We start from the raw sequence: 144179 nt of genomic DNA, 5'->3' as shown, positions 1-144179 counted from the left end.
TGACATCTCATTTGACATTACTGATCACATCACTGATGACATCATTCATGTGATAATACGATGAACCTCTTCAGACTCTAATATAACCTTAGATACACTCAGTGTAAACAGACACTCACAGACTGTCACTCATCCATGGAGTTACTCACACACCTAGTCAGTCATGCAAAGAATCAATCACACCTCCATTTCCTCAACTATACAGTTATACACACCTTACTTATTCAAACATATACTAACATATATTTACTCTCTTATACAATCCCTGATACAAGTTCACAATGATCCATACAGCCACTCACACATTCACTGGCTCTTATGCACAGTTATTTATATATGTCAACTCTCACATGTACTGTGTTTTACATATGTACTTACTTTGACATGTAGCACTGAGATATCCATTCACTCACCAATACACTCATGCACAAAGTTAACCGCCCATACAGCTGTTTCCACATGCACTTTTGAACCCATACATCTAGTGAATCAACTGCTCACACATCTATGCACAGAGTCATACACCTCCCAGCCACCCACACACACACACTCAGTCTCCCATACAAATACTTGGGCAACCAATCAATAACCCATATAGTTACTTATATAGCTACTGATCAACACATGCAGCAGTTTACAGAACAACAGACATAATGATGCACAAATTAAGACAGTTTAGTCACTAACCCATGCACTCAGTGAGACACATTTAATCACTCACTCATACAGTCAGTCATGCACCTACTAAATCCTTCATCCAGACACTTATACATCCACTCATTCTTCAATATGTAAGACATATTTTAACTTTACAGAAACATACAGTCACTGGATGTTGTCATCAGTGATGTCATCAGTGATGTCATTTGAGATGTCATCAGTGATGTCACTGACCATGTCATGAATGATGTAATATGTGACATGATCAGCAGTGGATTGCGGGTGCGCGATATATAGTTAGTGCAACTAACTATATATGCGAATTTCAATGGTTTTGTGTGAGTACAATAAGGTTTTGTAAATGCTAATTCCTAACTATATATGGTCTATAACCTATGGTTTTTTTCAGTGAATTTTCAAGGTTTTGTAAATGCTAATTCCTAACTACATATGGTCTATAACCTATGGTTTTTTCAGTGAATTTCAATGGTTTTTTAATAGCAAATATCAAAAGCTGTAAAATGTATTCTTCTTTTAAAGGAAAAATATATTTTATATGTATTTAATATAATTTTTTTATGTATATAAATTTTTTGAGGGAACGAATTTATCAACTATCATGCTGAAGAAGAGTGTGGGGAAAAAAACCCAAAGAGGAGGACTAAGAGGAAAGAACAATCAGTTCAAAAATACAATTGCTTTAAAGCATGAAGTGCTTTTCCACACATTTACATTTAAATAACCCATATTAGAACATACAAAATATCTACAGAGGAGACGGTGTACATTGAATTTTAGACTCTTCATTGGTACCTACATGTTGGTACTTACATCACCCACACAACACAACAGCTCTATTCAGAGCTACCCTACCTCAAAGCACTCTAAAATATTATTTTCCTATTTCCCTTGGTTTTCCCCTTGTTACGCTTTCCGGAATGCTACCCGGTGCGCGGACCGGGCGCTAACCGTGCGAAAATTTGAAAAAAAAAGGTTGTTTTTTTTTACATATATGGGCCTCCTCATCCACCCTCAGAAAACCTAGGGGGTCAGGATATGTCTCCCGTGCCCCCTTATACCCATTCCCAACATTGTTTATCCTCCATCTTGTGACTAAATTTGTCCGAAACACAAGATGGCGGACTCCCGTTACGCTACCGGTGAGCTACCCGGTTCGCGTACCGGGTAGCGCTTCCACCGCGAAAAACCCCCACATCAATCCTAGGGGGTCAGGAGGGGTCTACCTTGCCCCTTTCATTCATTTCCCCCTTCGTTTATTTCCACCTCTTGTCTCTCGATCCTACCGAGAGACAAGATAGCGGCCGCTCCGGACTGTTTAGAATGCTGAGAGTCACCGGAGAGCCAATCCGCTTCTCCTCGCGAAGTTCCGTTACACGTCTGGTACACGAACCGGGGCGCTAACCGGGACGCTGTCACAGATATATATATTTTTTTGAAAGTTATTTTCTCAAAATCCACTGGAGCACATATCTTGAGACCTAGCAAAGGCACATCGGGCAAACAGTCTCTACAATATTTGCCAAGTTTCATAGAAATCCATTCAGCCGTACGAGCTAAAAGTGAGTCCAACCGCCCTATGGAAAACTCAATGTTAAAAACACGTTTTGGGACCCCCCTTTTTTCTCGGCTCCCGCTTGACGAAACCCCCCCAAACTTTCAGGGGACGCTCAGAAACAAAATGTGCCATTTTCCTGAAAATTTCAGCCAATTCCGTCCATCAACGCCAAAGTTATTCAACATAGAATTTTCAGAAATCCCTATTCAAAAAAATCCTCACTATATGTACCTACTGGCGACCGCCAGTAGGTTATATATAAATACATATATGTATATATATATATATATATATATATATATATATATATATATATATATATATATATATATATATATATATATATATATATATATATATATATATATATATATATATATATATATATATATATATATATATAAAACATTTCTATGGCAAAATGAAACCCCTCATTTTGTTCCTTTGCAAATTAAATGTTTTAAGTGTTAACACTTTATTCCAATCAAGATGACTTCAGGTGTGCCATACTTTTGTCATAAGTAAGACTGTTAGCGCTCTAGTTGTTCTTTAGAACACTCTGGGACATTCTGTCACTGGGCTATAGTTGGGCTACATCTGGCTGATATTTGGGCTACATTTGTTTTTTTTGTCTCTGGTGGCCATGTTTGGGCTACATTGGGCTACATTGGGCTACATTTGGGCTCTAACATATATATAGCCCAATGTAGCCCAATATATATTTTTCAAAGTTAATTTTCGTAAAAACCACTGGAGCATATATCTTGAGACATAGCAAAGGCACATCGGGCTACCAGTCCCTACAATTTTGCCAAGTTTTGTGGAAATCCATTCAGCCGTTCGAGCTAAAAGTGAGTCCAACCGCCCTATGGAAAACTCAATGTTAAAAACATGTTTTGGGACCCCCTTTTTTCTTGGCCCCCGCTTGACGAAACCCCCCCAAACTTTCAGGGGACGCTCAGGAACAAGATGTGCCATTTTCCTGAAAATTTCAGCCAATTCCGTCCATCAACGCCAAAGTTATTCAACATAGAATTTTCAGAAATCCCTATTCAAAAAAATCCTAACTATATATACCTACTGGCGACCACCAGTAGGTAATATATATATATATATATATATATATATATATATATATATATATATATATATATATATATATATATATATATATATATATATATATATATATATATATATATATGTATATATATATTCACTGAAAAAAACATAGGTTTCACACCAGTTATAGTTAGCTGCAAATTTTACTGACATAAAACCATTGAAATTACACGTTATAGTTAGTTGGACTCTGTCCCAGCTCTACCGTAATTTCAGATGCGCTGATCTGACCTTGCTATTCTCTAGATCCGCTAGAGTGTGCTAGAGAGCTGAGAGAGACACTCTTCTGCTGCAAACGCCATTCCGCCGGAGTTGGACGTCGGAGCGGGTTGCTGCTGCCCACCCGGCCTGGTTCTCAGGAGACGCGGAGGTGACCGGTGGAGACGCGGCTAAGTGGCTGCCTTTGAGAGGTACTACCCACGGCTTCGGAGTCACGCTGCCAACGAGCCTGCAAGGTGGCGTTTCAATTACAGCGGAGCTACTGAAGCTGTTGAAGCTCCCGCCGCTGCCTCACGGAAGCCCGCGGTAGCTCTCGAAAAGAAGTGACCTGCAGAAGTCCCTCACCTGGCACCCTCACCTCACCCTCACCTGTGTGGCGTTCATCCCCAGCGTCCGTCTGGCTCCACATCACTCTGCTCTGCAGGTGTTGCTGCGTATCTGCAGTACAGCTGTTCACGGGAGGAGCACAGCTGAGTGACGGGCCGAAGGAGAGCCTCGCTTGGGAGCCGGTGAGTAGGTGAGCGACGTAGCGTTGGGAGGGAGCTCCAATGTGCAAGAAGTGAGCGGCTTGCTGGTAGTTAGCTGAGTTATAGCTTTCTGCTTCGCTTTTACAGCTGATACGCTGCAACCTTACCTACCCGTCTGCCTGCATCCTGCACTGCCACTGCCTTGCTGTGACCTTCCGCCGCCTCCCGCTGCCCGTGTGCTCGCAAGACATCTGAGCTGGGCTGCAGTGAGGAGCGCGGTGAGGGGCTGCGACTTCAGCTACCAGCAGCCCTTGGGTCCCACACCAGCGTGACACCGCCTCCAAGCGCCAGGAGGCGCTTTAAAAACAGCCCGGAGGACGGGACGGGCCACATCACTTGGCTGTTTAAAACCTTGCATTACCCTCCAACCAAGCAAGCAAGGTAAAATCTAAATCATCACACTGCATCCTGTCAGCCTAAGCTCAATTGTTGACCAGGGCATACAACGAAATAACAACTGTGATACAAAACAGTCAGTAATCAAACAGGTTATTACATATTACATACCATACAGATCTTCCATGGCCCTGAAAAAATTAAGATCAAGAACAATATTTTTAAAAAGAATTGGAACGGAGGAGGCCATTAGGAAATCATTTGATAAAGCGTTATCACAGGGTCGGTTATCAGTCACTCCGGCTATAACCAATTATTTTTCAGGTCTTTCATCTAAGCAAACAGTAATACCTTTTGAGCCAAAGCCAGAGATGCACTCAGAATCACTGCAACCGAGTGGTAAAGTCTTATTTACACCTAACAATTCACCACTGGTTGAAAATTTGAGTACTCAAAGATCAGAAAGCGATTCAAAGGGAATTTCTACTCCCCAAGATTCTCTAAAAACAAATATCGAAGAGTCGAAATCTAATCCTGAAACTCTTGCAATTAACATAGCTCGATTCGTGGACGCAGAAGAAATTGAAGGCCATAGAAACAAAGCAGTAACTAAACCCCAAGAAGCACTACTAAATACAGGCAACTTGTCAATTATCTTAATGGAAGAATCTCCTGAAACTGAAACTGATCATGATCTAGAAATTACCCCAGATCCTTTTATCATGGATAACATGAGTCTACCAATACCAGTAACACCTATGTCCAAAGCCCTCTTTTCTCTACAGGAAATCCTGGAGTCAGTTTTAACCTTCCTGGGCCACATATTAGAAAATTCGGACCAAACCTTGGATGTACTGATTGGCTTACTCAAACATTTAATAGGAGAAAAAAGAAAGAAAGAAAGCTCGGATGGGAAAAACACACAACAAACATTTGGCAACAACCAAAACAACAAGAGTGAGAACACAATGACTAAAGGCACAAAAAAAGACGCAACTACTCAAACGCCTGAACATGAGTCACGAGAATCACTTATGAATGAACCCCGAAAAAAACAGGAAAACGAGGCCATCTATTCATTGAAAAAACTTTTCAAAGAACCAAAAACAATTAGACAATATCCAATGTTTTCAAACACAAAGGATAACAACTCTATATCTAAACCTGATGAAGGAAAAGGAGATAATAATTCACAAACAACAAATGAAAATTCAGAAGAGGAAAATATGGGAAAAATTATAGAAGAGCAATCATGCCAAAATGGGGCTAAGAATCGAAGAAGAAAACCGCAAAGAAGAATACAAAAGAAAAAAGCCCGTAAATTAAGATTTCAAAACCCCAAAATTTATTCCAAAACTGAGGATAAACAAACAAAGGAACCAATCATCGGCGCCCCTCTTAATAAGGGTAAGGAGGATAACACAATTAATCAAAATTACTCACTATTAAATCCTAATGCGGGGGAATATCTACCAGTTAAATCTTATACACGAATATGTTCAAGAAACCAAGAAGTAACTCAAAATTCTGAAACAAATTCCTTATGTATGGAAGGCCTATCCTCAAAATATCTCCTGTTTGAAGAACTTTTTCCAAATGACAACGAGCCTTTAAACCGAGGGAGAATTGTTAACCTATTACAACAGATATCATCACTACGATCTCTGACTAGCAGAGAAATTGCACTGGTGTCCTTTCCAAATAAATGTCAAAACAAAATAGCTATGGTTACTTTCTGGTCACCTACCTTGCCAGGGATCATTCTAGGAGACAAGGAAGTTATATACAAATGTGGGTTTGACGTAAGAGAAATATCTGATCCTAATGAAGTCAAACCTACGGAAAGACAACCAGGGAATACAGTACGAAATCTGAATATGTTAAGTGGTAATGGGAGTATAATCCAGCAAAAAAACTCAACTTCTCATGGAAAAGAGTCTCTAAAAGTACAAGTACATAAAGGTGCGAGAATAGTGTGGACTCAAGATTTACAAGCGCAAGAACCTTTAGCAAACATTCAATCCTGGGCATGGATCTCAGAAACATTAAATAGCAAAACTAATTCTTGCCATCATCAACCTATGGTTTAACCCTGGCTCTAAATTTAATATAGTATCTTGGAATATGGCTGGAAAAACTGACAGTAAAATGACCGATGCTATAAAAAATCAACCAGACATTTTAGCTCTACAAGAAACTTGGTCTACAAATTCCTTCAGTATAAATGGCTACTACGTATACGACACTCCAGCAAAGGAATCAAAGAATGGACATGCCAAAGGGGGGTTGGCAATACTCCTGAGTGAGGAAGATCAATGGGATCAAGAGATCATTGAGACCAACTCTGTTCATGTACAATGTATTAAGGTCCTAATGTATACCAACGACTCAGACAATCGAAGATCATTATTATTATTGTTTAACGCATACTTTCCCCCTGGTTCCAAGGGAGACAGTATCTTTTTAGAGAATATGGAAACTATGTTACAGATACTTGAAAGTCTACAATATCCGCAGTATCTAATAATGGGTGATTTAAATGCAAAAATTTCAAACAAAGATATCAGTAATTGGGCAAAAATGTACAAAGAGGAATCAGTAGAAGTGCCCATTCCTACATTTCCAATAGGAAATCGCTCAGACTCGAGAGGCAAAAGTCTATTATCGACCTTACCCAGTCTAAATGGGACTATATTAAACGGCAATGTGGAAGGCGACATTCCGGCAACAACAACCAGGCAGGGAAATGGTACCAAGTCAACACTGGACTATTTCATCTGTGAATTTGATCTCTTTGAATCATTTGATCATTTACACACAATTTTTACAGAGGAGAGTGATCACGCTCAGTTACATCTAACCTCTAATTGGATAGCTTCTCCTACCCCGACCTGTCACATAATTCACCAAGAAAGCTGTGTCAATATCAATCCCACCCACCGGCGCATATTCTGGAATTCTCAAGCCCTAGATCTAATCAGCTCTTTAATTCCTATCTTGCCAGTATTAACTGATGCTTATTCCTTAGATCCAATTACCAACTTTGAATACACAATTAATAAACTAAAAAATATTCTCCTAGATGGATTAACAAAAAAGGCCAATGCAAATAACAACAGAAAACACATAGGAAACAGAGTGTGTAATTCATCATTGGCAAAAAAACTAAACAAGCTAATCAGAGCACAATTCCTGAAGTTCTCTCTATCCACCAAGTCGGACATAAATAGACTAAAGAACAAACTAAGAAGAGAGAAAAATGGCAAGAAAAAGAAATTTCATGATAAAAACTGGATTGATATCCAGACAGCCTCAAAGAGCCATAATCAAAAAGACTACTGGGCGTTAATTGCTACTATATCAGGGACAAAAAAGAAACTACAACCAATCCCTGTTACACCCCAAGACTGGGAAATCTATTTGACAGATCTATACAAAACCAATTTGAGCGTCACAGAAGTGTCTGATGCTGCTACGAGTCGAGTTGAAAGAATAAGCTTGATTGATAACACCACACCATTTTCAATTGAATTGCACATAAAGAACGCAAGAGCTACAGGTGCATCAGGTCCTGATCAAATTCCCATTAAAGTACTGCAAGCCAATCCAAAAGAATGGAGCCAAATGTTGTGCCCCCTCTTCAATCATCTGTTTAAAATACAGCAAGTTCCAAAATCTTGGCAGGGGAGCATTATCATCCCAATCTTTAAGAAAGGAAACAAGAACGTTGCAGGCAATTACCGCCAGATAGCATTGATGGATGCTACGGGAAAGATCTTTGCAGCTGAAGTACTGGATCGTTTAAAAACATGGGCATTTTCTGAAGGTATTATACCGATGGTACAAGCTGGATTCCGGCCCAATCATTCAGTAATTGATAACATCGCAATTTTGCAGACCTTATTGGATAAGTACACAAGAAGGAGATCTCAAACTGTGTATGCAGCATACATAGACTATTCAACAGCTTTCGATCGGGTTGATCGACCCACATTATGGAAAAAGCTAAGAATCCTTGGAATTCCGGAACAACTGTTACAAATAATAATTAGTCTTCACTCTAAAACGTGGTGTCAAGTACAAATGGGAGGAAAAAAAGGCTATACTAAACAAATCACAACAGGTAATGGACTTAAGCAAGGCTGCTTGCTGGCACCAATACTTTTTTCACTATATCTGAGTGATTTACCAAGTTTTCTCCAAAAAAGCTCCAGTTTTCCGCCGAAAATAGCTGCACAGAGCATACATGCGCTACTCTATGCTGACGACATAGTGATGTTCGATCTCACCCCCTTCGGCCTTCAAGAACTTCTATGTATTTTATACAACTATTCTAGGAACAACTACTTAATTCCCAACTTAACCAAAACGAAAATCGTGGCTTTCACTGGTCGAAATAAAAAAGGGGTTAGGTATTGCTGGAAGTTGGGAAATGAGAAAGTCGAACAGGTAGAGGAATATACCTATTTAGGTAGAATTTTTGCAAAATCACTAAAGAATTCAAATCAAATAACTAACTTAAAAAGAAAGTCGCAAATGCATGCTGGAGCACTGGCAAGACTATATTCGGCAACCGGGACAAAACACTTTGCATCAATGATAAAGGTTTTTAAAGTAAAAATTCCATCAGTCCTATCATATTCCACGGAATATATACCAATGAAGCAATGGTCGTTCATGGACCAGGAAGAGGGAAAAATCTTAAAGAAAATGATGAAAGTCTCTGCCTCAATCCCAGTACAAGCTCTAAGGCTGGAGTTTTCAATCACTAGCTCATATGCGACTGCAGTTGCAAATGTGATACGGTGGACCTTCAACCTCCTTCATGCAAAAAGTGATACTTTACGAGCATTGCTCAAGAAAGAGATATTTGAAACTGAGTCCTCTTATCAGACCTTCTCTCGAAATATGGTTAAAGCGCTTGATCTTGCACAAATTAATTTGGATATTTTACGATCTTGGACAGCTGCTCAGTTGAAATTGTTTTTAAAATGTTTTACACCCAAATTTAGTTATGAGACTGATTTTGCACATTGTAATACGCTATCACTATATAAACCATTTACAGCAATTATTGAATATAAAAAGGAACCAGTATACGTAGGTCTTACATTAACTCACGGGGCAAGACGGGCAATAATGATGCTTCGCCTGGGCATCCTTCCTTTACAGACTTTTACCTACAAATGGACTCTAGGAGGCACAACGATGTGCTCTTTGTGTCTGGGGGGAGATCAGACAATTGAACATTTATTGTTTGTATGTCCCAACTCAATAGTAGTATCGGCAAGATCCAGATACCTAAGACCGATTTACTGCAAATGTAGAATAGTTACTGTAAAAGAATTGCTCGTATTATGTAAGCATTCACCTAATGAATTTGTGTGCTATAATCTTTTTAAATTTCTCAAAGCAACCTTGAACATGTTTTAACTTTATGAATTTTAAATCAGATCGTTGAAGTGTATTTTATTTTTGTAAAATTATTTTAAAAATTTGTGGTCCTCGGTTGAGTACCAAAACAAATAAACATACTTTGACTTGACTTGACTCACTATAACTTGCGCGTGTAATGCACTGCTGATGACGTCACATATTACATCACTCATGACATGGTCAGTGACATCACTCATGACATCACTGATGACACCATCCAGTGAATATGTATCTTTCTGAAAAATAAATATCTTTTATATATGTATATGTAAAGGTCGATGGAAGAAAAAATGTTTAAATAAATGTTTTAATGAATGTTTTTTTTTTTTAAATTGATTGGTTAACTGGCTTATTAAGTGTATCTTAGTGAATACATATATTACCGAGTAATGTTAAAATATTTAAATATATGTATCAGTTTTTCACTTTGTGTATAAATAGCTACATGGGTTGGTGAGTAGCTACATGTGTGTGTATATGGGTTATTAGATGTTTTTTTAGTATCAGTATGAGTGTCTGTATGGTTTGGTGGGGGTATTACTTAGCACGTAGATGCGTGAGTTTAACTTTAACTTTATTGTACAGTTAATAAAAACCATTACAAAAACCGACAGAAATAAAAAGTTAAGAACATTTTTGAGACAAGAGCTTCATTTTTGATAATAGTAAAAATTGGATTAAAATTTGTTAAAAACACAAGAAAAGGAAGTGTTTGTCTGCCACTGGGAACTTCTGCGTTTCCTCAGAGAAGGTTCCTTTTGTCAGTCCTTGCCTCCTTTCCCGTTCAAGGGCCTATTTGAGGTCCGCATTCCTTATGGAAGTAAGCCCATCCTTTTCCCTGTGTGCTCGTAACTTCTAGTGATCCGCAGTTGTTTAGTTTTGTTAGCCGGTTATGACTCTATGCAGTCTTAATGTTTTGTTTCTAGGAGTGTGGAGGGGGCACTGTCTTTGTCCGTTTGTTCTTTCCTTGCATTAATTCTGGTTTCTACGGCTTTGAAGTATTTTACCAGTCGGCAGACCAATTGGACATCATCACCCGAGAAGCAAGCCAGGGATGCCTGTCTACATGACCTGATTCCTTTTTTATTGAATAGGGGTCTCAACAGGTTCCTGCGGTCTTGCTGCAGATCTTTACAGATTGTGATGAGGTGTACAATATTTTCTTCGTGGTTCCCGCACAGGCGGCATTTTGCTGGCTTTGGTGGGCGTAGCCAAGGGGCCATGTGGTCTGCTGAGGGCAATACTCCTAGCCGGTGTTTTAGGAATGACTCTTTTATTTTTTTGGTAAAACTGGTCAAAAGGTATGTCTGTGGTGTGAGTTTTTTGTACGTTTGTATAGTTAACCAGCCGTGTGCTCGCTCCGTTAGTGAAGCTTTGTCTTTTAGGAGAGATTCTTTCCTGACAGTGTTATTTACTGCTTTTTTGAAGCTTGCCAGATTCCCTTGCAGATCCCACAGTTGTTGCGCCCCCAGTTGTGTTATTGCCTCCTCCAGAAAAAGCCTTGCTGGGCTGTGGTCTTTTCTTTGTAGGTCTCTCCATAGGAGTGCGTTGAGGGTGTTTGCCTCTCCCCTACTGATTTTATACCAGCTTTTGAGGTATGCTCCCTTGCGTGCAAGCTCTTCCTTTACCAACCCAAACTCGAGTCGGATCTGCGCCGGGGAAGTGTACTTCGGGAGGCCAAACAACATCCGCAACGCTCTTGTTATTACTCCTTCTAATGTTCCAGCATCCCTGCCTCTCATTGCTTCACTTCCGTATGTAATGGATGGTATCAGTTTTGCTTGGATCAGTTTTAGTAGTGGGGTGAAGTTTGGACCAGTGATCTTGTTTTTCAGATTCCTTAGAGAAACAGCTGTCATTAGGCCTCTCTTTTTTATCGCCTCTCGCTGTGGTGTGAAGCTCCCCCTATGATCTATAATCACTCCCAGGTAACGGTATTTGTTTGTAACTTCCAATTTCATTGCGTCCCAATACCAGCTGAATGTTGATGTCTTTTTGTGGGAGTTAAGGCACATGACTTTTGTTTTGTTGTAGTTGATGCTGAGTTTGTTTGTTTTGGAGTATTGCGAGGTAATGTCAAGGAGCCGCTGTAAGCCAATCGGGGTCCGGCTGATTAGCACCAGATCATCTGCATAAAATAGATTAGACAGCTGAGTGCCCCCTAATTTTGGTGCGTGTGAGTTGTTTTCATTTAGTACAGTTGACAGTTCGGCCATGAAAAGGTTAAATAAAGTTGGCGCTAGCACGCATCCTTGCTTTACTCCAGTGCTGGTTGGAATTTTCTTAGTTAAAAAGTCGCCATTTCCTAGTTTGACTTGGACCCACGTGTCACTGTGTAGGAGGATTAGTTGATTCAGCAGAGTTGAAGGGATTTTCATTCTCTCTAGTTTTTGCCACAGCAGATTTCTATTTACGCGATCAAAGGCCGAGCTATAATCGATGTAGCACAGGTATAGGGGCTGTTTTCCCTCTAGCGCTGAGTCAATCAGAAGTGACAAGGCTAGAATATTTGTAGTCGTTCCCATGTTTTTCCTAAAGCCGGTTTGGTTGAATGGGATTGCTGATGTTTCTTCCGCCCACGATGTCAGCTCTTGAAGTAAGAGGCCTGCATAGTACTTTGCCTCGTTGTCCAGTAAGGCTATTAACCGGTAACTTCTAGGGTCTCTTCTGTCACCTTTTTTAAATATTGGTGAAATTATTGCCCCCCTCCATGATTGTGGAATTATTGAGGTCTGCCATATTTTTTCAAACATAGGTTTGAAGGCAATAGCCCAGTATTCTGGTTCTAGCTTAAATATGATCGGTGGTATGCCATTTGGGCCAGGGGCTCCCTCTGTTCTCCCTTTCGAGATTCTGTTGGTTATTTGTAGCTTTGTGATTGGTAAATCCCTGTTACTTCTGGGGGTTTCTTTGTGAGGGAGCATGTGTTCTTTATTTTCTTTTGGCAGTTCTTGGGTGTCACTAAAGTGTGTGCTGATATAAGTTATCCAGGCCTCTTCCGTCACATTGGAGTCTATCCCCTGGCTTTGCTCATTAATCACACTATTAATCGTTTGCCAAAACTGTGCGCTGTTGTTGGTTTTCGCATCATGTAGGAGTTTTCCCCAAAGGGACTCATCTGCGTCCTTTTTTAGTTGCCATATTATTTTCCTGCGGTTGCCTTTTAGCTTTCTCAGCGCTTGGCAGGCGGTGGGATCTGTTTTTACTCTTCGCAGTGTGTGGTTGATCTGAGTCTTCAGCCTTTTTAGCCTGCTGTCCTTTCTGAAATCATAATGACTCTTATGTGTCACGGTGCTGCCCTGGCCATCGGACTTTGTGTGCCCCCTTCTTTCAGCTATGTCTCTCATTTTTTTTGTAAATACCTCCCAGCGTATAATTAGGTTTGGAGATATGGATTGTGCCTTCGCCAGAGCTTGTTTAGCTTGCGCTAAGAGGTTTTGTGGGTCGCTAGTTTTGCACTTTACCCGTCTTTCGTTTATTGTGAAGTCCAAGCCCAGTTTGCTGGCGCATGGTGGACTTGGTATTTCCGATGTTTCTATCTTTGTTTCCTGGGGCAGATGGTCGCTGTAGTCCATCGGGCAAATTTGAAAGTCTTTTACCCTGTGGTACAAACTGCGGGAGAGGAATGTAAAATCAATTGTAGAGCTTGCCAGTGTACTGTGGAATGTTGCGGATTGTGGTCTGTCACCTGGGAATCTGCCGTTAAGTGCCCTGAGGCCCAGCTCTTCAAATTTGGCCAGCAGGCTCCTCGCTGTTTTTGTGCTTCTACCTCCCGAAGTACAGTCTTGACGGTTTTGCTCCCAGGCAAACGGATCCTCCTCATCTGTGTTTTCCTGGGCCGATAGGCTGAGCATATTTAGGTTGAAATCCCCTGTGACAATTATGTTGTTCGTGTTCTCGATTTTGAGCAGTTTTACTAGTTCTTCCTTCAGCTGTTGTGCTCCCTTCCTTTTCTCCCTGGGATGCAAATAGAGGTTTATTAAAATGATATCCTCTTTTGTTTCTTGCTCACGGAGCGACAAGCGTAATGCTTGTATTGCGTTTGGGGCGGCTAAGTTGTAAACTAATGGGACTACTTTTGTTATCGTTGATAGCGCGCTGTAGGTGGCCAGACCACCTTTCTTATGGCCAAACAATGAGCTCTGGGATGACGGTAGGAAATTCAAATTGAATCCCGGCAGCGCTGGGGGAGAGTCAGACCAGGTTTCTTGCAAAGAGATAATTGTGTACTTTTTCAGGTAGGTGTTTAGGCCCATATCTGAGAATTTATCTCCTAAGCCGTTAATGTTCCATGAGCATAAGCTTAGGGTACTGATTGTGTTTGTTGGTTTTGTGTTGCTTTGTCAATGGTTTGACTCTTTCACATTTAGGGTCCTAGAGAGCCAGCTCCAGTTAGGCGAGGGCAGACTGTCGTTAACCGTTGTTCTGTTGTCGTGCTGGTCTCTGAGCACTAGGTTCTCTGGGGTTTTGCTTCGAGCTCCTCTTAGGACTGTTTTTTTGGTGGATGGTTCTTTTGTTTTTTCCCTTTGTTGAATGTCGTACAGTTCTTTTGTCTTGTCCCTTTGTTGGCTATCATACAGTAGAGGATCTGGGTATCTTGTTTGGTAAAAAGGCTGTAGTTTTATTCCCCAGGAGTCGAACTTTGCTTTTTCTTTTAAAAGTCTCTCCGGGAATTCTGTAGTGACCCATGTAGTTTTTGTTGATTCTGCTCCGGGGTACTCCAGGGGTTCCAAAAATTCTACTGATTCCAAGTCAGTTGTTGATATGGTGTTAAGGCTATCTATGGTTTTCAGTAGCCGTAGTATGTTCCCCCTGTTTAGGATATCCATTGGGCCTCTTGATCGATATTCTGGGTGAAACAGTACTATGGTTGTACCGACTTGCCCCCTATCGCATGTCTGGATATTGCCGGTGTTATTGATTGTGGCTTCCCCTCGGTTCAGAGGTTCCTCAGTTCCTGCCGCATTGCTTTTGTCTATCATTTTGCTGCTTTTCTTCAGTTCTTGTCTAGTGGTAATTACCCTGGTTGTCTTGGCCCACTGGTTGCTTGTTCGATATTGTTTAACTTCCATTATCTGAGGGGAATTTTTGGTATGCCTTTGCTCGCACAGTTGGGTTCTATCTGAGTTTTCCCTGTCAGTTGGGTCAGTGGCTACTTGTGGATTGGGCCCCTTTTGCGTATCTTCTTTGCCGATCTTCTTCAATGCTTGTGGCAAGTTTGGTGTAGCTGTCTCGCTTTCGGTAGGGGGGCTATTGGTAGGCCTTGTCTCTACTGACTGGTATGTATCAACTTTTTTCCCTGTTCCCTCTTTGTTTTCTGTGTTGGTACACTCATTATCTTGTGTGTCTCTAGTTCCTATCGGGCTGGGTTGTATTGGGTTTGCCGCTGGGTTCTCATTGGAGGTGCCCTTGCACCATGCTATAACCCCTGTTGTTTTCTTTTGATTTCTTCCCTTCCTTTTCTGTTTTCTTCCCACTTTTCCTTGTTGGGGAGGGGTTGATGCTCCATCTTTTTGGCGGGTTTTTTCAGAGTGCGCTATGCTCTCTGTGGGGGGAGTTTCAGCTCCTTCAGGTTGTTGTTTGTTATTGGCCGATGTGGTCTTATCATTTAATTTTCTCCTAGGCGGGGGTGGGTCTAAGGTTATCTTTAGGTTCTCCTGGTTTAGAGATTGTGGTTCTGCTTGCGAAGACAGGGCAGGTTCTTGTCTGCTCCCGACGTGCTTACATGGATAGTTGTTTTTAACTGCGACCTTGATGTCAGAGAGGAGATTGTCCAGCGCTGTTGGAAGTGTTACCAATTTGTCCACTATTGCAATGCAAGAGCAGTTCGGCCCTATTAATTGTGTCTCACCTTGCACCCTTTTTATCATGCCGTTCAGCTCTGCTAACTTACCGTCAATATTAGCAACAAATATTGACAGGGAATTAAGGACAGAGAGTTGTAAGTCCATCTTATCAGACTGATATTGGATGGCGTTTGCTGTTAGTTGCATTGTGTGTAGGAGGGATGCCCAGATGTCTTCCTTGGCGTTTGGTCTTACCATCTCTGGATTTTCGCAGATGGACTCACCTGCCAGTTCCTGCTTCGATTCCACGGGGTAGGATGCTACCAGTTCTTCCCACTCCTCCGGGGTGAGGTACGAGGTTTCATGGTCGTTTGACCTGGGTATTGTAAATCCTGTGCTGGGTTGTGTGTTGGGGGCAGTTAATTGACTCAGGATTTTTATTCCAGTAGATATTGGAGCATGGCCATGCTCAGTGCCGCCATTTTGCAGCTCAAGTTTGTTGAGAGCCTCGTGTGATTGGTCATTAACTTGGAAAGAGCTCTGGCACTGATCTCTTGTTTCCTGTGTTAGTGTGGTGGTTGATTGCCCTACTGCGACAGAGTCTGCCATTGTTGTTGAATCTCTCGTGTCCCCGGATGGTGACATTACTTGTGTGTCCGCTGGCATGGTCACTGCATATTTGCCGGTTGATGTTTCTTTTTGTGTTGTTTGGTCTGTGTTCTGCGTGATTTCACTCATCTGCGTGTCATCCTTCAAGGGGAGATCCCGGAGCCCCCGGTTTGTTGACCTGTCTGGTCCACCGTAGCCCACAGGGGTTCTTGGTATGCCTTGCGTTCTCCACTGTGGTGCTGGAGCTGGGCATTCATGGTATGCCCCCTCAGTGCCAGTCTGTGTTGCATTTTGTCTCATAATGCTTATGGGGGATATGGGGCACATCTCCCAGCTTGCTTTTGATGGAAGGTTTGGTGGGAGGTTGGGGGATGGGTTCACCCTTAGGTATGCTGTTATAATTTCTTTTGATTGGTCTTGCGCTGTGCCTTTTGCTGTTTTTTCTGCATTTAAATCAACCCACTCCTGTCTTTTGCCATATGCCTGTGATGATAGGACCCCCAGAGACCCATTGTTCATTTCTCCGCTGATTGCGGATGCGCCCTCGTCAAAGGTGTGTGTCCTCTTTTTGGGATCCACTAGGTTCATTTCCTCCTTCGCCGCTTGTTCTAGCCCCTGCTCTACAGGATTTGACCTGTTTGTTGTGATTGGTTGGAGTGGTGTTGGTAAGTCGCTAGTGCTGGCGTTATTTAAGTAGAGAACTGAATTGGGATCTTTAATGAATGTGAATTTTGTATAAATTTTGGGTTGAAAACTCAGTTTTTTGCTGGTAGGGTTATGTGTGTGGTCACCGGCTTTAGAGCCTCCGGGGCTGGTGAGCAGGGGGGATATCAGGGAGGATGCTCCTTCCTCACATTCGTTCGTTCCCTTGTCCTTTCCATTTCCATTTCCAGTGCCTTCATTACACATATCCATTAGATCCCTCTTAAGGTTCTTCTTAGCTTTTCTTAATCTTTTTGGGGGATTTGTAGGTGCCACGTTGTTCCTTGGCTTCCCAGACCTCATTCCGCGTTTTTTCTCTTCTCTTCTCTTTATCCCTGGTCCTTTGTCCTTTGTCCTTTGTCTATTTCGTGTCCTTCTCTCCTTCTCTCCTTATGCCTTAGGTCTCCTTGTGTTATCTTCTTATGTCTCCTTTTGCCTCTCTTTTCCTCTCCACTCTTGGCTGCTTTCGGATTAGTAAAGAGGTGTTAATGGGGGTTGACAGGGGTTTTAGGAGAGGTTCCCCAAGAGTTCGAGAGGGTTAGTTGGCGAAGGTTGGTGGCCCCCTGCTGCAGCTGCAGCGTGTGCTGTCACCGCCGGTGCAGCAGTTTCACCCCTTTTATTTTGGCCCCTCAGCCACTCTAGGTTTTTTCTTTTTTCCTTAAGCAGCTCCTGACTCGACTCGAGTCCCGAGCCTCTCACTCCTGTGTCACTGCGTGGCGGAGAGGTGTGGATGAGTTGGAAGGGCAGGGGGTGCTTAGGGAGATCTCCGTTCTCAGGTTGTTTTTTTCCCCTCTAGTGGCAATACCTGGGTGCAGGAGATGGCAGGAGCGCGATGGCAGCCTACCGATTGCAGGCACTGCAGACACTGGGAGAGTTCTGCTCCGGCAAGTGAAGGTCAGTGTAGGGCAGGATCTGGGGGTATCCTCCGTTGCCTCCCGTTACTTTAGCAGCCACTCCGTGCTCCGTGCAGCTCTAGGCTATCCCACCGCGCCCCCTGCCGAATACCACGGGCGGGTGCAGTTGAAGCCAGTTGAAGCCGGAGGGGGTCAGCACCGCACACTGCCCGCAGCCCACGGTCCTGGTGCCTCCGCCTTATTTTCTGCAGTTTTCACCTCGCTGATAGCAGGTGCTGTGCAGCAAGTGAAGCTTCGGGCTTCAGGCTGACATAGCAAGCGGGAGAAGGCACAGAGACTTCGATGGTTCCGTGTCTCGGGAGTGACGGTAAACCGGCAAGCCAGCGCCTCCCGCCCACCAGCCTGCCTGTCCACCGTGCCTACCGCGCCTTGGTAGGTCCCGCTGTTCGTCAGTTTTTTGGAAGTCAGCAAAGCCTCGGAAGTCTGTGGGGTAGGGCTGCGGGTTGCTGGCGTACTCTTCCTTCCTCACGCTCACACTGACCAGCTGGAATGCTGCTGTAAAACACGGAACGGAATCCGATGTGAGTCAATCTCCCTCTAGTCTCGGAGCCGATTCAGGGCGGTGAGTGCTGCGCATACAATGTAGATGCATCAATGACTGACTCACTGTTTGTATGTGTTTTGAAGACAGCATATGTGCAGGACTATATGGGTGGATGAGTGTGTATATATGTGTGTTAGTGAGTGAATGACTGTCTCACTAGTGTCTTTATCAGTAACAACATATGTTTTAATCTAGTATATGTGAGTATTGATGTTTATAAGTGAGTATATGTGAGATTGTAAGAGTTCCTGTTTAAATAAGTATGTGTTTCTATAAGTGATTGTTTAAGAGAGTAAGTATGTGTAAGTTTCCTTAGAAGTAAGGTGGTAGTGTGTGTATAGTTGTAAATGCAAATAAATGGATGTTCAATAGTTTATTTGCATGTGTGAGTATGTGTGTGAGTAACGTTTGGATGACTGTCGGTGTGTAACAGGATGTATTGGTGTATCACTACATATGATGAGTGAGTATATGTATGAGTGACTATATAGAACTGTTGGTGAATGAGTGGATGTGTATATAGATGGTGGTATTACTGAATTGGTTGTTGTAACTGGTATGGATATCTCCATTTTTTTGAAAATGTTAATTTCTATTTTTGAATATGTGTTTCAAGGGTGTTTCAAGGGTTACATTACACTGAAAGGAGGTCTGTCACTCTGTCACAAAGATGGTGTAATCAGTGATGTCATGAGTGATGTCACTGACCATGTCATGAGTGATTTAATATGTGACGTCATCAGCAGAGTATTACACGCGCAAGTTATAGTGAGTCCAACTAACTATAACGTGGAATTTCAATGGTTTTATGTCAGTAAAATTTGCAGCTAACTATAACTGGTGTGAAACCTATGGTTTTTTCAGTGAATTTAATAGGTTTTTTATATGCTAATTCCTAACTATAACTGGTGTGAATCCTATGGTTTTTTCAGTGAATTTCATAGGTTTTTTAAATGCTAATTCCTAACTATATATAAGGCCCCAAACCTATGTTTTTTTCTTTGAAGTTCAAAATTTGGTTAATAGCAAATGTCTATAGCTATGAAATATAATATTTTTGAAAATGAATGAATCCTATATTTTAATTGTATTTTAAACAATTTTTTATTTTTTTCATTTTTGACCCTGGAGCGCTCCCGGGGCACGCCCCGGTGAGCGCCCCGGAGAGCGTAGTCGTTTGAAGAGCCCCGGTGCACGAACCGGGAAGCGTCCCGTTAGCGCCAATGTCGCGAACGAAAACATGATTGTGACGTATCGCGTAGCCGCGTCCGCGTGATACGCACGGCGTAAGCGCACCCGGAAGCACTCGAGCGAATACGATCGCGCAACGTAAACTTCCGACGCGCTCACCCGACGCGACCCGGGGCGCGTCGCTCATGTGACCTGAAAATAACACTTTTAATTGGTGCAGAACAGTTTTACTTTCATAATGATGAAATCCCTGGTCTTGTGACCTGAAAATAACACTTCTCATTGGTTCAGGCCTTTTTTTTTCCAAATGATGAAAGATCCCACCTTTTTTCCTTATACTGACTTTGTCCTTTGACTGAGGAAGACCTGTTTCAGTAATAGAGAGAGAACTATTTTATACTTTCTAATGGCTACTGTAGCTGCATCAGCTGGAACATAGGTTTCACACCAGTTATAGTTAGCTGCAAATTTTACTGACATAAAACCATTGAAATTACATGTTATAGTTAGTTGGACTCACTATAACTTGCGCGTGTAATGCACTGCTGATGACGTCACATATTACATCACTCATGACATGGTCAGTGACATCACTCATGACATCACTGATGACACCATCCAGTGAATATGTATCTTTCTGAAAAATAAATATTTTTTATATATGTATATGTAAAGGTCGATGGAAGAAAAAATGTTTAAATAAATGTTTTAATGAATGTTTTTTTTAAAAAAAATTGATTGGTTAACTGGCTTATTAAGTGTATCTTAGTGAATACATATATTAGCGAGTAATGTTAAAATATTTAAATATATGTATCAGTGTTTCACTTTGTGTATAAATAGCTACATGGGTTGGTGAGTAGCTACATGTGTGTGTATATGGGTTATTAGATGTTTTTTTAGTATCAGTATGAGTGTCTGTATGGTTTGGTGGGGGTATTACTTAGCACGTAGATGCATCAATGACTGACTCACTGTTTGTATGTGTTTTGAAGACAGCATATGTGCAGGACTATATGGGTGGATGAGTGTGTATATATGTGTGTTAGTGAGTGAATGACTGTCTCACTAGTGTCTTTATCAGTAACAACATATGTTTTAATCTAGTATATGTGAGTATTGATGTTTATAAGTGAGTATATGTGAGATTGTAAGAATTCCTGTTTAAATAAGTATGTGTTTCTATAAGTGATTGTTTAAGAGAGTAAGTATGTGTAAGTTTCCTTAGAAGTAAGGTGGTAGTGTGTGTATAGTTGTAAATGCAAATAAATGGATGTTCAATAGTTTATTTGCATGTGTGAGTATGTGTGTGAGTAACGTTTGGATGACTGTCGGTGTGTAACAGGATGTATTGGTGTATCACTACATATGATGAGTGAGTATATGTATGAGTGACTATATAGAACTGTTGGTGAATGAGTGGATGTGTATATAGATGGTGGTATTACTGAATTGGTTGTTGTAACTGGTATGGATATCTCCATTTTTTTGAAAATGTTAATTTCTATTTTTGAATATGTGTTTCAAGGGTTACATTACACTGAAAGGAGGTCTGTCACTCTGTCACAAAGATGGTGTCATCAGTGATGTCATGAGTGATGTCACTGACCATGTCATGAGTGATGTAATATGTGACGTCATCAGCAGAGTATTACACGCGCAAGTTATAGTGAGTCCAACTAACTATAACGTGGAATTTCAATGGTTTTATGTCAGTAAAATTTGCAGCTAACTATAACTGGTGTGAAACCTATGGTTTTTTCAGTGAATTTAATAGGTTTTTTATATGCTAATTCCTAACTATAACTGGTGTGAATCCTATGGTTTTTTCAGTGAATTTCATAGGTTTTTTAAATGCTAATTCCTAACTATATATAAGGCCCCAAACCTATGTTTTTTTCTTTGAAGTTCAAAATTTGGTTAATAGCAAATGTCTATAGCTATGAAATATAATATTTTTGAAAATGAATGAATCCTATATTTTAATTGTATTTTAAACAATTTTTTTTTTTTTTTATTTTTGACCCTGGAGCGCTCCCGGGGCACGCCCCGGTGAGCGCCCCGGAGAGCGTAGTCGTTTGAAGAGCCCCGGTGCACGAATCGGGAAGCGTCCCGTTAGCGCCAATGTCGCGAACGAAAACATGATTGTGACGTATCGCGTAGCCGAGTCCGCGTGATACGCACGGCGTAAGCGCACCCGGAAGCACTCGAGCGAATACGATCGCGCAACGTAAACTTCCGACGCGCTCACCCGACGCGACCCGGGGCGCGTCGCTCATGTGACCTGAAAATAACACTTTTAATTGGTGCAGAACAGTTTTACTTTCATAATGATGAAATCCCTGGTCTTGTGACCTGAAAATAACACTTCTCATTGGTTCAGGCCTTTTTTTTTCCAAATGATGAAAGATCCCACCTTTTTTCCTTATACTGACTTGTCCTTTGACTGAGGAAGACCTGTTTCAGTAATAGAGAGAGAACTATTTTATACTTTCTAATGGCTACTGTAGCTGCATCAGCTGGAGCATCTGCACCACCACCAAGAGGACCACCACAACAGTACATTGGTGGTCAAGAAGAGGAGGAGGAGGAAGAGGAAGAGGAGGATGGGAGAAGATTGCTGCCTGAACAAAATACCCCATACAAGCCCAAGTCACACATTGTATGGGAGTTTTTTTCACTCACAGAGGGAAAGAAAAAAGTGAATGCGGCCAAGGTAACTTGCCTAATCTGTAAGGAACAACTCTCAAGGGGCAACCCAAACAAAAAGTATTCCTTTGGTAACAATACCATGATTCGACATATGATCCGTAAGCACCCTAACAACTATTCTCGTGCAGAGCTCAGGGAACTGGCCAGTAACCTCCCCCAGTCATCAAGGACCACCTCCCAAAGAAACAAACCCACTTCATCGGGACCAGAAACATCAGAGATGATGCCTTATATTCAGCAACGATTTGCTGATTTTAAAATCACTTGTACTGCATGTGGCAAGCTTATCGCCTATGGTGAAAAGAGCGTAAAGCTCATCGTCCTTGCAGGTGACAATCACAAGTGCCCCAAAAAGAAGTAATTTTTTTCTTTTTTTGTTTTTTGCTCCAGTTGAGCCAGTTTCAATTCCCTTTTTTTTGTTTCTCTCCCTAAAAAAATACAAAAAAAATATAAAACTGTTTTGAAAAGCCAAAAAAAGTACAAAATGTTCAAAAAAGAATAAAAAAATATAAAACAACAAAAAGAAGAAAAAAACAGTTCTTTTCAGAACTACCTCCAATTTATAAAAAAAGGCTTCATTTTTAAAAAACTCTGTCATTCTTTTTTCCTCATGGTACGCTCCCCGGTCCGCTCCCCGGTGCGCGTACCGGGCGCTCCCCCCGCGCAAAACGAAAAAAAAAAAAAATGTTATGCCCCGCGGGGCCCTTTTATAGCCCCCACATCAAACCTAGGGGGTCAGGGGGTTCTACCCTGCCCCCTTATGGTCATTTCCCCCTTTGTTTTGGCCACCTCTTGTGTCTCGATCCTACCGAGACACAAGATGGCGGCCGCTCCGGACTGTTTCGAATGTTTACAGACACCCGAAAGCCAATCAGCTTTCCTTGCGCACGTCGCGGGTCGCGCCCGATGCGTGTACCGGGGCGCTGCCATAGATATATATATTTGTTTGAACCTAAATTACTCAAAATCCACTGGAGCACATATCTTGAGACATAGCAAAGGCACATCGGGCTACCAGCCCCTACAATTTTGCCAAGTTTGGTGCAAATCCATTCAGCCGTTCGGGCTAAAAGTGAGTTCGACCGCCCAATGGAAATTAACATGGGGAAAACACGTTTTGGGACCCCCCCTTTTATCTCGGCCCCCGCTTGACGAATCCCCCCAAAACTTTCAAGGAAGGACCGGAGCTCCGCGAGGCAAATTTGAGGAAGTTTTCAGGCAGATTCGTCAACCGGCGCCAAAGTTATTCCAAATAGAATTTTGAGATTTTGCATTGAAAAAAATCCTAACTATAACTACCTACTGGCGTCCGCCAGTAGGTAATATATACATATAAATATGTATATATATAAATATATATATATATATATATATATATATATATATATATATATATATATATATATATATATATATATATATATATATATACACATATTACCTACTGGCGGTCGCCAGTAGGTATATATAGTTAGGATTTTTTCTCTATGGGACTTTTGAAAATTCTATGTCTAATAACTTTGGCGTTTATAGACGGAATTGGCTGAAATTTTCAGGAAAATGGCACATTTTGTTTCTGAGCAGCCCCTGAAAATTTAGGGGGGTTTCGTCAAGGGGGGGCCGAGAAAAAAGGGGGGTCCCAAAACGCGTTTTTCCCATTCATTTTTCCATAGGGCGGTTGGCCTCACTTTTAGCTGGAACGGCTGAATGGATTTGCACGAAACTTGGCAAAATTGTAGGGACTGTTAGCCCGATGTGCCTTTGCTAGGTCTCAATATATGTGCTCCAGTGGATTTTGAGAAAATAACGTTTTAAAAAACAGATATATCTGTGACAGCGTCCCGGGTAGCGCTCCGGTTCGCGTACTTTTCGCGTAACGGAACTTTGCGAAGCGAAGCTGATTGGCTCTCCGGTGTCTGTCAACATTCTAAACAGTCCGGAACGGCCGCCATCTTGTCTCTCGGTAGGATCGAGAGACAAGAGGAGGAGAAAAACGAAGGGGGAATTTAATGAAAGGGGGCAAGGTAGACCCCTCTTAACCCCCTAGGAATGATGTTGGGGTTATTAAAAGGTCCCATGGGGCAAATTAAAAAAATTTGATTTTTCGCGGTAGAAGCGCTTCCCGGTTCGCGAACCGGGTCGCGAACCGGTAGCGAAACGGGAATTCACCATTTTGTGTTTCGTTTCAATTAAATTACACGTATCCTGACCCCCTATGTTTTTTGAGGGTGGCTGAGGATGCTCATATATGTTGATACATGTCTTCCAGCGGCTGCGCGATTTTTTTTTTTTGTTGCTGCGTGACGTCTGTTAACGTTCGATTCGAAGGAAATCAGGAAGTGTTGACCGCCATTTTGTCACTGCGAGTAAATATATTGTTAAAAATAATTGTTATAAATTAATCCGTATTGATAAACATTGTCTGCGCCATCTTGCCTTTTTTCCAATGCCACACTTTTGTCGTGCACGGCAGCCATTTTAGATGCCTTGACTAGACCCACTCTCTGCACGCCGCCGATCCTCAGCATGGCTCCCCACCCTCGCAAGCATCTCCCCCACGCACTGGTCACCCACGCTCTCTCTCTCATGCATGGGCCATAAACCTCCCCCCATCTGCGCTGCTCTTCCCTGAGAATCACACCCTGTGCCCGCCCGACACCTCCCTTTCACCCTATTCACTACCGCACCCTCTGACACTCCTCTTCCTCTGTGTCCGATTGTCCAGGCCGGTCCCAGGCTATCACCTAGCCCTGCGGATGTAGTTTATGGCCCCAACTGTAAAGAATCACCCCTCTTCAAAGGAGTTACAGTAGATCAAGGCCCCCACCCCATGAGATCCGTCACACCACACGCGTTCCTACTATCTGATAACGATCCTGTATTGTGATTGGGGAGGGGATTCTCACTGTAAGGGTGTGTGGGACCGAGCCTGAAGCGGAAGATTCCAGGGATGCCTTTCTGTACATCAAAGTCTTCACAAGAATGTGTCACATTACAAATATATAGCACTCCAACAAAGTAGTAGGATTATAACACTTTAATAACTTATAAATATATACAACGCTCCAACAAAGTAAACACGTTAAAAAAAAATTTTAAACAACTATTTACATGGCAGCCTGCTGCAACATCCATCTCAAAGCATTCACCGTCCGCTTGGTACTGTCCTTGCCCCTCCTTCCCCGGAGTAGCAACAATGGGCTGCTTTGGTCTGTCTTTTAGTCGGCTTTGGGTTATAAAAAGCCTACAAAATCCGTCGGCCTGTGAGGTGGCGTCAGTAGCGGACCGTTGTGCGAATAGGCCGAAGGCGGCACAACGCGCCGAAATCCGGACGGCAACCAGGTGGTGTCCAGCAAGTTGTCGCACTGGTCTGGCCATCCTACAATGCTGCGCCGAAAAACGGCGTGGGGCGCCCCCGGGGGGGGGGGGAGGCGGCGCGAACGGGCCTCCCCCGCCTCCCCAGGTGGAGGCTCCTCAGCTGCAGTGGGGCGCCACTTGGCATCCAACTGAGTTGCGCCCGCTCTTGCGACACAGTGCCTCGCTCGGCCAGCTGAATTGCGCCTGCTCTTGCTATTACAGCGCCTCACCCGCCATCCAGCTGAGTTGCGCCCACTCTTGCGGTGCAGCGATAGGCGGCTGCCACAGGACTCTCAAAATGGCGGCCGGCTCTTCGGATTTGGGCCTGGTCCACTAAAATGGCCCTGGGACACATTTGAACTCGGACATTTGCCTGCTAGGGCATGGGCCCCATTCCCGAAAGCGTCCTCTCAGCCTTGAAGATTCTACAAAAGTCCTCGGGCCCCCGACTCCCGCAGGCTTCCGGTGGGGAGCGGCTGCCATGATTGCTTGCGGAATGGCCACGACGGAGCCACGAGATGGTGGTGCTCTCATGCTGACGCCAGCTTCAGTCTGAAACATCCAGAAACACTGTAGACTACCAATTCGATGACTTCCGGTGGAGCCCCAACGTGACCCGGAAGAACTTGCCCTCCCCTCTTTTGACTGATGGTTCTTGTTGCCTGTCCCCTCTGTTGTCATCTAACGGAAAAAATGTTCTAAACCAATGAAAAGTGTTATTTTTAGGTCATATGATCAAGCCTTCCATCATTAGGAAACCAAAAGTAAAATGAACCAATGAAAAGTTTTATAAACAAGTCACATGACCTGTTATGCGGCTTTGGGCTATAAAAAGCCTACAAAATCCGTTAGCCTGTGAGGCGGCGTCAGTAGCGGACTGATGTGCGAATAGGCCGAAGGCAGCACAACGCGCCGAGATCCGGATGGCACCGACGTGGTGTCCAGCAAGTTGCACTGGTGTGGCCATCCTACAATGCTGCGCCGAAAGACGGCGTGGGGCGCTCCGGGGGGGGGGGAGGCGGCGCGAACGGGCCTCTCCCGCCTCCCCAGGTGGAGGCTCCTCAGCTGCAGTTGGGCGCCCCTTGGCGTTTCACTCGCTATCTAGCTGAGTTGCGCCCGCTCTTGCGGCACAGTGCTTCACCCGCCATCCAGCTGAGTTCCGCCCGCTCTTGCGGCACAGTGCCTCACCCGCCATCCAGCTGAGTTCCGCCCGCTCTTGCGGCACAGTGCCTCACCCGCCATCCAGCTGAGTTCCGCCCGCTCTTGCGGCACAGTGCCTCACCCACCATCCAGCTGAATTGCGCCCGCTCTTGCGGCACAGTGCCTCACCCGCCATCCAGCTGCATTGCACCCGCTCTTGCGGCACAGCGTCTTGCCCTCCATCCAGCTGAGTTGCGCCCGCTCTTGCGGCACAGCGTCTCGCCCTCCATCCAGCTGAATTGCGCCCACTCTTGCGGTGCAGCGATAGGTGGCTGCAACAGGACTCTCAAAATGGCGGCCGGCTCTTTGGATTTGGGCCTGGTCCACTAAAATGGCCCTGGGACACCTTGGAACTCGGACGCTTGCCTGCTAGGGCATGGGCCCCATTCCCGAAAGCATCCCCTCAGCCGTGAAGATTCTACAAAAGTCACCGGGGCCCCCGACTCCCGCAGGCTTCCGATGGGGAGGGGCTGCCATGATTGCTTGCGGAATGGCCACGACGGAGCCACGAGATGGTGGTGTTCTCATGCTGACGCCAGCTTCAGTCTGAAACATCCAGAAACACTGTAGACTACCAATTCGATCAGTTCCGATGGAGCCCCAACGTGACCCGGTAGGGAAGAACTTGCCCTCCCCTCTTTTGACTGATTGTTCTTGTTGCCTATCTATTCTGTTGTCATTTAGCGGAACCTTTTTTGACTGCCGAAAGGTGTTCTGGTCCGACCGCTGGTTGGTGGAGACATTTTGACTATATCCTGGACCTGCCCGGCCTCGTCCAAAATGGCGCCGGTATAAATGGGACTCGTAACTCCTTGTTGTGTACTGGTTGCCCAGCCTTGATATCACGAGATACGTATGCAGTTTTGAAGCACATGGCGGGCGGGAACGAGTACTGATTGAACATTTGGACATCCCTATTGATATTAAGTTCTGATGTGTTATTGATTACTGTACTATTGAAAGTTCGAATTAATGTCACCCATGGTACTTGCCCGCAAATGTATATCTAGATAATTTTATCGTAACTGGCCCTGTCGTACTTTAATTATAAAATGTACGTCCACCGATTCCGCAACTGTTAGACACCTTAGTTCTTGCAACCTAATGGCCCGCCCGTTACGTTCTTCTACAGTGTAAATGTCCCCTCATCATATACGATTACAGTTTGCTCCGTGGCCGGCCCACGTGGTTATAGGCCCGTATTTGTATACTGACATTTTCACAATAAAGGTTTTTAAAACAAAACATGGTAGTAGTACCTAGATTGGTAAAGTTTTGAATAATAGCCACTGTTTTCGAATCAGTAAAAGGCAAGTGAAATAAAGCAGCCCGATTACATGACGGTTAAAAGGTATACTACGCAGGTAAGCAGTAAAGATAAATGGTCAAGGGCTGTTGTGTTTTCCACTCCTGCAACATAAAGTGATCGATAAGAATCCGATATTCAGGCCTATCAGCGACTAAGACAGCAGGCCGAGCCTCTTTTGCTCAACGGCTCCCTCATGGGACGAAGGAGCGCCCTTTTTTCTCGAAATAGGAATATTTTACTTGCAGGACAGTTGTAAATTTCCCGGGAAAATACATTAGCCTGGAACATTGTTAGTGATAAACTGTAAATGCATCTGGGTCCTTTGCTTTACAAGTCAAAGTGAGAAAAAAAGGTGGGGCTTTCATCATTTGGGAAAAAAAAATGTTCTAAACCAATGAAAAGTGTTATTTTTAGGTCATATGACCAAGCCTTCCATCATTAGGAAACCAAAAGTAAAAGGAACCAATGAAAAGTTTTATTAACAAGTCACATGACCTGTTATGCTTACGTTACGCGCGCCGCGCCCCGGATCGCTTCCGGGAAGCTGCGCTTCGCGCCTCGCGCACCGGAGCACTTCCGGGTGCGTTAACGCGGCGCGTCATATGACGCATTACGCGACAATGCAGGTCCAGAATATAGTCAAAATGTCTCCACCAACCAGCGGTCGGAACAGAACCCCTTTCAGCAGTCAAAAAAGTTCTGTTAAATGACAACAGAAGGGACAGGCAACAAGTCTGTGGAGCCGACCGCCATTTTGTGAGCTCTGTGGCAGCCGCCTGTCGCTGTACCGCAAGATTGGGTGCAATTCCGTTGGATGGCGGGTGAGACGCTGTAATAGCAAGAGCAGGCGCAATTCAGCTGGCCGAGCGAGGCACTGTGTCGCAAGAGCAGGCGCAAGTCAGCTGGTCGAGTGAAGCGCTGGGGTGTAGCTGAGAAACGTCCACCTGGGGAGGTGGGGGAGGCTAGTTCGCGCCGCCTCTCCCTTCTAGTGCACCCCACGCCGTCTCCTGGCACAGGTATATGTGATGGTCGGACCAGAGCACCACAGGATGTGTCTTCAGGTCAAACGGATTGTGGGACAAGGTCCAGAATGGAAGAGTCACCAAAAGGCAAAAAGTTCCGCCTGACCCCGGGAGCCGGCCGCCTATGTCGGGCGCGATCTCAGGCCACACCAGGGCAACAAGACTTGGGGAGGGGGCAGGAGCCAAGCGCTCCCTCCGAGTCCGCGCCACCACACCGCCCCTCGGGGGCCTCCGTCAAGCGGTTCAGGGAGGCCCCGCATCACATTGCTTTCCAATGCAGTCAGGTCATCAAACAGCCCCCACTTACTTTGAGAATAGTGAAGCTGCAGCAGGTGCAAATGAGCAACAGACAGTGTTACAAGCGCTGCTCGGAACCCTCAACTATGGCACCCAACATCCAGGACTTATGCCATTTGTGCAAGGCAGTGACATCGAAGCATCTCAGGGACCAAGCAACATACCATATCCAGAGTCCTTCCTACAGCCTCTGCCTTCCTTCTTACCTAGTTATCGTTCTTTCAGTCCCACTCCAGGCTTTTAGTCTGTGGATGGAAAACCATGAACCTACACTCATCTATGAAAATCTTACTTTTGATGCTTGACTGAGGCCAAGGAGATCAGAGTGCATGTCTGTGTAAGGTGATGAACCTTTGGGGAGATGATGTTACGTTTAAACGTAGCCCCTGAGTGTTTAGTTCGCTTCTGTTCTCTGTCACTGTTGTTGATTTTGAGCCCCAAATACAAAGGCTTGTTGTTGCTTGTGAATCCCCAAGTGTATATTTGCCCATACTGATCCATCTCGTAGGCCACAGAGTAGTCGGGGAGAAATCCCGGGAATGGCGGCATGCATTTGGATCGATGTTGCAGCAGGCTGCCATGTAAATAGTTATTTAATAAATCATTTTACCCTGTTACTTTGCTGGTGTGTTGTATATATTTATAATATTTGCATAGGGTTTTTCGTTATTTTGGGCGGGGTGGGCGGCGGAGCCGAGCTGTCTTGCAGCCATCATGGCGTCGAGCTCAGTTCCTCTCACTAGTTTCATATTTCTCATGAGGTGTTGTTCCTAATGTTTCTATTTTAGCGAGGTCAAAAAGAGATCCCATTAGTGGCCTACTGATTTTGCTTGATTCCTTTTGTTTTTTCTAACGATTTTTCACTATCTGCAAAGACTAAACAGAGTATTGCGACTCTGTGCTTGTTTGCAAATAGAGAATGAACCAAAGAGAACCAATTCCAAAACAGTAAATGCTTGGATAACAATCAATCAAATGGAGAGGGAAGCAGGCACGACGGATTACAACAGGGGCAAAGGCCTGCGTTACCTATCCTTCACTATCTGCAATGAGAGAATACTCCTTAAAAAAAAGAGGGGGCGCGGGGAGGGGTGGCAGCGTTCAAAGCACATCAGCGTGCATAAACACGAAAATGTTTTTACCTACCACGTACTTCACATTTTACAGCTTTTGATATTTGCTATTAAAAAAACCATTAAAATTCACTGAAAAAAACATAGGTTATAGACCATATATAGTTAGGAATTAGCATTTACAAAACCTTGAAAATTCACTGAAAAAACCATAGGTTATAGACCATATATAGTTAGGAATTAGCATTTACAAAACCTTGAGAATTCACTGGAAAAACCATAGGTTATAGACCATATATAGTTAGGAATTAGCATTTACAAAACCTTATTTTACTCACACAAAACCATTGAAATTCGCATATATAGTTAGTTGCACTAACTATATATCGCGCACCCGCAATCCACTGCTGATCATGTCATCAGTGATGTGATCAGTGATGTCAAATGAGATGTCATCAGTGATGTCATCAGTGATGTCATTGGAGATGTCACCAGTGATGTCACTGACCATGTCATAAATGATGTAATATGTGACATCATCAGCAGTGGATTGCGGGTGCGCGAAATATAGTTAGTACAACTAACTATATAGGAGCAATTTCAATGGTTTTTTAAATGCTAATTCCTAACTATAAAAGGCCTGAAACCTATGGTTTTTTAAGTGAATTTATATATATATTTATATATATATATATATATATATATATATATATTACCTACTGGCTATCACCAGTAGGTATATATAGTTAGGATTAATTCCCTATGGGATTTCTGAAAATTCTATGTCTAATGACTTTGGCGTTTGTGGACGGAATCGGCTGAAATTTTCAGGTAAATGGCACATTTTGTTTCTGAGCAGCCCCTGAAAATTTGGTGGGGTTTCGTCAAGGGGGGGCTGAGAAAAAAGGGGGGTCCCAAAACGCGTTTTTTGCATTGAGTTTTCCATAGGGCGGTTGGACTCACTTTTAGCTCGAACGGCTGAATGGATTTGCACGAAACTTGGCAAAATTGTAGGGACTGTTAGCCCGATGTGCCTTTGCTAGGTCTCAATATATGTGCTTCAGTGGATTTTGAGAAATTAACGTTTAAATCAAGATATATATCTGTAACAGCGCTCCGGGCAGCGATCCGGTCCGCTTACTTTTCGCGTTTCGGAACTTTGCGCGCAGAAAGCTGATTGGCTCTCCGGTGTCTGTCAACATTCTAAACAGTCCGGAGCGGCCGCCATCTTGTCTCTCGGTAGGATCGAGAGAGAAGAAGAGGTGAAAAACGAAAGGGGAATTTAATGAAAGGGGGCAAGGTATCCCCCTCTTGACCCCCTAGGAATGTTGTTGGGGTTATTAAAGGGTCCCGTGGGGAAAAGAAAAAAAAATGATTTTTCACGGTAGAAGCGCTTCACGGGCCACGAACTGGGCCGCAAACTGGTAGCGAAACGGGAATTCGCCATTTTGTGCTTCGTTAATTAAATTACTAGGTATAAGGGGGTGCGGGAGACGTATCCTAATCCCCTATGTTTCCTGAGGGTGGCTGAGGAGGCTGATATATGTTGATACATCTCTTCCAGCGGCTGCGCCATCTTGCCTTTTTTCCAATGCCACAATTTTGTCGTGCACGGCAGCCATTTTAGATGCCAGGCTGGTCCCAGGCTATCACCTACCCCTGCGGATGTAGTTTATGGCCCCAGCTGTAGAGAATTCAGACATGCCAACCCTCCCGATCCAGGCGTGTGACTACTGATTTCAGTGCTAGTCTCCCGCCTCCCGATTTTTGCAAGCAAAAACCCGGGGGCATATTACGAACAACTAGCGATAATTTTTGTCTCTAACTTGTTTAGAGACAAAAATTATCGCCGCACATCGGCGATTTTTATCGCAGATAAACCTTGCTATTATCGCAGAAAAGTCAGCGATATTCATGTATTATCGAGCAAATGCTGTTAGCCATGTTATCCACCTCCCATTGGATAACATGGCTAAGAACTGCTCAGGGCAGGTGTTAGATTTTGGAGATATTCGCGCTTAGCGCGAATATCTCCAAAAGTTGGTAATAGAAGATAGCGATGTTAGGGACTGTTTCCAGTCGCTAACATCTTGGCACGCCACTTTGCATGTCATTAGTGATAAGTATCACTGACATGCAAAGCGGGGCCCAAGATGGTCGCTATCTCCTTTTAGCTGTCACTAACTGGTGTTAGCGACAGCTTGGTAATAGGGAGATAATTTTATCTCCGCTTTCATGGCTTTTAAAGCCAAAAAAGCAGAGATAAACCCCCTTGATAATATGCCCCACGATTCCTTGGGGGTTTCAGCTGACAGGGCTTGGTATTGTGTTACATGGTAATTTTTCCAGGAAACGTCAGAGGGTCGATGCAGGGGTTCTAGAAGAGGTGATAAACCATTTAAGCCTCATGAACAAGCGCATGGTCTTTTAAAGATTTGTGAAGTACTCAGGGCGGCGGTGTGTGTGTGCCCTCTTTCAGGAGCGGGCGGGGGGGCACTGCCAGCAACTTGCCAGGTCAGGTAGTGTTCAACACGTGCATCACCCTTTCTCTGCCTGCTATTGCGCTCCATGCTTCGGAAAGGTAAGAAAAAGAACGTGCATTTGAGTTTGAAATGTCCGATCCTGCAGCAGCACACTTCCAAAGCCCACACATGACAATAACCCGATTCAAGGCCCCATTCACCCGTTTTAAAAAAAATAGATAACACTCCAACAAAGTAAGATTATAAAACTTTATTAACTATTAACTATAACGAACGGAACAAAAACTAAAAACATTTAAACATTTTTCAACACAAAAAGCAACAATGGTTAGAAGCTGTCTTTTGTGCGAATAGTCCCAAGGCAGCACAACGTGCAGAGTTCTGGACGGCACCCAGGTGATGTCGCCTGGGTGCCGTACTGGTTTTGGGATCCTACAATGCAGCACAGAAAAACAGCGTGGGGCGTCCCGGGTGGTGCGGGGGGAGGCCTCGTCAGTAGCGGTCTGTGTCCAGTGTCACATGGCTGACACAACATGTACGACAGGCACCCAGGTGATGTCCAGTAAACTGCCGCACTGGTTTTGGTATCCTACAATGCTGCTCCGAAAATTGGCGTGCGGCGGCCCGGGGGTGGGGGAGGCGGCGTGAACGGGCCTCCCCAGGTGGCGGCCATCTAGCTGAGTTGCGCCCGCTCTTGCGGCTACAGCGTCTCGCTCACCATGTTGTTGAGTTGCTCCCACTCTTGCAGTGCAGCGATAGGCGGCTGCCACATGGCTCTCAAAATGGCGGACGGCTCCTCGGTTTTGGGCCTGGTCCACTGAAATGGCCCTGGGACACCTTGGAACTCGGACGCTTGCCTGCTAGGGCTTGGGCTCCATTCTCGAAAAGCGTCCCCTCAGCCGTGAAGATTCTACAAAAGTCTTGGGGGCCCCCGACTCCCGCAGGCTTCCGGTGGGGAGCGGCTGCCATGATTGCTCGTGGAATGACCACGACGGAGCCACGAGATGGTGGTGCTCTCATGCTGACGCCAGCTTCAGTCTGAATGATCCAGAAACAAGGTGGGGCTTTCATCGTTTGGGAAAAAAAAAATGTTCTAAACCAATGAAAAGTGTTATTTTTAGGTCATATGACCAAGCCTTCCATCTTTAGGAAACCAAAAGTAAAATGAACCAATGAAAAGTTTTATAAACAAGTCACATGACCTGTTATGCGGCATAGGGCTACAAAAAGCGTAGAAAATCCGTTGGCACGTGAGGCGGCGTCAGTAGCGGACCGATGTGCGAATAGGCCGAAGGCAGCACAACGGGCCGAGATCCGGATGGTACCGAGGTGGTGTCCAGCAAATTGCCGCACTGGTGTGGCCATCCTACAATGCTGCGCCGAAAGACGGCGTGTCCAGCTGAGTTGCGGTCACTGTTGCGGTACAGTGACTCGAACGCGCCGAGATCCGGATGGCACCGAGGTGGTGTCCAGCAAATTGCCGCACTGGTGTGGCCATCCTACAATGCTGCGCCGAAAGACGGCGTGTCCAGCTGAGTTGCGGTCACTGTTGCGGTACAGTGACTCGAACGCGCCGAGATCCGGATGGCACCGAGGTGGTGTCCAGCAAATTGCCGCACTGGTGTGGCCATCCTACAATGCTGCGCCGAAAGACGGCGTGTCCAGCTGAGTTGCGGTCACTGTTGCGGTACAGTGAGTCGAACGCGCCGAGATCTGGATGGCCCCGATGTTGTGTCCAGCAAGTTGCCGCACTGGTGTGGCCATCCTACAATGCTGCGCCGAAAGTCGGCGTGGGGTGCCCCGTTGGCTTATGAGGTGATGTCAGTAGTGGACCGATGTGTGAATAGGTCGGAACCAGCACAAGGCGCCAAGATCCGAATGGCAAGTCCTGGATGTTGAGTGCCTCAGTTGAGAGTTCTGAGCAGTGCTTGTAAGACTGTCTGAAGCTTATTTGCACCTGCTGCAGCTTCACTATTGCCCTGGTGTGGCCAAAGGTCGCACATGACATGGGCGGCCGGCTCCCGAGGTCCGGCGGAACTTTTTTCCTTTTCCTTTCTGCTTCTTTTCCTACAATCCGTTTCATCTGAAGACACGACCAGGTCCCTAAATGTGTGCAGGGGGACGCTATTGATTGAATGAAAATGGCGGCTTGACACAAAGCTGACTCAAGCGTTACTGTTGATGCTATACAGACAAAAATTGGTTTTCAGTTTGTACATTCTTCATGTTTTTTTTTTCCATCCAAGTCTGATTGAGAGTTTGTAGAAAAATGGCTTCAGATTTTCCACATACTACTCTTCAACATTCTTCCTAAATGTAACAATGTGAAACTCACTAGGAGAACGGCTGTTTCTGTTTCCTTTCAAAATGCTGCCAACAATATTTTCTGAATGGAAGACACCATCTTGTAGCATAAAGGGCCGAAAGGGGTTCTGGTCTGGCCGATGGTTGGTGGAGACATTTTGACTATATCTTGGACCTGCCCGGCCTCGCCCAAAATGGCGCCGGTATAAATGGGACTCGTAACTCCTTGCCCGCAAATGTATATCTAGAAAATGTTATTGTAAGTGGCCCTGTCCTATTTTAATTACAAAATGTATGTCCACCGATTCCGCAACTGTTAGACACCTTAGTTCTTGCAACCTAATGGTCCGCTCGTTACGTTCCTCTACAGTGTAAATGTCTCCTCATCATATACGATTTCAGTTTGCTCCGTGGCCGGCCCACGTGGTTATAGGCCCGTATTTGTATACTGACATTTTCACAATAAAGGTTTTTAAAACAAAACACGGTAGTAGTATTTACATTGGTAAAGTTTTTACTTTTAGTCACTGTTTTCGAATCAGTAAAAGGCAAGTGAAATAAAGCAGTCCAATTACATGACGGATAAAAGGTATAATATGTAGGAACGCAGTAAAGATAAATGGTCAAGGGCAGTTGTGTTTTTCATGTCTGCAACATAAAGTGATCGATAAGAATCTGATAATCAGGCGTATCGGCGACTAAGACAGCAGGCCGAATCTCTTTTACTCAACGGCTCCGTCATGGAAGGAAGAAACGCCCTTTTTCTCGAAAAAGGAATATATTTTACTTGCAAGACAGTTGTAAATTTTCCGGGAAAGTACATTAGCCTGGAATATTATAACATATGTTTGAAAAAAAAATATTGTTCGAAAACAATAAAAAGCGTAATTTTTAGGTCATATGACCAAGCTTTTCATCATTAAATTAACAAAAGTAAAATGAACCAATGAAAAGTTTTATTAACAAGTCACATGACCTGTTATGCTTACGTTACGCGCTGCGCGCCGCGCCTCGGATCACTTCCGGGTGCGCTAACGCGGCGTGTCATATAACGCATTACGCGACAACGTAGGTCAAGAATATAGTCAAAATGTCTCCACCAACCAGCGTTCAGAACACAACCCCTTTCAGCAGTCCAAAAAGTTCTGTTAAATGACAACAGAGGGGACAGGCAACAAGAACCATCAGTCAAAGAGGGGAGGGCAAGTTCTTCTCTTCCGGGTCATGTTGGGGCGCTACCGGAACTGATCGAATTGGTAGTCTACAGTGTTTCTGGATGTTTCAGACTAAAGCTGGCGTCAGCATGAGACCACTACCATCTCGTAGCTCCGTCGTGGCCATTCCACGAGCAATCATGGCAGCCGCTCCCCACCAGAAGCCTGCGGGAGTCGGAGGCCCCCAAGACTTTTGTAGAATCTTCACGGCTGAGGGGACGCTTTTCGAGAATGGGACCCAAGCCCTATCAGGGAAGCGTCCGAGTTCCAAGGTGTCCCAGGGCCATTTTAGTGGACCAGGCCCAAAACCGAAGAGCCGGCCGCCATTTTGAGAGTCCTGTGGCAGCCGCCTATCGCTGCACCGCAAGAGCGGGAGCAACTCAACTACATGGTGAGCGAGACGCTGTAGTCGCAAGAGCGGGCGGTAAACAGCTGAATGGCGGAAGAGGCACAGTGTAGCAGAAGCGGGCGGAATGGCAACTAAAACGGTAAAGGGGCGCCCCACTACAGCTTGTCTTCAGGTCAAACGGATTGTGGGACAAGGTCCAGAATTGAAGAGTCATCAAAAGGCAAAAAGTTCCGCCGGACCCCGGGAGCCGGCCGCCTATGTCGGGGGCGATCTCAGGCTACACCAGTGCTATAAGACTTGGGGAGGGTGTCGGAGCCAAGCGTCTTCTCCGAGTCCATGGCCATCACACCGCCCCTCAGGGGCCTCCGTCAAGCTGTTTAGGAAGCTAACATATCACATTGTTTTCTAATGCAGTCAGGTCCACAAACGACACTCACTTACTTTGAGAATAGTGAAGCTGCAGTAGGTGGAAATAAGCTTCAGACAGTGTTACAAGCACTGCTCAGAACTCTTAACTATGGCACCCAACATCTAGAACTTATGCTATTTGAGAATGGCAGTGACATCGAAGCATCTCAGGGACCAAAACCATTAACGTACTTTCACGTATGAAAATCTTACTTGGGGAGGGGGCAGGAGCGAAGCGCCCCCTCCCAGTCAGCGCCACCACACCGTATGTTGAAAATTTGAAGCCATCGTTCTACAAAGTCAACCAAACTTGGATTGAAAAATCTAGAAAAATGTACAAACTGAAAACCAGTTTTGGTCTGCATAGCATCAGTAGCAACGCTTGAGTCAGCTTTGTGTCAAGCCGCCATTTTGATTCAACAAAGCACAGGCATTGAAAAAGGCTCAAATTCAGAACTCTAAACTATGGCACCCAACATCCAGGAGCTTGCCATCCGGATCTTGGAGCCTTGTGCTGCTTTCGATCTATTCACACATCGGTCCACTACTGACATCATCTTATAAACCAACGTTATGTAAATAGTTTTTTAATAAAATGTTTTACCCTGTTTCTTTGCTGGTGTGTTGTCTATATTTATAATATTTGCATAGGGTTTGTCGTTATTTTGGGCGGGGTGGGTGACGGAGTCGAGCTGTCTTGCAGCCCTCATGGTGTGGAGCTCAGTTTATCTCACTATTTTCGTATTTCTCATGAAGGGTTGTTCCTAATATTTCTACTTTAGCGAGGTCAAAAAGAGATCCAATTAGTGGCCTACTGATTTTGCTCGATTACTTTTATTTTTTTACACGATTTTTCACTATCTGCAAAGACTAAACAGAGTATTGCGACTTTGTGCTTGTTTGTAAATAGAGAATGATCCAAAGAGAACCAATTCTAAAACAGTAAATGCTTGGACAACAATCAATCAAATGGAGAGACAAGCAGGCACGACGGATTACAACGGGGGCAAAGGCTTGCGTTAACTACCGTTCACTATCTGCAAAGAGAGAGTACTACTAAGACAAAAGAGGGGAGGGGGTGGGGGTGCAGCGTTCAAAGCACATCAGCGTGCATAAATACGAAAATGTTTTTATCTATCACGTACTTGACATTTTAAAGCTTTTCATATTTGCTATTAAAAAACCAATGAAATTCATAGAAAAAACCATAGGTTATAGTGGATATATAGTTAGGAATTTGCATTTACAAAACCTTGAAAATTCAATGAAAAAACCATTGGTTTTAGGCCATATATAGTTAGGGATTTGCATTTACAAAACCTTATTTTACTCGCATAAAACCATTGAAATTCCATATATAGTTATAAGCGCTAACTATATATCGCGCACCCGCAATCCACTGCTGATGATGTCACATATTACATCATTCATGACATGGTTAGTGACATCACTGATGACATCACTGATGACATCTCAAATGACATCACTGATGACATCACTGAAAACATCTCATTTGACATGACTGATAACATCACTGATGATATCATTCATGTGATAATACGATGAACCTCTTCAGACTCTAATATAACCTTAGATACAATCAGTGTAAACAGACACTCACAGACTGTCACTCATCCATGGAGTTACTCACACACCTAGTCAGTCATGCAAAGAATCAATCACACCTCCATTTCCTCAACTATACAGTTATACAAACTTTACTTATTCAAACATATACTAACACATATTTACTCTATTATACAATCCCTGATACAAGTTCACAATGATCCATACAGCCACTCACACATTCACTGGCTCTTATGCACAGTTATTTATATATGTCAACTCTCACATGTACTGTGTTTTACATATGTACTTACTTTGACATGTAGCACTGAGATATCTATTCACTCACCAATACACTGATGCACACAGTCAACCGCCCATACAGCTGTTTGCACATGCACTTTTGAATCTATACATATAGTGAATTAACTACTCACACATCTATGTACAGAGTCACACACCTCCCAGCCACCCATACACACACACTCAGTCTCCCATACAAATACTTGGACAACCAATCAATAACCCATACAGTTACTCATATAGCTACTGATCAACATATGCAGCAGTTTGTAGAACAACAGATATAATGATGCACAAATTAAAACAGTTTAGTCACTAACCCATGCACTCAGTGAGACACATTTAATCACTCACTCAATCAGTCAGTCATGCACCTAGTAAATCCTTCATCCAGACACTTATACATCCACTCATTCTTCAATATGTAAAACATATTTTAACTTTACAGAAACATACAGTCACTGGATGTTGTCATCAGTGATGTCATCAGTGATGTCATTTGAGATGTCATCAGTGATGTCATCAGTGATGTCACTAACCATGTCATGAATGATGTAATATGTGACATCATCAGCAGTGGATTGCGGGTGCGCGATATATAGTTAGCGCTTATAACTATATATGGAATTTCAATGGTTTTATGCGAGTAAAATAAGGTTTTGTAAATGCAAATCCCTAACTATATATGGCCTAAAACCAATGGTTTTTTCATTGAATTTTCAAGGTTTTGTAAATGCAAATTCCTAACTATATATCCACTATAACCTATGGTTTTTTCTATGAATATATATATATATATATATATATATATATATATATATATATATATATATATATATATATATATATATATATATATATATATATATATATTCAATATATATATATATATATATATATATATATATATATATATATATATTCACTGAAAAAAACATAGGTTTCAGCCACGTTATAGTTAGGAATTAGCATTTAAAAAACCTTAGAAATTCACTGAAAAAAACATAGGTTTCACACATGTTATAGTTAGCTGGACATTTCACTCATACAAAACCATTGAAATTCCCCCGTTATAGTTAGTTCAGCTAACTATAACTCGCGCGCCCGCAATGCACTGCTGATTACGTCATATATTACATCACTCATGACATGGTCAGTGACTTCACACATGACATCACTGATGACATCTCAAATGACATCACTGATGACATCATCCAGTAAATGTGTGTCTTTCTGAAAAATAAATATTTTTTAAATATCTATATCTAAAGGTCTACGGAAGAATAAATGGGTAAATAAGTGTCTAAATGTATGTTTTTATTGTAAAATTGAATGAATAACTGACTTATTAAGTGTATCTTAGTGGATACATGTATTAACGAGTAATGTTTAAATATTTAAATATCTGTATCAGTGTCTCACTTTGTTTATAAGTGGCTGCATGGGCTGCTGAGTAGCTACATGAGTGTGTGAATATGGGTTATTAGTTTGTTTTTTGAGTATCAGTATGAGTGTCTGTATGGTTCGGTGGGAGATATTACTTAGTGTATAGATGCATGAATGAGTGACTCACTGTTTGTATGTTTTTTGAAGACAGAATGTGTGCAGGACTGTATGGGTGGATGAGTGTGTGTATGGGTGTGTTAATGAGTGAATGGCTGTCTCAATAATGTTTTTATGAGTAAGTACATATGTTTTAAACTAGTATATGTGAGTATTGATGTTAATAAGTGAGTATATGTGAGAGTGAGAGATTTGAAGAGTTCCTGTATAAATAAGTATGCGTTTCTATAAGTGATTTTTTAAGAGAGTAAGTATGTGAACGTTTCTGTAGAATTAAGTGTAGTGGTGTGTGTATAGCTGTATATGCAAGTAAATGGATGTTTGATAGTTTATTTGCATGTGTGAGTATGTGTGTGTGTTACTCTATGGATGAGTGTTGGTGTGTAACAGGATGTATAGGTGTATGAGTACATATGACGAGTGAGTACATGTATGAGTGACTATATAGAACTGTGAATGAGTGGATGTGTATGTAGATTTTGGAATTACTGAATAGGTGGTTGTAACTGGTATTGGTATCTCCATTGTTTTGAACATTTTAGTTTCTATTTTTGAATGTGTGTATCAAAGTTTATATTACGCTGAGAGGAGGTCTGCCACTCTTTCACAAGGATAATGTCATCAGTGATGTTATCAGTAATGTAATTTGAGATGCCATCAGCGATGTCATGAGTGATCTCACTGACCATATCATGAGTGATATAATATGTGACGTCATCAGCAGTGCATTGTGGGCACACGAGTTAGCTGAACTAACTATAACGGGGGAAATTCAATGGTTTTGTATAAGTAAAATGTCCAGATAACTATAACATGTGTGAAACCTATGGTTTTTTCAGTGAATTTCTAAGGTTTTTTAAATGCTAATTCCTAACTATAACGTGGCTAAAACCTATGTTTTTTTCAGTGAATTTCAAAGGTTTTGTAAATGATAATCTTTAAATGTATTAATTGTTATATTTTTTTATACTAATTTACTACATTGTTTTAAAGTATTTATTTTTAGATAATTTATTTTTTTTAATTACATTTCATATTTTTATTATAAATTGAAAACAAATGTTTTGAAAAATATTGTAATTGTAATATTAATTTTTTTAATTTTATATTTTTTTAATTCAAATATATTTTATATAGCAGGCAATGATATCCTATGGAAGGAAATTCAAGTCACTGGTAAGTACAGTTAAATTCACTTTTCAGGAACAGTAGTGAGCTGAAAGAAGCAGCACTGAGGTCTCTCCAGATAACAGGTGAGTAAATCGGAATTCCAAAACTCCACACTTAGAAGAATTTCCAAGTGAAACCAGTCACTTTTAGCCTATGGAAGGAAATTCAAGTTACTGTAAGTATGGTTAGAATTACTTTTCAGGATCAGTAGTGGGCTGAAAGATGCAGCGCTGAGGTCTCTCCTGATTACAGGTGAGTAAATCAGAATTCGTAGTTCGGCTGATTTTTGAGGAATTTTTTAAAGTTCCAAAACTTCACACTTAGAAAAATTTCCAAGTGAAACCAGGCAATGTTAGCCCACGGCTGATTTTAGAGGAATATTTGTACGTTTCAAAAATAGACACAGAAACTTTTCTGGTGAAAACCACACAATAAATTCCTATGGAAGGAAATACAAGTTACTGGTAAGTATGCTTAGATTTACTTTTCAGAGTCCGTACTGCGCTCAAAGATGCAGCACTGACGTCTCTCGTGATAACAGGTGAGTAAATCGGAATTCGTATTTCGGCTTATTTTAGAGGAATATTTTGCTCAATAGTGAAGGAAGGGGGCGGGGCCTGAGGTAACATGTGTGCAAACACGCCCTGTGGCGCGTTTTAGGTTGAGGAATTAATTCCTCTTCAATTCTGAGGTCCCCTGTGAGCCAAATAGCCCACTAGGTACCTCCAGTATGTGCCAGGGAGCTGTGTTGCAGAGAGGTGTAATGAGACCACGCCCCTTTTTACACCTCTCTGCAATGCAGCCCCCAGGCCCATACTGGAGGCTCCTCGTGGGCTAGTTGTCCCCCAGGGACCCCCAGTATGCAAGGGAAATTAGTTACCCCCCTGCAAACGCGCCAGGGGTCACGTTTGCAGAGAAGTGCAGGGAGGGGGCGTAGCCTCCTCCCGATCCCGTTTTTAAAAAAAATCTACTTTTCAGAGGGGGGCTATGCAGCCCCCCCTCCTTTTCTGTTGTTTTTGGGCCCTGGGGACCCCATCCTCCAGGGCCTGCCCCCAATTCTTATTTTTTTTTTTATGGAAGGGGCCGAGTGGCCCCCCTCCCGTTACCAATTCCGGCCCGGGGACTCCATCCCCCGGGGCATGGTCAACTTTTCTATTATTTTTTTGTGGAGGGGGGCTGCATAGCCCCCCTCCTATGCCCCTTTAAGGCCCTGGGGACCCCATCCCCCGGGGCCTGCCAACCTTTTTTTTAAATTCTTTAATGGTCGAGGGGGGCCGCGTGGCCCCCCTCCTGGGCAACTTATGGCCCCGAGGACCACATCCCTCGGTGCCTGCCCTCTCCGTTGGGGACCGTGGGGGGTCCCCAAGCCCCACCACGGTCCCTACCGGCTCTTCGCATCCTGCGGGAGCCGGCATTACTTTTTTGCTGGGGAGCAGCTAACATGCTGCTCCACATGCAGAAAAGCAATCCGCTTTGATTTTTGAAAGAGAGTTCAGGTTTCCTGCTCTCTCTTTCAAAAGCCAAAGCAGTTTGCTATGGTAGGGCGGGAGCAGAGAGGCTCCCGCCCTACCATAGCAACCAGCAGTGTCCCGGGGGTAGGCTCCCCGGGACACTGCAGGAGCCGGCCCTGGGGGGTGGCGGTCCCCAGGGCCATCAAGGGCTCCAGGAGGGGGGCCTCCTCCCACCAGTTAAAAGCCCCAGGGGCTGGGGGGTCCGTCACGGACCCCCTATTTTAAATATTAGACCTCCGGGGAGGTGGCGGTCCAGGGGCGTGTGGGGCGGCTTGAGCCCCCCTACACAGTTTTTTTGTTTTGTTTTGTTTTTTGGCGTTCAAACTGCTTTTATTGAATGTTATAGATAGTACACCTCTTTCTGTGCCTACAACCCGGAGGCCGGCAGCATTGTATGTATCGGAACAACAATAGTATAGCAGGAAGAACACAGCTGTGTAACCGGCATCCCGGGGGCCCGGCAGCGTCAACTCTGTACCATACAGTAAATGTCCGACAGTCAGTACAGAAGACATGTACCATAGTAGGTACCGCAGCAGAACAGGGTTTTTTGTTTTTGTTTATTTGTAGTCCTTTTAAACAGTTCCCAACTTTAGAACAAAATTCAGAGGGTCCACGGCCACACTCAAGAGCAGAATGCTGGGACGCATATGTGGTAGTACATGTCAAGGGTCTTCCAAAGCAGTGCAATAACACATTACAGTCACAATGGTACATGTTTATCTAGAGGTTAGAGGTGATGTGCAGCACCACAGAGCGGTGCCGGATCCAGTAATGTGGGTGTATGGAATCGCCAGGACAGTGGGGTGTGAGCGTAAGGCAAGGGTCCGACGGCAACCCCCGTGTGTGTAGCGTCAGTGGACAATCTGCAGGGAATGCGCTATGCAGGCGAACGGCCAGCGAGGCACAACTCGGGGCAGTGTGGCAATGTGAGAAGCTGAAAGTGATGTACGCTACTGTAGATAGCTGTCGAATGCCCCAGACACCCCCGTGTCAGCTAATCACCCACAGACCCCCCCCGCAGGGACATCGCCGTCATCCGCCCGAGCAAGCAGATAACCGACCAACGGGCTCCAGATATCTTTGGGCTGGCTAGAGATCGGCAGTAGCTCGGTAAAGGTGTTGTGTTGTTCCTGACAATAAGTTAAGTCAGTCAGCCACTCTTTGAATTTGGGGGGCTCTGCCTCTTCCCCAGCGACACGCCACTCAGCGCTTCGCCAAGAGCAAGGCCATGTCCACAAATTTCCTACAGGTTTTAGAGATGTGGGCCGTGTGCCCAAGTAGTGCAATGATCGGCTCCGCAGCAATGGTTTCCGTGGTCATTGCTGTAAGGGCGTTTGTCACCTGCTGCCAGTATAAGCGGACAGGAGGGCATTCCCAAGCCAGATGCAGGAAGCCTGCACGCTCAGTGTGACAGCGCTCGCACCGGTCGTCATCGGCCAGGTGAAACCGGTGTTTCTTCACCGGGGTATAATATAATTGGTGCAGGAATTTGTAGTGGATCATTTTGAATCTGCTGCTAGCAGATATTCGAGCTGTCAGGGCACAGCAGGATTGCCAGTGGTCATCAGTGAGGTCCGTGGCTAGATCAGTACTCCAGCGCGCTCGGGCCCCCGCCTCAGGCGGCGCGGCGACAGATCTAAGCTGGCAATAGAGTCCGGCGACCAAGTGTTTCCCCTCCTGCGAGCATAACAGAAAGTGGAGGGGGAGAAAGATCTCAGGCTCCCCGGGGAAGTCAGGCAATATGTCCTTCATGCCCTGACGAAGGCGCAGGTAGTAAAAGATATCCAACGGGGTGCGAGCAGTGGAGGCAAAAAAATCATCTGCAGATTTAAACGTACCGTTTACGAAGAGCTCACCCCAGGAGGTAAGTCGCAGGCGCTCGCAGAGTAACCGGAATCCTCGCTCTTGTAGAAGGGGAAGGTGAGGATGAAACGTCAACGGTAGTCTGGGGGAGTACGGCAGGGGGCAAGACATTTTCTTTGCGATGCGATGCCACGCATCAAGAGTACAAGAGACTGAGGTATTTGGTGTCTGTATCAGTGCCTCTGGGCAGAGAAGTAGACCATTAAGGGGAATGGGATGCACGATCCAATCCTCTACCGCCAGCTGAGGCATAAAGGGCGTCGGGACTAGCCAGTGATATGCGTAATGTGCTTGTGCGCACAGGTAATAGGCTTCAAAGTCAGGGACGTCGAAGCCCCCGACCTCACAAGGTAGAGTTAGCGTGGACCACCTCAGTCGTGGGTTCTTACCCCCCAGAACAACCGACACAGCTCCGACCTCAATGTTTCAAAGAAGAACGCACCTGGGTGGTATGGAATGTTGAGAAAAACTGGGGTAGGACCACCATTTTGATAAGGGAAGCTCGGCCCGCCATGGAGAGCGGCAGAGCAATCCAACGGTCAACTATGGCTGTGAGTTTCGTGATGGCCACCCCGTAATTAGCACGGAGCGTTTCATCCCTGTCACAGGATATTTGAATACCTAGGTAACGGAGATCTGTCCTACACCACTCAAGCGGGTAATCGAGGGGGAAGTCAATCACTGCATCGGTCAAAGGGAAGAATTGTGACTTGGACCAATTTATGTGTATTCCCGACATCCTACCAAAAACTACGAATTCTCGTAATAAAGGATTGAGGTGGAGGCCCGGGTTTTTGACATAGAGGGTGATGTCGGCGTAAAAGGACACATCAATTTGGCGCTGGAGGCACTGTACCGTGCCAGCTCGATGCAGCTGACGTAATCTGCAGGCTAGGGGCTCGACCGCGATGGCAAAAAGGAGAGGGGACAGGGGGTACCCCTGATGCATACCCCTGGTAATGGCGATGGAGTGTGAGAGGCGTCCATTGATGAGGACCTTCGCAGTGGGTTGTGTGTAGAGTAGTCTGATCCAGGAGATAAAAAGTTTAGGAAACCCCATACTCCCCAGGACAGAAAACAGATAGGGCCATTCGACAGAGTCGAATGCCTTGGTGGCATCCAGGAAGACAGCCGCAACTGGTAAGTCGGGGTGAACTGTGTGAAGCAGGGAAAACAAGGTGCAGAGGTTGTGCGATGTCGAGCGACCAGGAACGAATCCGGCCTGGTCAGGTAGAACGATCCTAGTCATAAGGAGGGACAGTCGGGTGGCCAGGACCTTTGCTAGTATCTTAACGTCGCAGTTCAGTAGGGAGAGTGGGCGGTACGAGCCGCAAGAAGCAGGATCTTTACCCAGTTTCAAGAGTGAGGTAATGACTACTTCCCGCATAGAGCGAGGGAGAATGCCATCGGCCAGCGATTCCTCGTACACCTCGCGAAGGACAGAGGCCATGATGTCAATATAAGCCTTGTAGAACTCAGCGGGGATGCCGTCAAGGCCTGGCGCCTTACCATTCTGCAATGACATAATGGCATCCCGGATTTCATCAGTTTCGAAGGGAGCGGCCAGAAAAGCCCTATCTCCATCGCTAAGCCAGCACAGTGCCACTTCTCAGAGGACATCAGAATAGGGTACATCAACCGTGGTAGCAGTGGTGTAGAGCTCGTGATAATGAGTGGTAAAGGCTTCTAGTAGTGCATCTGAGTCCCTGAGGATGTGGCCCTGGTCGTCAGTGAGTTCTAGGACGGTATTGTGGTCACGTGGGGAGCGTGTGAGGATCGCGAGTGCCCTCCCTGGTCTGTCCCCCTCGCGATATCTTCTGGCCTGCCAATATTTCCCCCGGAATTTTGCCTCCCTGGTAGCCTCCTCCTCGTACTTCGACAGCTTGTCCCTAAATTCTGCATGAAGATCAGGATTAGCCTCCTCAGCCATGCGAAGTTCTAGTGCCCTAAGTTCCTTGTGTAGTGATTGGATAGTGTTTCGTATGTCCCGCAGGACCCCAAAGCTCTTGGATATACAGTACCCCCTTATGGTGACCTTGAAGGCCTCCCAGATGCAATCGACTGAGTCCACAGACCCCCTGTTCCTGGGAAAAAATCGGCGAATTCCTCCGCCAGCTCCGCTCGGAACAAACTATCCAGCAGTGCCGCCGGCTGTAATCTCCAACTCGGCCTAGGGTTATCCCATCCAGGAATGCGTGTACGTAGTAGGACTGGGCTATGATCATAGTACGTCCTCGGTAAATGTGTAATCCCCAGAACTTCCGAGGTGACCCCTTTGGAGATGAGGAAGTAGTCCAACCGTGACCATGTGCCCAAGTGCGAAGTGAAGTGTGTGCCTTCTCGCTGTGTCGAGTGTAGGTGTTGCCATACGTCTACTAGGTTGCCCTCAGCAATGACACCCTCCAATGCCTCTCTGGCCCTTGGTTTGTAATGATGTGCTCCATCAGATCGATCTAAATGAGGTATTAGCGCCAGGTTAAAGTCTCCCCCCATATAACATGACGGGATCCGACATCCACTACCTTACCCCAAAGTGTGGTAAAGACGGAAGGCATATCTGAATTGGGGGCATAGCAGTTTATGAATGTAATTGTGTCGTGGCCCATACGTCCCCATAATAATGCATAGCGACCTTCCCCGTCCAGTAACTCTCCGTATTTGTGGAACGGCACTGCACGTTTGAATAGAATTGTTACACCTCTAGCATATGTGGAGTATGAAAAAAATGCCCGGAGTCCAGCCCACTTGCCGGCAAAAGTAGCTCTGACCCTTGGCGACAGGTGAGTCTCCTGTAGCATGGCAACATGGACATTATGTCTGTTAAGATAAGCAATCACATCACAACATTTTCTAGCATTGTTCAGTCCCCTAACATTCCACGAGATACAGTTCAATTGCGTATCAGAACCTAGGCCCGCCATAGGAAGCCCACCATCACCACACCCCACCCCTGTAGCGGTGAGACAGCAGGTATTGTACCATTGACAGCATGCAGTCGACTATTGTGCTTTGTGCCTTGAGTACCTCCCCCGTGTGTGAACCGTGTGTCCCGAAACAATCCTGCCCCCCCTCCCACTACTGCATCCCAATCATGCCAGCAGCCACCTGTCCCCACCCTCTTCCTCCCCCCTCCCCCCTTCCCGCAACTTTGACCTTTCAACATTGTGCATGGGGGACACCCGATAGGGAAACAACAACAAGGGCGCACAGCCACTGCTCCCGCCAACCGGCCTCCCGATCTGTACCGCCCTCTGTGGAGGTCGGGGCAGGGAGAGTGGTCCCTGGGATACGTTACCATCGGTGAGTTCTAGTAGTCCAGTTCGGTAGTGCAGGTATTGCATCTCCCCACCTCCCGAAGCGGGAGCAGTTGGTCATAGTTCAGGTCAGTGATCAGTTAGGGCAAGATGTGACCACGTGCTCATTGCTCCTCCGCTGCTGAGGAGGGATCTTCCGCTTCCAGATCTGCCTCAGCATTACGACCATTGCGCCGGGCCTTGCTGACTGACTTTAGGAAGTCCTCAGCTTTTTGAGGGTTTGTGAAGATGCGATGCTTCCTCCGGTAGGCGACTCACAGCCTCGCTGGGTAGAGGAGGGCGTATTCCAGCTGAGCCTCCCGTAGCTTCTTTTTGACAGGAAGGAACTTTCGTCTTTCTTCTTGCACTAAAGGGGTGAAGTCAGGATATATGGAAAATTTTACTTCATCATACTGCAGAGTTTGTTGGGTCCGAGCTGCTCGTAGTGCGACATCGCGGTCGCAATAGTTTAGCAATTTGGCAATGATCGCCCGGGGCGGCAGTCCGGGCTTAGTGGTGGGGGCCAGCGATCGGTGCGCCCACTCTACAATAAATTGCGGCGAGAAGGCGTCTTCTCCTATTGAGCCTTTGAGGAGTTTCTCAATGTATATTTCCATTCTGCCTGTGATTGTGGACTCTAGAACGCCCGTAACGCGTATGTTGTTGTGTCGGCTACGAGCTTCTAAGTCCTCGTTCTTAGCCACTATGAGACGCAGCAAGTTGTCCATGCCGGCCAGTTGAGTGGTATGGGACGTGGTGATGTCGTCGTTATCCGAAATGCGTTGTTCCGTGGCGGTGATGCGTTCCTCATGCCGATCAACATTGTGGACTAGTGCATCGAGTCTTGCAGTCATACCGTCCACCTTCTCCACCACCGTGGCAAACCCCTGTCTCATCTCCTGGAAAACGATTCAGTAAAGGGGGTGGTGATGAACAGAGTGTCTGAATTAAGCAGACCACGCTTACCCAGTCCAAAGATCAGGGCTTGATCCATCACCGTTTTTTAGCTCACTGCACCATCCCAGCTCAGAACCTGGCTATATGCAAATTAGTCTGTCCCTGGCCCAGTGCATCATGGGAACAGGGCAGACCAAACTACCAAGCCAATTCTTGTACTGGGAAGGAAACAAGCTTCCGGGGACCGGTTTCTGGCATTTCAGCCGTCTTCGGCCCGGCTTGCTTGAATCCTGATGGTGCAATGAGCAAGGGACTCACATCTGAGTATACCCTTCCACGCTCATGGTGGACAAAAACGATTCAGAAAAGGGGGTGGTGATGAACAGAGTGTCTGAATTAGGCAGACCACTCTTACCCAGTCCAAAGATCAGGGCTTGATCCATCACCGTTTTTTAGCTCACTGCACCATCCCAGCTCAGAACCTGGCTATATGCAAATTAGTCTGTCCCTGGCCCAGTGCATCATGGGAACAGGGCGAACCAAACTACCAAGCCAATTCTTGTACTGGGAAGGAAACAAGCTTCCGGGGACCGGTTTCTGGCATTTCAGCCGTCTTCGGCCCGGCTTGCTTGAATCCTGATGGTGCAATGAGCAAGGGACTCACATCTGAGTATACCCTTCCACGCTTATGGTGGACAAAAACGATTCAGAAAAGGGGGTGATGATGAACAGAGTGTCTGAAATAAGCAGACCACTCTCACCCAGTCCAAAGATCAGGGCTTGATCCATTACCGTTTTTTAGCTCACTGCACCATCCCAGCTCAGAACCTGGCTATATGCTAATTAGTCTGTCCCTGGCCCAGTGCATCATGGGAACAGGGCAGATCAAACTACCAAGCCAATTCTTGTACTGGGAAGGAAACAAGCTTCCGGGGACCGGTTTCTGGCATTTCAGCCGTATTCGGTCTGGCTTGCTTGAATACTGATGGTGCAATGAGCAAGGGACTCACATCTGAGTATACCCTTCCACGCTTATGGTGGACAAAAACGATTCAGAAAAGGGGGTGGTGATGAATAGAGTGTCTGAATTAAGCAGACCACTCTTACCCAGTCCAAAGATCAGGGCTTGATCCATCACCGTTTTTTAGCTCACTGCACCATCCCAGCTCAGAACCTGGCTATATGCAAATTAGTCTGTCCCTGGCCCAGTGCATCATGGGAACAGGGCAGACCAAACTACCAAGCCAATTCTTGTACTGGGAAGGAAACAAGCTTCCGGGGACCGGTTTCTGGCATTTCAGCCGTCTTCGGCCCGGCTTGCTTGAATCCTGATGGTGCAATGAGCAAGGGACTCGCATCTGAGTATACCCTTCCACGCTTATGGTGGACAAATGAGGCACTGGGTCAGACTAATTTGCATATAGCCAGGTTCTGAACTGGGGTGATGCAGTGAGCTAAATAACGGTGATGGATCAAGCCCTGATCTCTTGACTGGGTAAGAGTGGTCTGCTTAATTCAGACACTCTGTTCATCACCACCCCCTTTTTGAATCATCTCCTGGAAAAGGTGGGGCAGATCGATATCTCTGGCGGGGGAGGCAGCGGTTGATGCGGCAGCGTCACTGGGCCCCGAGTCAGCGGCCGTGGTCTTTGTCCCCCTCTTGGCGCCATCAAAGCTGATTTTAGATTGTCGATTTTCTGGGCGCACCATTGTGGCCACCGATCGCGGTAGCGTCGTTACTCTGTGTATCACCACCCCAGCCCCCCATGAGACTGAGGCCGCGGGGCGAACTGTCGTCGTCCAGAGGCAGGCAGATTAAACGGTGGGGGGACCCAGCACCCGAACCCCCGGCGCCCACAGGAGATCCCACAAAGAGGGTACAGTCTTCTCGGCCCCAGTCCACACCGCCAAGGTAAAGAGGGTATCCGTTCAGAGGCAGGGCGACCGGGCCCTGCGGCGGAGGGCACGGCTCACAGCTCCTCCGTAAGCCGGCTGGCTTATGATAGCCTGATATGCGCAGATGTCTGGATCCCTTCTCGGGGGTGCGTCCGCTACAAGCACCAGAGCAGACCGCCCATCCCCCGCACCAGCCGACCACAACCCCAGAGCACTGCAGAGATAGGCCTCGGGGAACGCTCTAGTACCGTGGCTTCTACAGGGTCACCCTCGCGGCGAGGCAATCTTCAATGCTTAAGCGTGGACAGTGTCCACATCTAGTGCCCCTGCCGCTCATTCCACCAGACGTCCAGAATGTGGCCCTCAGCAGCACTCTCGATAGGGGGGGACAGCTCAGTCAGCACAGGGACAGACGCTCCTCACCTTGTACAGAGGCGCAGCGGGCGCAATGTCAGTCCGGCAATTCCTGACCGCTGCGGTCGCCGCAGCGATGCTCACAGTGCCCCAACGCAGGACTCTCCGCTCCCAGACCGTGTGTGGAGGGCGGCAGTATCCGCTGGCCTCAGCAGCCCCAGGCGGTGCAGCAGTCTTTCAAAGCCGAGCTGGTAGGCTGGGCAACGCACCGCTGGCCGTAGTCGCCGAGTTTGGCACCCCAGGGGTCCCGGTGCAAGCACGCCCCGGGCCCCGAGACAGAAGCGCCGATCAGGCCCGCCGCCTCGTGGCAAGCCCCGGTCTGGCGTAGGTTTCCGCAGCCGGCTCCCTTCAGGGGCGCGCTCCGAAGGCTCAACCGGACGATTTCACAATGCCGATATCAGCGTTGCCTGCCACCCCAGAGGATCAAGCTTCGGGTCGGGTGTTAGGGATCATCTGCCGCTGCAAACCGTGGTGTTTTTTGCGAGATTACTCGCCGATGTCAGCAAATTATGAAAGGATTAATGCCCAAGGGACGGGAGCTGCATAGCTAAGCAGCCATTCCGTTTGCGCGCCCTCTAGCGTCCCCTACACAGGTTTTTTTTTATAAAAAAAAAAAAGAAGCACCGTAATGGCAGTCCCCGGGGCTGGCCCCCTGCATACTTCATAATAGAGCCTTAGAGGTCCCCCATCATTCATTTCCAAGCCCCGGGGGGTGGCGGTCACCGGGGCTGTGGGGGCCGTGTGCCCCCTGCAATTATACTTACTTTGACCCGGGGGGTGGCAGTCCCCGGGGCAGTGTGGGGGGATTGGGGCCCCCCCACACTTTTTTTATAAAGCCCCCAGGATTGATTTAAAAAAAAAAAATTGGGGGCCTTGGGGTCCTTGTGGAACCCCTTGAACAGGCCTAGGGGGTCAGGGTGTTTCTACCCTGCCCCCTTTGCGTGTTTTTTGCGTTTCTTTTGCTGCTTTCTTCTACCGAGGCACAAGATGGCTGCCAACACTTCCTGGTTTGGCGTTTTGACAGCCAAATAGCATAAAGCTTGTGCTCGGGAAGGTACGCCTAACGTATGCGTACCGTACTTCGTCTATAGATATATCTATGATTTTACTTTTGATTTTCTAAGAAACTACTGAACGGATTTGCACCATTTGACAAAAAGCGTAATCTGCTAACCGAACTCTATCTTTTTGCCAAATTTGGTGTAATTCCGTTCAGCAGTTCGGGCTGTAGGCTCACTTAATGGTCCCTATGGAAAATTGCACGGGGAAATCACGTTTTGGGACCCCCCTTTTTTCTCTGCCCCCACTTGACGAATCACCCCCAAACTTTCAGGGAAGGATTGGAGCAGAGCTGGCCATTTTCTTGGAGAATTTCACGAAGATTTGTCCACCGGTGCCAAAGTTATTTCAAATCGAATGTTGCTGATTTCCTATGGAAACTAGTTCCTAACTATAAGTACCTACTGGCGACCGCCAGGAAGGAACTTTGGTGCTATTTTATGAATCTTTAGGACATTTTCAAAATTTGTTTGCCACTCACTTGATAAATTAATCAGAAACCTAATCAACATAGCTATAGGCATGAATACTTTGTGAATAGTTTGCGATGCTTTGCAAATCCATGCACCAACAGCAATGCTCTGATTGGTCCGCTGCAACTTGAGTAGAAAGTTGCAGCTGCCATTTATTTGTAACGGGACACAGTCCCGGGGTTAAAAATAAATGTTTAAAGTAATATACGGGGTCAGGTAGAGGTACGTGAACTCATTGGTGGATTATGGGAGTCTTTTTGGGACCCCTTTTGTGTACAAGAGGTCGCAAAACATTTTATTCTATCGTACGAAATTTCAAATCTGTTACAATGCTCAGTGCGGTCACCCTTGTAACTTTGCAACAGATTCATGTATATTTCCCAAAAACTACATATATATTCACACACTCACTCAGATACTAATGCACTCATTCACATACCCACTCACACTCTTTTAGACCAACTTACACACCCACTGAGACACTCAGACTCCCACTCACAGACATATTCTGAGACTAACGTACTGACTCACAGACATGCTCAGAGACTCACGCACCCACTCATAGACCCACCCAGAAACTCATACACCACCTCACAAGCCCATTTGGAGATTCACACATCACTCACAGACACACTTAGAGACACGTACACTCACTCATACACCAAGTCAGACACTTATGCACCCACTCAGGACCCATTCAGACACGCCCAGTCCCACTCACAGAGCCACTCAGAGATTCGCACAACCATTAAGGGTGCTACTCTGACTCAGACACTCATGCACCCACTCACAAACACTCACATTCCCACTCACAAAGGCACTCATACACTCATGGAAACCCTCAAAGAACTACTTAGAGACTCATGAACCTTCTCACACCCTTACAGAGACTCAATGCATTGAATCACAACCCCACTTAGACAGTCATGCAGCCACTCACGGGCCACTCAGATACTCCCACTCATAGATCATAGAGCCACTCAGAGACACACACATCCACTCAGAGAGCCACTCAGACACTCATACACGTACCTTATAGACCTACTCAGACACTAAAACACCCACTCTCAGACCCACTCAGACACTCACTCACCAATTCACAGACCAACTCAGACACTCATAGACCCACTCAGACACTCATGCAACCACTCACAGACCCACTCAGAGACTTATGCACCCACTCACAAACCCAAATAAAGACGCATGCACCCACTCACAGACCCACTCAGAGACTAATGCACCCACTCACAGGCTCACATACCTAGTGACAAACCCACTCAGAAACTCACAAATCCACTCACAGTCCCACTCAGACACTCTTTGAATCAGTGAATGAGTTGCAGGAGCTCTGCGATGATATCGCAGGCTTCTTCCACTCCAACATTTCTGACATTCATACTTCCCTCAAATCCCTCAATACCGAACTGGATTCCAACAGGGCACTCTTGCCCCCCCTCCTTCTTTTCACACATTGAGACCCTCGAACTGGGCTCCTCGTCTAATTTTTCCAGCTTCCCTCATCTTACGCAGGACAAATTAAATCGCCTTCTTAATGCCACTAAATCATGTTCGCCTCTTCATCCCTGCCCTCTAAAAATCTTGAAGTCCTGCAGAGAGACCGTCCTCCCTCCTCTCTTGCAAGTTATGAACATGGCCATTAATGAGGGGTCTTTTCCAACTCCTTGGGAATCGGCAGTTGTTAAGCCTCTTCTAAAGAAGCCTTCCCTAAATCCTGAAGTCTTAAAAAACTTCCGGCCAATATCTCTGCTTCCAGCCCCGGCAAAGATACTCGAGGCCCACCTTAATTCTCATCTGACTACATATTTAGAAAAGATGGGTCTTCTTGACATCTCCCAGCATGGGTTTCGTGCTGCTCACAGCACTGAGTCCGCCCTCACTGTCGTAGTTAACAACATCCGCTCTGAGGTGGACAGAGGGTAGACCACTTTATTGGTGCTACTTGATCTCACGGCAGTATTTGATACCCTGTCCCCTTCAATCCTGGTAGACCGGCTGAAGGGGATAGGGGTGGGGGGCAGTTCCCTGAGTCTCCTATCTTCCTTCCTCTCTCAGATACAGAAAAGGGTCATGCTCAGTAGTTTTCTGTCTCCCTCCCAGGCCATGCAATGTGGGGTTCCTCAGGGCTCCTCCCTGAGTCCTTTGTTATTTAACATCTATGTAACCCCACTTGCCAAGGTAATAAGATATTTTGGGTACCAAATATTGTCCTATGCAGACGATACCCAAATTATCATTTCCACCACCTCACCAACCAAAGGGGCTGCCTCCAAATTTGGATGGTGCGTAACTACTTAAAGCTCAAAGGGGAGTAGACGGAGGTCCTAGTCTTTGGAGGAAACCATGATATCTGGTCGGAAGATTGGTGGCCCCCCTCTTTGGGAGACTGCCCCCAACCCACCAATGCGCCAGGAACCTTGGCGTTCTCATAGATTCGGCCCTCTCCTTTGACCTTCAGGTTAACAGAACAGTATCCACCTGCTGTAATACCATCCGCATGTTGAAAAAGATTGCCCCCTACTTGTCATCTGACGCCCGCAAGCAGTCAACAGTTGCCCTGGTATCTTCCAGGCCTGACTATTGCAATGCGCTGTATGGGGGCATAAACAAGAAATCTCTCCATCGCCTTCAGATGGTTCACAATTCTGCTGCTAGGATGGTCCTAAATCTACCCAGGCTATCATCTGCAACTCAGGCCAGGTTCTCCATTGGCTACCTATACATGCCAGGATTTCCTTGAAGCTCATCTGTTTGGTCCACAGGGCTGTGTTTGGCTCTGGCCCTGAAGGTATAAAGACTCTTGTTAGTCCCTATTCTCCCAAGAGAACCCTCCGTTCATCCTCAAGAAATCTGCTTGCTGTCCCCAGATTTAAAAAGGCGAAATGGGGAGGAAGAGCCTTCTCTACTCTGGCCCCAAAAATGTGGAATAACCTCCCCCCGAACTTTCCAACCAACCCTCTTTGGTGACTTTCCGGAAGCTCCTGAAGACTTGGCTCTTCTCTCAGGCTTACTAACTTACTAATTTATTTTCTTCCTGTATTTTCATATACTTTTATGTGTGGACAGCGCCTTGATGCCCTTTGGGCTAAGTTCTCGCAATATAAATAAACTTTCATCATCATCATTATCTTTCACACATTCACAGACCCACTCAGACACTCATGCACACATTTACAGACCCACTCAGATACTCATATACAGCCCTCATCAGTCAGGATAGCTTGACTACAGTGGCATGGAGAGCACGGGACTCACGTCTGAGCATACCCATCCCACTCGGGGGACAAATGTAAAAAGAACAAGTGTTGGACAGAATGCAGAACAATGTCATACATTCACCCCAGTAAAGAGATCTGGACCAAAATCCATAATTTCTTTGCTCACCATGGCATTCCAGTTTGGACCCAGCCTAGAAACCGGCCCTAGGATGCTTGTTTCCAGTCCAGGGAGGACCTGGCTTGGCAGTTCAGGCTGGACTGTTCCCATGAGGCACCGGGTCAAGACTGCTTTTCATAGGACCAGGTCTAAACTGGGGTGGCATGGTGAGCAAAAGAATGATGGATTTAACCCAGATCTCTTGACTGTGGGCGAATGTTTTGATTTGTTCTGCATTCTGTCCATCAATTGTGTGTCTTTTGCTTTCTCACCCTAAGTGCACCAAGTATGCCCAGATGTGAGCCCTGGGCTCACTGTGCCCCTGAAATCAAGCTATTCTGGCTGAAGAGGGGTAAAACCCCGAAACCAGTCCTAGGATGCTTGTTTCCGGTCCAGAGAGGACCTGGCTTGGCACTTCGGGCTGGACTGTTCCCACGAGGCGCAGGGTCAAGGCTGATTTGCATATGACCAGGTCTAAACTGGGGTGGCATGGTGAGCAAAAGAATGATGGATTTAACCCAGATCTCTTGACTGGGGGTGAATGTTTTGATTTGTTCTGCATTCTGTCCATCAAATGTGTGTCTTTTGCTTTCTTGCCCTAAATGCACCAAGTATGCCCAGACGTGGGTCCGGGGCTCACTGTGCCACTGGAATCAAGCTATTATGGCTGAAGAGGGGTGAAACCCCAAAACTGATCCTAGGATGCTTGTTTCCCATACAAGGAGGATCTGGCTTGGCAGTTCGGGCTGGACTGTTCCGATGAGGCACAGGGTCAAGACTGATTTGCATATGGCCAGGTCTATACTGGGGTGGCATGGTGAGCAAAAGAATGATGGATTTAACCCAGATCTCTTGACTGGGGGTGAATATTGATTTGTTCTGCGTTCTGTCCATCAATTGTGAGTCTTTGGCTTCCGGATGAAGGCATTACAGCCGAAACACGCGTAGTGTCATTACATCGTCAGCTACACAAAACCTAAGCCTTTCACATTATAAACTAAAATGATATTTCTTGTTGGTCTTGATGGGTGCAGCTTCCACTATGCACCAACACCCTGGTGGGACACCAGTCCCAGGGTGCAACCTTTGCTGCTTTTTCCACGTTGCCAGCCTGCTGAACACCCTGGTGGAACCTCAAGTCCCAGGGTGCCATTTGCCTCACTCTTACTGCACGAGGTGGAGGAACCTACATCGCGCCTAAAGCGCGGCCTCATCACTCGCGGTGCGGGACGCTTTTCTTATTGGTCTTGCTGGGGCACCTTCCACTCTGCACCAATACCCTGGTGGGACACCAATCCTAGGGTGCTACCTTTTCTGATTTTCCCTAGCTGCCAGCCTGGTGAACACCCTGGTGGGACCTCAAGTCCTAGGGGGCAACTCCACTCACTCCCGCTGACGAGGTAGAGGCACCTACATCACGCTTAAAGCGATGCCTCAAGCCCTGTGTTGCAGGAAGCGCATGGGCTTTGCTTGGGTGAAGCCCGGGCCAAGGGCAGGACCGTCCTTACCCATCATTTCCAGGAAGAGGCAGGGCAGGGCCACCCCCCTTGTGTTTGGTTTCCTGATGGTTTTTTCCTGATGGTTTCCTGATGGCTTCACAAGGTACTCTAACTCTTCTGTTTGTTTGTTTTGCTGGGCTAGGAACACGTTCTGTGGTTGTATCCCCTTCAGCCCAACCATTTCTGCTTCTGATTTCTCCTCAGCCATTTTAGTTAACTGTTATCAATTATCCTTTCAAGCTCTCACACCCGTTTTTTTGGGAGAGGTTTATCTCTGGTATTTGTCATCTTGTGATTAAAGAAGTGACTACTGTTTGGTGCTCTAGATCTGCCTTGGGATGATGGTCAAAGTCTCTTGGTGGCATAAAATCTTTTGTCAGTCCAAGCGTCCATAATCATTCTTGCTCAGTAACTGCTCTGCAGCGTGTTGACAAGGTGTGAGCCCTTGAATTTCATCCTGCCCTGGGCTGACCCCTTTAAGGGATGGGGATGAGGAAAGCTGTGGAGGGTACTGGAGGTGGGTCAGCAGGGAAGAGGAAAAAAGTTTAAAAAATCATTAAAGCATCCATTTATTGCCTGTTGAATGAATGTGAAGGCATCTTAGATGCAGAGCCAGCCACCACTTCATGTACTGCTGCTAGCCAACCTTCTATCAGCATCACCTCCCTTGAGTGATCAGGGGGCAGTACTTCACACCGCAGGGTTCATCCACCCCCACTAATTCCATTAGCTGTCTCATAAGCCAGCCTGAACCAGTTCTCCAATGTACCAACAGGTTTACCCGCCTTTTGGACCTGATCGATGACTCAAAGGGTGATACCATTTATCAGTCTCCTGGCGTCCCAGGTGAACAGACATCTGCACCCAATCTAGATTGTCAGAATCAGTGCACTCACCAGCTCATCAATGACAGAAGTAGGGGGTATGAGATCTATGATTGATGCCTTACAACGCTAGTCAAGCAACGAATACAGGACGGATCACGACCTCTATTGCCCACCGAGTGTGCCCAGGGAATAGATAACCAACCTACTTATGCCCAACCCATTTTGCATTTACCCAGGAACCCAAAAAGGGACCTACCCTCTCATAGGTACCCTTACTTATACCACACCACTATCGCACGCATCCACGTACCACCCGAATTCAATGTTAGTCAAGCAAACTATCCCCCTTATGTAATGGCAGAGAATAGCTCCTTTATAGATACCAGGGAAAGAAGTACATTTTTGAATCAGGGGCTAGTACCGCCAAAACAAGGCAGGATATTGTTAACACCATCAGTTCCCCCCCATCTGCGATCTGTTCAGAAAATGTATATGTTCAATGTCCTAAACTTAGAGGGAGATCGGGGTACGAGGGGGAAGCTGCATTGACTATCAAAGCGATCCACTGGATCCGCCATGTCAGGGGAATGCCTCTCCGTGATTCGTGATGCCATCGCAAGGGCAAGAAGATGCACATCTCTCGGCCAGCCCTTTGATTGCATTGAACTAACACTCGAGGGGGAAGAGTTGGCTGAGAAACTCCTTGCCCTGGAAAACAGAACCTGCTCCCTTGATACATCTTTAATTCAATTTAAACACTATATTCACCAAGCACAAAGAAACTCTAATTTACCCTCCCCCCAGGTGGGCCATTCAGAGGCTCTCAATTAGGACCAACAATTGAGATTCGGGGGAGATTTATCTGCATGTCAGGCCTCTCCTTACATATTCCATGAACACAACCACCAGTGCTAGTCCACTGGAATTACAGAGGTTGACTTATAAGAGGGGGATGCAAAGCCATAAGAAACGGAAGTGGGTGGTTGACTAATTTTAGAGGGTCAGAGTTTAGCACGAACATTAACCCTCAAGAATTGACCAAGGCTCCTATCAGCCATTGCCCTGTCAACTCAATCACTGTATGGCGCTCCTGCCCAGAATCCCACCAACATCTTAGAATAGTTTCTTGGAATGTGGCAGGGCTAAGTAGAAAAATACCACTCCCTCACTGGTATAACTTAATCGAAGGATTTGACATCTGCATCTTTCAGGAGACCTGGAGCTGGGTCTCCTTACATAAATCTGGGTATGCATGTTACTGCTCACCAGCAACCACTAGAGGAGGAGGGTGTCTCGCAAGGGGACTGATAAATTGGGTTGGAATCACACTGGGATGTCAGATCACCCTTCTTCCAAATACTAGCCCAGACATTCTGGGGATTCAGGGCCTTTGGGTGAATCTATTGATGTGCTTAATATTTACGTGAGGGGTACTGAAGGCGGGAGACCTTCACCAACACTCACGTATTTGGAAGAGAGTCTTGTCAGGTGCCCAGCACACTCAAGAACAATAGTAGCAGGCGACCTTAACACCACTTTTGAGCCCCTTGATAAAGGAGATATAACTGGCACCTACAAAGACGACCTCGAATGGGTTTTCCCTTCCTTAGATCTCCCCCAGTTAAAAAATAAACACAGCTGGTGGTCCAGTCTTTGGCTACAAGTACTGGTGGAGCAGTCGAAGTAGTTATAGGCTACACCTGTATCTTTGACCGACTCAGCTCTTATTTTATAGTCTCGAGGACAGACCGAAGGTCCAGCACCCCAAAAGGGGGAACATCCTTGTGGTACACAAGGGATTGTAGACGTGAGCGTCTAATTGAAGCCTCAGCTATTAAAGCCAAAGATAGCTGCCTAATCAAAGCATCTAGGAAGTGTTATAAAGCAACTTTGCATCACGCAATAAGGGCGTGGGATAAATACTGATGACAGCAACTAAAGGAAGCATGTACTGAGAAAAATGGGAAATCCTTCTGGTCCTTAGTTACTTGGGGCAATAGTTCAGGGTCCCAATCAACCCCAACCACATTACAGGTCAGGCGTGGTATGACCACTTTTTGAAGCTTTATTTAGATCCTGTGGACGCACTTTCAAAGGAGGATATTGTTTTCCCCTGCCAGCCTCCGAATAACAAATTCTTTAATTTTAGTGAGTTCAAGGCCTCCCTCAGCCGAATACTACAGTCTGAAGCTGCAGGACCTGATGACATCCCAGGGGATTTATTCGTATCTGATATCACAAGCTGGGCTTGCTACATTTTACTTTTGTCAAACGCTATTGCTAGCGGTGCCACAGTCCCAAGGTCATGGAAGGAGGCAGAGGGGGTCCCAATTTACAGAAAAGGAGACAGAGAAGAGCCTTCCAACTATAGGCCTATTACCTGATGGATGCCCTTCAAAAGGTTTTCTGTAGAGCCCTCTGGCAGAAGGTTCAGACGTGGGTAGAAGATAACGCTATTTTATTTCAATTTCAAGCTGGTTTTAGGGAAGAGACTGGGACAATCGATCAGGTATTTCACCTCCTGCTTCTTTATTGGAAAGTCGTAGTGATTGGGCAGGGCAGTCTTTATTTAGCTTTTATTGATTTAAAGACTGCCTTTAATTTAGTCCCCAGGCACAAACTATGGCAAGTGCTCTGTGAAATGGGCTGTCCTGTTACCTATCCTTACCTTGGTAGTTTGATTGCACGAAAGCAATTATGCACAGATCAGATGGGGGTTGCAGGGGCAACTTACAGAACGCATTCCAGTTAGTAGGGGAGTCTGCCAAGGTTGTGTTTTGGCACCCACCCTATTCTCTCTGTATATGAACGGAGTGGTTAGATTTTTGCAACAAGAACCAGCTGACACACCAGGGGGGGGGGGGTGGAGGGTAGCACCCTTTTTTTTGCAGATGACACCCTGCTGGTGTCGGAGACTCCGTCGGGGCTACAGCTTCTGCTCAACAGATTCCATCACTTCTTTGACACTAGGGGCTTGCTTATTAACACCACAAACACCAAATGTATGGCCTTTAACCACCACAAGTCTTACAAAGGTAATCCCACGTTAGCAGTGTTCCCCTTGGGAAGAGTCAGCACTTTTGATTATCTAGGTGTTTATCTCTCAGATAAAGTGACATGGAAGCCCAACCTAACTAAGATGCTACTGGGCCATAAGCGTGTCACGGGCCCTTGGGAAAGAACATAGCTCCTCACATAGTAGACCTGTTGCTGCCGCCCTGCAAGTCTTCGATTTGAAAGCTGTCAGAACAGCCCTGTCCGTTGCAGAGTTGTGGGGATTTAACAAGATGCCTGAGCTCAGGAGATCAAAGCACAAATTCCTCAGGAACCCTGAGCCCCTAAGCACCCCGCTTATTCTCCTAATGCTTGATATGGGTAGACGCTCTATTGGTGATATAGTGAAGCTCCCTCCATTGCTATATTGGGCTCGCATTCGTAGGACCCCGGAGCAACTGCCCTATGTGGAAGCCCTATCAGAGGTCATCCGTTTACATACATATAACAAGGTAGGGTGTATCAAAAATGTTAGAAAACTGGTGTCTGATGTAGGGCTTCAGGCCATATGGGAAAAATTAGACCCACCCTTGCCCCAAAAAGAGGTACTAAAGCAACTTTTTTGGGAATGGGTTGAGCAACAAGAGTCCACCAAGCCCAACCAAGGGGAAATTACCGTAGAATTTCATCTGCATAAACAGGACAGATTACTGGAACCCTATGTAGACCTAATTCAGGCTCCCCAGCATAGGATTCTAAACATTCAATTTAGGTTTGGCAGCTTTCCATGGTACAGGTAACAGCTAACTGGTACTCAAATGACTCAAGCCCAGTAATTGCCCAGGATGCAAGGCATCAGTAGAGTCCGTTGCCCATGGTCTATATGCATGACCTGCTTATGTGCTGCCTAAATGGTAAAAACTGATCTGCCAGCAATTGGGCACACAGAACCATCGGGTAGCCCTGCGTATTTTAAAATCGGATCCTAGACCCCTCTTTACTTGTACAGTGGCCAAGTTTCTAAGCCGTGTGTATGTGGGGTATTAGACCGAAGGCCCGAACGAAAGACCTACTCAGAGACATACTCATCCACTCAAAGACCCAGTCAGACACCGATGAACCCACTCACAGACCCATTCAGACAATCCCACTTCCAGAGGCAGACATATATACACACACTCATTCACTGTGCTGCTCAGACACTCATGCACCATCTTACAGACCCACTCAGACATGCCTGCACCCACTCGCAGCCCTCGTCAGAGACACAATCACCCACTCAAAGACCTGCTGAGACACTCATGCTCCCACTGACAGTGGTACTTAGACACTCATGGATACACTCACAGAGCCACTCAGATAATTATGCAACTACTCACAGGCACACTCAGAGACTCATGCTTTAATGCACAAACCCACTCAGACAGTCATGCAGCCACTCACAGACCTACTCCCACTCCCACTCCCACTCAGAGATCCACTCAGAGACACGCATATCCAGTCAAATAACTACTCAGATGGTCATGGACGTACTCACAGACCCACTCAGGCACACATGCACCTACTCACAGATACACACTGACACAAATCCATTACCTTACCCACTCAGTCATGCACCCACTCACAGGCCCATTCAGACACTCCTGCACCCACTCCCATACTCACTCAGAGATTCACACACTGACTCACAGATTCAGTTAGAAACGTATGTACCCACTCAAAGAATCTCTAAGACACTCATGCACCCATCTAAAAACCCACTCAGAAACACATGCACACTTACATACCCATTCAGACTCATGAACTCACTCACAGACTCAACCAGACACTCATGCACCTACTCACAGACCCAGTCACACACTCACACACGGAGTTGCATACCCATTTAGACACTCATGGACCCACTCACAGACCTACTCAGACACTCACACACCCAGTCACAAACTCACTTAGACACTCATGAACCCACTCACAGCCCCCCTCAGACACTAATTCACCCACTCACAGTCTCACTCAGACACTCATGTATGCACTCACATACCTACTCGGGGTCTCATGTGTTGTATCTCAGACCCACTCAGACACTTATGCACCTACTCATAAACCCCCTCAGACACTCATGCTTCCACTCACTGAGCCACTCAGTGATACACACACCCATTCACAGTGCCACTCAGATACTAATGCACCCATTCACAGACCCACTCAGGCACTCATGCACCCACTCAAAGACCCACTCAGAGACTTATGCAGTGACTCACAGATCTACTCATACAACCATGCATCCACTCACAGACCCATTCAGAGAAATATACACCCACTCACAGACCCTGTGAGACACTCAAAGACTCCCACTCCCACTCACAGAGCTACTGGGAGGCTTATGCACACACTAAGACATTCATACAGGCATTCACAGAGACACTGACAGGTGAACAGAGTCAAGCCAGAGTTAGGAATCATAAATGTGCAGTTGTGTGTTCAATGTGTGTTTTTGCTTTGCGAATTCATGATGATTTCACTAATGACAACAAAATATTTTTTTTAAAGGATTTAAAAAGTAAATGTAGCAGTGTTTGGAACAAGAAGAGGCTCTGAAAAGAGTCTGTTTATTGTGTATTGAATATAACTGCACATAAAAAAGGATTTAGTATTTCAAGTTGTTACAGAAAGTTCTGTTGCCTTTCTCTGTGAAGTGAACTCCATCACTTCTATATATAGCCTCAATGTCAAAGCGTAAATTGTTGTTGTAGATGGAGCTCCTGGTATAGTCACTGAGGAATGCAGTGGCTTTGTCTCTCTAAAATTGATAAAATTGTAAATTGATACTTGTATAGCACACTACTCACCCGCAAGGGTCTCAAGGCACTTGTACGAATACCGCTGTGGAACCCATCCTGGATTTCCCTGTGAGGCGTCCACTTCTGGGCACCCCCAAGGTGGAGGCCAGGCATCCTTAGCGTTGTGGGGGCCGTTGTGGAGATTAAGCAAGCTATTGCCCAGAGTTGCAGAGTGGGACTTGATGATTGGAATAGGCACTGAGGTGAGAATGACCAAGTCTGTGAAATTTTTGAGCCCAAGACCCGCCGAGGCAGGGAATTGAACCCTGGTCCCGGACTAGACCTCTGCATCAGGGTCTGCTGCTCTAATCATTGATATAGTCACACAAAATTGCCCCCTCTCCAATTATTTTTAAATAGAGGACCAAATAAACTCTTATTTAAATCCGGTCCGGTATATTTATTTATACCTTTTGATCATATTCTTTCAAATTTTTAAATGGCAGAAAGAGAAAACACTAATCAAACAATTACTGACAAAACATATTACAGAAACAATTGACAAAAAAGCATATTCACGAAGTTATCAAAAAATAAATAAATATAAACATTACATCCAACAATCGATATAACTTACAATGCAGAAATAAGCAATGTATGAGGTCAATTCACTGATCAAAATTCTTTACATAAACAAGAATGCAACTAATACATTCAAAGAGCAAATAAAGACATGTATCACTATTATCCTGAAAACACTTTAGTTGTTTTAATTCGCTCTTGCTGGGGTAGCCGACGCTTTTCAAGTTTGAACCATGAGTGTCCAAACCATCTTCAGGGCTTTGTATTGTTCTGTGTGATACTATGTGGTTCAGCTTCTTATCACTGGGCACAAATCTTTTCTTTAACTGTACAGCTGGGCACTTTGTTCCACAAGACAGTCTTGAACTGCGCTGTCTTGCGTTGCACCGGGGGGGGCAGGAAAATGTCTTGTTCTTTGTTCATATGGTCCTTCAAATCCTAGAGTGGTGCCAATCAAAAACCTTTGTTATTTCTTATTTTCTATTTCGATCTTAGAGTCCTTCCACGTCTACCTGTGTGTTTGGTGAACCAGGGACGTCTCCTCTCGCCTCCCAGCTACCGCCCCGTCCGGGGCTGCAGTTAAAACGGCCTCGCCTTGTGTTTAGTGCTTGGCGGGTTCCGCTTGAGAAAACAATTCTCTCGTTCTGCACACGCAGTCAACTCGGTTCCTGTTATGCTCCTCAGTTGCTCCTAGCTCAAGTGTGGAGCTAGGAGCATAACAGGAACCGAGTTGACTGCGTGTGCAGAACGAGAGAATTGTTTTCTCAAGCGGAACCCGCCAAGCACTAAACACAAGGCGAGGCCGTTTTAACTGCAGCCCCGGACGGGCAGTAGCTGGGAGGCGAGAGGAGACGTCCCTGGTTCACCAAACACACAGGTAGACGTGGAAGGACTCTAAGATCGAAAAAGAAAATAAGAAATAACAAAGGCTTTTGATTGGCACCACTCTAGGATTTGAAGGACCATATGAACAAAGAACAAGACATTTTCCTGCCCCCCCGGTGCAACGCAAGACAGCGCAGTTCAAGACTGTCACTTGTGGAACAAAGTGCCCAGCTGTACAGTTAAAGAAAAGATTTGTGCCCAGTGATAAGAAGCTGAACCACATAGTATCACACAGAACAATACAAAGCCCTGAAGATGGTTTGGACACTCATGGTTTAAACTTGAAACGCGTCGGCTACCCCAGCAAGAGCGAATTAAAACAACTAAAGTGTTTTCAGGATAATAGTGATACATGTCTTTATTTGCTCTTTGAATGTATTAGTTGCATTCTTGTTTATGTAAAGAATTTTGATCAGTGAATTGACCTCATACATTGCTTATTTCTGCATTGTAAGTTATATCGATTGTTGGATGTAATGTTTATATTTATTTATTTTTTGATAACTTCGTGAATATGCTTTTTTGTCAATTGTTTCTGTAATATGTTTTGTCAGTAATTGTTTGGTTAGTGTTTTCTCTTTCTGCCATTTAAAAATGTGAAAGTATATGATCAAAAGGTATAAATAAATATACCGGACCGGATTTAAATAAGAGTTTATTTGGTCCTCTATTTAAAAATAATTGGAGAGGGGGCAATTTTGTGTGACTATAGTTATAATAGGGCCCAGCCCTCCTTCAGCCCCACCAAGGGTCTACCTCCTTTTTGTGCTCTAATCATTGAGCCACACTTCTCCACCTGTGGACAGAATTCATTTGACCACTTCAATTCTGCCTTTAGAAAATATTGGACAACACCAAGGCAGTATAAGGGAAAAGTGCCATTAATTGACCAAAGTATCCTACATTAGGATTTCCACTCTTTCCCCAGTAAATGTGCCTAGGTCATTGCCACCACAGTTCACAATCATGAGGCCAGGATGTTGGCAATCTGGAATGCTTTTAACCAATGGCAGCAATTGGTGCCACTTTAACTCTCTCTGGCCAATTCAAGTAATGTCCACATCAGGTAAACCCAACTCCCTGTTAATGTCACTCTTTCTATGACACTCTCTGGAACAGGGGTCTCCAACCAGTAGCTCATGGGCTACTGTAGCTCTTGAGCTAACTCTGAGTAGCTCACCTGTGTGCAGCCCAGCTCAATAAATTAGAAAGATTTTGCTTGGTTGAATTAATATACATATAAAGAAATTGAAATTATACTGCACTAATAATATTAGTAGCTGTTATTGTGTTTTATTAAAGATAAGTAGCTTTCAAAACAGAAAAAGTTGGAGACCCCTGCTCTGGAACATAACATAAAAAGCTATGACCCACAATCCACACTCTAACCATTTTGTAGGCAAAGAGAAGCAGCACAAAGGAGAAGGCTGGAGCTGAATGACATATATTTGAAAAGGTAAGGCAGTTCAATTGGAGGATGGGGATCTTGTTCAAAAATGGACATATTTGATTGGGTATTGTAAATATGCAGGTTGCTAACATTAGTAAATTATTTTTATTGATCTATGATTGGCTCTGGTACAAATAAAAACAATTAAATGCAATCTTAGATAGTCTTTTAATTCCAAACAGTCAACCACGCCTGCTGCTGGTAATTTTGAGCTAGTATGGTGGTTCTAGAATGTGTTGTGAACTTCTGACCTATCAATCAATCAGGGAGTTTAAAGTGCGCTACTCACCCATGAGGGTCTCAAGGCATTGGGGAGGGGGGGGAGGGTGCAGCTCTGATTCAGCCAAAAAGCCAGGTCTTGAGGCTCTTCCTAAAGGTGTGCAGAGTAGGGGAGCTTCTGATGTTTACTGGGAGTTCATTCTAGGCTTTGGCTGTGATGTAGGATAAGGCTCTTCTACCCTCTCTGGTTCTGAGAATGCACAGGGTTTCTGCTAGGGAGAGGTCGGCGGAGCGGAGGTTCCTTATGGGTAGGTGGAAGGAGACTCTTTTATTGAGGTATTTGGGTCCGGTGTTGTAGAGGGATTTGTATGCATAGGTGAGTAGCTTGTAGGGAGCCAGTGGAGGTCTCGTAAGTGTTGGGTGATGTGCTCATGTCATGGGATGCCAAGGACAAGTCTGGCTGTGATTTTCTGAATGGTCGGGAGTTTGCGTAGCAGGGATTTGTTGTTTCCAGCGTAGAGGGCGTTTCCATAGTCCAGTCTGCTTGTTATGAATGCCTGGGTGATGGTATTTCCGGCTTCCTTGCGGAGGATGTGGAGGGTGTTGAAGCAGGTGGAGGTTATGGCATTGATCTGTCGGGTCATAGTGAGGGAGGAGTTGAGTATGATGCTGAGGTTCCAGGCATGGTCTGTGGAGGTGGGGGGGGGGGGGTTGATGAGGGCAGTGGGCCACCAGGAGTGTCCCAATTTGGGGGTAGGTCACAGGACGAGGATTTCTGTCTTCTCCGAGTTGAGTTTCAGACAGCTGCTGCTCATCCAAGCTGCGACGTCTTTCATTTCTTCTAGGAAACTGAGTCTGGTGGTTTCAGGGTCCTTTGTGAGGGAGAGGATGAGCTGGGTGTCGTCGGCGTAGGATACAATGCTGGGTCCATGCTGTCTGACAATGGCAGTGAGGAGGTCATGTAGATGTTGAAGAGCGTGGGACTGAGCGATGATCTTTGGGGTACTCCGATGTTGATCTCTGTGGGTTCGGAGGGGAAAGGGGGGACTCTGATCATTTGAGATCAGCTGGCGAGGAAGGAGCAGAGCCAGTCGAGGGCAGTTCCCTGTATGCTGGCGTCGTAGAGTCTGCCTGTGAGAGTGCAGTGGGATATGGTTTCAAAGGCTGCGGAGAGGTCGAGTCGGATGAGGGCCGTGGTGTGGCATTGGTCAAGGAGCGTGTGGATGTCGTCTGTGGTGGCGAGAAGGGCAGTCTTGGTGCTGGGGTTACTGTGCAATCCAGATTGAGAGGAGTAGAGGATGACGTTCTCTTCGATGAAGTTTGTCAGCTGGGCATTGACGATCTTCTCAGTGACTTTGGCTGTGAAGGGAAGGAGTGAGGTCAGTAGTTCTTCAGGTCCGTTGGGTCTGCAGAGGGTTTCTTGAGGAGGGGCTTAACTTCTGCGTGTTTCCAGTTGTCAGGGAAAGTGCCAGATTCGAAGTAGGCATTGATGGCGTGTCGTAGCTCGGGTGCTATGGTGGCGGCTCTGTGGAAGATGTGCGGCGGGCAAAGGGGGCTCCTGACTGAGTGCTTTTCACGGTCGTGGTGTTATCTTCGGTGGTGAACGGGGTCCAGGCGGTGATGGTGTGCTGGATGCCATAGCTGGAGAGCGGGGCAGTTTCTGGAGTCTGTTCATTGAAGTTATCGTAGAGGGCCTTCATTTTCAGGTGGAAGTAGGAGCCTAGGTAATTGCAGAGGTCTTGGGAGGAAGTGACGTCCGTGGCTTTGCTGGGGGGTTTGGTGAATTGTTGGACGATGTTGAAGAGTTCCTTTCAGTTAATTAATTAATTTTGGGTTTGTAATGCGCTAGAATCGACTCCCGAAGGAGTATCTCTGCGCAGTAGACCACTGGGGAACCCGTCCTGGCTTTCCCTGTGAGATGGTCCCTACTGGGTATCTCCAAGGTGAAACCAGGCATCCCCGGCGTATGTGGGGGGCCGTTGTGGAGATGAGGCAAGCTAATGCCCAGAGTTGCCGAGTGTGATCCCTGGTTAGAGTAGGCACCGAGATGAGAATTATCGAGTCCGCTGACCCTGGTCCACGACCCTGCCGCGTCGGGAATTGAACCCTGGTCCCAGGCCGTCCTCTGCTCTCGGGTCTGCCGCCTCTAACTAGTGAGCCACACCACTCCACTCCAGTTGCTGGAGTTGGTGAGGATTTTGTTCCGGATGAAGATCTTCATGGTAGATATTATGACAGACTAAATACGAGGGTGGTTATGCGTATAGGTATTAGGTTAGATTTACACTAAATCTTTGTTAGTTCAAGAATTTGTTATTCGGTGGTCAAAGGAATGGAGAACCACTAAACTCCACTGGCCACGAAAACTTCTCAAAACATAATTTTTACTCCCAAGCGCCCGTTCATAGTCAAACAGGTTTCCCCTTTTAAGAGGTTGAAAATACAGAGAGAAAATGATATAAATCAACAGTATTGATTCCAATTTGATTCTTTGTCTCACGGAACAAGAAAGAAGCAGGAAGTGAGAACGGCATTGCAGTACTCTGTTTTGCGATATAGAAAGGATGAGAATCTTTGATTGGATATGTATGTAGTGTATTTTGTAAAGCGCACAGCTGCCCCAACGGGACGTCCCGGCGCTGTATAATGCTGTGGAACCCTTCCTGGCTCTCCCTGTGAGATACCTCTCCTGGGCACCCCCAAGGTGAAGCCAGGCATCCCAGTGTTGTAGGGGCCGTTGTGGAGATTAAGCAAGCTATTGCCCAGAGTTGCAGCGTGGGACCCATGATTAGAGTAGGCGCCGATGCGAGAATTATCGAGTCCGCGGACATTGAGCCCAAGACCCTGCCGCGTCAGGACTTGAACCCTGGTCCCGGGCCTGATCTCTGCTTCAGAGTCTGCCGCTCTAACCAGTGAGCCACACTTCTCCTTCACACTAATAAGAAGTGGCGCATATTTAGCATTTTCCACGCTCACCGGAACCCCTGTGTGGGTTGGAAATATCACTGCACTGACAAGAATCTGATCAGGAGTGTATAGCCTTGAGAAAGTCGCAGGATTACAACTTGTTGCAATGAAACGCGTTGGCTGTTGCTGGATGTTTTGGAAAAGATCCGAATAAAATGAGACAAAGAATCAAATTGGAATCAATACTGTTGATTTATATCATTTTCTCTCAGTATTTTCAACCTCTTAAAAGGGGAAACCTGTTTGAATATGAACGTGTGCTTGGGAGTAAAAAATAAAATTGGTAGATCTTATGAGTTGGTGGTATTCTGTCATGGCATTCTTGTAGGTTATCAGGTCGTCCGTGGATTTGCTGTTTCTCCATAATTTTTTGAGATGTCTGCAGAAGCTTCTGGCTTCTTGGAGGTCAGTGGTGAACCAGGTAGCCTTCAGGGGGAGTTGTCTGTCAGTGGTGCGGAGGAGTGCAAGCTTGTCTGTGCAGTTGGTGATCCAGGAGTGTAGTTCCTTAGCTGCAGAGTTGGTGTCAGTTGAGGTGGGGGTTCGTGGATGAGGGTGGAATTGCGGTGCTCCTCTGTGACCTTGCTCCACTTCCTTGGCGGAGGGCATGGAATGGGTTTGTGGGTGGTGGCAGTGTTGAAGGAGAAATGTCCAGAGGGGCTGTGTGGTGATGTTGAAGGGGATGTTGTTCCCACCTGCGAAGATGGGGTTGAGGGTGTGTCCTGCTTTATGGGTAGGGGTGGGGCCGAGCTGTTTCAGTCCGATGTTGTCCAGGTTGTCCAGGAGGAAGGTGGAGTTAGGGTAGCTGAGGTTGTTGAGGTGGAAGTTCAGGTCTCCGATGAATATGTAGTCCATGGAGGCGATGACATGGGGTGCAATGTCAGCAAGCAATGGTAGTGGTGAATGAAGCACGAGGTCCATGGCGTTTGTAGTGTGGGTGCCATGAAGTGTTGTTCTAGGGCTGGTCTGGATCTGGAAGTGGAGGTGTTCGTTAGTGGTGGAGATGGAGAGTCGGAGGAAGCTCGTTTGTGCAATGGCGAGTCCTCCTCCTGTGCGGTTGGGGCAATCCTTCCTCTAGATATTGTAACCGTCAGGAATGTTAGTGGCAATGTGGGGATGAAGGAGGCGTTGGTCCAGGTTTCCATAAAGGAGGCGACATCTGGCAAGAGAGTGTCAAGGCGGTCCCAGATCTCAATGCCATGTCTGTGCAGTGAGCGAGTGTTGAGGGCGAAACACTTCAGGGTTTTGGTGGTGCTAGCGTCAAGCGTGGGTGCGTCAGTCGTGGGGATGCGGAGTATGGTGAAGCAGTGTAGGCAGGAGAACTGGCCGTGGGTAGTGTTTGGCGTAGATAGCTGGCAGTTGTTTTTTCCAGGTTTGAGTGCATGGAGGGCAGCTGGGTCATAGCGGAGGAAGGTCAGAGATCCAGGGTCCCTGGCGCTGGTCGGGGTCGGGCCATGGACGGGCGCAGACAGGCTTGCCTTTGGCACACCTTTGGCGCACCAGTGGCGTGCCTGCTGCACGCGGCAACCATTAAATAGGGAAGGGAAAGGGAAGTGCAGCTGGGAGCGAGAATCGGTAGGGGGGAGGGGCACAGGGGCTGCAGCAGCAGGAAAGGGCTGGGAGCGGGCACTGAGGACAACACCAGGGAAAAAGCAGGTACAAAGAAAAAAATCTACTGGTTCAAGAGAGTGTTTCAAAACGGGTTGCCATGTAAACTCAACTAAAATACTGAGGGAGAAGGGTATTAAATACACTGTAGTGTCTTAGTAGCTTAAACTAATTGCTTATTAGGGAGGGTTTATTTTCTAATTCAGAACTATCTTGTAAATACATTGCAGTTGTAAAGATTTAACAGTACAATACTAAATACTTTTTCGGACTCTTGTTGATACTCACGAATCTGCCCAAAAATGCTACCAGATTGGGGTTCTTGAGAGAATTGCAAGAAAGAGTTAGGAAACACTGACCATTGAGAAGTGAAATAAAAAGAAGTAAAATATGAAATGGACGTTATGATTTGCTTACTATGTTGGTATCATTGAGAGCAAATTTGAAAAGGTTGCTATTAATTGTTGCTTTGTATGAGATTGGTATACCATTCTTATGGTTAGATTTGACATTCTCTGTGAGAGAAGAGTGTAACTGAAACTCAGTTAACAGGTGTGTGAGTTAGAGTGTAGTTTAAACAAAAGTTATTGAAAAGGTATGTGTTTACATGAAGTGGACTAAAGTGTGTATGATGCAACTAAAACTATTGAAAATGTCTGTGGGGAACTGTGAGTGAATGTGTGAGTGCTTTTGTGGGTTTATGTATGGGTGTGTAAGTGTATCTGTGGGCATGTGATTGACTGTATAAGTGTCTGTCTGGGTCTGAGAGTGGGTATGTGAGTAGTTCTTTAAACATGTGTTGGACTTGCTACTGTAGAGTGTGTTTGTGTGTGTGTTTAGTTCTATTGCCAAGTTGAGTTGGCATTTGAAATTACTTGTCAAGCTTTAAGTTTCCTTTGTACTACATACTTGTGCCCCTAAGTTGCATTCACAGTTATAAAACACAATACTCAGTAGTAGAGGCAGTAAGTAATATATATTGCCAGATACATTCACATATAGAGACCCATAAAGATACTAAGACATCTAGTCATATACCGCTTTAATTACTTACACAACCAGTGACACACTCAGAGAGGGACTGATATACTTATTTAGGTATGTATTAACGTGCTGATACTCCTAGTCAGCCAGCCTGGCTAGTAGTCCTATAAACATGTGTTGAACCTGCTGCTGCAGAAATTGTGTGTGTAATTTCACTGTCAGATTGAGTTGGCATTTATCATTCTACGACAGGTGTAAACTTTCCTTCTACTACATACAAGTCACCCCTAAGGTAGAGTATATGTAGGCCATAGGGCAGGGTGATTTTTTAAAAAAGGTAGATATGTTCTTTGAAGTTTTAGTGAATTACATGAGCATTGACAAATCCATACACACCGTTATACATCCAGTTTCCCACCCATATGGCAACTCAGATACCTTTTTACAAAAGGTTAGAGCCACTCACACATCCAGTCAGACAGCAGCACTTAGACATTCACTCACACACTCACATCGCACCTATGTATCCAGCAGTAACAAAGCCATTTGCACACACTGTTACATACCCCAACACTCACTAACACAGCCAGTAAGGTATACATACAGCCACTTGCATTCAAATTGACAGACCCATAGAGTTACTAAAAGAGCCACTCATACACTAATATAGTTACTTACTCATACGCTCACACACCCATGGAGGGACTGATACACTCACTTAGATATGTACTCAAGTACTGACACAATCAAGTCACCCATCCACATGAGTGGTCCTTTAAACATGTCTTCTACTGCAGAGCCTGCACATGCGGGTTTACTGCCAGGCTGGCTTCCTATTTTAAACTCTTTCAAAGCCTTAAACTCCCCTTTCTCAATATATAATTCAGCCCAAAGGTAAGCCATAGGTAGGCCATAGGACAGGGTGCTATGTGCTTAACAGGTCAGATATGCACTTTTAGGTTTCTTTGAGTTTCACGCCCATTTACAAATTTTCCAATTATACATCTAGTCTCCCACCCATACTATGAATCACTTACCTATTAACAAAAGGATAGAGCCTGTAACACATCCAGTCAGGTAGCGACAGAGGGACTTAGACATTCACTCACACAGCACGTATGTATCCAGCAGTAACAGAGCCATTTCTACACACAGTTACATACCCCTACAGTCACTAATTTACCTAGTAAGCAATCCATACAGTCAGTTACATATACATACACAGACAGCCAGTGACACACCTACATAGTTACTTACACATCCAGTGACACACATAGAGAGGGACTGCTACACTTATTTAGGTATGTACTCAAGTAGTGACACTCCCATTCAACTATATCGACAAGTAGCCCTTTAAACATGTCTTGGGTCTGCTACTGCACAGCTTGTGTCTGGAGTTTAACTGTCAGGTTGAATAGACATCTAAAATCGCTTGCCACGCCTATAACACCTATTTTTATACGTATAAGTCACTGCTAAGATAGGCCGTAGGTAGGCATACACTGATGCATAGACTTACACACTTATGCATACATTGACATACCTAAGAACACACTCATGCCTACATTGATGCACCCAGGGACACATTCATGGCTACACTGACACATTCAGGTACACTTACATGCATCCACTAACAGAGGCAGGCACATACTGATGCATACACTAAAACACCTATGCACAGACTGATGCCTATACTGACACACCCAGGCACACACTTATGCATTCACTGACACGTGGGCATGTACCATTCAATAAGTAATCAAGACAGACACTGATTGATATACTGACACACCCAGGTTGACAATGATGCTGATACTAACACACCCAGATGCACTCTGATGCATACAGTAGTACACCAAGGCACACACTGATATATACACATACACACCCAAACAGACAGGGATGGATACATTGACATACCCAGGCAAACACTGATGTATATTTTCAGACTGCCAGGGTCACACTAATTTAAACATGAAAAGTAACAAGCTCTGGGCCATATTTACAATATTTTGCTGCACTGCACTGCCACAAGCTTTCCTGCTGTGCTGCCCTACAGAAAGGGCAGGAATGTGTCTTAGTTATCAGATACGGCACATTCCTGTCCTCTTTCCCTGGCTGGCTCTAAATTGCCTGCCATGCGCCAACACAGACACCCTTGCATCATGGTGCAAGGGTGTCTGCATTGTAAGGATGATAGCTTGTGCAGGATGGGACACCTTCCTAATCAAAAACAATAAATTAAGTTGGTTTCCTCTTTCTATGAGTGCTGCAGCACACATAGTAAGTGGAAAAAGCGAGGAGAAATAATAATATTTCTCCTCGCTGCGCGTACACTATGCCACCAGTGGGGAGGCAAAGGGTTTTGAAGCATACCCAGGTTTACAGCTTGCTGTAAATCTGGGAATGTGTCAAATGCCATGGGCGTTACGTCAGAACGCCCTCCATAACACCCAAGGCACTCCTCTCCATCATAGTGTGAAGTAATGCAGCGACTTGCGCTGAATTGCATCACTCCATATTTACAAGCCCATTAAAAGCCACACAGGATGGATTTACATGGCTTTGTAGATTTGGCAATACCCTGTGCACCACCGGAACACGCTTAAAATATCTAATTTAATAATATATAATGAAAACCTAAATGGATTGATTTCATTTTTCTTTCCAGACATCTACTTCTCCTTACTAGCATAGAGTTATAATGATAAAAACAACTGGAACTGAGGAAATGATACTATCCCCTCACAACAGAGAAAGGAAAAGGGACACAGTGTGGACAATGTAGTTAAATAGAAGAGATCTGCTAGTAAGAAAACTAAGAAGTGTTTTAAAAAAGAATGTGGAAAAATGCAAAGTGAGCAAGACCATGCAAAGTCAGCTAAGAAAGGAGACAAACTAAGTGATATGAAGAGTAATAAATCAGATAAGAAAGCAGATAGAGGCAATTCAAGGAAATGAGAGTCAGATTTTTTTGTAGTAGGTAATTGGAAATTTGGTACAAACTATGAGGCAGTATAAAAAGAGAAGAGAAGCAGTCAAACAAAACAACATATTGAGGCATTTGCTCTAAAGAAGAAACTATTTATTTTGATTCTGAACAAATGAGAACACTTGATAAAACAGTGTTGTGTATGAAGAGAAGAAGCCATGAAAAGACACTTTTTCAGACATTTTCAGAGGTGAATGGAAGCATCTGAGACTTTCTTTAATGAAGAAAGCTTCTTCCAAGAGAACACATTAGTAAATTCAGTTGAAACAACCAGTTGATGTTATGAAATTAAATATGGTAGTTCCATTGCAAAAGAGGAGATGGTTCTTAGGAATGCAGTGGAAGTGATAACTCAAGAGGTACAAAGAAGGAGTAGAAGGCCCCTGCACACAAATCAAACTGTAGCAGTATTTGCAATGTTAGGCAGAAATCAATTGACATATCAATAATTTTTTATGTCTATTTCCAGATAGAAGTGTTAAACGGAAAATTGCAATTTTGCTAGGACTAGATCCATGCAAATGTAAGAATCATAGAAATTATAAGGATATTCACTAGCATGTCTATCAAAGAAAGCGTGCACAAGCACCTTTCATCACTTCAGAATGTTAGCTGTTCCTCACTCTAAAATGCGAAATTTAGTTAGGAGACTACCTTGTAAAAACCTCTGAGTTATGTTTAGGAGAAATGAATTGAGCTCTATTGCATGGTACATAAGAGAGGTAGAAAAAGTTTGTGAAGTTGTTCAGTTTTGTTTCTTTAGCCTGGAACAGCAGTCTAGGGAAAATAGGTTTTGGTATGTGCAGGTGTAGAGAACGAGATACAGGTATTAGTATTGATAACTTTGAACAAGAGATTGCCAAGTTTAACACAGTTTCTTCTTAGAACCCAAACTGTGTTCGTATTTGTTGCCAATGCACTCAGTACAAAAGCCAAACTCACGATGTTCTTTTGTTCTCAAAAACTAAACAAGAGAACAGAAATGTGAACAAGAATTTGCTATATATTTATTTGTAGATGAACACTTTGATTTGTCAACATGTCAAATTATATGTAAGTATTGCTCTGACAAGTTAGAGGATAACAAAATGCCAGGATCAATTCCAGAACCACTTAGAGAATTACATGTTTATTAATCAGTTCTCATTCAATATATATAGTTAATATGCCAAACCAAAGACCAGGAAGCTGCCGCCAACTGAGCTACATAAAGGTCTTAAAGGAAGAGTTGCCTACTCATCTTTAGATTTTAAATGGAACATTGAAACTGTAGGGGTAGAGAGATATAATGGTGAACCTCTTATTCTAGTAAATGGTGTCCCTACCAAGTAAAAAAATCTGGCAAGAGTTAGTGGATGTTAATAAAGTAAGTCAAAGTGACATTATACCTTGTAGAAAATAATATTTATTACAAAACTGTTGAATTAGTTTTTGGGAGATTTAACTAGTATGGAGGATGAAACATTATCATGAAGTGGACAGATTGAAAACGTGTATTGATCCAAATCAGCAGAAATGTATGAACACTAAAGCACCCATCCACTGTATTCTAAAGAAATGATTTGTGATGCTATTGATCTCTTTCAAATGAAACAAGCATAAGGTGCTCCCATGAGTGTGTGGGAGATAAGTTTAGAGGCTCACTGTTTTCCACAACTATTTTCCCCTGGAGCAGGTGGCAGGCATAAAGACTGCCCTGTACTAATACCAGCAGCAGAATACATGTCAACCAGATTATATTCAGGGGATACCAGATGTCTCCATTGTATTCCATATTTATTCCATCTTCTATTTGAGAGTGGAGTTTTGGGCCTATCATATGCTGTAAAAACAAACTGAAAACAGGAGTTAACCTACAAAATCACTCTACAAAGGACTTAGGACTTTGTTGAAAAAGTTAATAGGAAGAATGATAAGTTGGAATACAACTTGACTAATTTGATTACGTGCCATTTTGGCACCAATAAGTATTGGTATCTTAATCAAGGAGTACTGAAATGTATGTTGAGAAACCTAGGAGCACCTTTTTCATTTGTGGCACTGAGTTGTGCAGAGTATGTGTGGGATGACTTGCTTGAACGTTTGAGAGTACGAAACTCAAACATTAAGGACATCAATGTGAAGACAGCAGGAGAACTTTGCTCTTCAGATCCTGCTAATGTTTGTAGCTATTTGAACCACTGGTTTCAAGCAATGCTGCCTTTCATCAGCAACAAAATAAATCCTTCTCTTGGTGAAGTTACTGATTTTTTTTTGTCTTACAGAGTACCAAGCAAGAGGAGCTGCTCATATTCACATGCTGTTATGGAGAAAATATGCATCAAAGTTTGGAACAGACAGTGATGATTCTGTACTCTCAAAAACAGGTTTTGCACTTTCAAACACATATATGTGTCAAATACTGTAGTTCAAAATACAGCTATAAAGGAACATTTTACATACAATGTAGTTTTGGATTTCCACAACCTGTCATTTACCAAGGAAGAGTGAACAGCTTTTTATCTGCAGTCAGACATACTATGACACAAAATCACCCAAAAACACATACAACCTGAGTAGAACAGACGTCTCCAAGTATATTAATGACTATAAACCCGTGATTCTGACAGCGTGGAATGAAAAAATGGATATACAATGTGTTGCTGACAACACCATTGCTGTTGCTTGGTATTCCACTTTGCTCATTACAAAATCAGAGAAGACAGAGGAAAAGGAGATGTGGGAGGAGACGTCTGTAGAAAAGACTGCAACCAAGAAACTGTACAGCTTCAACTTCAAAATGCTTTCCCATTGAATCATGTGATCGATTAAGCTGAGCTACTTTGTACTCAAAGTCAAGGGGAATTGTTTGGGTAAGTCTAGGCCTTAAAAGCATGCAAAATAGAGTGTTGAAATATTTTCCAGAAATTTAGGGGAAGATTTACAATAACTGGCACATCCCTGCATATCAGCAGGGATGATTTTAAAAACACACAAGAACCTCTCCTAGAACATTAAATAACTGTAGGTAATATATCCATTAATTTTCACATACCATCATTGTCCCACAACGCAAACGTTATTAGAAAAACATATGGTTTTAATATTTAAAGTCAATCCGTAATTGTTTCACAGAAAACACTCCATATATATATATATATACAATGCAATTTAATCAAAAGAAACACATCAAATAGCCCCCAACCAAACTCATACATTCAAAAATCCTCTCAGTCAACCACAACGTCATACACCAAAACACAAAAACAATACAATATTAACAAAACCAAAAATTACAAGAAAAGAACAAGAACAAGAATAATACAAGCAAAAACATGTCGCCGACGCGCGTTTCAGAAAGGACAAATATCCACAGTTCCTTCGTCAGGGCGCAAGGAAAATCATATAAGTCTCTTCACAGTCGTGGATCTCTTGAGTTTTCAATAAATCAATCTTTTTAAGACAAGATACCAAATGTCACAGGGGCTCTATCTTGAAGCTGGGGATAGCGAATATAAATATTGTCTGTGGGGACAATGAGAAGGGATATTAGACCTGATGCTAATGAGAATCATAAAATACTGCTGGAGAAACCACCACCAATAACCAAAGAAAAAAAGGTTCAGACAAACAAACGTGGGAAAAAAGAAGAAATTAGTGTAAATAGGATAAATGAAGGAACCAAGAATCTAGAGGAGTTCAGGTACAAGCCTGTAAGGACACCCATACAAATACATATCACCACCAGGAAAATGAGAGCAGAATCAAAGTAAAAAAATAACTCTTCCAACAATTCCCAACGCACCCTTCGAAATACAGCCTACCTGAAGCATTGGGGTAGTACACGCCGCTCTGTTCAGTATAGTCGATCGCTATCTGTAATCCAGAAGGCGAAGCCTAATGCAAAAAAACAACAAGCACAACATACACAGACTCCTTAAGGTGCTGTCTGAGCTCTGTCTGAGCTTAAGAGCCAGGCTAGGTCACTAGGGGTACAGTGAATTGAAAGCTAAAAGCTAGATCCAGGTGTCTCCGACTGGTTTTAAGATGCTGAAAACTAGACCCAGGTCATATAGTAGAACATGGCTCCTGACACTATTCTGCCCCGCAACGGCGAAAGAAAACTAAAAACTAGAACCAGGTGTATCCGAATGGTGTTACTACACTAAAAACTAGACCCAGGTCCTATAATAGAGCATGGCTCCTGACACTAATCCGCCCGCATCGGTAAAAGAGTACTTACCCTCACGAGCGATCTCGGAGGAACACAGAAGGTACCAAATGTCTTTAAATATGTTGGATAATTGAAGCGGATGACAGAGCTGGGAAAAGAAAAAGAAGAAGGACTGAGAATCATCTCCCAAAGCAAAAATTGCGTAGATAAAAGGTTCTGGTAACCATGAAAGAAACTATCCCACAGAGTACCTACCCAAGAATAACTTGTAGATATATGAGAAAAAAATAATTTCACGGGGGTCCAAAGACGGTACAGCAACCTTCCAAGCACAACAAGCGGTCCCAGATGGTAGAGGACAAGTGATTCCTCTCATTTGAATTACGGGGGCTGAAAGAAAAGAAAAGAAGGGGGACACTAGTTGATACATGACAGAATATAGGGGCATATTATCAAGAAAGCTCGATAAATTACTATCGAAGCCCATGTTAGATGTCTTCACATCTAACATGGGCATAGAGCATATTATAGAGCATATTAGCAAGCCCATTATCGCCGCTTTATCTGCAGTTTCCTGCCGATAAAATCGGTGATAATGTATTGAGCTTTCTTGATAATATGCCCCTATGTCCCTTCACCGAATAGTACCCCAACCCATTACAGGCGCCCCCCCCTGGCGTAGAGAATTACCTGTAGATACAGCTAAGATTCCCGAAGCAAACGCCTGTGCAAAGTCCCGGCGCAGCAGCACGTCTCTCTGTGGTACGCCGTCGCGTATCAACACCAGTCAGTTGCACTCTTATAAAAAACAAGCCGCGAGGACGGCTAATCAGCAACACCTGGGCCCAAGTGAGCACAGAAAGAGGACTGGTCAGATAAGGAAGCAGGTGGGCACCAAGATAGAAGGTAACCCATTCCGCTGACACCCGATGAGGACTAAAAAGTGAAAACGAACTCCTCAGGGATAATAGCGCGGCCATGATGGAGCGGTCATAAACGGGGACAAAACCTAAACCTACATTTCAAAAGGTAGCGTAGATAAAGAATAGTGGCAATCCAGTGTAGGAGAACCTATGTACAAGACTGGAGGAGAAAAAAACAAGGAATATAGTCCTGTTGGGTCAAAAGGTAGTACCAGACAGAAATGAGGCAGTCCAGTGTAGAGGAACCTATGCACGAGACTTGGGGAGATAAATACACGAGACATAGTCCTAATAAGCAGGACTACCTCCTACCATACGCAAGGTAGCCCCAACACAAATTTGCTTAACAAAGATGCCTGCAATCAAAACTCAAGGCAATAAACAATGGAACCAAGTCCTGTACAGCAAACAGTTATATCTTAAGTTTCCCAGGTTAGAAGAACCTGAGGGGAGCTCACCACAATATACAGAAGTAACCTATGACATCGCATGGTTACAGAAATGACTTACAGTATAGCATTATGCCAAGGTATAGATTCATTGAGCCCTGTTACAGCCCTCTGGAGGGTAAAAATCCAATATACCTCTCTTTTGGCATTTAGGCCATTGATATTATTTTCCTGTAGCTTATGTACCTTTTCAAGAAGTCTCCATTTGAGATCGCTGAGTGAATGTTTATGCTCATGCCAGTGTGTCACTAGGGGAGCTCCACTTTTGTTGCTCTTGATCGCTGACTTGTGTTCGCTGAGTCGAACTCTAAGCTCGCGACTCGTTTCACCTACACACCCGGCCGGGCAAGGACACAGTATCAGATAGATCACATTGGCTGATCTACAATTCGTCTTTTCTCTCATGGTGAACTTTCTCGTACCCCATACCAATACATCTGACACTATCGCATAGCCACAGGCATGGCAGTTTCCACACCTGTGGGTACCAAGGATGGGATTATCTCCAGTCATAGATTTCTGGAGCGGTAAGATAGTGTTGTTGAATTTGGAATGAACTAAATGATTCCGAAGATTCTTGTTCCTCCGGAATGCAAAAACTGGTTTGGGGAGGGCAATTCCTGAAGATCCTAATTTCAAAATATGCCACTGTGAGCAGATAACCTGACGCAACTGGTTATTAAACCTCGAATGGCGGGTAACGCAGACAAGTTTAGGGGCATTTGTCTCCTTTTTATTTTCCAGGAGGGCATCTCTATTATAATATTTTGCCCTCTTGTATGACTCTTTAAGTAGCCTTGGAGGGTAACCCCGTCTTAGCAACTTATTCCTTAGTTCTTCCCCATGAGTCTCAAAATTTTGCATACTGGTACAGTTAAGTCTCAGCCTCAAAAATTGGCTAAATGGTATGCCATCCTTCTGGCTGCGAGGGTGAAAGCTCTGGTATAGTAAGAGCGTATTGCGCGCAGTGGGTTTAACATAGAGTGAGACTTCAATCACTCCATCCAAGGCTTGAATGCAAATGTCCAGAAATTCAATACGATTTCTGCTAGTATTGATGCTAAATTTGAGATGGGGGTCACATAAGTTAAACCATTGAGTGAATTCCTCTAGCTGTTCTTTCCGGTCCCCTTCAAATAAATAAAATATCATCAATGAAACGATACCAGTAAAAAATGTTTTCGAAAAAAGGGGCAATTTCGTTAAAAATAAACCTATTCTCAAATTCCCCCATGTAAATGTTGGCCACATTCGGGGCGCAAGCTGCACCCATACTAACACCCTGAACTTGTTTAAAAAAAGATTTATTGAACTCGAAGTAATTTTCTTGTAGGACAATCCCTAAACATTCCAGGATAAAAAGATTATCCAAATGAATACCACTCTGTTCAAGAGCTTTTTTGGCTGATTCTAATGCGCCCCTTTGGGGGATCGCAGTATACAGTGCCTCTATGTCCATAGAGACAAGAATGTCTGAGTGGTGATTAAATGGAAGTCCCTCAATAATGCTGATTAGGTGCCCAGTATCCCTGATGTAGGCTGGGAGTGCCTGGGCAATGGGTCCAAGAAATGTATCTACATACTTCGACTATGGTTCGGTAATCGAACCAATTGTCGAGACAATAGGCCTATAGGGGAGATGAAGAAGACTCTTGGGTGTTTTCGGTAGACCGTAAAAAACAGGTTTACTCGTGTAGGGCTTGTTAAGATAATCGAATTCTTGTTGACAAATGGTGCCTCTACTCAATGCTCCTTGTGTAAAATGGAGAATGTCATCCTTAATTCTTTTCCCTGGATATGACGTTACTCGTTGGTAGTGTTCTGGGATGCAGAGCATCGCGTCTATTTGAGTTGCATAGTCCAGTGTTAAGTGCCACAATGCCCCGTCCCTTATCACAGGGCTTAAAGGTAATAGCATGATTACTCAATAAGGTTTTAAGGGTCTTATATTCTTCATAGTCAAGATTAAAAATAGGTTTAGGTACAAACTTGGTAAGGTCCTGAATCTTAGAACAGACCACCCTCTCAAAGATTCCAACTTCCGGGCCCACCTCATCAAGGGTGGGAGTAAAGCTGGAATCAGGTCGAAGGCCTGATCGGTTGATAGCTGATGGTGGGTCATGATTTTCAAAATATTTTTTAAGTCTGATTTTTCAGAAAAATGACTGAATGTCCCGATTAAGTTCAAATTTGTCTAGGCCAGTACTCGGAGCAAAAGATAGACCTTTCCACAGGAGGCTCAGGGTACATGAATCAAAGGTGGACTTGGATATATTAAAGATGGGAACCCTAAGGAGTCTATGTATTTTGTGCTTGTAGTTTGTTTGCATTAGGCTTCGCCTTCTGGATTACAGATAGCGACCAGCTATACTGAACAGAGCGGCGAGTACTACCCCAATACTTCGGGTAGGCTATATTGCGAAGGGTGTGTTGGGAATTGTTGGAAGAGCTATTTTTACTTTGATCCTGCTCTCATTTTCCTGGTGGTGATATGTGTTTGTATGGGTGTCCTTACAGGCTTGTACCTGAACTCGTCTAGATTCTTGGTTCCTTCATTTATCCTATTTACACTCATTTCTTCTTTTTTCCCACGTTTATTAGTCTGAACCATTTTTTCTTTGGTTATTGGTGGTAGTTTCTCCAGCAGTATTTTATGATTCTCATTAGCATCATGTCTAATATCCCTTCTCATTGTCCCCACAGGCTATATTTATATTCGCTATCCCCAGCTTCAAGATAGAGCCCCTGTGACATTTGGTATCTTGTCTTAAAAAGATTGATTTATTGAAAACTCAAGAGATCCACGACTGTGAAGAAACTTTGTAGTAATCTGCTTCTTATGTAATGCATCTCCCTGACCCTGGTTCTCTGCCTGATGCTCTAGTTATATGATGTCATTTGGAATGTTATGGATGTTTGTACTTGAAGGTGGAGCTGTTGGAGAAGATGGGCTGAGCAGCCAGGAGGCTGCTCCTGGTGGGGCTTATGTTAAGACTTACATTGGAATTTACCAAGATGTAACTTGAAGAATATACTACAACTACAAGAGCTGTCTACTAGACTTCATTGATTTCTACATTGGCGACGATTTAAAAGGAAAAGAACTTACGCGTGGAGAAAAGAAGGCTATTTGATGGCTACTTGAACTGAAGGTACTAAAATTACTAAAGACATTGAACTATTTAAGCTTTCTGGCACCCGCCCCACCAGTGACCCTGACAACGGTCGCCCTAAATAATTTTAGGTGCCAGATCCACCTGTGTATGAAACTGTAAAGTGTATCTGCAGTCCTGTTTTAAAACTGCGAAGCCCAATGAAGAGGTATGTGCTAAATCAACCTCAAAGTGTTGAAATGGACTGCGATGTAGTGATGTCGGGGGCACACATCGAGCCCCGGTAGGGGCGAAGGTCATGCCCCGGTGTTGAATGCTGACAAGGCTCCGGTGTGCCTGCATGAGAAGTGGCTGCACATGGTAGAAAATAATCGGGGCAGATTTTGATCACATGCTTTAAAAGAATCATCAAGCCCCACTGTTAAAAATGTGACCGAGAACAAATGTGGAGAAAACTTTGGATTGTAGTCTACAGGACTTTGCACAGTCTATTGTAACTGTGCAGTGTTTGCCAACCACGACTGGTGTCTCCATGGTATTAAAAATGGAATTGCAAGAAGGCCCCAGTTTGTTGTTGTGTCTCTGTGCTCTGTAGCTGACCTGGATTGCCATCAGAGTTAATTTTCGTGAGTCAAGTACTGGTGATAAAGATGATTTTAAAGTGAGGGTTGCCATGAGCATTGCTGCCTGAAGATAGTCACAGGTACTGTCATTTACACTAATTGAAAACTACATATTACTGAGAATGTCGCTTTGGAAAACTTAGAACTAGTGCAACAGCGCCATCTTCTGGCTATGGAGCGCAATTGCACCAAGAAAAGGAATTACTGGTTCACTCAGAGAAAGGAGGATTCAAAACTGGAACAGTAATGAAATATTGCTATAAGGAGTTAGAGTATGGGTCAAAGGAAATAAGAAACCCAGAACTGTACTGTGTGAGATGATTGTTAAGTATTAAGTCACTCACTCATTTGTTGTGGTGCGTGTGATGACGGCTAAGTCACTTAGTGACACTGCATTGAATTTGGTGATATATGCCAATGTTATGTACATCTGCTTTTGATTTGCAATGTGTCATTCTAAATTGATACTCTATGTGATTTTCATTTTACATTATTATTATAGGGAGGTGAATTCCCCCTTTACAACTATTTGGGAGGTTACTGCGAGTTTGTGGTTTATAGGGAGGTGGATTCCCCATTTACAATTATTTGGGAGGTTACTGCAAGTGTGTGGCAATAGGGAGGTGGATTCCCCCTTGGGAGGTTACTGTGTGTGGTGGTTTATAGGGAGGTGGATTCCCCCTTGGGTTACTGTGTGGTGGTTTATAGGGAGGTGGATTCCCCCTTTACAAAGAGGTATGTGTTCTCTTATTGGGAGGTTACTGTGTATTAATGCGTGTGTGGTCCTGCATTAGTATGCAGACGGAACATTATAGTATGTGCATTAGAGGATATGTAAATTTCCCTGGTCCTGCAATAGTATGCAGTAGAGGATGTTCTTGGTAAGTGGACGGTATATTATAGTGTGTGCAGTAGAGGGTGTATGGTATTCCCTGGTCCTGCCATTTGTTTAAGTTTACGACTTCTATATTACTACTTTATTACTTACATTACTACATTTACTAGGTTATTATTATTATCATTATTATTACATAGAGAAGGCTGTCTTACTGTTTAATACTTACATTATTACTATTGCATTACTATTATTACATTGGGAAGGCTATTTTATTACTTACATTACTATTTTCTCATTATTGCATTGCTTTTACATTATTATTATTATTATTATTATTATTATTATTATTATTATTACATAAGGAGAGTTTGGCTCATGTTATTATGGTGTTCTTTTACATTTACTTCTTGAGTGTTTATCTTCTCTTCCTATGTTTATATATGTGTATACGATTTCATTTTGTTAAAATATTATAAAGGGGAAGATGTGTAGTAATCTGCTTCTTATGTAATGCATCTCCCTGACCCTGGTTCTCTGCCTGATGCTCTAGTTATATGATGTCATTTGGAATGTTATGGATGTTTGTACTTGAAGGTGGAGCTGTTGGAGAAGATGGGCTGAGCAGCCAGGAGGCTGCTCCTGGTGGGGCTTATGTTAAGACTTACATTGGAATTTACCAAGATGTAACTTGAAGAATATACTACAACTACAAGAGCTGTCTACTAGACTTCATTGATTTCTCCAAACTTATATGATTTTCCTTTCGCCCTGATGAAGGAACTGTGGATATTTGTCTTTTCCGAAACGCACGTCGGTGCCATGTTTTTGCTTGTATTATTCTTGTTTTTGTTCTTTTCTTGGAATTTTTGGTTTTGTTAATATTGTATTGTTTTTGTGTTTTGGTGTATGACGGTGTGGTTGACTGAGAGGATGTTTGAATGTATGAGTTTGGTTGGGGGCTATTTGATGTGTTTCTTTTGATTAAATTGCATTGTATATATATATATATATATTCAGAATAAGATTCCAGATTCCACAGTTTCTGCCACTGAAAGCATCCAGGCACTCACGAACAGGTTTTATCAAAAAGCTTATTTATTTAAGCATATTTCATCAACGCGTTTCGGGAGTCACGCTCCCTTGCTCACGATGTTTATGCGTTGGTCTGAGCTTTCCTTTTCACATACATGCAGGGTGATAAAAACAGAAAAGGTTCTCAAAGGGAAGCACTGTTAGGTAAAACACAGCGGCCATCTTGACACTTTCTGAATACATAGATATCCAAGTGAATACCTTATTACAGGACCTCTCACACCACAGCATTAATACAGGGGTAATTGTAAAAATGCTCAAAATAGAGGAGATATATACATGTGTGTATCTCTATCTATTAAATGTAACATTTATAATTTTCAAAGTGCAAGTGCATATATCATTCAACATAAGCATGTTGACTATATATATGGAGTGTTTTCTATGAAACAATTACGGATTGACTTTAAATAATAAAACCATATTTTTTTCTAATAACGTTTGCTGTAATGGACAATGATGGTATGTGAAAATTAATGGATATATCACCTACAGTTATTTAATGTTCTAGGAGAGGTTCTTCTGTGTTTTTTGAATTTCTTTCCTGCCTCCTCTCCCTAGTATAAATTTTTTCAGGGACCCTCTTTTGTTATTGATCTTATCAGCAGGGATGAGACAGTTATTTTGCGTGATGTTAGAAACTCCTTGCGCCACCATTACAATGCGGTGCACCGTGGCGCAAGGATACACAGATGCATGATGCATCTGTCAGCTTATAGGTGACGCAGTGCTGGAGTTGTGTCGCAAGCATGACGCAACTCCAGTACTGCTCAGGGGCGCCCTATACTTGCTGTGCTGCGTCAATCCTTACGCCTGCTACTAGCAGGCATAAGGTTTTGATGCAGTGGGGACGTAAAAATGACTAAGAGAAATCTTGTAGATTTCACTGTGTCACTTTTACGGGGCTTCCTTGCGATGGAACGCAGGTATAATGTAGTACAGGGCTTTACAACATGATGCATCTCAATAGAAGCTTCACGTTGTAAATAAATCGCATAGTGGCGCATTGTTTACGATGCTGTTGCGTCACAGAAGTGATGCAATGGTGTTGGAAAGATGTTGCCGGGGCTTGTAAATCCGCCTCTTAGTACTTATCAGAATTTGACCCAAAATGTATGGACATTGCAATATCAAATATGTTGGGCACATACTATCCAAGAAGGAGTCTACATCTCAAAAAAGTTCTTAATAAAATACTTCAACACTACAGATACAGAAGCAATGTAACAGAAAACAGATGAAAGGAAATATGCAGTGGTTGGTTACGACAGTTGTTTGGTCTACACACAAAATGAAATGTTACTAACCACAGAAAACTTAAGGGCTTTGTTAAAATCCCCTTGTGCTGCTGGTACATCACATTTTCCCAAATTAAAATTGAAGCACCGGTGGCACAAGGAGCTTGTAAATAATCCATTAGTTGCTAAACTCCAGACAAAAGAGAGTTTTCTATTTGGCACTTCTACAACTCTTCAAACCTTGATATTCTGAATCAGAATTTCTCGGAGACTTGACTGCTACGAAGATTCTTTCAGAATTGTGAAAGACAGCATTCACGGCTCAGAGTGTCCAATCTATTTGAAAATTCTAAATGAAGAGATTGAACAGGAACAAATAATCGCTGCTGAGATAGCTAAGGAGGGTTCACAAAGGAGCCAAAGTTCAGGACCACTGAGTCAAGATCCTCTTGGACAAACAATTATTAAAATTGAAGCTGGAGTAACCATGAATGATGTGGAAAGTGCAATGCAACAAGCGAGACAGGAACGTGTTGATTTAGAAGAGTTAGGTGGACAACGGAATGAATTTATATGGAGGTAATAGAGAAAATGAGCATGATTTCCTCCACGTGAAGAATGAATGTAAATGCTCATCATTTAAGTCAATACTATCAAACGTCAGTGGTCAAGTTGGCACTGGGAAAACATTTTAAAACAATGAGGCAGAATTACAAGCCCCTTGTGCCATTTAGCGTCACTTTTCCCATGTTAAAAGTGACGCAAAAGTGGCATAAGGAGCTTGTAAATCTGCCCCAAAATATTCATCTGTTATCTACATAGGACGACAGTCTCAAATTTGTTGTGTGTAGCAACAACATTAACTGTGTTAGCTGCACTCAATTAAAAGAATTACTTTACATCAACTACTTATGCTACCTATAGAACATTACAACAACCTGGAGTAGTGCCAAAAGTTATGCGGTTAAGCTTGTCATGAAATCTCAAGAGTACTGAAGAAACTAAAACTTTCAATCATTGATGAGGTGATCATGGTCTCAAACTTAATGCTTGCCTTTATACACTTGCGAATACAACAGATTTTAAAAACAGAGTATGATGTGCTGTTTGCATTTAGTTGTGTTTTGTGACCTACTACAACTTACCGCGGTCAAAGGACAGAGTTTGTTCAAGACACTTTTTCGTAATGAAACTGGGACGTATTGGAAAAGTATCAATTTGGCTAAACCTCCAATACAAGGAACTACTTAAGAATATATGCCAATCATCTGAATTGGATTATGGAAATATATGAAGGATATTAGAGTAGGAGTTCTAACAAAGGAGGGAAATGTTGCTTAGAAAGTTGACTTATCAAGAAACTATTTTCCTCAAACAAGATAGACGAACATTTGGGGGGCGATTCCGATCCGGTAAAATAACCGTCCGTACGATTCGCATCCGGAGCCGTCTCCGTACGACTCGTACACACGCCGTACGACCCGACGAGTACGATCCAGACCGGGGAATCAGGACGCGATTCGTACGGTCCACGTCAGGTAAGGGCGATTCGTACAGAAAAGCACACAATCACATACACACCGTACGGCGCGCACACCCCATGATCGCCGTACACCCAGCGTACATGGGGTATGCACCATACACCCAGCGTACATGGCGTACGGTGCGTACCCCATGTACGCTGGGTGTACGGTGCGTACTCTCCATGATCACAGGGGTACAGCGCATACCCCTGCGATCATGGGGTGTACGCGTCATACCCGGGGCGGGGCGTTCCGTACCTGTTTTGGTGCAAACTCTGCTTTTACGGCTGTTTTCAGCTCCCGTTGAGAAAGGGTCGTACGGTGCGTACCCGACACATATCGTACTTGCTAAGTCGTATAAACCAGCCGCGAACTGTACAGATGTCGCGTACAGCGGGTTCCGAGTGAGAATCATACGGAGATTAGAGTCATACGGTCTCTGTATGATTTGTACGGAGTCCAGCTCCTGGTACGAATCGTACTTCGTCGTACGTACGGGGGAAATTGCAGGGTACGAATCGTAGGGGAAAAACGCTCCGAACGGCTATTCGGAGTGGTTTTTACCGGATCGGAATCGACCCCCTAATGTACAGTTTTATTGAAGAAAGGCAATCCATAGTCTGCCTAATACCTACACTTCAGGAGTGCTGCAGTTCTAACAAAGAATTGCTAAAACTGGAGGAAAGACATTTTGGAGATTACAACAATTGACAAAATGGGACACTAGGGAGTGACAGTACTGCTAAGTGAAAAACTACAAACAGAATTCGATTTATTGGAGAAATCTGTTTTCAGGACAGCAGGGGTAGAAAAATGGTTCCTCAAATGCAAAAACTGAAGAGTAATTTTGCAACACAATTTCAATGTTGTTGGAAGCATTAGTAAATGGTTCTATGGGTAAAGTGATCGAATTCATTCATTTTCCAAATAGTATTGAGATTGAATACTTAGCAATACAATTTTATTAGATTGATGTCGTGAAACAGATTAGCAAGTGTATTATGCATTTTTTGCTTGGTAGTACTGTGTTCAAAGAACGTATATCATATGTAGCATTATCTTGAGTTCGAAGATTGTTCAGTTTGTTGTTTGTTGGTTTGATAAAAGCAAAATAAATGCAGATGCAAATTGTGTCAAAGAGTACACTATGTCAGGAGGTGTATATGCTCCTCATTTAGGTCAGTATCCCATTTATGAAAAATTGATACTCTGTTCAAAGCGAAAGCTTACATCAGAATCTACAGATGTTGCTGAAAAGATGGAAAAGAAGGAGAACAAGGTAGGTGTTAAGAAGAAAAAGCTAGAGAATGAGGGAGATATTGTATGTTATCAGTTGACAAACACTTCTGGTGTTAACTGCTATGCTCTTTTACATCGACCACTCAAATAATTTCTGAGCAATTTCCATACTTAACACTCCCAGATTCCAAAACTGTATCTTTACAGATTGATCCAAAAGGCTAACCAAAATATGACCTGCCCAAATTGTAGATCAGATGTTATGTCTACATTGCATATAAGAGGAGGTAAAAAATACCTTACATTAATCCTATGATGCAAAGCAGATGGATCTAAATTAGAAACAGAAATTACAAACTTCAAAGCTGGACAAATATCAATTTCTGGAAGAACTTCTACTAATTTGGCTATCATCTTTCACAAACAACTTACTACAACATCTGGACAATATACTTTCTATTTAAAGAGTGAAACAGAATAGATGGAATGCAATGACAGCAACCTTAAATTTGGACAGAAACTGCCAAACTACCAAATTCTTACCTTATGTTTCTTCAACCAAGGTTCTAAGAGGGTTACTGTTTAAAAATTGGTATACGGATCGTCAGTGTTTAAAACATCATTCAGCCTACCAAGGGGGATTATTTCAAAAGGGTCTACAAAATTCAATTGTGCTTTATATCTATTAGTAGTATTGTACAATTTCTAATATGAATAGATTTATTTTTAAGATATGTTTGTTGAGATTAGTTCAGTAGCTATAGGTAAAACAATTGGTTAAAAAAGTTGTAGTGAGTGCAATGCATAGTGTCACTTATTTGTAGTGATATACTGTGCAGTTCTTTTTTTTTTACAACGTTTGTGATTGTTTTTTCCCACTGTTCAAGAATGAATTTTATACACTACATTGTTTATGGTGTACAAGTATAAAAGCAAAGAACAGAAAAAATACAATACTTTACTATAATATTAAATGCATTACAGCATAAGCAATGTGTGCTGTCTTGTTGCTGGAATTTTGTGAATGTAATATTAACTTATATTTATGTTCTTTTTCAACAGATTAATGACACCATCTTTTGGAGTAATGTAATTTCCTATTTACTTCTTTCATTGTCATGGTGTGCACCAAGGGAGACTCTCATATAGCCACTGAGACAGCAACTCATACACTGAGTCCCTCATCTATACAGCTACTCACACATCCACTTACTCACCCATACAGTCAGTAACACACTGACTTATTTACCAATACAGCTGCTACATACACTCACTTACCCATACATATATTCATACACCCACTCACTTACTCATTCAGAAAGTAACACACACCCTCACACACCTATACAGTCACTGACACAGACACTGACTAACCCACACAACTACTCAAACGACCTATAATTCACCTATATAATTACTAACACACTCAATCAATTTGCATGCAACCACTGATGCACCCAACTACTCATCCATGTAGCTTCTTAAATACCCACTTACACACCCACACATTCACTGACGCAGCCACTGACTCACCTATACAGGTACTAACACAGGCAGTCAGTCACCTATACACCTACTTGCACACACACACAGCCTTCCATACAGTCACTGACACAGCCACTCACTCACCAATACAGCTACTCATGCATCCAGTCACTATCCCCAAAAAGCTACTCATTCACTCATTCTCTCACCAATACCACCACTTACAGAGACACTCACTCATCCATACAACACTAATGCAGACACTCATGTACCCCTTTACTCACCCACATAGGTACTCACTCGCCCACATACTCACCCCTACACCTATTCACACATTCACTCACTCACCAATGCAGCAACTCACATACCCACCACTCACTCATACAGCTAGTAACACATACACTCACTCATCAATACACCCACTGGCACACCCACTCACTCACCCATACAGCCACTCACACAGCCTTTCGCTCACCCATATACCTACTCACAAATTCAGTCACTCATTCATATAGCTACTACTCATACACACACTGACACACCCATTGACTCACCCATACAGCCACTATCACACGCAGTCACTCACTCATAGAGCCAATCACTCAACAACTGACACACACACATATACACACATTTACTCACTCATGCATCCACTAACATAGGAACTTACTCTTTCTTATGCATATAGTTGTTTTTTTTTTAACCAAGAATGGTGGTTCTAATGAGAATGATTGCTTTTCGTATATATTTTTTTACAGATCTCTTTTTTCCTTTTTTTAACATTTGGCATTTTTTGACATTTTTTACAAAGAGAATGGCAACTGGAATAGGTTTTAACACAAAAAACTGAAAACTGGGGAAACAAGTGTCATTAACAAAAATCACTTGTGTAGCTTTGCTGCTTCCTGAACTGCAACAACAGAAGGCATTCCTACAGTTAGAACTTTCTTCCAGTCCAAGCAAAAAGTGCCAATTCTTTGGAGCTCTGATGACTTCTCTGGGAGCTGTTGATGAACCTCAGATGGTAGGTGGTTCCCAGGAGCAATTGGGGTTGCAGCAGAGGTAGATAGATCCCCTGCTCTGCCTCTCTACTGTGCTGAGTAGGTTGTTTCTTGTCCTCTCCTGGTGACAGGAGAATACACAGGGGCATATTACCAACAACTAACGATAATTATCGCTATGTTGGTTTAGCGGCGATATTTTTATTGCAGAGGTGCGGCGATTTTTATCGCTTAGGAACCTTGCTATTATCAAGGTATATCTCCTAAGCGATAAAAATCGGCCGAAATGCATGAATATCGCTGAAAAGTCAGCGATATTCATGCATTACCGAGCTAATGCTCTTAGCCATGTTATCCACCTACCATTGGATAACATGGCTAAGAACTGCTCAGGGGCAGGTGTTAGATTTTGGAGATATTCGCGCTTAGCGCGAATATCTCCAAAAGTTGGTAATAGGAGATAGCGATGTTAGCGACTGTTTCCAGTCGCTAACATCTTGGCACCCCCACTTTGCATGTCATTAGTGATAAATATCACTGACATGCAAAGCAGGGCCCAAGATGGTCGCTATCTCCTACTAGCTGTCGCTAACTCGTGTTAGCGACAGCTAGGTAATAGGGAGATAATTTTATCTCCGCTTTCTTGGCTTTTAAAGCCAAAAAAGCAGAGATAAACCCCCTTGATAATATGCCCCACAGTTCTCTCTTTTTATTTTTGAAAGTATGTAAATATGGAAAATCACCAGAAGGCATCACCCATTTGGCCCCGCCCCGCCCAACTTAGTAGTATGGGAAATTCTTCCCAATTTTTTGCCAGGATGATGTACTGCTAAACAAACAGCACTTTGCACATTTTATTTAGATATTTTTGATGCGTCTTTGATGCTGAAGAATATGACAACATCTCTACCAAACAAAGATGCACTTACTTTATGTAGTTCAGGGGAATTACCCTTGTTTGGGGAGAAACACCTCTTTCTACTCTTGTTGTCTTCTCTATAGGAGAATTCATGTAATTACACATTTCAGGATAACAATGCATGAAGAGCAATCACATTGCTGAAATGCACACAATTCGCAGTAGACATTCCATCCTGGTCCATTACACAGCAGTACTGTAGAATATGCACAACACATTTACTCAACCAACAGTGGTGACTGGGGATCTTTGAAAGAGGTGGTGCGTACATATGTACCTGGAATTAGAACAAGTCTGACAGTCTACAGGAGACTTCAGGTAGTTCTGTCTTGCAAGAACATTTTGAAAAAAGAAGGTCAAATGTGGTATTTTACAGTATATTTTTTACGTAAATTGGCTAAAAATCCAAAATGCTGAAAAAAATAGTCCTGTGGTTTTTGTGGTGTTCCAAGCAAGGGCAACTCCCTGCCAGCATGTTGGAGCTCAACTTCCCCAAGACAATTGTAAAAAACTTGGTGGCAAAATTGTAGGCTTTTCATCACACTTTTCCTTAAAAACGGATAAAGAGCTGTGTATAATATAAGGAGTAGAAAATGGCTTTTCACATCACATGACCCATAATGTTTCAAAATGCCCACTTTTCCATCTTGATAACTCACAATGGGAATGTGAGTTATATGTTATATGTATGGGCTTAGCCAGAATGCCTGAGCAAGCACTCCTACAAGCACACCTTGAAGTCAACAGCAACATAAATGCAGGTAAAATGTACTGCAGGCAAGTTCACAAGGTCCTAGTGCAGCAATGAAATATTACAATAATAGTAAACAATAGTCAGCAGTGGAATGCATTTTCAGTGACTGTTGGAAGTCACCCAAGGATCACAAACATTCTAAAAATAATTATCAGTGCTCAAGAGGCTGTGTGTGGTGACAGAAATAGTGGTCACCCACCTGCAAATGATCTCAGACCTATAACCTGATTCTTCTAGTCTTTTTTGCTGTTTAACCATGCCAACATTGGAGGCTGAAGCATAGGTTTATCTATAGCATGCATGAATATCGTGGCACCATGCAGGATTAGAAAGTGGGAATACTGGTTGGTCAGTTCAGAATATCAGCTGTGTAAAAACCTATTGTTTGATTTTATAGACTATAATGTTTCTCTATATTAATCTAGATTACTACAGGGTTTTGCGTGCCAACTGTCTCCCCTCTAAATTAAATAAAGGTTCATGTTTAAAAACTATCACTTTTAATAAGCATTTTGCAGTGCTACAATGCAGCATATTAATAATGTCCAAACGTCCATATGTTAAAGAAATATAAGTGCTTCCATTTTCAGGACACTTTAGCATATTTACTTGATGTTTGTTGTGTGCGCTGACTGTTTGGTCTGCCCTCTGGTGCTGACCAAACCAGTTAAGCGCACTCTGCCATTTTCTCCATGTATGCTGCATGCAGCCTACATGGAGAAAATGGCCTCCCAATAGGTGCCTGGCTGGGCGCCATCTGGACCAATCACAACGCTGCCATTGCAACATTATGATTATCTTAGGGGAGGGGAGGGAGGCTGCCTGCAGCTGCTTTCTGTTGCAGAGAAGACGACACTTGACAGACGATTTGGGATCTGCAGGCAAAGGTAAGTTAATTTTTATTTTAAATTAAACCTCCCCCCGCTCGACCCCCCATCCGCGAGTCATGCCAGCTGCGACTGTCTCTGACACTCACCACGCCTGCAATCAAACATACATTATCCATACTTGCATGCATACATTCAGAAGTCCACACATTCCAGTTTTAAACTTACCTTATCCAAGCTGCTGTCCCTGCTTGGCTGGTCCTGACAATCATGAATTTGTGCCCCCTGCTTCAAAGTTCTGAAAGCTGACACAAAGACATTTGCTTTTTTAATTCATATGCTCAAGCTTCTGCCTGATCAAAATTCAGGATAGGGTTGGATGTCGACCCTCCTTCTCTAACCTGGTTTCTGATAGGCACATGAGAGTCTGATAGATAAACCTCACCAAAGTTCCATTAGCTGACATGCTGCATAGTCGGCGGTATGTGAAACATGTCAGCTATGGAAAATGAATGTGTGGGGTCAGGCTGGGCGAACCAAAGCCCTCACGAACTCCCACCAATGTGCACCATGGAGCTCCCTCTGGTGCTAACATGATAGTGCAGCTTTTCACATAAAAACAAACGATCAGTAAGTTGGTTTGTTTTCATGTAAAAAGTAAACCACATGTAGCAAGTATTGAAAGAGGTGGGGGCACTGCCCTGGTGCCGCCTATTGGGAAGCCACCACTGCCAACCAGGTAGCTCTTACTAATTAACCTGTAGAAAGCACTCCAGTTGGGTAGACATTTTGTGCAAAACTGTGGCCTCTTGTTGGAAAAAGGAACAGGTAAGATTCCATTCTGACCCAATCACTCACAGAGCTCTACACCCAGACAGACGCTAAGACAGTCACTTATCCACACATTCTGCTCTGTCACATCCAATCACAGGCCACACAGCCACTCACAAATGCACTCAGCTACCCATACAGCAAGTCACATACCTACTGTCAAATTTTACAGGTCATAGTTAGGAACTAAATCTTAAAAAACCTTCAAAAATAACTTTAAAAGATAGTTTGCATGGATGTTATAGTCCGGAAATAGAATTAGAAAAACCTTAGAATTTCACTTAAAAAAGCAAAGGTTACTTGGATGGTATAGTTAGGAAATATCAAATCAAATCAGATTCATGTTTGGACTGTGCCTTTCACTCTTTGTTAGAAATTGTCTGGATATGGAATAACCGTGGTGTTAACTCTTTGATCTTCGAGGTGACTGATCGGTCAGACGCTACCCAAAATTGGATACTAAGAGCACAGCTTGAAACATTTTCAAGCTATCTTCTTAGTATCAGAGAACTCAATAAAATCCCATATTCCATCTTCTTGGTTAAGGAAGTCATAATAACACTTATGAAGGAGATGTTCACATAATTGAAATCCAAAAGAAACCACTGGGTGTATCACATAAAGTGAGACTTATTTAATTGGTGTCTTAAATAGTAGGAAAACCATTGCAGTGTTATTTTAACAACTTAGACAGGGATAAATGGTGGTTTGTCGCTGGAAGTTTAAAGAAGTGCATTTTTGGAAATGTAGCAGCATTTGTTGACTTAACTTAAGTAAACAACAGACGATAACACAATAACATACACAAAGAAACTTACCAACACAATTAAAATATAACATGGAACAGCACGACAAAATACTAAAAACATGAGGCAACACAACCACAACACAACAACATCACATTACAATCATGATGCACAAAAATACAGTACCACAAAAGCAATAGACCCAAAACATCACCTCCACAACAAAATGTCACACAATAAATATGCACATTCTTGTGACATATTAGCACATCCCAAAACCTACTTTCAGAATATGGTGGTGAAAGGTGTTAGCACTAAGCACATCCTGCACTTACTACCAAGGACATGAAATACCGGCAATAAGAAATGGTTTGTGATCCAACCACAAGTATTACAATGTGGTTATACAGGGTCCACACAATTCACTGCACTGAATGGAATACATTGTCGTTTAATGTTGCTAAAGTAAATTTTTTCTACAAAATAGAAAATGGAATCATTTAGATGACTGTCCATACATTTAGTGCAAGAAAACCACACAGACAAATCCAAAAGTACTAAATATGTACACCTCAAGCACTATTTGGAGAGAAATGGTAGAAACATAGTAATTGAAGAAGGCCTTTCCCTTAATTGCTCCTTGATTATGGAACATTACTGCATGTGTTGGAACTCCGTGAATGGAGAATCTCAGGTGTGGTGAAGGTTTTGGTTGCAACTCTTGTACCGAGACGGAGTACCGACGGGGATAGCGGGCCCCCTTCCCCAGAGCTGTTGCCAGGTAGAGGTGAGGCCACTTATCCAATATTTTTAGATTGCTGCAGTGATACCAAATCAACAAAACAAAATTACTGGTTGTGTAACTTTTTCTCTCTTTACATATTTCTGTCACTTTTATCACGAGCAGCAGCTTTACCCTTTTAGTCTGGTCCTGAAGAAAGCCTTGATACTTGGTTTAGATCACTTAGGCTGAAACATGTCGACAGTTTATGATATATAGCAGTTTTAAATCCATACTGCTAATTGCACTGCTTTTTAATCCTACCAGTGCGAGCAAGTCAATTCAATAACAAGTTTTTTGGCCCCGCTAGGTTGTTTTAATCTTACCACTGCACATTGACACATTTGCTTCTTTTGCACTGCGCCTTCACCACACCTGAGATTCACATATGGGATTTTGGCATCCAGAGAAGTTTTCTACCACTCGAACTAAAACATCCTAGAGCTCCTTCCTCACACTGAGGGGGTTGTAGCCCTCAGTGGGACTAGGATTCCCACTGGGAGGAGAAACTCATATGATGAAGCATGCCACCTATGGTGGGTGAGGGTTTTTGTCTTGAAAGGGATTTACCCCTGTCCGAGGATATAATGAGACTATAATCTTCTAATCCTTCACAATTTCTAGCATATAATATTGCGCGTTCATAAAGACCCGAGGAGGTTTTGTGGTATCATCCTAAGAAAACATAGCACCAGTTCCAGGTTGTACTATACTCTACCTGTTCTGTGCCCCTGTCAGACATTTCCACTGAGGCTGGCTATGCCATATCTTTTTCTGTGTGTGAGAGAAGCCTGCACTGCTGCTGCCTATGTCTTTTTTCTGTGTACAACTGGCTGCACCGTGCATACTTTGGGCCAGACTCACAAAGGTGAATTTACATTTTGGGTAAGTTAAAGTCGTTTTGGAATTCACAAAACTGCATTTTAACAGTAAGTTTACGAATGAGGAGACTCCACAATTGAGGCAGAGAACGCCACACGTAAAAAGATAGGCATGTCATACCTTTGTGTGTAGAGTGCTCCGTCTCGACTGCGGAGTGTTCACACTTGTAAACTTGCTATTAAAATGCAGTCATGTGAGTTCCGAAACAAATGTAAACTTACATAAAAGTGCAAGTTTACCTTTGTACATCAGGCCCAAAGTGTTTGCTTGGGAGTTTACACGGTTGCTGGCTACGCTGCAGCTTTTAGCATTACACTATACAAATGCCAAAAGTATAAGCTTTGTCAATGTGGGTCTGTAACAGTAACCAGCACAGCACCACATTACCTCACTGGACAAGTGAAGCGACTAATAATAAACGTTGCACCCTCCTCATTAAAATCTGCCTTCCAGCTAAGCAGTGCTAACTGTTTATATACAGAACATTGGCTGAATATACTGTAAGACAAATCATAATATGCCAACAATATATTCTACTTTCTCATGGAGTGAAAGTTCCCATAAACTACTTCATTGCAGAAAGCAACAGAGAATTTTGAAGCAAGTGAAGAAAGATTCGGATAAATAAGCATCATTTATCCCCAGAGTTCCTGGAAGTTGTGTTCTTCCAGATTTATTAAACAATTAAACATAGGCAAAGCAATTGACAAAAAATAGAATTTTGGATGAAGAAGGCATGTTTATCAATTATAAACGCCCCGAGGAGAGCCTCCTTGCTTGATATCATATAGTCTGGTACTCCATGCCTCTTTCAAGGCAGCGATGCTCATGTTATTGCTTGCCTGCTCTCTGGAGAGAACCCTAAAACATTATGTAAGAGAACAAAACAATTGCCATGGATAAGAAGTGAACAGTAACAGCAGGGCCCGCTTTAGCACTGGTGGTGTCCAGTGCGACAATCTTTGTAGGCACCCCCCAGTGACCCCCTCTCACTACCACCTTCCAACAGTGCCCCTTATCTCTTCATAGCTCCTCTCAAATGTTCATTTGTTTTATAGCGCTACGCATCCCAGTATAGGGTGTTAGAGCACCTTAATTCACACACATTATCCAAAAACAATGAATAATACATATAAAAATCACTTTGTAGGAATTGTTACATAAGACAATGAGGATTACAAGGTGTAGGCATCACATATCATCCCTACGTGACGCGCAGTATGTTAAGAGTACTTGGCTGGAGTAACACATACTCAAGATTTAAAGAGTAACCGAGGTTGGGGTTTGCTTTACTAGCAAGAATTTATTTCTACCCAAACAAATCCTTTTTAGCAACAGGATAATGAAAAACTGGTATAAAAACATAACGTTCTAACCTATAGGTTGCAGTTTTCATGCAGCTCTTTGATGGCAATTCATAGCACACTGTGCTGCATTAGGATTGTACTTCTGAACCGCAAATAACAAAAGGATCTCTGTGACAAAAGCAGTAACCTACAAAACTATCTAAATAAAATACAATTCTCACTGAGCTATCAACATAAAATACAAACCCCTCTACAATACTTTATGACGAGTCAAAACTGCCACTAGACAAAACTCCAATCTTTCTCCGCAAGGAACATAAAGCACCAGAGCTATCTTGAAATGTGTGTTGTTGCCTGAAAATTGCTGGACACTCAAGGAACTCTGCAGCAGGTGGTTTTAACTTAATAAGTTATTTTAAAACACAGCGGCCAGATCTCCCTCCCACCCCCCCAGGGCTCAGCACTAACAGCCACATGCATCAAAAGAAAAACCGGTCGCAAACGGGCAGATTCTCAGAATCTGCCCCTTTGCGAAAGGTATTTTTGCATTTGGGATGCATCATCCCAAATGCAAAAATTGCAATTTAAGTAATCTCTGGATTGCGATTACTTAAATTGCGATTGCATTTAAGGAATCGCAAATTGAGATTCCTTAAATGCAATTCACTAAAGTAAAAAAATCTGCGATTTCGTTAATAGGGGAGACAAATTACCATGAAGTTGAACTTCATGGTAATTTTTAAAAACTTTGAAAAATGCACTTTTGTGCATTTCAAAGTTTCATGTTGTGCACACAGATGCCCTTAGGGCATCTGTGTGCGCAACATATGTGCACAGAACAAATTTAAGGGTGCAACAGGGTCTCCTTTTGACACCCTGGCACCCTTGAAATTGCATTCTCAATTTGCGATTCTCTAATTGAGAATCACAAATTGATAATGTCTTCCCAGTCATTCCTCTGGGCCTCTAGGCCCAGAGGAATGAATGCTAATTGGGACTCGCAATTTGCGCGTCACAATTAAAGAATGTTTAGAAATTGTTATTTTTAAAGCAATTTCTACATGCATAGGCTTCTGCGATTCCTAAATTGCGATTCCTTAAAAATCGCAATTAAGAAATCGCAAAAGCCAACATTGATGCATGTGCCTGTTAGTGTGGTGGCACCAGTTCCACCACCCTAAAGCCAGCACTAAGTACCAGGCACATACCTGAAATGTGCCATTAAAACTCCTAATGCACCTGAATAGGGCTATGTTACTTTTCCAACAATTCCAAGCGGGTATCCCAAGAGCGCCTAGTGTTACAGTTTTCCCTAAACAACTTTTTTTTAAATGTATGTTCTGAAACATCTTTTGCAACAAACTTAGTTTTCTATGCATGCTACTACTTTGATCAAAACATTTATTCTTCTGAATTTCGATCTGCCCTTCACATTTTTTTAAATTTTAGTTTATTAAATTATACCTGGATAAAACAATAATGCATATGGTTTCTCTTGCATAAAAGTCAATAGCTAACAACTTTATCAAGGGAGAAAACTCTGCACCCAAGTGCCCTTTTCTTCACATAGATCACGCCAAATACATATCCTTTAAATTGCATACATTTTCTCCACTTATTTAAAATGTATTTATATTGTAGAAATATTTGCATTGTTTTGAATTGTATTTGTTATTGTGTATTCAATTTTCAAATTGCATGGAAATGTTATTATAGTTTTTAAATCACTATCTTAAATATTTTTCAGAGTTTAACTAACAGACAACTTCCAAATGTAAGTAATGAATCGGCATTGTCCAAAGAGAAAAAAATAGGTTATTGCAATTTTTTTGCTTATCATGCCATAAAATGCAGTGTTACAATTAGTCTCAGCTGCTATGGAGGTCGACGGTTTTGTAAAAGATGTAGAAAATGCGATTTAGGAAAATCCGGTTTGGAAAAACTGTGGGCCAGATGTATTATTTAATGATCACAAAATACTGGTCGCAGGTCGCCTACTCACCAGCAAGTTTTTTCGCTTTTACAAAGGGGAAGGGGTCTTTGCAAATGGTTTACCACCAAAGAAACACATTAATGAGCATCAATTCTTCACACAAATGTTTTTAATGAAGTACATGTTGAAGTGTGACTCTTATTACGACTTACACATGCAAAAAAGTTGTATTTTGCCTAAACAATTCAGCTTCAACGACTATTGCCCTGCAACGCATACAGGAGCATATACTGTAATGCATGCACAATTCACCAATTCACAGTACAGCACAACCAGTTGCCAACACATCTGCACCACTTTGAACAGAAGAAAACATTTTGAGAAATCTACCCCGAGTGTTCAGTGCATAATTGAGACAGGCACAACCAATGTTCTTTTTCTAGGCGACAGAACATACATTGTAAATAGAATCCTACAGTTATCATGCCCAAAGAAAGCAGTGCTCCCCAATGAATGATTTACAAACTTTTGGGTGACTTGATATTAAGCCATTGCTGTGGGTTAGAAATGGCGCCTGCTCTAAGAGTTAATTAAACATTACCTTAGGTTTACACCGCGTTGGAAGAGCATCAGTTCTGATGGAATCCAGCTATAGCGTGAAGGGCAGTGAATTTATTATCTAATTCCGTCAGTTAAATGCTCCCCCCAAAATGGACAGGACCAATCACCGTTCTCTAATCAGCTCCTGCTTCTGTTTGTGTTTTGTACCTTGCCTTACAATGTATTTAGCCAACTTTCCAGCCCGAGTCTCTCATTACGTTTAATAACAAGGTTGGCCAATGAGCTCAGAGAACGCGGGCTGTGAAATGTGTATATTCAACAGCTCACGCGGCTGTGATCTCCCCGCCAAGGACAGGTTTATGTAATCTGCCAAACAGTACATACCTATGGAAATACTAGTATAGCAACTTAAGGAAGTAAACTTACTGTGTTTTATACGCATCATGTAGAAAGTGCCTTTGAAAGAAAACCCCCCAAAAAGCAGGAAAAGCAAGACAACGTCTGCCTGCCTGCCTGGCCTTTTTATTTATTGCAAAGCTGCACTTTTTGCAACCTTCGTGAAATTCTACGGAGTTTGCAGCTTTGTGAAGGCTCAATGCCACTTCAATGCTTGCTTCTTGTTTCTTTCTGGTTGGTGCCTGGCTTCTGGCTCTTTAAACGCCCAGCACCACAGGTGCTCTTCATTACTGCGAGTTCAAGCCTTCCTCGTCACACTCCTACAATACTTTCTTGCCTGGTTTTGCAGTCAAGTGGCAGGATTGAGACCAGACACAGCCCCAGGCACCTACAAATAGACTCAAATTTGGAAAATCGAAATTTCCGTGCAATATTGCTTGTGTAGTTCCTGGGAGAGGACAAGGCAGGGGCACTGCATGACCAAAGAGTGTACATAGCACAGCAACTGTTGGGATGGAAATGTCTTCTGCATGATATACGTGTTCACATGTCCTGAGTGCCTGACCTTCTGTATATCTGGTATCCTGATTTTGATCTTGGTCTCCGAGCATCACACTAATCTAAGCGAGTTTGAAGAGGCCTCTGATTGGCCCTGACTGTGAGGTACTGGACCTGTTTTTGACCAATAAGGGTGCACCAAGGGCCCCCTCTTTTTGGACGGAGGATAACTCGTTCTGTCCTTGGTATAGCTCAAAATGTGGCGGTGGCAGTATATGGTGTTTCTGGAAATCAATAGTGACCAGAAATGTTCCTATTGGACCCTCTTCTGTAAGAGGCATGCCCAGAACCTTGCGCTGGCATCCTGTGTTTGTTGGGTGCAAATGTGTGTGTAGTGTGAGACTAGCACATGTACAGTAATAGGACACTGTGTTTGAATGAGCCTGGTTACTAAGGCCAATGGAATCCATGTTGGATACGGTGGTTTGGCATGGCACAAGATGGAGGATATGGACAGCTTCCCCAGACAGTGGAAGTGCATTGCCTGCATTCTTGTGGCTCCAAGGTAGCGAGATGGACACTGAAGTGAGGTAGGTGGAGGCAGGGCTTCCTTCCTTAGCACTGCCATTTGGTTGAGGGTGGGGGTGGTAAGCATGGGCGGAAAATCCGTTTCGCTCGCGGATTTTGCGGATTTTCGGTAAATTCGCAATCCGCGAGATTCGCGAATCTCCCGCAAAATCCGCAAATCCGCGAGCAGCGGATTTTGCTCGCACTGCTCGCACTGTTCGCGTGAGTTCGCGTCTTCCCAGTACAACTTCGCGCCCCGCGAATAAGTGCAAAATTGCAGAAATACGATCTTAGCAAAACTGAAACTACTTACCAGGTTCAAAAGTTCAGGCTCATCATTAGTAGCCATTTCCTGTAGTGCTTCCTGAGGGGCCCCTCCAGAGTTCAGTTGCCAGTTGCAACTATTATGTGACCCTGCTCTGAACCTCAGAATAGTTACACATATGCCACAAAGGTCCTGAATTACAGCTAAGGGAGACAAGCAGGAGCCAGGCTGGAAGTTCAAATCCATTAATCAGCCCCTAATTCATTATTGTCAGTTGGGGCAGGGCAGGTGTTGTAACTAATTTTGCAACAATGAAAGCACTTAGCAAGTGCAAAAGATCACTAATCAGGAAGCACTAAGGAAGCAGGTGCCAGCTAAAAAAATATTCTGTGACACATTAATCAGCCCCAAATTAATTCAGGTCACTTGAGGCAGGGAAGGTGTGCTTGCGTTGCCACAATAATGTACACTGACTGGACAACCAGAGGGTGCTGTGATGAAACAGAGGGTGGCATGGGTGGGCCAGAGGTTGGCATGAGTAGTCAGAGAGTGGCAGTGGTGACAGAGAGTGGCAGTGATGAAGAAGAGTGTCCCAAACAGGCTGGACACGTAGAAACAACAAGTTCGCAAAACTTGCGACCCGACAGGTAAGTTTGCAATTTGCGAAAGTGTACAAACCCTCGCGAACTGGCAGAAACCCGCGCAAACACACAAAAAAAAAATCCGCAAATTCGCGAGAATTCGCGGATTTTGCGGATTGCGAGTTCGCAAATCCGCAAAATTCGCGAACGCGAGATTCGCAAAATTCGCCCATGCTTAGGGGGTGGGACTGTAGTTTCTTGCCATTGCAAAGTAAGGGAGTATCTAGGTCAGGCCTTTTTGTCTATCCCTGATTACTGCTTCGGAGAAACTGATGTCAGCCAGTGCACAACCCTCACACTTCATTGTGCCTGTGCTATGGATGCTCCAAGTTTAAGTAAGTCCCAGTGTTACCTGCTTTGAGAAGCATCATTCTACACAAAAGGTGAGTGTAGAGAGAGACCTGTAGAGGAGACTTGAAAGAAAAACTACTCAAACCAGCTATGAATTTTAAACTGTGAGACCAAATCCTCTGACTAGAGAATGTGTATAATGGTGGGACCCAAACCAGCCCAATTGTGTTCTAGAATGATGTAATTCAAGATCTGGGAAGTGAGTGCTCTGCAGAGTACTTGAGGGACCGCCGGGCAATCAGAGCTGGTGTCTGCTTAACCCCTCCCTGCTGGTGACGGAACCACTCCATCATTAGCCGCGGTCACGCTGTGCTGATGACGGAGCGGTTCCGTCACTGCCCGCTCGGCACGCCTGCACGGCGTGGATTCCGCGCCTGCGCGGCACGGATTCCGCACCTGCGCTGAGCGTTCCATTGAGCGGGCGGGGCCGTGACGGAACCGCTCCGTCATGAGCACAGCGCAACCGCGGCTGGTGACGGAGCGATTCCGCCACCAGCATGGACCCGCCGCGCGGCCTCCCCGCCCCCTTAGCACTGAGGCGGAATAGCCACCGCAGTGAAGGGGTTAAGAGTCAGTGTCCAAGAGCTGAGGTGTTCTCACCTGAACTCTGCACCTTCTGCTAGAGAAGCCGAGGAACGGGCAAAGTGCCTACAAGCCTGTCTGACTGCTTGTCCTGCAGGAGGAGAGACTGTCAAGGAGCAGTAATCCAACAGGTAACCTGGCACTGAGGGACATCCTGAGGAAGCGGACTACTTGTGAGGAAACTAGAAGTGACCCTTGCTGTGGAGGGCCTATCTAGTCTATTAAAATGAGCTCCTTGCGGGAACCGCTTCATGCTTTTTACCTGTATTGGCCAAATTGGGACTGCACCTACCATGTACATGCCGAATCGGCTTGCACTTGGCTTTACCAGCCTGGTGGGGGTTTGCACATGTCATCTGGACTACATCAAGCCTTATAGGGCTGCAACTGCCTGTACCGGCCTAGTCAACTTTTCATGTTGACGATGTCAAAACTACTGGGATTGAAACTATTAGTGTTGGGGCTGCATCTGCTGTAATGACTGGTACAGCCTGGACATGCTTCAACCAGTTGACCCAGTAGGGGCCGACCTCATCCTGTGGTCATCCGGAAGCTGTAATATATAGGTCGGCACCTGTACTCCAGCACTAGAGCCACTGCAACGTGAAGTGAAGTCAGACAGTGACACGTATGATGATGCTGGCCAGACCTGGCCTAATTTTTGACCTCTGAGATTTCCTTTGATTGCTGTTGACCCATGCCTGAGAAAGGACTACAAGGGTGTCAGATTTGCACCAAAGTCAGCATAAAGGACTCTCACATATCCCAGTACACAAACAACACAAGCGATTTAAAAAACACATGCACTATGCACATTTTTGGCTTGTGGGAACATGTGAGACTGCACCTGAGCCTGATTCATGCTTCTGTTCTAACTACTGGGTGGACCAGCCATCAAAGGGTAATCTGGGGATCATTGAGAAGCACTAGGAGAGACACTGTGTCTGGCTGTTGGCTGGTTGTTGAGTTATGAGCTTGTGCACACTACTTCCCAGAAAGCCTTGTGTCTGTTCCCCCTTGCTACCCTACAGGGCAGGACTAGGAACCACAACTGGCCCTGGCAAAGTGCCCGGCCGGCCCACCCTCCCCGCTCTTTGCCGGGGCCGGTTTTCGGACGATTTTGGTACAGGACCGATTTTGCAGCTATGCTGCAAAAACGGCCCTGTAACAAAAACGGCCCGCAGGGGCCCAAAACCGGCCCCCACCCGTGCGGCGCACCGGGGGATTGCCCGGTGCCTGCTATGGTCAGTCCGGCCCTGCTACCCTAACAGTCTAGTAAGGAAATAATTGTACTTTTCACAATTTTCCAAGCCGTATTAAGGTGGGCCGTTGGACCCTAGTGGCAAACCTCAACCATAATGGTTGGGCCCTATTAGCCCATGCCTGCCCTGTGGCTCACTGAACGGAATCTGTCAGCAACCAAAGGTGTTATGCAGCGATTCTGTGAATGTACAGCGCCTGGCCTATTGTGTGCCGCTTATGTAGAGGGCGTGGAGAGTATATGTGTTTCAGGTTTTTTTATCATCATCATCGTAACTTTATTCAACACTTTTCAGTATCATAAAATTGCAATACAAACCCAATTAAAAAGCATTAAAATATTAAAAACATAACTCTTCATGTAAACAATTTAGTTAAAAACAATTGGGAAAGTGACCAATTAAAATCAAAACCAATTTCATCCATTCACATAACTCATTTAAAGTGCAACGGTTGACCTGTGGTGTGCGTTACTTATGGAAGGACCTCTGCAGACTTTTCCTTATTTTCAATACCGGCCACAAGTAAGAGGACATAACACAGCACACATAAGGGGTATGTCATTGTTGTAAAAATAAAAGTGCTGTTCTGCACTACCTAAATTAAGTGTTTTGAGTGCAGGTAAGATATAGCTCCTCCTAGGGATTTAATACAATTTCAAAAAAATAGTATGTGTAAATTGGTTATGGGTGTCACAGTGTCGCACGGACACAAGGCTAATTCTGACAGGGAGTGACAGTTATTAGGGAACCCAACCATCAGCTGGAGCATATTTGTCCTGAATCGGGTCAGAATAAACCTTTGTTGGTCGTTGCAAACCAGGTTCAGATATAGCTTCAACCCCTTCTGTGCAACTTGTCTGTTGTAAGTGACTATGGACAATTTTGCACCCATGCCCACCCTTTTCTTTGCCATGAACATTTTCTGGGTACGCTATTTCAACTGATCCTTGGCTAATGTTTTACATGTTTCAGGATTTGTGAAAGGTTTTGGGAGGCCGATCCCCTCGCGTATAGATTTGACATATATCAGCCAAGTGATTTGCAACACGTGGTCTACATTCATTGCATCACTTAGAATTAATTTGTTCAATCCCATTTCATCTCGCGACCAGATCATGTGCCAGAGCACTAAAGGGACCATCTTTAATGTATCGGAGATGTGCAGAGTTTCTAGTTCAGCGTGAGCTATGTAGTACGAGCAACTAAAGGGGAGGGAAAGGGTATGTTTAATAACGAAATCCTTAATCCTTTGGATGCTGTGTGTGTTAACCATTCAAACAGAAAACAATTTCGGATGGGTGCACAGCTTTTTATCTTAGTTCATCAAGTTTGGGTTCTCCATGGGTGGCGTTTATACCCCTAAAAACGCCAGTGAACAAACGTGAAGATGTGATACCAGTGGGTCACTGGGACCATCCCCTTGGGAACACCTTTTACTCCTCTTAGCAACAGAGGATTCCACACAGTTAGTTTGTATATATCAAATGTTTTTCATTTATTTGTCAAAGTTCACTGAATATTAATATGTAGCATATTCAATAGATGAAACTTTATCCACATTAGTGTACATATATGGTTCAATCATTCATGAGGCATCATTATTTTTTGAAATGTCCAATGCATTTCGGGCTACTAGATGAGCCCTTCATCAGGGAATAACGCTATGGAAAGAAACATAAAACAATGCATTCAAAAAAAGCAATCATCCTGGGTTAGAGTTATGAATGTGTACATGCTGTTCTCACTGAGATAAAATGAAAAGTAAATGCAAACGGTAACTTACATGCCTTTAGCATTTGGATAGATCAAAAAGCTCGCTTGTTACGTTACACTGAAATAAAAGGAAAACGCGGGTATTGTTAAGTATGGCAACGCTATTTGAAATGGATAGACCGAGCGTGAGGGTATGTTCTGACAAACTGACCTGTTGTGCGGTGAGTTGGATTTTCGAAAAAATCAAGCGTGACAGCTTCTGTATGGTTTAGCGTCTCATCTGCAACAATGTTGCCATTTAGTTTGTAACTTCAAACCACGGACGCGTGAACAAAACACAGAACCAACCGTTACCATTCAAACCCAACAGAGTCATTTTTTAGAACAGGGTCAAGCACAAAGAGGAGACCCAGGAGAGGACAAAACAAGAGAACCAGAGAAAGAAAGAGAAAAGGAGAAAGAAGCACCAGTCACCAGGAGTGCAACAGGCTCCAACAAAGAGAAGAAAAAAACCCCAAAGACCAACTAGTAATCAACATTAGTCATCACCCAATAAGCCAGTATGTAATACAACTACTACAGAAAGGTACATCATTTGTACCAACCCACACAACAGACCAATTGGAACTGGAGGTTAGTTTTTACAAATTAATGCGTAAACTACGACTACGTCATTTCTTTGACAACATTCTACCCAAACCATCCACTCCAGAAACAGACCAATTACTAGGACTACGACCCAGCAGTTCCTTTCAAGCCCCTGTCAGTCACAAAACGATTGATCTCTTCGAGAAAATGGTCAAGCAAGATCTAACCAAATTCAAATATCAAAGAAACACCAACAAAAATATTACTCAGAAAGATCTGGATACCCTCAAAAAACTCTCCTACAATGAGAAAATTATATGTACCAAAGCGGATAAGGGAGGTGCCATAGTAATAATGGATCGAGAACAATACGAACGAAAAGTGATGGAACATGTGAATGACACCAACACATACATGAGGCTTGAACATAACCCCACTAGCGAATTCTCACAAAATTTGAAACAAATTGTGGAAAAAGCTTATGGAATGGGAGTAATCAATGACAGAACAAAAAAATTCCTACTTAAAGACCACCCAAAAAGCCCTACCCTGAATATGGTTCCCAAGATCCACAAGAACCTAACTGATCCTCCCCTAAGACCGATAGTATCTACTCGCAACAGCATGCACGAACCTATTGGTCAACTACTAGACAAGTATCTACAACCAATAGTCAAGAATATGACAACATATGTGAAGGATACCACAGACTTTCTATTGAAGTTGGAGACCATCCAAATAAATCCTGGAGAAAGAATAATTCTGTGCACAGCAGATGTAAAATCACTATATACTAGTATTCCACACTCTTTGGGCATTGAAGCAATTGAGAACGCACTTACCAACACAGATCTCGATGTGAATTTTCAAACATTCCTGATGGAACTCATGCTTTTTTCACTTTACCAAAGCTACTTTAAACATAAAGACAACTGGTACCTACAACTGGTTGGTACAGCCATGGGCAATTCGGCTGCGCCGGTCTATGCGAATCTCTTTATGAAGTTTTACGAGGAGAAACACATACTTTCTAAAACACAATGGCAAAACAATCTGAAAACATTCATCCGATATATAGATGACATCTTCTTAATTTGGTCTAGCACAAAAGAAGAATTGCAGGAAATGCTCACACAATTCAATCAAGTGGACGAAAGGATCCAACTCACTTGGGAAATATCTGACACAACCATCACCTTTCTTGACGTCAGAATTAATCTTACCAATAAAGGCCTTGAAACTGACCTACATATCAAAAGCACGGACCGTAATAACATGCTTCACTATAGCAGTTTTCATGAACAGAATCTAAAGCGATTCTTACCGTTCTCTCAGATGGCAAGAGTAAAGAGAATCACATCAGAACCCAATTTGTTGAAAAAAAGAATAATGGAGATGGAAAACAAATTTGAACAAAGAGGATATCCACAGAATATCTTGCAAGAATCTAAGCAAAAACTCGAACAAAAAGACAGAAGAGCTTTACTACAACCAAGTCAAACAAAAGAGCAAACTAGGATAGTTGCCATATCCAAATTTTCAACAACGAGTCACAAATTCAAAAAGACCATACTCAAGCATTGGCAAGTACTCACTTTAGAACCAGATTTCAACGATTGCTTTAAAGACCCACCTCTATTTGCTTTCACTAGATCAAGAAACATAGGTGAAATAATCCAACCTCGGACACCCACCTCCGAAATTTACCATGGAACCAAACCATGCTACAACTGCGGACATTGCAATAACATTATCAGAGGCAACAAAATCAATCACCCCATGAGAGGTCAGGAGATTAAACTAAGGGTCAATGCCACGTGTGATTCTTCCAATATCATATATGCTCTGAAATGCCCATGTGGCAAACTATATATTGGTAAGACTGAACGAAAAATCAAAGTTCGACTTACAGAACACAAGTCGAACATACGCTTGAGGAATGAAAAATCCACCGTCGCAATGCACTTTCATGAAGCCAAACACAGCATTGCTCAACTCAAATTTTTGATCTTAGAAACAGTCCAAAGAACAGAAGGAAGAGATAACACCAAGTATATGCTTCAGAAAGAGAACTTTTGGATGTATAAATTATGTACTCACAGACCTTTCGGACTTAATGAAAGGAGTGAATTTTCATGCTACCTATAAATCGTGTTTTTGAATTATGAAATTGCCCCTTGTGCTTACAGATTGGTACCCCTGTGTATGATTACAATACATTCAGAAAAGAAATCCATTAGCTCAGTACGATAGCTCAACACATTAGAGCTCTTGCCATAAGGATTAGTTTTCCCAGACCCCGGTTCACGACCCAGGGCCGCCCGTATTTACTTTCATTCTTTAACCCCATTTTTACCGTTTTTTCAACACTCTTTATTTACCCTTATTTTCACCACCATTCACTGATACTTACACCAGCTTATAGCGAGCACATTATGCTAATTAAAGTGAATGTTTACCGACAGGGAACTATTTCCCCATAGTCTTTCTTTAACCTCCATTAGACACGTGACCGCGTCCGTGGTTTGAAGTTACAAACTAAATGGCAACATTGTTGCAGATGAGACGCTAAACCATACAGAAGCTGTCACGCTTGATTTTTTCGAAAATCCAACTCACCGCACAACAGGTCAGTTTGTCAGAACATACCCTCACGCTCGGTCTATCCATTTCAAATAGCGTTGCCATACTTAACAATACCCGCGTTTTCCTTTTATTTCAGTGTAACGTAACAAGCGAGCTTTTTGATCTATCCAAATGCTAAAGGCATGTAAGTTACCGTTTGCATTTACTTTTCATTTTATCTCAGTGAGAACAGCATGTACACATTCATAACTCTAACCCAGGATGATTGCTTTTTTTGAATGCATTGTTTTATGTTTCTTTCCATAGCGTTATTCCCTGATGAAGGGCTCATCTAGTAGCCCGAAATGCATTGGACATTTCAAAAAATAATGATGCCTCATGAATGATTGAACCATATATGTACACTAATGTGGATAAAGTTTCATCTATTGAATATGCTACATATTAATATTCAGTGAACTTTGACAAATAAATGAAAAACATTTGATATATACAAACTAACTGTGTGGAATCCTCTGTTGCTAAGAGGAGTAAAAGGTGTTCCCAAGGGGATGGTCCCAGTGACCCACTGGTATCACATCTTCACGTGTGTTAACCATTCCCCAGACCCCTGCACCGTAGGAGGCCACTGCCACTGTTTTACTTGTGTATATAGTGAGGAGTTCCCTTTATGCCTTAAACCCCAATTTCTTTGTAAATGATGATATCCCATTAATGGATTTCTCCATTTGTGCACATCTATTAGTTACCATCGGGGAACACGTGCTCTTATAATCAAAAGGTATCCCTAGGTATGAAAAAGTAGATGATTCGCTCAGTTTATGCCCTTCTGCATGGAAAACAGGTTTCGGCCTGGGTTTGGCCCCATAGGTCATGAAGTAGGTTTTGGAGCCATTTACCGTCAAGTCCAGGTCTGCCATAAAGGTAATATAATCATCAATTAGGCCCTGTAATTCCCTCCCAGTTCTAGCGATAAAAAACAGCATTGCCTGCATACAGACGAACTGGGGAGGGGCGCATGCCTAGCTTGGCCGTGTCCCTGGTGGGTGAGATTAGGGCTGACTCTACCCTGTTTGTATAGAGGGAAAATAGGAAGGGAGCTAAAACGCAGACCTGCCTGACCCCTTTTTTGATGTTAAAGCTTGCAGAGCATTCGCCCTCCCTTCCAAAATGCAAACAAGCACTTGCGCCCATATACAATTGGCTAATATAGTTGGTAATTCTTGCCTCAATCCCCATCTCATCCATAACCTTCCACAGTTGTGACTGTGAAACTCAATCAAAAGCTGCAGACAAGTCCATGCATGAACGGTATAATGTCCCCTTTTTTACTGTGGTATACTACTTTCCTGTGATGATGTTTAGGTTCAAGCATTGATGGACTGTACTCAAGCCCTTTTTAACCCCTTCGCTGCTGATGACGAGCTGAGCTTGTCATCAGCCACGGTGGTCGTGTGCGGATGACGAGCTGAGCTCGTCATGTAACGCGGCTTTTTAAAAATTGCCGCACACAGCGGGAAAAGCCGCCGCAGCGATGCGGTTAAAGCCAAATTGAGTGTCCACCATGATGTTATGTGCTACTTCCCATTCTTCCAATCTGTTAAGGAAAATGCGTCCCATAACCTTTGCGGTGGTATCCAGTGATGAAATTGGCAGATAATTTGGGGGTAGGGATTTGTCAACCTTTTTTTAGATTGGAATATTAATTTACGTTTTCCATGGGGGGGACCGGTCGGTATAGTAGCGTTGTAGACATTTGTGAGCAGGGGTGCCCAGCGTTCTTGTTGTTCCCTCTACATATCTAAAGGGGTCCCACCAGGATCTGGGCCTTTCCTCTGCTGCTCTCATCTAGGGCTCTTTTTACCTCAGCCAGGATCACAAGCTGGAGGATGTGCTGTAAAATAGCTCCATCGTATGTCTCAGGGTTCCTGGAAGATTTGTATGCCACTTGGTCTACTCCTTTTAGCGGAGGGTCTTCATATATTGTTGAAATGAGATGGACCCAGGCTTCCCCTGCAATGTGGACCTCGGGTGATAGCTCACGGGACCCATTAAAGTAATTATTATTAATTACCTTCTAGAAGGATTTTCCATCCTTAAGTGCCCTTGCGTGTACCAGGTCCTCACACGCTGATTTGATGAGGTGTTTTTTACTACAGGCAATAGTCTGTTTAAAGTGCACACAAGCTAACCTAATACATTGCAGTTCCTTTGGTTTCTGATTCAGTGCTAAAGGTAGCTGTTTTCTTGCTAATGGGCACTCAGTGTCAAACCAGCCTCTCTCACGGGCTTGTGTTGGTTGCGTCCTATGGGTCTGCGCTTGTTTTCTGCAGCGTGTGATGGCCCAGAACAAGGTGATGGTCTCTACTGGCTTATCCTTGGGATCCAGACATCGAACAATCTCTGTCATAGTATGCCTAATAATAGCTGCCTGGTCTACTTTCTCCCATTTAATGGAGAACCCATTTGTCGATGCCAAAATTGGATGAAAACTCACCTTTGTTCTACCTTTCATTTTGGTGAGAAGTGCCATCCTTATCTCTAACATGTCATGATCACTATATCCTGTGAGGGTGGCATCAAATCCATTAATGTCTGGATCTAGGTATTCAGATGTCAATATGTTGCCTAGCGTAGACTAACAATCATTTCTGAAGAATGTAGGCTCTAGAATATTAAACTCACTTAACACACTATTTTGGATCCTCATGCTTAGTTTCATCATGAGACTATTAAGCATTAGATCATATATATCATGTTTAAAATGGGTGAGGACAACGACCTGCGTATCACTGATACCGCATATTGATTTGACTACATGTGAGCAGCAGTGTATGTTAAAATCACCCACCCATATGATATTTACAGGCTTGTGATGGGAGTATGAAACTCTCTGAATAACGCATTCCAGATCCGTTACAACCTGGGTTCTAGTGCTGTCAAAGCAGTAATTATAAAAATTAATTAAAATAATAGCCCGTGCCACTTCTGCTTTGCATAATAATAAGTGAAAATAAGGAGATTCATAAAACAATTCCAGGATTTTCCATGGTGTAGTGTTCAGGATATAGGTCGCAAGACCCCCCTTTGCCCTTCCCCTTTCAGAGGGTTCAGCCGGGGTAAAGAAGCCTACGTATCCATCAACCTGATGGGCCGATGTCTCCAGTGTTTCTTGCAGGTAAAGTATATGGGCGTTTGATATCAATCTATGCCAGTCAGGAATACCAATCTTGCTTTTGAGTCCTGAGATGTTCTATGAAGTGAGCTCCACCCCGTGGTCTATAGGTCCTGGTGCATCATTACTTTGGCCTGTGCTTTTCTTCACCCCTGGGTGGACTGCCTCTTGGGATAACTTTTTACGGTCCTCAATTGGTCCTTCACAGACACAGGCTCTGGGGTTCCTCTCCCCAATGGAAACATTTCAGTTGGTTTATCCAGGCCTGGTCCAAGTAAATCCTGCTCATTTAACCCAGAGAGAGATTTAAATCTTTTGCCAACTCACCAGGGCCCCCTTTGGGTTCTAGAGGCCTATGACTGTGGTCCTAGGTGGTTTTCTGTCCGACTTTTAGCCGCTTCAGAGGATTCTGTAGATCTGGATCAGCCTCTGCTGGCCTATCAAAGAAGCCAAGGGGGACTGCAGAAATATTAGATATCTCCGGGACACTTGAGCCACATGCATTCAGAACCCTCGTTGCTAAAAAGGGGGAACAAAAGTTCATGATCACGCAATCACCTGCAATAGTTTGTCTACGTCTACCCACCCAACAAACTTGCCTGACCATTATTATATTGTTGTAAACTTCGCTGACCCATTTAACACTCATCCTTCCTCCTATCCAGTGCGTGCATTTGTTTTGTAAAGAGCCCCTGGTTTCCCCCTTGTCCTCGGGCAAGGGGATATACCCACAAAGGCAACCACATATTGTGCACAATCAGGTGGGAGGTCTTTAGTCCTTAGGGGAGGTGAGCTAGTTTCCTGATCTTGGTGTAATATTGGGGAGGTGCAACATTTTTCAATTTGGTTGTGTGGCTTATTGTCTTGTGGTGCTCCAGGCCATTACTAATACTGATGCCATTGTTCTCCGGGCTCTTCTCTAGTTCATTTACTCTTTTAATTTTTAATGCTGTTTGATTTGAATCCAACCTGTTACAGGCAAGGTTCTTCTTAGACTGATCTGGCACAATAGGGCACATGCCTAGGGGCTCGACCGCAATCAGACAATTGGTCATTGATAGAATCATGGTAGTCATTCTCTGTTCCATAGCCAACAAGTATTTGATGTCTTTGAGGGTTGCCATCGTAGGGTCATGCTCCCCTTGTACTGCTTCACTGGGGTTAAACGTTCTGTCTGTCCCACCAGCCTGCCTATTTCCTACCTTAATGCCTGAGAGAAGCTGGCCTGGTATATGATGTCCACTTGTGTAAGTAGGTACCCTGCACCAGTCCAGGCAACCCTAATGGTGATTTAAGAGGTCTTAGACAACCTTAGAAAGCTCTTTAAGTGGTAACTGTAGAAAGCAGCCTTCAGGCTTGGTATGCACCTGTTACAACGCATTTTTTACAACGCACTACCACTACAACGCAGGCATTACAACGCATACCATTACAACGGATAGCGCTGGGGGGCGCTCTAGGATAAGAGGTAAGTTTAATTTACTATCCAACACCTTCCCTAGGGTCCACGGGGACTGGAGTTAGAATAGTAAATTATACTTACCACTATCCAGCACCCCAAAGCGCTATGCGTTGTAACGGTATGCGTTGTAAATACCGCGTTGTAATGGTATGCGGAGTAAAAGTATGCATTGTAACGTCATACATCCTTCAGGCTTAGTCCAGAAGGAGTGTAAAGCAGCTTGTTCTACCCGAATGTAATCTTATATGTGTAGAATAAGTGAAAAAGAACCACAGAAGGTATTTTAAAAAATATGTATTTATTATATAAAACTCTCTAACACATACAAATATCTCCTACCCGGAGATAAACACAAACCACACAATATTTTGCATAGGAATCATGTAAATAGCATGAAATACACAGTGGACCCCAGGGGCAACCAAACCATATACTAAGAAAGTGGTATAAGAACCACAACTCGGGTCAAGACAATGTCGAGAGGACATAGAAGTGCTGGCGACCCAAGGAACCTCCCACGGTGAGTGACTAGGAACCCCACAGAGAGCATCTGTAGCATGGGTTGGGATTTTAAAGATTAAGGACCCTTCCCAGAGGACCCTGAAGAAACCCAGTGGAAGACAGAAGGTTGGGAAGCCACCCCACCCATGGATACCCTAGTACCCAGTTTACCTACACCATGGAAGCCGGGTGCATAGGGGTGAAGTGGTGTCGGACACAGCAGTCGAAACCAATTGAGGACTTCAGATAAGTGCAGCTGCTGAAGAAGGATAACGCGTCCGGTGGAATCAGAAGGTAGATTCTAGTTGAGATGTACCTGCAAACAGAGGGGAGAGAGTCTATGTCACTCAGGAATGACCAGAAGATCTGGAAGACAAATTCCCACTAATGTCGGGAGTTGCAGGAGGGTTGACGGGGATATTGACTCAGCAGCTGTGAGGACCAAGTGATGCTGAGGAAGACTAGGAGCTGTACACGAGCAGTCCCACGTCAGATGTTGAGGGCTGAGGGCTTGGTGTCTGGCGGAGGCACCAACAAGCCCTGGCAAATGCAACCAACGCAGAAGTCGAAGAAGTTACAATGTCAGGACCAGCAAGTCCAGGGGACTCACCACCAGCAGGGGAGTCAGGGAAGGCCGGAGCAATAAGGGGAGCCAAACAGAAGCAAAGAGGACCCTCAACAGGACCCACAGGCCAGAGACACTGGAGTTGCAAGAGGACCTCGAGATGCTCACCAAAAGTTGCAGGCCACGGTACAAACGATGCGATGTGGATGAAGCCTTTGGTCACTGGAGATGATTGTGGTTGGGGCTACTCAGAGCCCGAAGATCTTGGTGGAAGAAAGTCAGCAAGCGTTTGCAACTGCAAGTCGACATGGTGTGCAGGGGTTCAGAACTGAGGTTCCCACAAGGGATACTGGCCTCAAACTTGATGAGAGTGCAGGGCAGGCCTTGAGGTTTGTGGAAAACCACCACCTGTGTTGCAGAACCTTTTGGAGTCCGTAGTTGCAGTGTCTGCGAATGCAGGAAGCGACTCTTACACTTCAAGGGAGATTTCTTCAGATGTCTTGGATGCCCACAGACCTTGGAAGGTCTCTGAATGGTGCACAGGCACAGACGATGTAGCAGACTGACAGGGGGATGAAGTTCAGCCCAAACAAAGTCCAGCGAAGTCCAGAGTTCCCAGACGATGTGGTGTCTGAATTGAATCTTGTCCCACAACGAATCTAGGGACCTTCAACCAGGTAAGCCCTTAAGTACCCTAAGGAAAGGGTTGGGACGATTCAGGGGATCGTCATAGGGGAGGGTCTGGACAGGGGGGAAATTACTCCCATGCCCTTTGTCCAGTTGCGCACCAGAGCAGGAGCCAACGGTTCCCAAAACTGGTTTGAATTGTACTATGCATGGGGACACCAAATGTGCCCCTCATGCAGACTGAGTGGTGCTGGCAAGGACACCCACCCGGCCCCAATACACTAAATCGTGTGTGGGAGGTGGCCACCCTCCCTATGACAGGATGCCTAATATTCTGCCTTCCCCTGCTCAAGCTTGTCTCAGCAGCAGGAGGGCAGAACCTGTCTCTGGTGGACAGCAACCATTTTGTGCTGTCCGGGAACACTGAGAGCTGGTAAACGTCGTTTACAATGCAGTGTTTACACCGCATGACCTTTACCACGCTGCCATTACAACGCAAGTCGTTACTACGAATTGCGCGGGATGGCGCTGTTGGTTAAGGAATATTGTAGTTTTATATTCCAACACCTTCCCTACTGTTACGTGCCCTGGTGTTGGAATATAAAATTATAATATTCCTCAATCCGCGCCCTCCAACGCAAGCTGTTGTAACGACTTGCATTGTAATAACCGCGTTGTAAAGTACCGCAATCTAAAAGATTGCGTTGTACTGATGTACATCCCTGAGTGCCTAATGGAGGGCTCTTCCAGTGCTTGGAATCATACCTTCCATACGTTTACTGTGTGGGGGTATGATTCCAACATGCTTGAACCAAACATGATAGGATTCGTTGCAGATGATTTCGAGATGGTCATCACGTAATTATGCGGTGCCCCTCTACATAGTATATGCTTGCTTCCATTGCAACCCAGGAGACTGGACTCCATAGGCTGTAGGGGTGTTCTGCTCATGCAGGGGCACCATCACTCTTAGAACCAAGCACCCTGCCTTCAGGATTGCAAAGGCCTGCTATAGGGGTGATGTATAGGTTTTAAGTGCAGTGACCCTAGATATAGGAAACCTATATCTTAAGTAAGTGGTGTTAGCACCAGCTTACACAGGCTGCAATGTCAGGCCTGTAGTTCCATTTTAAATGGTCTCCCATGGGTGGCATAATGCACGCTTCAGCCCATGGGGTGCCTATGCCCTGAGTACCTTAGTACCATAAACTAGGGACTGATAAGGGTCCCCCTTTATCCAATCTGGAATGTACCTAAGTACTGAATACCACAATTTAAGGGAGAAAGCAGAGAGACTGGTGTCCTGATTAGCAGGATCCCAGTCAGACTAGTCAACAGCAGTTTAGCACCAGGCAAAAAGTAGAGGTAGCCATGAAAGCAGATCCTACTTTCCTACAATGCCCATTTGCGGGGGAGGAGCTTTGAATGGGCCACTTATATGCCCTTTTGCTTCAGTTTTTCCTTTTGTGGGGATGTTTTGTTTGACTTTGGGGATGCAGTTTTTATGTGGGCAGGGTACAAAGCTTCCCCTTGTGATCTAAATAAGGGCAGAATCTTTTTCTTGAGGGTGGAATCCCCATTTCCATTGAGGCCTTGGGAGCTGGTGACTCAGCTAGTATAGGGGACATTTTTAGAGTGGCTTTAAGAGTTGCCTCAAGTTTAGTCTCAGTGGGCCATATGTATCATACTATCGTTTTGCGAATTACAAATAGCGAATTTTAAGGAATTGCTATTTGGAAATCGCAAAACGGTATGTATGTAAATAATCGCTATTTTTTAGCGATTTCCAATAATTCCTTATTTGCGAATTCGCAAGTTGCAAATTCGCAAATAAGGAATACATCCCATTAATTTCTAAGGGCCTCTTGGCCCATAGAAATGAAAGGCAAAATTGCGATTAGCACGTTGCTAATCGCAAATTTTGCGAATTTTTCAGGGTGCAGGGGTGTCTCAAGAACACCCTGCTGCACCCCTGAAAATGACATGTGTGCGCATGTGGCGCACATACATGCCCAAAGGGCATGTAGGAGCGTCACATGGCACCTTTTGTTTTTTAAAAAAATGCTTTTTTAAAAGAATTCGCAATTTACCACCAACTACAAGTTGGTGGTAATTTGCGACATCTTATTCCAAAATCGCAATTTTTAAATATTTCATACATATCATTTAGGAAATAGCATTTTGCGATTTCCTAAATGCTTGTGCAATGTTAAGGAATCGCAACATTTGCGATTCCTTAACATTTGCGATGCGATAATTTCATACATCGCATTTCACTTTTTTCTTGTCGCTGCGAATTTCCGGTTCGCAGCGTTTGCGTCAAGAAAAACGCTTCATACATATGGCCCAGTGTCTTTTATCTCGTTATTCAGTACCCCCATAGCACCTGTTAAGAATTTCTCAAGAGGGGCAGTCGTGACACCCCTCTGCCATGTGAAGTTTCCTTTTCGTCATGACTGAAGCAGGGTACCTGAGCTTGCCTTTTTGTGCCGTTAGGATGGAAAAGGTACAGATGAACTCCAAAGTCACCTCAATGTGTATTCAGCTGGAAAAACCACGGGGGTGGCCCAGCCCAGTCTCTTCCAGTCAATGACAGGCAAGGATGGGCCCGTCCTTGGACCGCGTTGGGGAAGATAGCGTGGGGGTGCTTTGTGGCACCCTTCTATCAGCGCTCTTCCCCATCTGGTGCAGCTAGGTGAAAGACTCCTGGGACCTGGAGTCCCTCTGTTCGATTGTGCCAGATTCTGTCCAATTCCACCATTGCGGAGAGCAGGCCCGGTTCTAGGAATTTTTATTTGGGTGGGCCAAGGGTGCATTTGGGTGGGCCACTGCGAGCTCGATTTTTCGCATATATGTCTGGGCAGGCCTGTTTCAGAGCCCTCCTTTATCTCTTCTTAGTCTAACAAGGCCCAGTAAAACGCACTTTCCCAAATCTCTTTCTAAATGTGATCACTCTCAAAAAGTGTTTTTTCCACGTAATGTCCCTTTGATGGGAAGAGGAGATTTCGGAGGTGGGAGTATCAGGCAAGTGACACTTCAAGGGGTCCCTCTGTGCGAGCCTTCAGGGAGAATCCCTCTTCATTACTCCCTCCACCTGACCCCGGACTCTGCAAAGCACTCCCTTACAGGCTTGATTATCCCCTACTCCTCTCCAGTGCACCTCATCTCAAAGCTGACCTTGGGTCCCAGCCCCATATCAGGCACTATCGGGCTCCACTTTAATTTTTCCCGGTAAAAACATTAGGAAAATCACCTTCAAACTTAAAACATTGAATATAGCAGTAAATATAATTAGCACCCACTTTAAAGTATTTTCCACAGTAGCCCTTATGACCCTACTTCTAATTAAATAAACAAAAACAGAAAGGCTGGCTTCGGTGCTGATGCGAAAGTCTTTCTTGGGGCTGCGCCAATAACCTCTTTCTCCGTAAATACCTTTACTCCCACCTTCCAACAGTGCCCCTCATCTCCCAATGCCCCCCTCTATTGACCTCCTCCTCTGATTCCCTCAAAGCCACACGCCACAAGTGCCCCTCCTCTCCCCACAGCCCCTCCCCGTATTGACCTCCTCGGATTCCTTCAATGCGACCCTCCACCAGTGCCCCTCATCGCTCCATAGCCCCTCCCACTACCTCCTCCTCAGATTCCCTCACTGCCACCCTCCAACAGTGCCCCTTATCTTTACGTAGCCCCTCTCTCATATGCATTTCATTTGTCGCATAGAGCTACTCATATCAGTATAGTGTGCGTCAGTACTTTACACAACGCACACATTATACAGATACAATGAATCATACAAGTATGAAAATCAGTCTATAGGGAATGTCACATAAGCCAATGAGGATTACAAGGTGTATAAATCACATGTCATCCATACTGGTGGGCGGGATATTTTAAGAGGATTTGGTCTGGAGAAACACAACCTTAGAATTTAAAGAGTATTCCATGGGGGTCAGCTTTACTGATAAATGTATATCTGCCCAAACATACCCATTTTAACAACATTAGAATAATGAAAGACTGGGGAAGTGCTAACTATATCACAAAACCAAAAAAGTGAAGTTCTAACTATACCATTCATGTTTGTATGCAGCTCTTAGATGACAGTTCATTTGTTACTGTCCTATGTTAGGATTGTAACTTCTGAACTGCAAGTAACACAAGGATCTCTGTGACAAAGGCAGTAGGCCACTGAGCTATCCAGGGCTTTAAGTGGGCCGGGTCTCACTGGGTCTGAGCACCAGCATTTTTTTAAAGGGGCCTCGAAGCGGGTCTCTATCTGGCTCTGTTTTGTGCGCTGGTCACAGGTAGTCCGTTTTCTTCCGAACTGCAGTGACAGCAGTCACTGCAGTCCGGAAAAACGTGCCAGAGCACAAAACAGAGCCCAATAGAGATCTGTTTCACGACAGCAGGCACGTCGGTGTACCCTGCTCACACTATTCACAAGTGGAATGTTACGGCATGACATCATGCCAGGTGAGCGTTGTAGGGGGAAGGGAAATCCTTTTAAAGAGAGTAATTTTCTCACTGGATTCCCCTTCTCTTTTTGAAACTCAGGAGCAGCAACATTGTTTTGATGTCACGAGTGCTTTAAGTGGAAGCTTTTGCAATTATATACAAGCCATAGTTGCTGTTATTTATCTTATGCAACTAACAACCATTGACAAAGCCAATAGTCCTGACTTGTAGGTATGATGTTACTTGTTGTATCAAACACCTGGATGCAATGACAGAAACAGCAAAATACAAGTCTGGGCGCACACTGCTAAACACAGATTTTTAATGTACTGTTTTTAAGCCACGTCCTCAATTACATTGGCCACGCCCCTTTGAAAGAACCCCCAGTTTTTTCCTCCCACTCAAAGCCCTGGAGCTATCCACATAAAATACAGTGCATCTGCATTTGAAAGCTACTAACAGACAAGTGATTGCTCTCCAGCAGGATTATTGATCACCAGCGTTATCTGGGCATTTTGTATTCTTATTGTTGTCCTGCATCGGCCATGACAATGATAAAAACTGTTTAAATGAAGCACACACACACACACACGTATGTGTCCTGCTGGGCCTGTGCAAATTTTAAAAATAAAAATATATAGTAGCACATTCTTTTACCTACTCAATTAGTCAAACCTTGTCACAGCCTTATGTGATAAGCCACTGCAGGGGTCAGGAAAGGTGAATAGGAATAAAGAAACGTTTCTCCTGCGCTGCATATAAAAATAAATATCAATGCAGCAGGACAGTAAGCAAAGGTTACCATTGTCAAAGAAAGGGTCTGTCGCCTTTCGCCATGCGGAGATGAACGGGTGAAAAATAAACAAAGCCTCGTTAACATATACATGGTCTTTAATGACCTGTGAAGTACTCGGGTGCGGCTGCGATCATCTCTAAAACAGTCTGTGTGTGTGCGCCCCTCGCCCTGGCTGACACACGCGACGGGGGAGGGTTGAAGCACTTAGATCCCAAGGAAAAGAAGCCTGCCTTCAAGCCCTCACTGCGAGGGCCAAAGATCCTGTTTGGGTGGGCCAGGCTCATGTTTGGGTGGGCCTGGCCCACCCGGCCCACCCGCTAGAACCGGGCCTGGCGGAGAGAGCACAGCACTTTGTGGTGCCCTGTTGTCTGCTCGCCTCCCCCTCTAGTGCAGTCAGGTGAAAGGCTCCTGGGATCCGGAGTCCCTCTGTTAGTTTGTGCCAGTCTGTTCGATTCCCGCATTGTGGGAGAGAGCGCAGCACTTTGTGGCGCCCTGCTGTCATTGCTCCTCCCCCTCTAGTGCAGGTAGGTGAAAGGCTCCTGGTACCTGGACTCCCTCTTTTCGATTTGTTTATCGATGTTCAGAACCACGTTGGAACAAGTGTTATTTTATATGAAAAAGTCCTAATTAATTGATTTGAACGTATACAGACTATAATTAGGAACAGCAAAGGAACAAATAACTTGTTTAACGCATACCAAATGCTTAACAAGACATGAAAGTACTGGTCCTACTTTTGATGGAAGGGATCATTTGGAGATTCGTAGCAGATAAATTGCATTTTTATTTTTATTAAACAAGAGTGTAAACTGATGATCAGAACAAGAACTTTACTCACAGTTTTGCTACAAAATAAAGTGTTTTTTATGCACGACCTTCCAACTTACTTTCAGAGAGGGTATTACATTCTGGTTGGAAGCCCCAAACAAGTTCTGACAAGCAGACTGCGAGCATTTTGCATTTTTTCATTCTTTTTCAGAAAGGCCAATCCTCCACCTTTCAATTTAGTCAGCCACTATTGTTTCCTTAATGGTACAGAAAGGTTAGGAGGAGGATTAGGAGTGAGAAGGTGACTAAGAGACTCAGCCACCTCTGGTCTACTGACCAAATATTCCCCACTGGATCTCTTAGCCAGACACCACGTTCCTTTACCAGGGCTACGTTCATGTAGAGGCAGGTGATGAGGACTCCTTTATTTAGAACAAAACCTGGCCTACAGACACCTATTATTTGAAAAAGTAACACACCATCATATATGGGTGTGCACAGCCACACATTTGTAGCTGTTTGTACATATCAGTTTCGTCCATAGTTCTGCAATTAAGCAACTCTGTAATAATATTATTAATATTTAAGTCAGTGATACATATTTTATCATACTTGGAAGGATGAAAAGCTGAGTTGACCATAATGAGGTTTCGTACTATGACCTTTAGGTTGCCCACATATTCCAAAATAATTAAATTAAACTCACTGAGTTTCCTTAATCACTATGTGTCCTGGCCAATTGCATTAGCTAGTAAGATAACTCGGTGGGTGTTGGACCTGGCCCTCTTTGCAGGGTCACTCCCAAACTCTTCCCCCTTACCTTGATTTTTTGCTAATTTCGATGTTGTTGTCCTAAGGACTCTGTGCACTTTATCACTGCTAACCAGTACTAAAGTGTTTGTGCTCTCTGTCTAAAACATGGTTTGATTAGTGTACACCTGATTTGCATATTTTATTTATTTTAAGCCCATTGTAGAGTGGTATACCATATACCCAGGGCTTATAAATTAAATGCTACTAGTGGGCCTGGAGCACTCATTGTGCCACCCACTTAAGTAGCCCTTTAAAACATGTCCTAGACCTGCAATTATAGCCTGAAAGCAGTGTCATACTACCATAACGACTTGGCATTAAACCCCCTTTGCTAAGCCCAAAACTCCCCTTTTATTACATACGTCACCCTTAAGGTAGGCCCTAGGTAGCCCATAGGGCATGGTGATGGACAATTAAAATGTTGTCCATGTTTTTTAAGTTTAACATGTCCTGGTAGTGAAAAACGACTACATTTGTTTTTTTACTACTGTGAGGCCTACCCATCCCATAGGATAACATTGGGGGTTCCTTATTATATTTAAGTTGTAATTTCAAATTGAGAGCTGGTAGATATGTCATGTTTGGGGTCTTTGGAGTTGTGGTGAAGAGCCCTATTTAATGGCAAAGTCTGGTTTTTGATCACAGTTGTAAAATTGCAACTTTTAGATAGTTGTAATAGCAACAAGGGGTTTGGCCCTAGGCGGCTGAACGGGCCGTATTGAACTAAGAGCAAGAAGTGTCCTAGTCGTCCTCTTTCAAATGCGGCTACATTAATTTAAGAGGCTATGAACAAACAATTCAATTGGTATTGGCTTGAGGCATTTATTTGCTGCTCATTTCTATGTACTTTTGATTCCCAGGGTGGCTTATGGGATTCTCTTCAGGGCACGGACTGGTTTATCTGATCGATTTGAGTAAGCAACAAAAAAACGGACTGCATTGTGTCTCTTTGTATTCAGCTAAGCGAGTCTTCTAGTGGTGCCTCATTCCCAATTTTAATCACTTTGTGAACTTTAAAGCAATCTGAGCCACCACTGACAAAACAAACAGTGGAAAGGCCTCAAACAAAATATCCAACATCCCCGGCATGGCAAAAATTGTCCCATGAAAGCTCAACTAAGCTTCTATTTACTGCCACCAAGCATAACTACTGCATTTGTAGAAGTATCGCCTGATAGGCGCAAGACATGATACTTACATTTTAACTTGCATCTTTTCGCCTGCAACACACAAATTGCTTACTCAAATAGATCAGATAAGCCAGTCCACGCCATGAAGAGAATTACATAAGCCACCCTGGGAATCAAAACGCATTGGCATTACACAACACAGGGACTGATGTATTTGATTACATTTTTCTGCCCAGTGGAAATGCTTTTTGAATTGTCTCACTACTGGGTTTGATTGTTTTGTTCCCCGTGATAGCAGCTACGGTTATACAATGCAGATGTTAAAGGATATCCAATTAGCTGTTTTGTTTGTTAATTAAGACTGGTGACATAATGTTTATATTATTTGTTGTTTTGTATCACTTGTTCATGTATTGTTTTTTACATCACACTACTACACCACAAAGTTTGTATGTTTTTGTTTGCTCGGTGGCATAAATAAGTGTAATTTGTTCTAGACTGAAACTTATCTAACTTCTCTGACCCATGATTTAAATGTGGAGGAAAGTATATAGAAATGAGCAGCAAATAAATGCCTCAACCCAGCATCAATTGAATTGTTGGTTCATAGTCTGTTAAATTATTGTAGCAGCATTTGAAAGGTGACAGCTAGGACAAGTATTGCTCTTACTTTTAGATAGTTGGCATTTTTCTGCTCTAAGCCCTTCTATTCCTATATCCGGGATGGTTCACATGACTGGGTGTAACTGACAATTTTTGTGAATTCCTCCCAGACAGTCGCACTTTAGAAAACTCAGCGTTAGCCACCGCCAACCCATCTCTTCACACAGAAAACACTGATCACCCATGGAGGACCACCACCATGAAGTTCCAGACTGCCCATCCGCGATGCTTGGCCTGGTCTTCACACCACTCTGACCACCACCAGGACTTGCTCCTTGCAACCCTCTCCAATGAAAACAGACTCTTTGCTCAAAAGTTTAGAAAGTAAAACTTCTGCAGAACTAATCTAGGACTGTAACTGACGCACACTCCATCGTGGTGAGCCAGAACTTTTGACTTTATTTATTTATTTATATATAGTTTAATATACCAGGAACATGACCGAGGCGGGTATCAGAGCACTTTGCAAATGATCAAATACCCAAAAAAGCCAAGACAAGTGTGTCAATAACAACAGCAGTAGTATGCAAAATACTGCTATATACAATAGGAACAATATATTGCAACACCGCAAAGAGTATATAAATGAGCATATAAGAGCAAAAAGAAATGGGGATGTTGGAAACAGTCAGAAGATCAGGTGGGAAACACATTGCTGCAGCGGCACTCTGGGCGAGGAAGTCTATACAGGAGGAGAGAAATAAGCTTGTTGAAGAACCAACATCAAATGGTACCGAGTGGGAGTAGGTACATTTCACATTAGAGAGTATTCATCAGTAGTGCTTTTACTTCTTTTCTGAAAGATGCCGTTGAAGGATTCTGTCTGATTTCCAGATACAGACCGACACAGACAGGAGTTTCAGATTCTTGGGGCAATACTCAAGAAAGTTTGATTATAGGTTTCCTTTCTTTGGAATTTTAGAGGTTTTGGGACTTTGACCAGGATCAGTGCAACCAGATAGTCACATTTGGCGCTTTATGCTTTATTCTTTAAAAATGTATAATGCTGAACTACTAACTGGATTTTAGTCTTTTTGGTCTTGTTCTATTTATTAAATTCTGCTCTAGTTTTTTAACCTGATGTTGGATCTTTTTGTGTGGTGTTTTCCCTGTTTTACTGTTTGAAGTGTTGCACAAATACTTTACACATTGCCTCTAAATTAAGCTTAATTGCTCTGTGCCAAACTACAATGGGATGAGCTCAGGTTAGTATCGGGTTTGCGTGTGCCGTACCCTGACTAAAATTGTGGTTGTTGCTTGACCAGCTTTCACACCCCCATCAACCAGTAACCACATTTCTAACAGTGGTTAAAGGCATAAAATGCAGAGGTCTCTTTATATTAATCAGGTTGCATCTTCCAACACTTATAAAATAGCTCAAGTGATTAATGTGCCTGCAATGGAGCATTTCATGTGTGAAATCAGTAGGGCACACATTCACGCAGTTGATGGAGATATGTATATGTAGCGTATAGGTCACATGCTACAATCCTGCATAGTTAACTCAGTGGGTTATTCACCTTCTATAAAAGCTGTTATGGGGTGTCCACTGTATAACTTAGGATACAGCAGTCAGGATGGCCTAGAGAGCTGAATGCCCAGTGCTTATATATGTGGCAATGTTCAGGCTGAAAGATATGTTCATTATTAAATGTTATGTGCACATAAAAATCAACAGTAACATGTCACATTCAATCGTATTTCTGCATATTTTTAACGTTTACATTGATTCTAGTTAATGCAGGCTTGCATTTTTAGGTCTCGGCGTCAACGCGCGGAAGCGCGTCTCCGCCGGAGATCTTTTGTCAGGGACTATGCTTCCCAGGAGACAGTCCCGGCCACGCGCATCCTTCCAGGCGATTTGTAACTGGAACGCGCGCTGTGGCCAGGCGCTGTCTCCTGGGAAGCGCAAGCACCACACACGCATGCGCATACACACACACACAAGCGCCCATGCACGCACGCACATACATACATACAGAGACACCACCCCTGACACATACACACACGCGCACACACACACAAGTGCACCGAGGCCCCCCTCCCCCCCCCGCCGTCACCTTCGCACACATACATACACACACACACACACGAGCATACACACAAGTGCACCAATCCCGCTCCAGCCTTTAGGAACTTACCTTACCTCAGCACGCGGCGCCCAACCTCCTGCTGGCGCGGCCCCGGGGCTCTACACCGCTCACAGGAGCCCCGGGCCGCGAGACGCAAATACTCCGCCTGCCTCCTCTTCAGTTCCGGTCTGAACGTGGCCCCGCCCCCGTCACAGGCGACCGTGCCTGACTTCCGGGGCGGCCGCGATACTAAGAGACTGCTGGGGAAATTATGCACAAGGTAAACTATTTTGTTCTGCAGTGCCCGTAATATTAATTAAGTTGTAATTTTATCAACATTGCTTTTATTTACCAAGTAAAAGCAAATATTATTTACCGTTCTTTGAAATGAACAAAATTGGGGACCTCAGTAAAACCATCTGCAGTTCCTACAATTAATTTAAAGCCAAGGGTGTAACTGTCATCTTTAAAGGGTAATTGTGCATTATAATTTATTGATGTGGGTTCTACTGGATCTAATTACAGTTCTAATGTGTTAACATTTCCGGGTTCACATACGCCTTTAGGTCTAACGCTGTTGTTTTGCGAGCATGGTCCGATCAGTTTTCTCATGTGATAACAGTTAGTGACTGAATAACCTAAAATGAATTTCCATCAGTCTGATGCCCGCTCTTCCTCATTGCATCCATCGTGACCCTTGTCTCAATTCATCCACCCAGCTATTACGATTGCAGTATTCCAAAGCATGGCGTACAGCCTTTGATCCACACAAACCTCACAATGCTGCTAAACCCAATGACCTCTAGTGTCAGAGCCCAGAAAAAAAGTAATTGCTACTGAATCAAAGAACCCCAACACCAACAGTTTTCCATCCTTGTGCAGCACCTGGTGCTTTTAATGGCGGACACAAGTATGAGATGAAGCTCAATTAGCTGCTCCACATATCCCTGTCTCTGGATTGTTTTAATCCCAGGGCATTAGGTGGAAAGAAAAACGAGGGGGGTCTCTCAAAGAGGAGTGGTCAGCGGATTAAAGGCATGGCTTAAAAATATGCAAGCTAAAAATCTTTGCTTAGCATGGTGTGCCGCCCCACTGACATTTTGCTGATCTGTCATTGCATACATATATATAATACAACAAGTAACATTACACCTACAACAAGTCAGGGCTATTGGCTTTGCAAATGGTTCTTAATTGTGGAAGCTAAATAAGCGACAACTATTGCTTTGTTGTAGAATATTGAAAATGCTTCAGTTCTGAAATGATGAGACTGTGAAAGTACTCTAGCGAGTCTCTTTGAAATGACCTCAAAGGCATTAAAGGGTGGCACTGCTGCAGAGTTAAGATGTTTTTCATCCCGAAGGTGAGAGCAAAAATGTAGACACTCATAGGGACCCGTCTCAGCACCTGCTTTTTAGAACTGCTGGTGTTGAGCGCCAGGAGGACCCAGAACGCTTACAGCCCTGCTTATTTCTGAATAGTATAGTACGGACTGGGATTAGGAAGAGGGATATGAGGGTAAAATGCCGTATAAGGAGACATAGGGTGCACACAGTTTTTAAGGAACTTTAAAACAGGACGGATGTGTTGTATGGTGCACCAAATGAATTCTATGGCGCACTATCTGAGTTACCTCAGAATATTGAGCCTGGCTTCACTTCTGCCCATTGCAAAACATGAAAGCATCGCTTTTGTTTTATTTTCAAGAGCTTCTTTAAGTTTAAACAGGAATCCTATAACCCTGCTTATTTCTATTTCATGGTATGTGTATATATGTATCTCCTTGTACAGAATGCATCAAAGTACTGAGGTCAGAAAATGGCAGCCTCTGTGTTTCCCAAAAAATATACATTTTTACTTCATTTGCAAGTTTATACAATACCAAGGGGAAAGATGTATGGTTATAGTTTAATGTGAAATATTTAAAAGAAAAAAGGTATATACTTTCCTTAGCTCAACCCTCCTCTTTGACAGGTCATGGTCTTGTGGATGTCCAGCAGAGACAAGATTATACAAGCTTTTCTTTAACTACCTTAACAATCCAGAGGCCTGGTCCTCTGAGAACTCAATACCCCTTTTCATTCCTTTGGCCTGAACGTGTCTTTAATTGATTCTTTATTTCAATAAGGGTATTTTAGGAGCTTTAGGTGTATGGGACCTTGAGACATTCTTTTTTAGGTCTCGGCGTCAACGCGCGGAAGCGCGTCTCCGCCGAGATCTTTTGTCAGCGACTATGCTTCCCAGGAGACAGTCCCGGCCGCGCGCATCCTTCGAGGCGATTTGTAACTGGAACGCGCGCTGTGGCCAGGCGCTGTCTCCTGGGAAGCGCAAGCACCACACACGCATGCGCTTACACACACACACAAGCGCCCATGCACGCACGCACATACATACATACAGAGACACCACCCCTGACACATACACACACGCGCGCACACACACAAGTGCACCGAGGCCCCCCCTCCCCCTCCCCGCCGTCACCGTCGCACACATACATACACACACACACACGAGCATACACACACACACACACGTGCACCAATCCCGCTCCAGCCTTTTGGAACTTACCTTACCTCAGCACGCGGCGCCCAACCTCCTGCTGGCGCGGCCCCGGGGCTCTACACCGCTCACAGGAGCCCCGGGCCGCGAGACGCAACGACTCCGCCTGCCTCCTCTTCCGGTCTGAACGTGGCCCCGCCCCCGTCACAGGCGACCGTGCCTGACTTCCGGGGCGGCCGCGATACTAAGAGACTGCTGGGGTCAAAGTGTGGTCTGTGGAGTTACAATGGCTGCAAGCAAGGGGTGAGTGTGAAAGTGCCGACCTTATTTATGTTTAATGATAAAAACAAGGTTAAACTTAAAAATCTGAGTATCTATCACACAGAGAAGATGGGATGGGCGGATCTACAGCACAAAACTCCTAAAATGCAAACGTGTTAAAGAAGACCCATAGAAAGCAACAGGCTGTTCACATACACTGAACATCTGCCTGTGATAAATGCAATATAAACTGTGATAAAACTGCATTGGCGACACCCCAATATGTGATGGGGTTGAATTCCCGAACTGGGGGCCATGAGTCGAGGAGGTTCTACCCCATTGAGGCCGAGTTCGTGTCAGTGGGACACTACCATCTCATGGCCTAGGGTTCGGAGGTTCCTGCTTTTAATGTACATTTTCTTCCCTTGTACACTATCAGGATGGAATTTAGCTATCGTGCATCCCAGTTAAGTGATAAGTGAGTTATGTATGCATACCTTAATTACTGGGTTATTTGGGAGGGTGCGCGCGCCTGTGAGTGTGTGTGTGTGTGTGTAGTATGTGTGTGTCTTGTTTTCTGGAGACGGATCAGCATTGAGCGAAAACGCTGATGCAGTGATTTATCTGAGCCCTTTGTCACACCCGAGAGGCCTTTCTCGCTCTCGGGGTGTGCAGTGTGCACAGCGGTGATGGTCACACGCGCGGCTCCGCCAGGGGGCGTCGTGCGGCGCAGCCAGCTGTAGCATTTGATTAGTGCCTAAACAATAGCGATGCGGGCCACGAGCGGTTATTTCGCAGAACAAAGATGCATTGCAGATTGCTTTATGTCGCGTCCATTGGCGCTTATTATGAGAAGTGTACGGGCCTGACGGAAAGTAATTGCTTTCCGCCGGTGTTTTGGTTGGCTGCCGTAAATCAGGTAGCCTGTGTTCTCTTTGTATTCACGGGCGGCTTGTACAAGAGAATGGGCTGATTTCCCACAAGGGCATTCACGCTAATTAATTTAGTTATCTCAAGAGCTTAACAAGTTGGAGCCCATGCTGGCCGAGTAGCGGCGTTCTTCCACAGTACAATCACTTCATGGTATTTAAGATTAAGCGATGTTCCTTCCCCATGCGAACGAGCTCACGTGGTCATCTCTGGGCGCGTCTTCGCTTCCCTCGGATTCTAACAGGGAGGTGTCCGCTTTCTGTATTTTTAGTGGTGAGTGGTGAGGGCAGAGTGGTGAGTGGTGAGTGCAGAGTGGTGAGTGGTGAGTGCAGAGTGGTGAGTGGTGAGTGCAGAGTGGTGAGTGGTGAGTGCAGAATGTTGAGTGCAGAGTGGTGAGTGCAGAGTGGTGAGTGCAGAGTGCAGAGTGGTGAGTGCAGAGTGGTGAGTGCAGAGTGGTGAGTGCAGAGTGGTGAGTGCAGAGTGGTGAGTGGTGAGGGCAGAGTGGTGAGGGCAGAGTGGTGAGGGCAGAGTGGTGAGTGCAGAGTGGTGAGGGCAGAGTGCAGAGTGGTGAGTGCAGAGTGCAGAGTGCAGAGTGCAGAGTGGTGAGTGCAGAGTGGTGAGTGCAGAGTGGTGAGTGCAGGGTGCAGAGTGCAGAGTGGTGAGTGCAGAGTGGTGAGTGCAGAGTGCAGAGTGGTGAGTGCAGAGTGGTGAGTGCAGAGTGGTGAGTGCAGAGTGGTGAGTGCAGAGTGGTGAGTGTGCAGAGTAGTGAGTGTGCAGAGTAGTGAGTGTGCAGAGTAGTGAGTGTGCAGAGTAGTGAGTGTGCAGAGTAGTGAGTGTGCAGAGTGAGTGTGCAGAGCAGTGAGTGCAGAGCAAGTGTGCAGAGCATTGTGTGCTGTTGAGTGCAGAGTGCTGTGTATTGGCAATGTTAATGACAATGCCCATTTATTTTTGATTTAAAGAAAAAAAATGTCATGAGCAATGCCAATAGCTCTACCTTTAATGATGCCGAGACCATTGCATTGCAAATGCTTGTTAAAAATGGCACATGTTATTTGATTACTGTTCCTGTAAAACGTGACAGTTATTTTTTTGGCTACAAGCTGAAGAAACATTTAAAACGTGCAATGCTTATTTCTCTCGTTTCCTGTGCAGTAAAAAATGTTTTGTTCTTCGAGACTGTGATGGAATTTCTTAATTGAAAGGAACATTTCAGCTGCACATTTGGGTGAACAATTGCAGAGATGTATTGGTTCCAGCAAATTATTTTCTATTTACAACCCCCACCCCCTGTGGGAACTTTGGCAACTCGTGTCATCAGCATCTATTTAAGGAAAGCTTCACCTCTAACAGAGGGATGGAAAATACATGGAGTTGGAGTTTATTACCAATTACACAACACCGGGGCACCGCATAATGCATCGTCCCTGCCAGATTGTCTGCCAGCAGGTAAAACCACCATCCATAATTCTACTCCAGGCAACTCAAGGTGGGGCTGAACGGTCCAGGGCCACCAGCAGGCCAGTCTCCCTCCAGCCAGCTCCGTGCCCAGAAAGATCACACCCATACAGGGGGACAAAACCAGGACATTTTCCAGTTTCTCAAGTAGTCCAATTATCTTCCACTCACACTTCTGCCTTTTCTTAGTGTGGGTGGGTGAGTTTTAAGTTTTCTTCACCGCTTACTTTACTCCATGTCTGTAGGTCTGGGGAGTTCTCCGGGGCATTTGTAGTGAGTGGAAAAGGCTGAACTCACAACCAGTAGTGCTGAGGACTGAGGGGCAGATTTACAAGACCCTTGCGCCACGTTTGCGTCACTTTTCCCATGTTAAAAGTGACGCAAAAGTGGTGCAAGGGGCTTCTGCCCCTGAGTCCTCAGCACCTCCAAATGGCGCCACAATGCCCCCACCCTGCAAGCACGACACGAACCCCTAGCCACCACCATGCCACTCCTGCCAGTGGATTAACTAATTGTGACCCACTGCTATGTATGTGCAAGGTACACCTAGCCAGGAGTACTTGTTTACGTCCTCTTACATGTTTTTGCAAACCCGCCCCAAAATATCCAACTACACATTGGTAAAAGCACAAAGAGGGCTCAGTCCTTTCTATTTGTAACAATTGTATATGAATGTTCCCATTTTAACCCCATTGTATAGGCATGGGGCAATTCACAGGCAAACAATACTTCGTATAAGGAATGGTATAACCCAAAACAAATAAGCCCCCCCTCCCCCGCAGAATGTGAAAGGGGCCCTTTAGTGTCCCACATCTCACAGAAATTAAATGGTTTTGAGCTGAATGTGCCCCCTGAAATGCTGGTGGGCACCTAAAAGTTTGGGGGTCGTCCTGCGCCTCAGGGACTGCAGGGGCCTCCGTCACAGCCTGGCGTAAACGAGCAATGCAGGAGTACTACATTGTGTATTTCATAATGCATTGGTGAATAGATCCCCTAGTGTTGACTATCAACAGCTGTTGTGAGACTGATTTTAAAGGGAGGCATACTAAATGAAACGTTCATAAGTAACGCGGTCAACTCTAATGTTATATTTATTTACTTAAACATTATACCCTGTTCCACAGCAGAATTTATGTCCATCTACTTTTTCCATTAAAATGATATTCATCCTTTTTCCTTTGAACTTCAACCGCTAAAGATTTAATTATTCGACTCCAGCTGCAGGGAAGAGAAGTGTGCTGAGCCGCTTCAAAAGCCCATAGGAGAAAAACTTGAAAACGTCAGCAAAAGGCTCGCAACACCCTTGGCGAGCAGGTTTTATAATTTGTAGTTCTGAAATCATGCGTCTGACTTTTATGCTTAGCCTCTTCATTTATCGGTGTCTTCGGGTAAGCAAAACAGACACACTTCTTTGGCATCGACAGGCTATGCTTGCTAGATGTAGTTTTCAGTGTCTGTGAAATAATGTGTCCTGGTATCTGAAGACGGTGTCTTTTGAGGGTGGGATGCTTTCTTAGTAAATGATGAAATCTGTGGGTGGGTATGTTTTATTCAGCCTTTGAGAAAGTGTAAGGACCCTGGCCACATTAGGTTGAATACGATGTTCCATTTTGGGTGCCAATCACACTGTCTTTGCACATCTAAAATGGAAGTCGCATTTGGCATTGGGGCAATGCCAAACTGTCTACCCTCAAGTGCACATGAATCCTAAGTGATGCTGCACATTCCAATAGTGCCCACACCGCCAGCGCTTGCTCCACCTTGCGCCCCATACACTTACATACCAAGGAGACTCATGAGACATAATTGTGGGAAAACGGTGGTGCAGGTTTATTTTGCATAACAAGTAGCAGATAAGGTGGGTCATCTTACAGGTGATCCAATGCGGCAGCCCCTCGCTGACCCGCATGCCTAATTAGCCATCTTGCACGGTAAGTCGATGCTCTTGACGGTGCAATACGTTGATATTTTATCTCGTTTACTCCCGCCCCCCCTGTCAGGGCGGAGCGATGAGGCACACCCCCGGTCGGTTCAGGCCCCCCGACCGCCCGAAGGACTAACGGGGCGCCAACGCTGTTTCCTGGAACCCCCTCGGCTCCAGGTTCTTGGCTCAGGCACCCCTACTGTGCCAGGCAGAGGTATTGCTGTCTCCTTCTGCCGCAGAGGTACCCTTACTGTCCATCTGCTTCCAGATCGCCCTGTGACTCCGCCTGCAACACAAAACAGACCATTAATTGCTCACACCAACCTGCTGCTCTGCTGCTGGGTCAGGGCCAGGGTGGGAACAGCGCAGAGCAGTCAGGAAGAAACGTGGCGGGAAGAGGCCGGACAAAGCCACGCTGTCCCAGATAAAGGCCCTGGGTCCGCCTCCCACCCTACGCGCTCACCCTTCATTGGCCGCTACCTAAAGGGGGCGGCACCCTGGCCGGCGCGCTGCTGACGTTCTACTCGCACGGCATGTGGCACTAGGACGCTGTCTCGCGTTATCTCCCCTTCGCGTCGCGCGGCCAGCGGCATAGTGCCCACAACGCCAGCGCTCGCTCCACCTTGCGCCCCATACACTTACATACCAAGGAGACTCATGAGACATAATTGTGGGAAAACGGTGGTGCAGGTTTATTTTGCATAACAAGTAGCAGATAAGGTGGGTCATCTTACAGGTGATCCAATGCGGCAGCCCCTCGCTGACCCGCATGCCTAATTAGCCATCTTGCACGGTAAGTCGATGCTCTTGACGGTGCAATACGTTGATATTTTATCTCGTTTACTCCCGCCCCCCCTGTCAGGGCGGAGCGATGAGGCACACCCCTGGTCGGTTCAGGCCCCCCGACCGCCCGAAGGACTAACGGGGCGCCGACGCTGTTTCCTGGAACCCCCTCGGCTCCAGGTTCTTGGCTCAGGCACCCCTACTGTGCCAGGCAGAGGTATTGCTGTCTCCTTCTGCCGCAGAGGTACCCTTACTGTCCATCTGCTTCCAGATCGCCCTGTACTCCGCCACAGCTCTGGATGAGGCCCCCGTCGATGACAGAGCCCCCCACCACCTAGCCACCTTTATACCTTTAAACCTAGCACCCTCCAATCATAGGCACCCTGCTGCTGCCAGCGCTTCCTGTAAGTCAAGGAGAAAAACATCCATACCAATCCCAGACAAGTGAACCCCATCCTTTTCATAGTAGCCCACTGTCCTGTCCTGTATCAGCGCATGCCTAATAAACCCCAGACCCCTCTTCTCCATGAATTTTTGCATGGCCCTGTTCACCCTTCTCCTGCCTTGCTCGATGGCAAGGGGTGACCGTGCTCCCCTCCATGTCCTGCGTGGGACAATCTCCGACCATACCAATTCAGTAGCCCCCAGTTCGTTCGCCATCGCCGTGACATCCCGCTGCATGGCATCCACTAATGCTCGCCTCCCCATTGTCACCAGATCATTCCCACCCAGGTGGATCACGAGGATGTTGGGAGGCCCCCCCCGGGCTGACACACCTTGCTCCAGTCTGCGCCTCAGCTGACCCCATCTCATTCCCGGTGAGCCCATCCACACTATTCGTGTCTTTGCAAAGGCCAACTCCCACTTCCTGTATGACGCCCATTGTTCGAGTCTGGTAACATACGAATGTCCCATCACCCACACGCAACAGTCAACTGCAAGAAAAGACACCGTTGGCATTATTATTTTATTCAAAACACACTGCACTGCAAACGAAATTCACACGGTAAAGCAATCCAGAATTGGCTTCGCATAGAACACAAGATTCCAAGGTAAAATGAATCAGAATTGGCATTGCATAGAACAGCAAATGGTTCCACCCCTTTATTCAGAACACCCTTCCCTGCAAAGACACTCAACAGTAATAGCCCTGCCAAAGTTGCATTATAAAAGCACACAAAGCTCACTCCATTGTGCCCTATTGTATTCACGGGCGGACATATCTCTGATAACATGCTGACGACCATCTCCCCACTCTTTTGACCCCTTCTTCACCCAGTCCCGCCCTATAAGCTGCAGTAGCTGCCCCTATTCTAAAAGAATGGCTGGAAAATTTCTTGCCTTCCCCAGCAGCTGACAAGCCTGCCTTTGCCAATACCCTCTCCATCACCCGTTCAAATTGAAACTTAGTCAATGGCATGCCGTCTGCGTGGATCAGGAAGGGGCCCGCCAGCAGGGGTCTGATTTTTAAGTATTCCCGTACCAAGGTCACCGGGCAGTATCTGGGGTCCTCGAAAGCATGCAATGTTATGGCCACTCCTTTCCCGGCCTGATCAGTTTTAGATTTGCGCAACCACAGAACCAGAGAATCCCTGGCACACACGTCTAACATGTCCAGTTCTCTCCCAGACCTGTCGTTTTTAGACCTTACCACCAACTCACTGGCCCGGAAGGCTCCGAAGAAGGCCAGGCAGAAGGCTGTTGCAAAGAGTTGAGCCTCAAACGCCGAGTTGGCAACAGCAGGCACTGTGTCCATCATACACTTCAGGGCAGGGAACTCTATTCCAGCTCTCTTATCAGGGCTCCTGACCTCATCCCGTGCCCACCCTTTCAGTGCCGCCCTAATCCTGAACGCCCCCGTTGGGTCGTCCTCGCCATTCAGCCTAGTTTCGTGCTTGAGCGCGGCCAGGTGGCTGCACACCCAAGAATGGGACTTGCCGGATTCGTTCGCCCAAACAACAAACCCCTCCACTTGCTCCTTCAAGCTCCAAGTCGGTGCACCAAGGGACTTTGTCACTGCTCGGAAAGTGTCCAGCTGGGACGCATATCTCCTCCTGGTTGACTGTGCCAGGGAACGCTGGCCCATCTGTTTCAAACGCTCCCCCACCGAAGGAGTCGCCAAAGTGCTGCCGGAAACGTGACAGCTGAAAGCGAGAGAGAGCGTCAGCTGCCACATTCTTGACACCCTCCACATGTCTAGCCCTGAACCCGATGTTGTGACGTAACCCCGCCCTTACTAGCTCTCTCAGCAGACTAAGAACCAACGGGCAGTTTGCGCTCAGGCCGTTAATTGCCTGGACCACAGCAAGGTTGTCAGACCAGAACACCACCTTTTTGTTGCCCAGCCCTTCCGGCCATAGGTGCAATGCCACTACGATGGGAAACAGCTCCAGAACAGTGATATTGGCCTTGGGCCACAGGGATGCACTGAATTTGAGATCAGCTAGGGAATTACCTCAAGTGGTCAGCGAGAAAATAAAGAAGGAGGTTGACTTGGGGAGGGTGGCGGGGCCATACCCTTCTCCACCTCTCCCGAATTTCTTAGTTTCCCCGCTAGGTGTAGTCCCGAAAAAGCAACAGGGTTCCTACAGACTGATCCATCTCCTTTCATACCCAGAGGGCAATTCGGTTAACCACTGGCTGGATGAGGGGGCGTGTACGGTTTCTTACTGCTCTCTAGACATGGCCATCGATTTGATCAGGAGGACAGGCAGGGGAGCGTGGTTAGCGAAAGCAGATATAGAGTCAGCGTTCCGCCTCTTGCCAGTTCACCCCGACAGTCAGCACTTGCTGGGTTTCAGTTGGGGAGGGGCATTATATTTTGACCGTTGCATGCCGATGGGTTGCGCAGTCTCGTGCGCCCTTTTTGAGGCTTTCAGCTCTTTCCTGCAGTGGGCCCTCATGCACAGGCATGGCATCTCACAGGTCACCCACTACCTGGACGACTTTCTCTTTTTTGGCCAGGACGGTTCTCAGGAGTGCGAGGAAGCCTTGCGGGCCTTTGAGGCCTTGTCAAAGCATCTGGGGGTCCCCCTGGCACCAGGGAAAACTGAGGGGCCCGCGCAGGTGCTAACATTCCTGGGTATTGAGCTAGATACCGTCAAAGGGCAATCCAGACTCCCGGCGGAGAAGGTGTGTGACTTGAGACAAGAGATTAGCGCACTGTTGGGTAGGGGCAGCGCAACACTGGAACGGGTGCAGAGCTTGTTAGGCAAGCTGAACTTCGCCGCAAGAGTTATCCCAGCTGGTAAGGTGTTCTCCCGCAGGTTGGCTAAGGCTACGGCGGGGATGGCAAAGAAGCATCACCTGGTGCGTCTGGGACCGGGTTTGAGAGCAGACCTGATCATGTGGGATGAGTTCCTAAAAAATTTCAATGGTACAGTAATTTGGAGGGCCCCCTGGGAGAGCAGCCAAGGCACATACCTCGATCGACGAGTCCCACGACGAACAGCGCAGAGCAGTCAGGAAGAAAAGTGGCGGGAAGAGGCCGGACAAAGCCACGCTGTCCCAGATAAAGGCCCTGGGTCCGCCTCCGACCCTACGCGCTCACCCTTCATTGGCTGCTACCTAAAGGGGGCGGCACCCTGGCCGGCGCGCTGCTGACGTTCTACTCGCGCGGCATGTGGCACTAGGACGCTGTCTCGCGTTATCTCCCCTTCGCGTCGCGCGGCCAGCGGCATAGTTCACTTTATGGGGCTTATTTACAAGTCCCTTGCACCACTTTTGCGTCACTTTTCCCATGTTGAAAATTACGCAAAAGTGGCGCAAGGGCTTTGTAAATAAACCCCTTTGTTTTTATTGCCTTCTGGATGTCTGTTTTTCTGTTGCCGTTCCTTGATGGTGATACATTAATGTAGAATGAGTGACCTAGGAGCAGTCAATAATGCTGGTTATTGGCCATAACCAGACTTACAAACCTGATGCCCTGGTCATGGTATTTAGTGCTACTGACTGGCTCTAAAGTCAATGGGCCTCATTTATGAGGCCCCTTACGCCATTGGAACGTCACTTTTTGTGACATTCCGTGGCGCAGAAGCCTGCGTGATATTTATCAGGCAGCACTAAGCCACTTTTTTTACGCAGTCTTCTGCGTTAAAGGGGCATGTAATGGGTGTTGCTGGGGGCGTTCCCAGCAACATCCATGCCCTTTTGACACTGCCCCAGATTTACGAGAAATCGTAAATCCAAGGCAGTGCCAAAAGCTTAAGCCTCCCTAGGGGAGGCATAAGGGAGGCACAATGGGGAGAAATATCTTTATTTCTCCTCGTTTTTCTTTTTTCTATGTGCGCTGCTGCAGCACACATAGAAAGAGAAAAAGCCTCTTGTGATTATTTTTGTACAGAAAGGTTTTCCTGGTACCCGCCAGGGGCGCCTACTGTTGACTATATTGTACGACATAGCTATGGAGCAGCTGGCGGTCCGGTTGCGACATCATCACTCATACTGGGGCATGTCATTCACACCTCATAGGATACTTGAGTCTCTGTATGCAGATGACATTACCCTGTATATGAGAAATCCTCTGAATAATTTGGAACAATCAATTGAAGATATTTGGTGACATATCAGGTATCTCAATCAATTGGTCCAAGTCGATCTTGTACCCTCTGACAAAAGCGAGCGTTCTCTCTCCACTGGGCGCGAGGATCTGCGAGATACCTAGGGATTTGGTTAAGTAGAAAACTGGATGACTTGTTGAGAGCCAATTATAGATGCTTAATGACATGGCTGGAGGGGCATGTGGAGGGTTCGATGAAGCTCCAATTAACCTTAAATGATAGGTTGGCCATCGTAAAGATAGTGGTACTTACCAAGTTACTCTGTTTATTAATCTGCCATTCCTGCTGCCACTGTCTTTCCACCGACTGTTCTGACCATGCATGGTGGCTCTCACATGAGCGGGTAGGCAACCTCATATAGCTTGAGGTATTCTGATGCTCCTGTTTGAGCAGGGGCAGCTGGGGGCTCCAGATAAGGATTTATATTACTACAGTGCTCAGGCGCAGTTAGTACATTACTGGCCCCATCACATGCAGTTCCTGGCACACACAGCACCAGAGCATGACTGTGTTGCACCATGCCCCCTCCAGATGGCATTGTACTTGACCCCCAAGCGCCTGCGGGCATGGATAGACACCTTGAGTTGCACAATGCGGGAATGAAATGAACTTCGACGGCAAGCTCGGCTGCGCTCCCTGTTTGCTCCCTCAGGGCCGCTAATTGGCCACCCTTCTTTCCCACTCACACTCAACGCTGGCACTCGCACTCAGCTGCACACCTTACAGCTGAAGTTCATGGGAGCTATATACCCAGAGGGTACCTTTGTCATGCCACAGCAGGCCCTGCAGGGCCCCAACATGACATTGTTGGACATGTTTTCATGCTACCAACTGCAGGTTGCCATACTGGCGATTCATGACTCTGTGGATTCTCCTAAATTTCAGATACTTAAAAAGAATATCACATCCCCTTTCTGGAGCTGGCTAGTTACCCAGCTTTACACTGAGATGCAGGAGACTGCACTGGTGCGTGTCCCCATTTTCGGTGGACGTGGGAGGCAGAACTGGCAGCCCCTCTCACTGGCAATCAGTGGATGTATTGCTGCACTCAATCTCTGGCCCTTTCTCCTAACTATTTACTACATTTAGTGCACTTCAAATGTCTGCATAGGTTATACCACACCCCAGAAAAGTTTTATAGAATGGGTCTGATTGAGGATGCACGTTGCTTGCACTGTACCTCATTTATTATGAAAAACAGTGGTCCATAGGATTAGGTTACAAAAACAAGGGGAACCCAATCAGTACCTAGGGACCTTGGGCAGTCAATTATTATGAAAAACAGTGGACTGTACCTCATGTCAACTTCCTCCCCCCTAGAGTGGGACTTCCCTGGAGTGCAGCACTTCTGGCTTGCTGTCCTTGACACTGTTGATTATAACACTGGGTACACTCTAGAGCACTTGTTGCAAGTTGCACTCTATGTGAAGGATGCCCCCAGAACATGTGTAAATTGATGGCAAAGCTTCTTTTACTAGTGGAGTGCCAGGTGGTCATGCATTGGGAACATGTCTGATGTCGCAAAAAGGTGGG

The sequence above is a fragment of the Lissotriton vulgaris genome, chromosome 3_1 (genome assembly GCF_964263255.1).
Source record: "Lissotriton vulgaris chromosome 3_1, aLisVul1.2, whole genome shotgun sequence".
In the NCBI taxonomy this organism is placed as follows: Eukaryota; Metazoa; Chordata; class Amphibia; order Caudata; family Salamandridae; genus Lissotriton; species Lissotriton vulgaris.
The sequence above is the reverse complement of the archived record's forward strand: the minus strand, read 5'-3'. Positions refer to the sequence as shown.